This window comes from Delphinus delphis, chromosome 4 (genome assembly GCF_949987515.2).
Source record: "Delphinus delphis chromosome 4, mDelDel1.2, whole genome shotgun sequence".
In the NCBI taxonomy this organism is placed as follows: Eukaryota; Metazoa; Chordata; class Mammalia; order Artiodactyla; family Delphinidae; genus Delphinus; species Delphinus delphis.
Window position 1 is genome coordinate 7,573,716 of NC_082686.1, and position 144,179 is coordinate 7,717,894.

Genomic DNA, 144,179 nt, shown 5'->3' on the forward strand with positions numbered 1-144,179 from the left:
AGGACTGTGTCACTGCTGTGGCTCAAGGGGAAAATCCATTTCCTTGACTTTTGCATTGTCTAGAAGCTGCCCACGTGACTCTTCCTCCACCTGCAAAACCAGCAACATGGGGCCGAGTCCTTCTTGTGCTGCCATCTCTCTGGTTCTCCCTCTTCTACCTCCCTCCACCACGTACAAGGACCCTTGTAATTACGGTGGGCCACCTGGATAATCCAGAACAAACTCTCTACTTGAAGGTCATCCGATTAGCAACCGTAATACCACATGCAAGCTTAATTCCCCTTTGCCATGTAACATAACATATTCACAGGCTCCAAAGATTGACATGGGCATCTTTGGGAGGACATTATCCTGCCTACCACACACTCCATCAGACATCCTGCCACTTCCCCGCATAATGTGCTCAGGTGTCCCCTCCCACTTGCAAAACCAACCCCCTTCTTCAGATCTAGGGGATTCCTCCCTACCCCTAGCAAGGCCTCTACCAGCTTTTCCTGATTAAACCTCAAAACTTCACCCCTTGAGAACAACCCAGCTCTTTGTCTCCTGAAGCCAAATCTTTGGAAAACAAAGGAACTTTGAAGAACTCCTCAAAGACAAGACACAAATCCCTCTGGCCTTCTCCAAGTGGGGAAAATACCTGCCCCTTTCAGGGAGGGAGAAAAGACAGCTGGTTTCTCAGCTGTCTTTCTGATAATTGCCTTCTTGGGTCTGCTCGATGCCTGCAGTGTGCCTCTTCCTATCATTATGCTTGTTTGGGTTTGGGAACACATCTTATCCTCTTGAACCTTCCACCAGAGCTTACACAGTGCTCTGCACACATGTTCAAGCATTCACTGATTTCACACCAACACGTGCCACGGGAGAGATTTTAGCTTTGTCTCGGCAGGGCTTCAAAAATCGTCAAAAATATAGAAGAATGTAAGGCTTTGCCACCAATCTCAATAGCCAACAAAATCCTACAATTGGAAAGCTTAGAACTTTTGCTGGGATCTATTTGGATATTGTGCTAGAACATTTTAAAAAATACAAGCCATAGAGCAATCAAAGAGAATGAAGTACCATTTGGAGAGCGTGAGAAAGTTGCAGGCTACCATTCCAAATGTTTAGTCTTAAGGAAAGGAAGAGACCCATTCATCTAGTCAAGAAACATTTATTGAGTTCCTAGTATATGCAAGACCTTGTTTGAAGTACCAAGTTTATGGTCACAGGAAACCTTGTGCTCTCTCTTGTTCCTCTACGGTTTAATCAGAGGGGAATTACTCAGAGTAGAGTGAGTATCATGGAGGATGTGGGCTTTGACATGAGACAGGAGGTCAGATGTCCTGGGTAAGCTACAAAACTTTCCAATAACTTCTCCCCCCTATATCTTAACAATGGTGATACAAATGACATCTGCTCACAGTACTTGGGAGAAGACAGAATTGCACACATAGAGTGAACTCAATAAATATCCCTCTTCACTCCTCTCGTCTCACAGAACACACTCAAAACAATCCCAGATCACTAGACTTCCAGGTAGAAAGAAGGAAGTGGCTTTCTTGTAATCCCAGGCTTTGTTTAAACTGTTCCCTGTGTCTGGGATTTTCCTAAGCCTCTGCTTTTCCACTTAAGAACTCCCTGCTTTCCTCAGCCTTTTCCTTCACACCTCATCCCAGACAATTAGTCCACCATCTCTGCATTCTCACATGCTACGGACTGAATTGTGTCTCCCCAAAATTCATACGTTAAAGCCCTAACCCCCAGTGTGATGGTATTTGGAGGTGGCATCTTTAGGAGGCAACTAGATTGTGAGGGTGAGGCCCATTAATTGAATTAGTGCTTTCTAAGAAGAAACCACAGAGAGCATTCTCTCTTTCTCTCTCTCTCTCTCTCTCTCTCTCTCTCCATCATGTGAGGACATCTGCAAACTACAGAGTCCTCACCAGGAACTGAATCAACCAGAGCCTTGACCTAGGACTCAGCCTCCAGGACTGCAAGAAATAAGTGACTGTTGTTGAAGCCCCCCAGTCTGGTATTCTGGTGTAGCAGCCTGAGCTGACTAAGACACAAGAGCCCTGGGATCACCACTGCTGCCCTAGTGGCCAGTGTGCACTACCTTTTCTTCAAGGCTGCAAACCCACAAGGGCAGAGCTGTGTCCTTATTCCCCATCTTACCCCAAGCATTTAGTACAGGATCTACTGCCCTGAATTGTTTCCTGTCGCTGCCATAACAAATCATCGCAAATTTGTTGCACTAATAACACAGATGAATTATCTTACAGCCTTACTCAAAAGGCTGACATGAGTCTCGCTGGGCTAAAGTCAAGGTGTCATTAGGGCTGTGCTCCTTGCTGGAGGCTCTAGATGAAGATCTGTTCGCTTGATTCCTCCAGCTTCTGAAGGCCACCTGCATTCCTGGACTTGTGGCTTCATTCTACCATCTCTGAAATTATGCTGCCATCTCTCTGGTCTTCCCTCTTCCACTTTTAAGGACCCAGGATAATCTCCCAACTGACTAACAACCTCTCTTTCATCTTCAACCTCAATTTCCTTTTGCCATGTAACATACATATTCACAGGTTTCAGGGAGTGGGATGTGAACATCATCAGGGCATTATGTTGCCCACTACAAGCCATAGAAGGAGAAATTGAATAAACCTGGATCTTAATTTATGATGCCTGCAACTCAGCAAAATCCTAACACCCTCTTCTTGTTGCCATCCTTTACAACCCATAACCCCAGTAAGCCTGGTCTCTAGTCTTGAATATCTCAGGAACTTATTCTGAAAAACATTGTGTAAGAGATACAACACCAATCCTATGGTGCTTGAGTTTTTTCTTGGTGGCCTTTAGTCCAGCAACCACTTAATCTTCACTTGTCTCACTTGAATTACTACTGTAAGTGCAGGATAGCCTTCTGGGAAAGGTTCTGGAATGGGGATTCCATTCCAGGCCACTCTTCTTGCCCCATCCACCTTCCCAAGAGGACACTGCTTCGTGAGTGGGAAACCCTAGATAAAGCCCACACCTGATCTGTGCTTCCAGCAGGTTGGACCTCTAATTCTTTGTGTTTCTGGAAAATCATAAATCATCTGCCTTGCTTCCCAGTCATCTCTCCTGAAAGTCTCTCATCTGGGAAAATAGGAATGCATGCTATCTACTATTTATAAGGGAGTGTGGCTCCCCTGTTGATTTGGGGAAAAGTGAATTTTCCTGCAAAAAGCTCAAAGCATTTTTATGAATATAACATTTCACTTCCCACAAGATCTTTATAGAGTTATAGATAGAAGAAATAAAAATGGCGGCAACTTATAGAAGTAGTACTGAGCATATTTAAAGGCAATAACTGAGATTTTTAAGTGGTCACCCCACAGAAGGTAGGTGTTGGCATTTTCTATTTGATACCCCAAATCAACCTGACATGCGACCAGTTCATTTACAGATAGATATGTGTGTGGAAACACACACACACACACATCCATATAATTTCATCCATCCACCAACTTACTCATTCAGGCAGTGTCTACTGAGCCTGCACTGTGTTCCCCACATTATCACAGGCACAGGGATGTGGAGAAAGTGGGTGAGACATAGCCACTTACTTTTGAGAGTTCAGGGTCTTCCAGGGCAGAGTGGCATGGAAGCCAGCCATAGTCATACGATGTGCTGAGTGTTATCCTTTGCAGGCACTGGGTGGAGAGGATGGGAACCAATAGTCTTGGGAGCTCCCCGGGGAGGGGAAGTTTGAGCTGAGTCCTGAGGACTCAGGTAAGTTGTAGGGGGTAAGAAAGAGCATGGAAGACAGTGGAAGTGAAAAGACATTGTCATGTGAAAGGACACATGTGTGAAAGAGCATCGTGCCTTAGAGCACCCTGGGAACTCTACGTTCAGGCAGAGGGAAAACCAAGGTCACATCATCAGTGGCGTGGACAGCCACTGCCAAGGAGCTTGGACTTTACCAGTGGGACCCCTGAACGACGTAAAGCAGGACAGGAACACAATGGGATCTGAACTGGAAAGAGCCCATGAGGAAGCTCTGTGAAAAAGAAAGGGGAGTCTATTTCTGGTTTACACCTGAAACTAACACAACACTTTAAATCAACTATACCTCAATTTAAAAAAAAAAAAAAAAAAGGGAAGCGGAGGTAGGAAAGACTGGAGCCATGATCTAGACTTGGAGACACCTGCAACAATCCAGATGAAAACTGATAAGAGGCTGCAGGATAGCATTTATGGGCTGATCACGTGTGTTTGAATGTGTGTTGATGCACAAAGGTACCTGGAAAGATGTTCATTAAAATGTTAACAGTAGTTACCTCTGGTGGCAGGACACAGGGTGAATTTTTTGCTTGCTTCTTTATACTTTCCTTGGTTGCTTGAAATTTTCTACATGAGGATGTGTTACCTTTATAAGCAAGAACAAACAAAAAAAGTTTTGTTTTTGCTGCTTATTAAAAACTGACAGTGACCCTGAGAGACTGCATATACAAATAGGCAATGGCCAGACCATGCATAAAAATAGAACGTTGACCCATATCCTGTAGCAATCTGCCCAGGAAACCAACCCCTTATGTGCAGTAAACAACCCAGGAAGCTAGCCTGCTTCCTGGGTCAGACTGTAGTCGGAGGTGTAGAAACCCAGACTGTCATCTCTAGTAAAACCCAGGAAGCTAAATATTGACTTCCATAACAACTGGCTCAACATGGCCGGGACTTGATTAATAACTGACAGCTTTCCTAATTTTTGTCTCTGCTTCCAACTTAGTACCAACTAAAGAAAGCTAACTATGCACCCCTAAGCAATCACATAGGATACCCCCCTACTCATTGGCCACCCATACCTTCTCCAGACCTATAGCCTCCAATCAGGGCACACCTGAAGCCTTCCCTTTTCTCCACTATGAAGCTTTCCCACTGCTCTGCCTGCCTTTGAGTCTTTGCCAAAATGCAAGTCACGTGGCTGACTCTCTTGCTATAGCAAACTCTAGTAGTCTTTGCTTTTCTCATGTGGTTGGTCTTCATTTATTCCACAACACAATCAGTTCTGCTACAGGGGGATAGTAAAGTGGGGGCAAGAGGAAAAGCTTTTAGGAAGAAGAGGCCATGGGATTTGGTGTCTACTGTCAGTGGGGTGAAGGAGAGGGAAGCAAGGAAGCCTCTGGCTTCTGGCTTGGGATTCTGAGCAGACGCTAGTGGCATCCATGGAGTCATGTAAAGGGAAGGAACACATGGGAGAGGTATGTGACAGGGTCTACAGGACACAGAAGGCACACATGGTGGAGGGGGTGTGGAGGTTAGGAGAGAGACTCTATGGAGGTGTGGGGAAATCTAGGGGAAACCAGCCCGGGATGGGGAGGCCTCAGGGCTGGGAACAGCTGGAGCCATCACCACCCGGAGTCCACAGGTGCCAAAGAAGGAAACCAGAGAGAACTGTGGGAGAGAGGGCCACCGAATGGGACTGTGGTGGTAGAAAGAGGAGCTCAATCCATTTCAATTCAACCTGGAGCCCACAGGAAGGCTCCACTGTCCACCTGCCTTTCCATCTCCTGTCAGTGCTTCCCATGAGCTAAACCCACCAGGAAACCAGAGGACATGAGAGACCCATTGCATCCATAATAACCATTCTCCTGTGATGTGGAGAATCAAGGAGGGTTCAGGGAAGCTCTGCAGGGGCACTTAGAGAATACTTAGCCCAGACAGCCTGGGGATAATGAGCTCCATCTTGAAAATGTTCATTTTGAGGTTCCCTGGGAAATGCAGGTGGAGCTGTCTAGCAAGCAAGTCAATATGGCAGCGTAGAAATGGAAAGATCTGAGTTGGAGAGGTGGGTGTGGAAGTCATCTAAATATCAGGAGAGTTTCAGCACAAGTGACCTCTCCCAGAGAAAGAATGAGGGATGAGAAGAGAAGCAGGCTGAGGACAAACCCTGGGTGACCCCAACATTGAGGTGGGAAAACAGAAGAAGGGGTCAGGGAAGGTCAATGGGAAGGAGAATGGATCAGAGACCCAGAGACCATAATCAGGATGTTCATGAGATTTTTAGTCATACTTTTCAGCCGTCAGGTCTACCAATAAATTAGGGAAAGATCTAAACAAAGGTACAAGGTCAAACCAAACACAAATAACTTTTGAAGTTCATGGTCTTTGAGGGCTCTAGGGGGAAGGGCAATAAGGGAAGAGTTACTGGGAGTCACAGCATTTGCACTTCCTTGAACACATTTTGTAAAGTAGTCCCAGCAAGGGACTTCCCTGGTGGTGCAGTGGTTAAGAATCTGCCTGCCAATGCAGGGGACACGGGTTCGAGTTCTGGTCCAGGAAGATCCCACATGCCGTGGAGCAACTAAGCCCGTGCACCACAACTACTGAAGCCCGCGTGCCTAGAGCCCGTGCTCTGCAACAAGAGAAGCCATTACATTGAGAAGCCCGCGCACCGCAACGAAGGGTAGTCCCACTCTCCGCAACTAGAGAAAGCCCATGTGCAGCAACAAAGATCCAACACAGCCAAAAATAAAAATTAACTAATTAATTAAAAATAAAAAAAGATTTTTTAAATAAAGTAGTCCCAGCAAGCCTGTTTAACAAGCTGCCCTGGAGGAACTGATTTGGCAGGAAAGATTAGGGTGACAAACTACATGATTGTCAATACAGGCGACGTCACCAGTGCTTCAAATATGAGACTCATACCCTCAGCGCGGGATGCCAATCAGTGCTTGGTAATTATTGATATTTTTCTTTCAAAATCCCCGAGGAAGTTTTAACGAACACAGAATTACACATAAATTCATGAGCCATCCAGTCGCCTAAACCAAAAGATACACTACCTGGTCCTCACATCTCACTTCTTCCACTTGCAAGTGTCCGTTTTTCCAAGAGCTCTTCCTCTCTGCCAAGCCCCCTTGTTGTGCAGAGCACAAAAGTAAGGTGCTCTCCATGTCTGTTTTCTCCATCCAGGCACAAATTAGGTTATTGCTGATGTGCAGAAAGCCAGCCCATGCTTGAACAAATGGGCGCCACCGTTTCCAAAGATGGAAAGCGGTTCACGCTAGCAGCAATCTCTTAACCCTTTTTCGACTAGTTGTGCTTAATTCCAAACCTTATTCATTTATTTCCCCAAATCCTGGGCCTCCAAGTTTGCTCCTCCCATATAGCAGCCCTTTTCTTCTCCCTTAGGCCAGGGAGTTGGCTGCTCTGAATCAATTCCAGTCCCAGCGCACTAGGAGTAGGCGTTGCTGAGGAGTAGATGTTCCACAGCAGCCCCGTCCAGTAGAAACATACGGCCAGTCCCTCGTGCTACCTTACAGTTTCTAGGAGGCACATTTAACTGGAAAATTAAATAGGTAAAATTAACATAGTGATATATTTCATTTAACCCAATATAACAATACAGAGTATTATCATTCTAATGCGATCAATAGGAAAACTGTTGATGAGATATTTTACATTATTGCATTATTACTTTTCTCATTATGTCTTCACATCCCCTGTTTGGATTGCACCTACAGCACATCTCATTTTGGGTCAGGCTCATTTCAAATAGCCAGTAGTGACAACGTGGCAGGTGGCTGTCATATTAGTGCAGATCCTGGACCCTCCTCTGGTGACCGCCCCAGGGTTCTCTCCAGCAAAAGTTACTCATTCTTCCCAGAAAAAATGAGCCCATCAGCCCATCCAAGGAGGAACTTGTGGGCTACAAAGGCTCTCTTTGTTTTGCATATATCAGGAAGTTATTAGAAATTATCATACTAAGTGAAGTAAGTCAGACAGAGAAAGACAAATACCCTTTGATATCACATATGTGGAATCTAAAAAAATGATACAAATGAACTTATTTATAAAACAGAAACAGACTCATAGACATAGAAAACAAACTTAAGGTTACCAAAGGGCAAAGATGAAGAAGAGATAAATTAGGAGTTTGAGATTAAAATATATACACTACTATATATGGAGTAGATAACCAACAAGGACCTACTGTATAGCACAGGAAACCATATTCAATCAATAGCTTGTAATAATATATATATATATATATATATATATGTATAACTGAATCACTTTGCTGTATATCTGAAACTAATGCAACATTGTAAATCATCTGTATTTCAATAAAATTTTTTTGAAAAGAAAAAACCTAAAAAAAGGAAGTTATTAGAGACGGCTGGTGCAGGAAGGAGAGAGCTGGCACATAATCCACTATGCCTTATTGTGTGATGAACAGCATTATCCAAACCAACGCAGGGTCCATTAAAGCAAAACACACAAACAAAATCTCTCCTGGTCCACCTGAGCATTTATTTGAAAAATATTTCTTGGGACTCGGGGAAAAGGAAATAAATAGGAACATTAGATTTATGGCTAGAAGCGCCAGCATCTCTGGATTTATGATATAAGCCGAAAGTTTGCAAAGCTAGATAAAACATGACTTTTCAAGGACATATCATTTGCAACTGTTGACATCCACAGGCAAGGCAAAGTCGAGAGAAGAACGCCAATTTCTATTTTTCCTTTTAAAAAGAGCAGATGTAATTACTTCAGTGTATGTACTTGTGTTCAGAATTCAATCAAGTGACTTTAGAGAAATCAAATACACCTTTGCTGGAGAACCAAAAGGAAAGAGTGATTCAGTGGGAGGCTGAGCAAAACACACAGGGGAGGAGCACAGAAGCAGGAGAAAATGCAATTTTAAAAGGACCATATCCCAAGAGCATGAAACCCAAACAGCATTGCAGCAGACGGACCCCAGGCACGGGAAGCGCAAGGGCTTTTGCAATCTATGGGTTGTTAATAAGTCGGTCTCGGGAGATACAGAACACGAAACCGGCATCATAGTTACCCCCAAGGGCTGCCTGTTACCATGGCTTACGCCAGTTGTCAGTGGAAGCAGAGAATCAAAAAGAGCTCACTGTTTAAAAAGAGTATGATGTGAACACTGAACACATACAGCAACAGAAAAACCCAGAATCCCCTGTGCCAAACCCATCCCTCCACCCGGCTTCTCCGAGAGCTGACCAAGTGCACAGTCCAAGAATTTCCTCTCGCTGAAGGTGGGAGTTTTCTCCCTTTCTACCAAAGCCATCTTCTGTGAGAAGCACACCTCAGCCACAGAGCCTTCCAAGCTCATTCAAACGTAGACCTGAAAACCTAGGACCAGAATGGCCTTAAGTCCCCAGACACAGCCATGTAGGGCTAAACAGCTTTATTGTGCAGTAATTTGCCATTTTCTATACAGAAACAGTCCAGAGCTGTGGCTTAGTGGACCGAGAGCCTTTGCTGGTGTTCTGACCCCATCCCCAGAGCTCACTCAGGCCCCACCCTCACTAGCTGTGAATGGACAGGAAGGAATCAACAGTCCCCTTTCCAGATCTCTTTCTCTCCCAGGATGGAAGACTCAATTCGAGTCCTACTGTGGTCAGAGCTGCCCAAAGGTGTTCCACAATGCAAGGCTGTTCCTTGGGGAAACTGTTCGTTCCTTCTAGCAAGATGAGACCAGAAAACAAACAAACAAAACTGGCAAAGAATCGCAGAGAATTTGCCGTCTTGACTTTCCCTTGGCTTCACTTTACAAAGGCGCTTAATTTCACAAGAGAAACACACAGCCTGAGTTGGGAGAAGAAGGGAAAGGCAAATATCTCCAATGCCTGATGAATATTCAGCAAACACACCCAAAGTGAGGCAGGATGAAACAGGTCTTCCCTTTGCATCAAGCCCGGACGGAGCGGGGCGGGGGGTGGGGGGTCCCTCAAGGAAAGAACAAGCCATGCTTTCTGGAACACTGCCGTGCTCCCCATGACATTAGTGCCAAGCCAGGAATGCCAGCACCACAAAAGGAAAAGATGATGCACCCAAAGTGATTGGTTGGGAAATTGATCTCAGGAGAAAAGCTCACTGTCACCCAGTCAACCGCAATGGCCCGTGGTGGCAACTTGTGTCTAATTTGCATAAGAACATGATTAAGGATGGCATCTCCCATCCAGTGAAATGCTAACGTCGGTTGAAGCTCGCAGGCGTTCATCACAGTCACTGGTTATGAATGACTTGCCAGATGTTCTAGGCTGGCTTCGGCACGATGGTCGGCACCGGAGCCTGTAGGGGTGAACGGTACATGAACAAGGAGCTGGGGGGACAGTCCCCACCCTCTGTCCATCTCCCTGCAAGGCCAGCGGCCCCGGGCAGGCATCCCAACACGCTCCATCTCCCAGCTGCCCGTATGCTTCTCGGGCTTCGGCAGATGGGGAGGCGTGACCTTCTGGACTTTTCCCATCCAATGCAAGTTTTCTTTTTAGGTGAAATCCACATAACATGAAAACTAACCTTTTTTTTTTTTTTTTTGGCCACATCCTGTGGCATGCAGCCTCTTAGTTCCCCGACCAGGGACTGAACCCGTGCCCCCTTGCAGTGAGAGTGCTGAGTCCTAACCACTGGACCTCCAGGGAATTCCGAAAACTAATCTTTTTGAAGTACATTTCAACAGCATTTAGTGCACGGATAAAGTTGTGCAGCCAGCGTCTCTATCAAGTTCCTAAACAGTCTCATCACCCCAAAAGGAAACCCCATGCCCATTAAGCTGACATCCCCTATTTCAACACAACCTTGAAAGGAAGATCTTCTCTAATTACAAAAACATATCTCCCCACACTCCTGCCCTGACCTCAGACCAGTTTCTAGCCACAAAAAAACGTGGCATCCTCTGGCAGGGATTTAGGTTTTATTCATCTCTCTATCCCAGGGTCTAGCCCAGTGAGTGACATGTGGCTCCCAGTGGAAGTTATGGGATCAAAATGGTAGAGACAGGGCGCTAAGCCTGCACTTAGGGCGTCAGGGATGCATATTTCAGCTCATCTGTTTTGAGGTGAGCCCTGAAGCTGTACTTCCCCCTAGACTCTATGTGAAGTTCACCCAAGGCCTAAGCTGGCTGGGAAGCCAATGAGAGCCAGGAGGAGAGAATCCTCCTTCCTTTATGGAGTCCAGACCCCAAGGGCATCCCAAATGGCATGTCCACAGATGAGCTCCATGACACCGTTCCCTCTCCCCTTGGAAACCCAGCCATGGGTGGTCCATGGGATGCTGTGATGTGATAATATCACATCAGGAAACAGCAAGCATTTTTCAGGGGTGGGCATTTGATTGTGGCATATTTTCCCCTAAGAATTCCATCCATCTCCAATAACAGCAGCAGCTGCTGCTCTAGGAATGGGGGCTTTGCCCTCATTCCCCACCAGCGAGGCTGCTTTGGATCTTTCAGAGCAGATGTCCTTTTCTCTTTTGCCTCCAGCTGTGGGTTTCCACCAAATGAGTCACTTCAAGGACTTTAAGTCACTTGAGGCTTTAAGTACCCCTTCTGCCCGGCTGCCCCACACTGTGCCTCTGAGGAGGGTCCGGGACTTGCACTGACCCTTTGGGATGGGGTCTGGTCTGGATACCGCACTGGTCCTGGCACCAGCCTCCACCAGAGGCGAGAGCTTTGGGGAGAAGGGCTGGAGGGGATAAATACACAAAAATGCCCAAAGCCTGGGTGCTGAGGTCTGGGGTCTCCCTGGCGCCATGAGGGGCAGTACCACACTTAAACATAGAAGGATTGCATTTTCAAGCCCACAGGAAAAAATGCGCTGGGTGAAAGCAGAAAAGCAGCACAAAGAGTCTGTAGGTGATTCCCAGCCCCGGGCTGTACCTGTTTCTGGTTAAGTGATTCTATTTTAGAAGCTCGATTTCCATCTACCCTCTGAGTCTAGCAACAGAGTCTAAGGTAACCTCCCATGCGTGTCAGAGAGTCTTCCTCTGTTTGGATAATATGTCACTCTCGTCTTTGCTGTCACCGGGTGACTGAGTCTCTCTTTCCCAAGTCGAGGGGAGGGAGGATGGGTGGATGGGCCCCGAGAACAGTGGGTACACTGAGAGTCAGAGCAGCCTGCAGCACCAACCGTGTCAGCCAGATAGAGAGCGGGGGGTGGGGGGGTGGAGGGCAGCCCTGAGCAAACAGCAAAGAAGGCCAAGTGTGGACCCGACGGTCTCCAATTCCCACTGCACCCCAGGAACCAGCAAATCTGTATTTCAGATACCTGTTCTGTGGAACCTAGATGTGTAATTCTGGGAGAAGCACATTTAAGCAATTACAAATAATTGTAATAGTATATATCTATAAAACAGGATGATTCGGAACAAGCCTAGCTTGTTCTAGAACACTCCAAGGCGAGACAGAGTTGGCAGCATTTCCTAAACCTACTATCCCTTCACTTTCCTTCCCCTTCAAAACAGGATCCCTTCACCCTCACTCTGGGAGGTAGAACTTGTTCCAGCCGGGTGAAGAAGTAGGTTCATCCCGACTCATGAGAGGCAACTGTTACATATTCAGGAATTTTGAGAGCTGGTCAACAGTTGATAGGTTGGAATCAGCCGTGGTGGGAGTTTTTGCAGCACAGGAATAGGCAAACTCTCTGATCAAGGCTTTACTCCCCCCTCCCAGCCACCCCCCGTGGAGCTGCTTTAGCAGCAAAACAGTGGTCTTAGCCCAATTTAGGGAGTCTCCTGGACTTGGAGGGGGCGTCGGGGAGTCTGAGGATTCCCCATGTCTTGTCCTCTCCTCCGTGGAATCCTTGGACTGGCTCCCCTTTTGTGGGGCGTTTTGAGGCCTCAGCAGTTTCCCTTCTGCACAGACTGGAAGGGAGGAGGGGCGTTCCACTCCACCCCTCCCAGTGGGAACACCTTGACCCAGCCACCCAGTCTCAGCCCTAATGGGAGGAAACCCACCCCACACTGTTTATGACATGTTCCCAGACAGTGACTTAATTATGAAAAGAAAAATGATATCCCTGGAGCCTGGCCAAATGGAGAACCAGAAACCGGCATCCAGCCTAGAGATTCAGGTTCTGCTTGCCAGCCCCTCAGAGCCTTGGGGGCAACACACGGTGACTCAAACAAATGAGAAAAACATTGAAAGCCCAAGAGACTGCAGAAAGTGAAGGCAGTGAGATTTGATGCCTACCCAGTCACCTGGTGGGCTGCGTCAGTCAGGTGCCGTTTGAAGAGAACCCAGAATGCTGGTGCAGGTTCACAGAAACTGGGCTGCCCAGGAAGTTGGGGCAGAGGTGAGGGAATGGCCACACCTACCTGTCTGATGCAGGTGGAGGAGAGCCGTTCTCTTCTTTGAAACCTGGGGGAATGCAAGCCTCATATGTGTGAAAAATGGTGAGATGTGATTCTCACATCTACTGAAACCTCATGGAAGTCTTTTGAGAACATATGGCTAAGATTGTATTTTATTTGCTTCCCGGGGAAAATAAGATGCAATGTATTTCATTGGATAGAGACCATTCAAAAATATATCAAGCTTCCTTTTTTTTTTTTAATTGAAGTATAGTTGATTTACAATGCTGTGTTAGTTTTTGGTATACAGCAAAATGATTCGGTTATATATATATATATATATATATATTCTTTTTCATATTCTTTTCCATTATGGTTTATTACAGGATATTGAATATAGTTCCCTGTGCTATACAGTTGATCTTTGTTGTATATCTATTTTAAATACAGTGGTGTGTATCTGTTAATCCCAAACTCCTAATTTATCCACCCCCCTTCCCCTTTGGCAACCATAAATTTGTTTTCCATGTCTGGGAGTCTGTTTCTGTTTTGTAAATAAATTCATTTGTGTCATATTTTAGATTCCACATATAAGCAATGTCATATGATATTTGTCTTTCTCTGGTTCACTAAGTATGATAATCTCTAGGTCCATCTATGTTGCTGCAAATGGCATTATTTCATTCTTTTCAAGCTTCCTTTTAAAAGGAATTTCTTATTTCATCCTGAAAAAAAACAATTGTAGATGGGGAATATTTTTCAGGATGAAAGCTGATGGGGTAAGTTGTCTACCAGCAAAAAGGCACCTTTTCTGGAAAAAAAGTCACCGAGAGGTGGGGAAGGAAGGTCAGTGGCCCAAGATAAGGAACCAAGTGGTTGTCTGGGCACTTGAGTCTGCAGACCCTGAATCCAGTGCATTTGCCCTCCGCAAAGCCCTGGTGGAGGACATACCCATTCCTGCGTGCTAAGGCAATGATTGCATGGAACAGGCTTCTCTTCAAAAGACTCTCAAATGCCAACAGCAGATCTTGCCAGAACAACACAGATTTAATGAAGTGCAAAATGTAGGCCTTCTGCATTCCAACCGGAATTTCACCAGGAATTTAAGCCACATCTCCAGTAAAAGCAATGCAGTTTCATTGATGCAGGAATTAGTGTAATCACTGAAATACATTCGGAGGATACAAGCTTTCATAAGAAAAGAGGCCGTCGGCTTTAATCTGCTCGAAATGCTATCACTTAAACTTTAAGTGCAAAGTTAAACGACAGGATGCCTATAGATCGTGCAGTAAAGGTGAAGTTGAGGGGGGAAATGATGCAGGGAAATAACTGTTTTCTTGTAAAATTAAGCATACCTTGTTAGAGCAGAGGAAATACCCTGAATCCTGCTCTCCAGCCCCCACCCCCAATTTTTTTGCTGGTAGCAGGTGGAGTCTCCCAACAGGTGTTTCATGGTGGGGACCAGTTATCCTGAGCCCTCAATTACCTGGTCACTTCTCAGAGTGAACTGCCAGGACCCTTCTCCTGAAACCCAATTATTGTCGCTCCCAGGAAAGGGGCAGCAGAGGAAACAAAATTCAGTTTTCCACTTGCTAGAATTCTTAACAGCAAGGGGTCTGTGGGAAGCAGTGAGCTGAAACAATTGTCCAAAATTGGAACTCTGACTAACGTGAGGGCTGAAGTCCTTCCTCCACTGTGAAAACCCGCAATGTGGTGGGGCCTGACTAGGCTCTGCCTGTCCTGCTCCAGAAAATTGACAGAAACGTTATGCCCATCAGTCAGGGAGGGACTGGATATTCTGAAACAGCTTCCCTTGTCCTCACCCTAGAGCTTACCAAACCCTTCATAGAATATTGGGCACCTCACAGTTCTAGAATCTTCGGGAGGTTGTCTTGGGGCTCAGCTCTACTGCAGAGCTAAGAAACTACTTTCTCACCTCTCCCGGCCCCTCCTTGTCCCTCCTCAAGGCTGGAAAGTCAGATCTCTTCTGTTCGCTCTCCAGGATGGAGGACCGCAGTCCAGGGACAGGAAGAAGAAAGGACTAGAACGGCTGTCCCCGTTCTGAGCTGGACACAGCTTGTCATCCTTCCTGTGTCAGGCACGGTGGCTTCAGCAGACAGGAAGGGGTGGTCCTCTCTCTGCGGGTGATGCTTGAATTCCACCCCTTCCCAACCCCGGGATATCTTATTCACTCTCATGCCAGTGCTTTCGTCCAGAATTCCCCATTGCTCCGTTTCCACCAGCTCCCCCCTCCCCTCGTTTGAAAATCCAGGTCTCATGCTTATTGTTCCCGGCCACCCTGCCCCCTCCCTCCACCTACAGACAAATGTCTCCTGCCTCTTCAGCCCATCATCACCCTCTTCCCCTGCAGCCTGACTTGCATTCTGACCGGTCTATTCAGAGTCGCCAGTGGTCTCCTGGCTGCCAAACCCAATGACCTCTCCTCTGCTAAATATGGGGCCTTGGCTTCCCTGACCTGGACCCTCCCCTCAGCAGAGCCTTCTCCCCTCTGCTAACTCCCTCTCTCACTCCCTCCTCAGACCACTCTCTGTCGATACCCCCTGGGTACCTATGGTCTCAATTCTTTTGTGGTCCCTCTATGCTCTCATGTTCTGGGACAGCTCGCCCATCGCCCTCAACACCACTGGGCTGGGGCGTTGTGCATCTCTGTGCTGTTTGATTAATGGAAAGAGCCCTAGACGCGCAGCCAGCACCCTCGACCAAACACAGTTCTAGCCGTGTAACCTCGGGTGAAGACTTCAGCCTTTCTTGCATCAGTGATTCAAGTCTGCCACACCGATTCCTGAAAGATGAGAATGAGCTGAAACAGCAGGTGAAGCCACAGAGCTCAACACTGACCCATAGGAGGGATTCAATAAATATTCACCCTGCCTTCCAACATCCAGTCCCCCTTCCCAATTTAAAATTTTATAAAAGACACCTGAATTTTCCCACTTACTACACTGGTTTTGGGCACACGAAGTCCTAGAAGGTCTTTTTTTTTTTTGCAACGCTTTCCCTTCTCCTCCACCTTCCCCACTCTAGAGTGACCCTTACCCCAGACACAACCCCACAAATCCATCACCCTTTTATTTCCATCTCTTCCACTCTATGGGGTAATTCACTCGAAGGGCACCCAAGTGAGGCAAGATCCTTCTCACTGCCGCACTTTCCCTTGCGTTGCTCACACACACATGCACATACGCACACACATCCTCACATCTCTCCACAGTAGCCGAAGGGAAAGAATATGAGTTTCAGGATCAGGTCAACCTGACGGAGAGTCCTATTCCAGCCCCATTTTAGATGCATAAGCTTCAGCAGGTCACTCAACCCAACAGATCTTCATTGCCTCCCCTGCAGGGTGGGTCAACATTTCCTGGTGGCTATGGTGCCCCACCCAGTACGTGGCACATAGTATATGCTCATTAAAGGTTGGCTTTCATTTCCCACCTCCTTCAAGATGCCTTTGCTAATTAGCCCAGCCACGGCCTACCCCTGTCTCTGACATGCTGGCAAATTCTTAGTCTCTCATCCACCGTGTAGAGTGCAACTCACATTGATATGGGACAGTGTGCGCGTCTCACATCACCAAGCAGGTTCTTCGCTTCCAGATGGGTCTACCCATCTGTGTCTTGGATTGCATCTGAATTTCTCACAGTTTCCAAGACAGTGTTGAGCTTATAAAAATTGTGATTAATATAGCTACAAATTGGGTATCTTCTTCAACCCAGACACTACCATAACTTGTAACCATTTGTTCAATGTCTGCTATGGACCAGGTGATTTATTTCTTTTTCACAGTAACCCAGCAAAGTAGGTCTTATGATTCTCATTTTATAACTGAGGAAACGGACACTCAGAGACTGAAGTGCCCTGAGCAAATGCACACGGATTGGAGGTGGGAAAGCAGTGTCCCAGACAGGCCTGCCTGCTGCCAAAGCCCAGTGCCTTGTCCCAGGCCACACTGCCCAATGCAATTATGTCATTTCATTCTCCCATCAACCCAGCAAGGCCATTTTACAAATAAAGAACCTGTAGCTTGAAGTCCCCCAGCTGGTGAGCAGCCCAACAGAGATGCCTCAGGTCTGGCTGAGGCAAAGGCACGCACTGGACTCATCAGGAGAGAAAGAGTAGAGGAATTCTCACTCCAGAAGGGAACCGCCAAGTCCAAGGTCTCTGAAGAAGGGGAAAACCTGAGGCAGCCCCGTCTTCAGAGAACAGGGAAGGTGGGAAAACTTAGACTGGAATCCATGGACTCAGAGCTCACTCTGGCTCTGCCTCCTTGCAAGTCAGTTGGCTTCCTGGGGCCTCACTTTCTTCCTGTGTAATGAAAAGAGAATGAAATTTTGCCATTTGCAGCAACATGGATGGACTTGAGGAGCATTATATTAAGTGAAATAAGTCAGAAAGAGAACGACAAATGCTGTATGGTATCACTTATATGTGGAATCTAAAAAATACAACAAACTAGTGAATATAACAGAAAAGAAGCAGACTCACAGACATAGAGAACAAACCGGTGGTTACCAGTGGGGAGAGGAAAGGCGGGGAGGAGCAACATACGGGTAGAGGATTAACAGGTACAAACTATTAGGTATAAGTTACAAGGATATATTGTACAACACAAGGAATATAGCCAATATTTTATAATAACTGGAATATAACCTTTAAAAAATGTGAATCATTATATTGCACATCTGTGACTTACAGAATATTATACATCAACTATATTTCAATAAAAAAATTTTAATTTAAAAAGGAGGAGGACAAAATAAATGATGCCCAGAGTTCCAGAAGTGCTAGCTAGGCACGCAAATCACTGACTGGATCTCAGTCATCTTGCTCCCCTCCTCTGGACACCCTTGTGCAGTGCACAACCTACACAACTGTATGCAGTGGTCCTGAGAGGTTCTTACTGGTTCTCACTATCCAAGGTTCAGATTCTTGAAATCCAATGAGAAGAGAAATCATGGTATTGAATGTTGGTCTCCTCTGATCTGTCCAAAGTGACCTGTCATTTCCCTCCTTTGAGCACTGAACTTGCACATTGTACAAAGTCATATCCACGTGCACAGCAGCCAGGGTTAGTCCTCTGACCTGGCAGTGGGTACTAGACATTCTAAATTTAGGTTCATGTTGTGGAGCCCCCAAGCTACGATTTTTAATAGGAACATTTGCCCTTTAGTTTCTGTCACATATTCCCAGTGGAACGTAGTAGCCGTTCTGCCACACACACACACCTATGACTTTAAACTTTCCAGTCTGTCAGAATTTCTGATTATTATAATGGTCTCCCATAGTTACAACAGCTCAAGGTACAGGACAAATAAAAGCGACTTCACCTCCCTACGACACATCAGACATCAGTGGCAGGCATCACCACCAGCCCCCAAGGAAGGAGACTCTTCACACAAGGACTTATGCAAAATGACAAGCATCAGGACAAGGGGCCAGAGGCCAACTATTGACTTTGAGCTTTAAGCACCACTTGTAACTACAGCTCTGAATTTTCTCTCAAATGTGTTCCAGTCGTCAATGGGAGCCTCAGTGGAAAAATGCAGGCATGAATATAACAGGAAAACCCCACCCTGTCCTCTGTCTGGAGCATCATCACCTGTAATTCATTACTGCTGTTTGTAAACTTTTTCCTGAAGTAAGACAAGAAAGCATCTTAGAAGCTAATCTTCCCCTCTCGTTTAGAAAATAGATACGCTGGGCTTCCCTGGTGGCGCAGTGGTTGAGAGTCCGCCTGCCGATGCAGGGGACACGGGTTCGTGCCCTGGTCCGGGAAGATCCCACATGCCGCGGAGCGGCTAGGCCGTGAGCCATGGCCACTGAGCCTGTGCATCCCGAGCCTGTGCTCCGCAACGGGAGAGGCCACAACAGTGAGAGACCCGCGTACCGCAAAAAAAAAGAAAATAGACATATAGACATGCTTTTCTTTTTGTTAACACAATTTACTTTTTTATTGTGGTAAAATGCATATAACATAGAATTTACCGTTCCAACCATTCTGTAGAATCTACAGTTCTGTGGCATTAAGTACATTCATATTGTTGCGCAACCAACACCATCATCCATCTACAGAGCTCATGATCTTCCCAAACTGAAACTCCATACCTATTAAACCCGAACTCCCCATTCCCTCCTCCCCCAGCCCCTGGTAACCGCCATTCGTATTTCTGTCTCTAAGGATTTGACTACTCAAGGGACCTCATATAAGTGAAATCATACAATATTTGTCCTTTTGTGACTTTGTTTCACTTCACATAATGTCCTCAAGGTTTATCCATGTTGTAGCCTTTTTAAGACTGAATAATGTTTCATTGTATGTATAGACCACATTTTGCTTATCTATTCATCTGTTGATGGACACTTAGATGTCTTCCACCTTTTGGCTATTGTGACGAATGCTGCCGTGAACAGGAGTGTACAGGTATCTGTTTACATGTGCTTTTCTTGACCAGTAAGGATGGGGACACCTTTGGCTGATCTGTGATTACGCAGAGTTCAGTTATTTGCATTGTGAGATGCAGATTCAATTCAATGAGTCTGCTGAAGTACAGATTTCTTGCAATTCACACTGGAAAATGAGCCCATCTGAAGCTCCTCCATGACACAGAGCCTGAGACAGATGTCACCAATATTCCCTTCCCATCTTTCTCCTTTCCTCCTCATACCACACTTAACCTTTCAGGAGGAAGCTTCATCCCTTTTTCTGTACGCGCCCATCCCCCCACCCTTGCTCTTGACAGCACTATGTGTTGACTTCCATTCCACCAGACCCCTCACTCCCACACTCCCCCCTTCCTTGTTGGGTCAGCCTCTCCGCTTCAGCTTCTTCTCAGGATGCAAAGGTGCTAAAAACTCCCCAGGTTCAAAGTCACCAACTGTATTAGTTTCCTTGGCTGTCACAACAAGTTGCCACAAAGTGGGGGGCTTAAAACAACAGAAGTGTGTCCTCTCACAGTTCTGGAGGTCAGAGTCTGAAATTAAGGCTTCAGCAGGACCATTCTCCCTCCAAAAGCTCTAGGGAAGAATCCTGCCTTGCCTCTCAGCTTCCAGGGGTTCCAGGTGTTCATTGGCTTGTGACCACATCACTCCACTCCCTGCCTTTGCCATCACATGGCCTTCTCTGTGTCTCTGTCTGTCCTTTTCTGTGTCATATGAAGATGTTTTAACTGGATTTGGGGCACACCCTACTCCAGTATGATCTCATCTTGATCCTTATCTTAATTACATCTGCAAAGACTCTACTGCCAAATAAGGTCACATTCTGAGGTTCCGGTGGACATGAATTTGGGGGTGGGACAAGGTTCAGCACACTACACTAGTAAATCCCAGGTGCCAAGCCCAGTGGACATGACTCAGTAGCCATACGCAGAATTTGTTTTGTTTATTTAGAACAGAAATAGCTTTATATTGCCTACTGATTTTTTAGATGATAGAACTATTAACGGAAAGTTTAAACATAAAAAAATTGAAAGAAAGCAAAAACACCAACAAACTTACAGCTCAGAGATTGATCTCAATTATCATTTTGGAGGACATTCTTCTACACACACTCACTAATGCAAAAAGGCAATATATGCAAAGTAAACTATATGTTTTATTCTGTTTTTTCACTTAACGCTATGGCATGGACAACCTGCCAGGTTGATAAACACATATTCATTCATTCAATAAATAGGTGCTGGGGCTTGCTCTGTGTCAGGCACTTTTTCCAGAGCCTGAGATCCATCAGTAGATAAAACACATAGAGATCTCTACCCAGGAACTTCCTTTCTGACAGTGGCAACAGACAATAAAAAATTAACACAATAGGGCTTCCCTGGTGGCGCAGTGGTTAAGAGTCCGCCTGCAAAGGCAGGGGACATGGGTTCGTGCCTGGTCCGGGAAGATCCCACATGCTGTGGAGCGGCTGGGCCCATGAGCCATGGCCGCTGAGCCTGCGCGTCCGGAGCCTGTGTTCCGCAATGGGAGAGGCCACAACAGTGAGAGGCCCGATTACGGCAAAAAAAAAAAAAAAAATTAACACAATAAATAAACTCTTTCATGCTGGAAGGTGAAAAGTGCTACAGAAAAAGTAAACAGTAGCATAAGGAAGAGAGATGTGAGGACCTGAAGGAAGTGACTGAGATTTTTAAGAAGAGGTAAATGTCCTCATTAAGAAGGTGATTCTTCCACAAAGAGTTGAAGACCCCAAAACATTGGGAAATCATATTTAATAACTGCACAATATTCCATTGATTAGAGCTGCAACAATATGTTTAACTAGTGCTCTGTGGATAGACATTTAAGTTGTTTCTAATTTTTAACTATTATAACTGAGGCTGCAATATCCCCTGCCTACAATAGATAAATGTTGGTAAAATTATTTTCTTAGGATAAATGTCTAGATCCAGAATTGCTAATACGAGGCATCTAATCATTTCTAAATTGTGAGACCTACTGTCACTCTCTCCTCCAGGAAGACTTTGCCAGTTTACACATCTGATAATACATGCACGTTCACAATTCCACTGCCCCCCAACACATATACTCCACATGCTGTATTTATGGTTTATTTTTAATGTTACTAACTTTAGAGTAAAAAAATGTTATTATATTTGCACTGCTTTTACTTTGCCATGGTTGAGCATATGCTTTTCAGCTCCGAGTATTTCTTCTCTTATAAACTCCATATTCATTTCCTTTGATCGGTTTTTTCTACGGGGGTATTTATTGCTTTTGTAAATCAGAAATATATATGTGATGTGTGAAAATATTTTTTGTGGTTTGTCTTCTTGCTTTTTTTTTACAAACATTTATAATTTTTATATTGACAAAAATACCAGCATTCCAAGATAGTTTCTGGATTCCTCTTACGATTAGAAAGGCTTTCTCAACTCGGAGAACTATAAAAACATTCAAATCTTCTACTCCTTCTGTAGTTTTTATTTTTTTGTACTTAGATCTTTGATCCACTTGGAATTTATTCTGATATAAGGAAGAGGGAAGGGATGCATCATTTTTCTTCCAGTTGTCCCTACAGTGTGTGCCAAATGCCCCCTTTGCCCCCCTAAGACTCCAGTTCCACCTGCCACCTGGCTACCTGCCTGCCCTCCCTCTTCTCCTCACATCTCTCATTCCTTCCTCAGCACCCGCTCTGGGTTCTCTACTTCTGGCTTCATATTGTAATTGTTTTCCAGAATCCTGTCTTCTATATCCTCTACTTACTCCACAGCCTCCAGAAGAACTTTCACCCATGCCCATAGTTACACTTCCATGCACATGTGCTAACAACCTCCAAATCTAGAGCTCGGTCCAGGTCACTGATAAGCTTCAGCCCATAGGAGAGAGCAGACACTTGAAACTAAACCTGCCCACACCACATCATCCTCTGCCTTCTGGTCTCAACCATCCTGCCATCCCCCATTCTCCTGCCCACACCCCTCCGCAGTCTCTAATCTCCAAATTATTTTAGTTTTGCTTCTTATTCAGCCCCCAATCCACTGCCCCCTCTTCACCCTCATGGTTGCTCCCTTAATCCAGCAGCTAGCCATTTCTTCTTACCAGCATGCCTCTAACCCAGAGGTCAGCAAATGACAGCCCAGGGAGTCAGATCCAGACTGCAGCCTCCTTCTGTGCTGCCCATGAGCTAAGAATAATTTTACATTTTTAAAGCATTGTAAAAAGTCTTTCAAAAAACAAAAGAGTATGCAACAGAGACGTGTTGCTTGCTTGCAAAGTCTAAGCTGTTTACTATCGGTCCTTTGCAGAAAAAGTTTGCAGAACCTTGCCTCTAATCTACACTCCACTGGGGGCCTCCAGTGGTCTCAGACCTGCAGGCATTCTGTATACGCCCACCACTCCTCTGCCCACAAGCACCCCATGGGGGTTACTTATGATTTTCTTAGAGTCATGTGAAACAAATCTCTCCATTTCTAAGTTACCAGATATATGGGACGGAACACCTTCAGATCAAGTACTTGATAATTATTTAGCTTCTATGTGCTAAATTCCATGATCACATGCCAGGAGAGTCTCAAGGTTTTGTTAGAAAATATCTTTTTTTCTTTATGATGGTAAAAGGAATATAAAGTCATTCTGGAAAATTTGGAAAAATCAGAATGTTTAAGAGGAAAATTAAAAGCACCCATAGCCCCCCTCTCAGAAGTTCCCTATTAACATGTGTGCATTTCCTTCCAGTCTTTGATTTTTCCTGTGCGTTTGAGATCCATCCCGTTTTTCCATTGGGTTTTTCCCCCACGATACTAAAAATTCTTGAAGTGCTCTTCGGACATTTTCTTAGACACTGTAAGTTTCCCCCATAGAATTCGTATACAATTTTCAATGTAGAATTTCCCATCAGGAGAGCATCTATTCACGGCAGCCTTCTCTCCACAAGCGGTGCCCCCCGAATTCGAGGTGCTTCCGGTAATTCTGGGATCAGGTCCTTTCCAGTTTGTAACTCAGTCACATGTTATTTCTTTGAGGTTAAATTTCAACACCAGGCTATTTTGCACCTTACCTAGTTTTATGTAAATTGGTCATCTTTCTAATAGAAAGAAAAAGAACATGGGGGTGGAGGGGGGCAGGAGAGCGGCTTTTTCACACAGAGTCACATTTACTCTAAACCAAAATAACTCAGGTTAAGTAAATCATCAAGATCCTTGGCGCCGTTCCTCCCGTGCTTTTGCACGCTGTACAGCACTTCACAGTTGGCAGAGAGTTCCTATACATTATCTCTGGTCAAGCCACGTGCACGATGCTGAAGGACCAGGGTGGCGGGTCTCACCGGGACTCTGATGCGCATGCGCATGGCTGGGGGCCCAGGGCAAGCTCCTGAGAGGCGGTGGAGGTCGGGGGGGGGGGGGTGGGGGGGGTGGGAAGTCGTTTGTGTCCCGGGCTGTGCAGGAACGCAGGTAGGTTTGTCTGCTTTCCCAACCGCAGCTGCAGCTCCCCACGCCGAGCAGCTCAAATGCTCTTGCAAATGCAATTCACATCACCCGGTCAAATTCACACCTGGGATTCCAAGAAAGAAGGAAACGTTAAGAGCTAGAGAATCAACATTCCCTTCTGTATTCCCCCCCCCCCCGCCCCCCGCACGCGCATTTGAATTCCTGCCCGGGTGCTGAAGCACGCTCACAGCTCAGACCTGGAATGGCCCTCTCCCCAGTCCAGGGCTCCCTGACACTGCTCTGGGCAAGGCCTGGAGGCTGTGCTGCCTTCTTCTGCCCACTCCACACCCCACCTCTTCTCCTCGCTGGCCTCACCTCTTCTGCCCCTTGAGACCCCTACTTCAGTCTCCTCTACTCTCCAGGTACTCTCACATTTCATTGGCTTTTTTGGTTTCTCAACTCTGCCTGTTCCCCACCAGCCACTGTCAAGTGGGAGGCCCAGCTTACCTCCCCATCTTCCCTTGGATGCATCTCACGTGCACCCACTGCCTCACCTGCAGTGGTGCCTCTGAGGCTGTTACCAAGTCCAAGCTCGTACTGCTTGCCGCAGGACAGGCCGATAAATCAAGAGCTGAGCTGTTGGGGCAAGGAGTAACGACTTTATTCAGAAAGCCAGCAGACGGAGGAGATGGCGGACTAGTGTCCCAAAGAACAGTCCTACCCAAGTTAGAATTCAGGCTTCTTTTGTACTAAAACGGGAGGGGGTGTAGTTGGTTGTTGCAGACTTCTTGGTGTCGGAATCCTTTGTTATTGCAGCTATTCAGGTAGGTCCAGTCATGATGTTCCTATAAACCTCCAACAAGACAGTTATCCTCTGCTCTGCAACTTTTTATCTCATGAATGGAAAAGTGTTACACTTTTAAAGGTCAGAGCCTTGAGAATGGGCTATCCTGTATATTTCAGGCTATAGGCAACATTCTTAACTTGTAGCAAAAGCACCAGAATACAAAGGTTAAAGTAAAAGAAACAGATCCCATATAGAGTCATTGTTTTTCCCTACTCCAAAGCCACCTTTCCACCATACTCACTGGGACGTTCAGCTTTCTTTGTTTGCTTCCATTTTTGTTTGTTTTTAAAAGGCACTTAAGTAGCATATGCATTGATATTTTTTCCCTGACACAAAACACAGACATTCAATTAACCACATGCTAGTTCATTAGTGTCGGCTAAAAAAAAAGTATATGCACACCTAAGAGTTGAGAGTTATGTTTTATTCAGCAGATACACTGAGGACTTCAAGCCTGGGAGTCAGCATCTCAAGTAACCCTCAGACAACTGCCCTGAGGAGGTGAGGGGGGCGCTAGGATATACAGGAGTTTTATAGCAAAGGGCGGGTAGTAGGAACAAAAGATTACTTTTTAAAAGAAAATTAGGTATCTCAAATTAAGGAAGTTAGTGCTTTTCTATGCATAGGAAAATGCAAGAGTCTAGGCTCACTGAAACCATTCTTTTGATATGAACCTCAGCTATGGGGCCAATACCCTGTGTTTTCACACCCACAGTTTCCTCAAGGCTCACCATGGGGAGTGGCCACAGTCTGATGGCTGCTAGATGGCAGGTATTCTTTGTTTCCTCCCTGAGTTCCCTCAGCACTCACCAGCTCACCATTGGAGGGCTGCAATTGCTGATGACTCTGACATCCTTTGTTTACTGATATGGCTGGCAATGTTTTATTTCTCAAAAGACAATGTTAGAAAACAAAATTCAACTGAGTACATTTGAAGAAAAAATTGGCTTTATTCAACAATTCATGAATCAGGCAGCATCCCATCTAGCAAACAGACAGGAGGGGTCCTGTACAAAATGGATGGTTTTTAAAGGCCTAAAGGGGATGGGACAGGAAGTCATAAACAATTGAGGATTATTTCAAGCAAGGTCACTTGCCTTGGGGGAAGGCAGGGGTCTGTGTGGTAGGCTACCTCATCTGTGGCCAGAAAATTCCAGACTGACTGGTAAAAGGTCACATCCCTGGGAGGGACTGAACCTGGATAGGTATTCAGTCCCCATTGACTGATGTAGAGCTTAGCATAAGTGACTCCATTTTTGGATTCCTGTTTCTTTTCAACAACACCAAACCCACACACCCCATCTTCACTCTCTTCCCCTCTCCCTGCTCTTTCCCACACTAGCCCCCTGAGAACTCTTCTGTCTGCTTATCCATGTCAATACTGCTGCCCATAAAATTAGACGGAAGGCTCAATTTGATAACAGACACAAAATACATAGCTGCTCAAACACAATTTTTGTTTCTAGTTGGATGGCAGCTCTCTGCCACCAGCTGGGAACCCAGGCCCCTCCACCTCATGACTCCATCATCCCTCGTAGAAGGGGCAGGGGCATAGGAGGGGACACACCCACTATTTCAGGCCTTGGTCCAGAAGGGCACACCCACTCCTGATGGGCCAGGACTCGGCACGTGGCCACTCCTCAATGCAAAGCAGGCCGGGAAATGTGGTCCAGTCCTGAGCTAGGAAAAGGGAAAAAATGGATTTGGAGGATCAACTGGCAGGCTCCCGAGACTGTCCAGAGCACTTATCTCTACTCCTCCATTAACCCTTCAGACAGGAAGGTTACAACTGAGCCAGAAAATGCAGAAAACAGCTTCACACAGGGGGCTGGGGTATGTGTAGGTTGCCTCCATGAAATGTTAAAGCATGGAAGATGGCAGAAGACTGTTGGGAGTCAGCTATTCAGACAAACCCCCCTCTTCCACTTCCCACCCCGTGGAAACAAGAACCCAAGGTGATTCTGCACAGGCAGCGAGCTCCTCACCTGGGCCAGAGCCAGACCACACTGCAGCTCTGCAGACAAGGCCGCTCCACGCTGGCCGATCCTGAGCTGAATTCAGCCCACGTGAAGTCACACTTAGAGATTCCCTCTCAGGGCAAACTTAGCAGCGAGAGCTCGGACATGCGGCCCCCTGGGCCACAAACATCCCACCTTGCCAGGGGTGCCTGCAGTGAGCAGGGACGTTCTCCGTGACCTCCATCCAGATACCCCAACCCCCTCCATCCTGTCCCACTCTCAGCTGCTTCCTTCGACTCCTGTCCTGGTATCTGCTTTGAAATAAAAGCGAGGTTTTATTTACAAATGAAGAGTTACTGAGGGTAGCGATCTAAAGTCAAAGCTATCGGACCAAACATCAAGTTTGCAGACCAAATGCTGCCTCTTCCTTGTGCTGAAGTCTAAAACCGGATCTATGGGATTGATAATGAAGGAAACTATCCAACCATGAGCAAGGTTAATCCATAAGTTAAGTTGGTACCACTCAAGTCCCATCCCCAGCTGTTTTCTTATTCAGATAAACGTTGTTTCTCAACGGACTGTGTTTCTCCCTTAACCAAAGGGAGAAAATGCACGGCAAAGTCAAATGACACAGAATAAAAGCCTGAGGGAAGAAACTGCTGATGAAACTTTCAGAAAGCTTTGAAATTATTGGCTAAACAAGTAATTTCATACAGTGGTTTATATGTATTTCACAGCAGCATCAGTTCCAAATGTCCCTTTGCACTCGGATTCCGGGAGAGTTTTCCTAATGCTTCGTCATCAAATGATTGTACCGATGCATTAATCATGAAGGCCGTGAGGAATAAAATAACCGCAAGCCAAAACTGCAGATGTTAAATGTTGAGGCAGAAACCAAATGAAATGTGTAAACACATAGAAAGAGAGAGAACATTTCCCCCACACGTTTTCTAACCTTGGCATTGCATCAACCATTAGGGTAAAATGCATGCATACTTACCAATAAAATCCAGAATTTTTTTTAAACTGAAATTTGACTGACATCTTAAAGAGGTCCCTCCAAATTCTTGCCCCTAAATATAAGGAGAGTGGCAAAGGAACAATTTATTACAAAAGAATGTTTATGACATGTCTGTTCCATGCAGGCACATATAATGCACATGTTAACTTTATAACAACCCTATGAATTGGCTATCATGATTACCATTTTGTAAATGTGAAAACTGAGGATCAATCAGTGAATTTTAACAGTCTATTGTTCTACTCAGGCTGCCATAACAGAATACTACAGACTGGGAGGCTTAAACAACAGCAATTTATTTTCTTACTGTTCTGGGGGCTGGAAGTTTAAGATCAAGGTGCCAACAAGGTTGGTTTCTGGTGACCTCGGTTGGTTTGGAAGGACCTTTCTTCCTGGCTTACAGACAGCTGTATTCTCACTGTGTCCTCACGTGGCCTTTCCTCTGTGTGCACACCCCTGGTGTCTCATCCTCTTGGATCAGGGCTCCACCCTTCTGACCTCATTTAACCTTAATTATGTCCTTAAAGCCCCCTCTCCAAATACAGTCACACTGGGGGTTAGGGCTTCAACATATTTGGGGATGGAGTGGAGGTGCAGTTTGGTCCATAACTGATAGCATGACCAGGAGTCCACAGTTGCTGAGTGGTAGACCCAATACTGTCTGAATCTAAACATTTCTTTATCCAGAGTGCACTGCCTCTCACATACCACAGCATCTCAGAGAGAGTGCGGACACATCCCACTGTAAAAGCTGACTCTTAGAACTTGCTGGCAGGGAGACAATTTCACAGCAGTTAAGCTCTGTCCCTGTGAGAAGGGTGGTGAAGTCCTTACACAAGCTAGATCACAGAGGCCAGGAGTCCAAGGCAACCCATTCAGATGACACCCCCCAAAAAAGACTTCATCTACACTGTTAATAGCTACACAAATGGTCAAATGGTGGTTTCCTACCATATTCCATCCACAGTGGGATTTCCATGACCTCCAAAGAGCCAACTTTTCATTCAGTTTTTCTTTTCTTTTTTCCAAACCACCAGCTAATGTCCTGGAGGGTGACTCCATGGACCAGGATGTCGAGAGCCCTGTGGCCATTCACCAGCCAAAGTTGCCTAAGCAGGCCAGGGACGACCTGCCAAGACACATCAGCCGAGACCGGACCAAAAGGAAAATCCAGAGGTATGTGCGGAAAGATGGAAAGTGCAACGTCCACCATGGCAACGTGAGGGAGACCTATCGCTACCTGACCGATATCTTCACCACCTTAGTAGACCTCAAGTGGAGATTCAACCTGTTGATTTTCGTCATGGTTTACACAGTGACATGGCTCTTTTTTGGAATGATCTGGTGGCTAATTGCATACATCCGAGGAGACATGGACCACATAGAGGACCCTTCATGGACTCCTTGCGTCACCAACCTCAATGGATTCGTCTCTGCTTTTTTATTCTCCATAGAGACAGAAACCACCATTGGTTATGGCTATCGGGTCATCACGGACAAGTGCCCAGAGGGAATTATTCTCCTCTTAATCCAATCTGTTTTGGGGTCCATTGTCAATGCATTCATGGTGGGATGCATGTTTGTAAAAATATCTCAACCCAAGAAGAGAGCAGAGACCCTGGTTTTTTCCACCCATGCGGTGATTTCCATGAGGGATGGGAAACTGTGCCTGATGTTTCGCGTAGGGGATCTGAGGAATTCCCACATCGTGGAGGCTTCCATCAGAGCTAAGTTGATCAAATCCAAACAGACCTCAGAGGGGGAGTTCATCCCCTTGAACCAGACGGATATCAACGTAGGGTATTACACTGGCGATGACCGTCTCTTTCTGGTGTCACCACTCATCATTAGCCATGAAATCAACCAACAGAGTCCTTTCTGGGAGATCTCCAAAGCCCAGCTGCCCAAAGAGGAACTGGAAATCGTGGTCATCCTAGAAGGCATGGTGGAAGCTACAGGTAAGGTGTGCTCCATCCGGGGGTATCTGTGGGATCAATGCTCATTTTAAACTGAACCTCACATTCTTATTTTTGACAAAATATGGAAAACTGAACCTCACTCACTATTGACGCCACCTCTTTATTCATGAAGTAGTATGTGGCCTATAACCTTAAGTATGTCCACCACAAAGTCTAACAATTTAGCTTTTTAAAAGCCCTTGGGAAAATAAATTAACAAACAATTTTTTAAAACACCTCTTAATATATTTTAAATTTTCAAATATTTACTTAAATTAAAATTTGATCTCTCTCTAAAGCAATTTTTAGATTGTTTTAAAGCATTGTTTAAATTAAATACTTGAGGTTATTTATTGCCAAGCCAGGAGGAAGAAGTTAAGCCTTTCAAAGGAAGCCTGACAAATTGCTTTAATAAAAATACAATTTTGCCCGTTCTTTGGGAGCCATTTGCAAGACCCATAGCCTTGCTTTTTCTTTTATATCAGTTGAGCACTTGGTATCTTTTCCCTATACTCTACCTGCCAAATCCCCTGTAGATATAATAATGCAGACCCAGTAAATAACTCTAACAGGAAAGAAAAAATATTGATATCCACTCATCATAATTCTATTGACCCATCTGCTTTGAACAGCTAACTACTGGTGTATTTTAACAAAGATGATCTGTTCTAAAAATAGAGAAATGGTCTGTTTTTATTGAAGTCTTCACTCATATCTTTCCATACGTGTTACACATCCCAGGAGCAAAGGAGGTTCTGCCTGTATTTATCTGTAACTTTCTATGAAATAGAGCCATAAACTCTGCCTTAAGCTAACAATAGTGCCTGTGGGAAAAGTATAAACTAGAACACTAATTCAAGCTTTGCTTTACTATTCTTCTGAGTCATTAGTCTTGGGATCCTCTTTAGTTATACAATCTGCCCTTCTGTGCTTTGAGGTCTTCAACTTGAGGCTCAAGTAAGTTTACACAATCTGAAAATGCACGGCTACCAGCCAGACCCCAGACTCTTCATCCACCCATAACCTGACCTCAGTCATCCGTCAAATGAAAGTCATTACTCCCATGTCTCAGCCTCCCTGGACCCAACAGGCAAAGTCATTACCTCTAACAAATTTCTCTTATAGTGGTAAAAACGTTTGCAATAGTTTTTTAAAATGCAGCAAACAATGAAGATGTGAGTAAAAGGCTTTGCATGAAGTGTGATCCTTTGCATAAGGCAAAAGGAACATCTAAAACAAAAATAATCATTGTGAAATTATAAATAAGTGCTGCACATGTGCACTGGGCTATCTGTACCCTGAGCCTGACTTTGGGGTGCCCTCGTGAGCCAATAGTTGTGTGAGGGGAGGGAGGAGGAAGGAGGGGGGAGGTGGGCGGGGAGAAACCAACTCAATAAGAGAGCTCCGTCATTTTCCCACAGACCAGAAACTACTCCCACCTCGGCCAAGCACCTGGACTCTGGGTCCCCCTAGTGGTAACCACTGAGATACAGTCTCTGGCAGCATAAACTGACCACTTATGATGCGCTTTTAATATTAGATTTCTCGCTATAAACTCTCCGGATAGGACAGAAAGGAGGGGAGTGGACAAGCCTTGTTCTCCTTCTGTCTCTGAGCTCAAGAAGCAAAAGCCAGTGGAGACGTACCCTCTGTTTACTGGTGTTAATCTGAGCTTCGAATTGCAGGAGCTGTGTTCCCTCAAATCAAAACCCAAGCTCTAAAAATAAGTCAGTCCGGAATAAGCAACTTACCTTTGTGATGTCTCTGAGTCGGAATTCTCCCTGGGGCAGACCCTGTCTTTCTGAAGATAGCTTGTAATGACTGAGCCTTTCCAAATAGGGGAACATCCTTTTGTTGGTAGTTAATAGTGATACCTCTGAGCATTCGGTGGCCTTTCTACTGCTTTCATAGAGAAAACTGGGTACTTGCCAGCAAAAAAAGAATCAAAGGCAACCACTATTAACTTTCTAAAAGTAATAATAATAATTTTCTAATTTTTGGAAAGTGGAGGAAAGAGTGTTCTAGAAAGTTCTGGGTTTGTCTGGAAGCTGGACACGTCTTGATCCTTTCCTGATAGGATTCGTAGAGTTCAGTCTTTCCAGCACATCTCATCTCTTAATTTAACGAGGCACACTTTTTTTCTTTGTGAATGAAAAGCACAGTTGGGATTTATGGGTATTAAGTAGGCCCTTGGGGTGGGGGGAATGTTTCAATGAATCAAAGCCACAGGAAAAAAAATAGATGTGGACCAAATGCACCCTGAGGAAAACAGATTCACAAGGATCTAATTATTCATTGGAAGGCTAGATGGGAAATCAGGAGCCATGAAAACCGCAAGCTGACACAAAGGGGCCTCTGCTTGACTCATGCTTTCTTTCAAGTATGTCTTAGTTGACCTGAAACTACTCTCAGTGACCTCAGTTAGGATGCCTCTTTCAAGGATGAGCCTCACCATCGCCACCACTACAACCTCCATGCGATGCCCTCCCTCTTTCTGTCTTGCACGTCGTGGGCACACAGCGACCCCGACGTGGTATTTTCTGGGGATCCGAGCTACCAGGCAGTCGGCTGACCCAGCAGGTCCTTTAGTCCACTGGGTGCTCAGGCCCCTCACAGGCCAGCTGGTTGACACATAATATGCCCACTCCAGTTGTGCTGCCCCAAGCCTGCTTCGTCACATCACTCAGGGTCAGGCTCGTCTTTAGAAAACGGGAGTAAGCTCCTTGAAGGCGGGAGGTGAGTCTTGCCCACCTTTGATGTTCTGCAGGTCCTGGCCCCAGTCCTTCATTCAGTGAGTTCTCTGGCCTCATAAAAGACAGACTCACACCCACAAAAGACAGACCCACGTTCTTGGTGGATGGTTTCAGTCTGGTCCTGCCCCAAGTCAGGGGGATGTGTCACCTCTCAAGAACCTTCCAGTCATGTGGTTCTATTTTTGAAAATGAATCAAACCCTGGAAAATTCTGACACCAGCCACCCAGACATCTGGGAACTGGCCGTGTCTCATCCCATAAATATATTTTTAAAGGGGGCCCTTTATGTTCCTGACACAGGGGCAATTTGGAGATAGTGATGTTTACAGAAGGGTTCATAGCTACGTAAACAAACATGCCGAGCAGCTGTGGCAAGTGAGCCTTAAATAGTAAAGCATTCATATAGCCTGTTATTTATAGAGGGCAAATTGGCATAGAGGCTAGATGACAGCCACACAGAGCTGGGCCCGGTGCCAGCCAGCTCCTCACTATAGGCTTTCTGATTGATGAACTTCCATATTTACCCCCAACGATTATGCAACTATGACAGGCAGCCCTTTCCAACACCTCAGCAAATATGTCTCCTTAGAATGAATCCCATTAAGCTTTTTTTTTAATTTTTATTTTATATCGGAGTATAGTCAATTCACAATGTTGTGTTAGTTTCAGGTGTATGGCAAAGTGATTCAGTTATACATATACATATACCTCTTCTTTTTCAGATTTTTTTTCCATATAGTTTATTATAGAATATTGAGTAGAATTTCCTGTGCTATACAGTAGGTCCTTGCTGATTATCTGTTTTAAGCTCTTTTTTTTTGCCTTTTTTATTATGAAAACTATAAAACTTATATAAAAGTAGACCAAATCCTATAATCAACTCCCATGTACCCATCATTCAATTTCTATAATTGTCAATTCATGGCCAAACTTGTTTCATCTGTGTCACCCACTCACTAACTGCCCCTCCAGCATCATATTTTATCTGCAAATATATCAATATGTCTCTAAAAGATAAGGACTCTTTTAAAAACATAACTGTAGGGCTTCCCGGTGGCGCAGTGGTTAAGAATCCGCCTGCCAATGCAGGGGACACGGGTTCGAGCCCTGGTCCCGGAAGATCCCACATGCTGCGGAGCAACTAAGCCCGTGCACCACAACAACTGAGCCTGTGCTCTAGCCCATGAGCCACAACTACTGAGCCCATGTGCCACAACTGCTGAAGCCCATGCGCCTAGAGCCCGTGCCCCACAACAAGAGAAGCCACCGCGATGAGAAGGCTGCGCACCGCAACAAAGAGTAGCCCCACCTCCTGCAACTAGAGAAAGCCCGTGTGCAGCAACGAAGACCCAATGCTGCCAAAAATAAATAAAATAAAATTAATTAATTTAAAAAACATAACTATAACACTGTTATGACACCTAAAACAATTAATGATCATTTCTTAAGATCCAATATCTACTAAATGCTCTGACTTCCATTTGTCTCATAAATGTCTTTTTAAGTTTTGTTTAAATCTGCTGTTTGAATCCAAATCAGGTTAGCACACTGTTATCGGCTGAGATCTCTTCCAAGCCTTAGTCTATGAGCTCCCCTTCCATCCCTGTGGGGTTTTTATCTTTCAAGTTTTTCTCAAAGAAGAGAGTTTCTGAAATATTTATATACTACGAAGAAAGCTGGGGAAAGTGGAGGGTGGGAGGAAGCCAACTTAGTGAAGATATACTAGATAACACTTTGTAGATGAGGAAGCAGGGCTGACTGTCCAGACGTCAGTATCTACGGGTTACCAAGGAGGAGGGGGAGTGTGTGTCAGAAGTAGGCAAGCAAACCGGAAGTAGGTGAGGGCAAGCCATCCTTCCCCACAGGAAAGCTCAGTTCTTTATTCACATGAGGAGAGCTTAGTCACATAAATCACATCACAGGATTTTTGAGTTGCAAGAGTCTTCGCCCTACTCTTAATTACTTTACAGGTGAGGAAATGGATGCCCAGCAAAACTAGCGAGTTGGCTAAGGTGCGATAGTTACGGGCAGAGCAAGACCTTGAAACCCTAAACCACGGATGATGTCCAGCCTCCAAGTTCAGTGCTCTTTGCATCATGAATGCTGTTGGTTCGTGAAGATTCTGCAGAGCATGCACCCAAAAAGATGACTGGTATTTAACGTGCAGACAGGCTCTCTTTTCTCCCATCCTTAGCTCTTTTTCTTTAAGGCTTCTCTTTTGGTCTCCAATGTTATCAGTTCATTTTAAAATTCTTTATTACATTCACATGAATTTTTAACAAGCATATATTAAAATGAGATCTGCCACAAAACTGTTCTGAAATCAAAATTCAATAAGCACCGTCTACAAAAATACTCCTGGAAGAATATAATGTTCTGTCAAATCTGATTTCCAAGAACCGCTTTCCTTTGCCATAGTCAAAATGCCACTTCTCTATAACAGAGGAGAATATGAGATCACAGAGTTTGAACAGGTGGCATTTCTCAGCTAAGATGGTTGAGGGTTAGCATCACAGTACTTTTAAGCTGTTTCTACTAATGATATTTCATAGCCATTGTATTTTTCAAATCTTATTTTCCCCTTTAGATAGGTAGCTGCTAGTCTCTCCACTGGCAAGTCATTATCTCCAGATTTACCATTTTTCTTTTAAGAGTTGTAACCCCAACTACCTAGCCTAGGAAAAGAGTTAACTGATAAGATCTGGAATGCTAAGATCTTGGGTGAAAATCTCGTGGTAAATCTCTATAAGGCACAATTAAAAAAATTCAAAGACATGTGAATTTATTTTTCCTGGATGGAAATCTACCACTCATCAACATCAAGAAATCCAACCATTCTTTCTTCTTCGAGCATTAGGTTCAGGTGATCTATTCAGGGCTTCCTCCCAAATGCCTACCTCAGTGTAATACACCTAAGTAGTGTCAGTGACTGGATAAAAACTGATAATACCTGCTCCCTAAATATGGTAAACTTTTTGCGATTCTAAGCAGTTTGGGGACACTGTTCTGGTCCTAACCATCTGAGGCTGGATGCAGTAGAGCACACATAGAATTTTATACTTTTCCGCCGCCCCTCTAGAAGAAAGAGACTGTAACCCTGTTAAACGTTATACCTCTGTTAAACATTATACCTCTGTGAAACATTATACCTCTGTGAAACATTTCTCCTAATTTAGAAGGCACTTAGGATCTCATAACTTAGATAGCAGTGTATTGAGGTCACCATAGACTATTGTGGTTGAAAAGACAAAAATACTGGATAATTATCAAACTTTTCATTATTAAAACATCAATAGCAGAAAATCCATTGTTCTTCCTTCTCCAAATGGGCTGTGAGGAGCTCATAAAATAGATGTTCAGTAGAAGTCAGGAATGGCCGCACAATATATACAATTTAAAGTTCAAACCCAAGGTAAAAAATAGACTAGCATGTAAAAGTTAGCTCTGACTCAAACTCGGAAGTCAGTACTCATGTTGGGAAGAAACTGCACCATTCAGATTAAGAGATGAGTATCAAAGAGTGGGAAGCCTCTAATTAGTGCATCCTGAAATAAATCGAGCTTTATTATTTCCCAGGGCATTCAGTAATATGAGTGCTGACAGCATGATGCCAGTGAAGCAGTTCTACCTGACAATTTCTAATGACCAGAAGAGGATCATTGGGGAAAACCATATAACTTATTCACACATGCACACACACACACACACACACACACACACACACACACACACACACACACACACACACACACACACCTCTGCTAGATAGCTAAACAGCCAGAAGCCAGAGGGGCTTCTTCCCCAGTTAAGCATGCCCTTGCTCCTGTGTTTTACACCAACTCACTTACACCAACTCACTTTGTAAGTGAGTTTGTTTGTTCTATTACTTATTTAGTACTCCTCTTTTTTAAAAGTAGTCTCTCTTGGCCATAGCTCAGCTTATCTGTACTTCTTTGTGTCGTTTATACTGTCAGGCAATCCTGGGTTCAAACCACAGCTGCTGTATTCACTGTCTTGCTTAACTTCTCTAAGGCCTCACTTTTGCCTCTCTAAAATGGGAACAACAATGGTACCTAGATCGTTGGTGACCTTTCAGCTTCACAGATTCTGTTAGATCAGATCATTCCTTCCCCCATAGACTGCACAGGGGAAATGCAGTAGGGAGGAGGGAAGCCAGGCATTTGGGAGGGTCAGTCCCAGGGACTGGCTCCACTGTTTCCAGGGACTGTGCAGCTAGCGTCTCCACACGATGACAACTGACTCTCCTCAGAAGGCACTCTGAACAGTCAAAATGGCAAATGTCAACCTGCGATAGCCAGTGCAAGAAATGCACACTCACAACGTGAGAGTAAATGCCAGCCTGGCCTCTTCCCAGTTACCTACCACGAATGATGAGCTCTGAATTAATGAGGATCACTGGGCTCAGAATAGACTTTGCATTCCTATAGATAGTAACATTTCATCATTATAATTTCTGCCCAAAGGGGACATGAATATAGATTATTCTCAAGTCTTCTAAGGCAGCTGCTCAGGGAGGACAGGACCAAGAGTCTGCATTTGAAAACAAGATTTCTATGTCCCCAGTCCCCCTCCTAGGTTTTTATAAGAATGCTCTGGTGTCAGCTGATGCCCCAATTTGGAGAATGTATTTTTGTGCTGTTAATTCAACTGAAGAATATTTATTTACATAATAAGCCCTTAGAGATACTTCTGCGTGAAAGTATAGATATCCTTCAACAAAGTGGACAGTAAATGTGAATTTCTATATGGCCCATTCCACTGTTCTCTATTTACTGAGAATGAAAAGATACTGTACAGTCTGGTTTGGCTAGGCATGTTGCAGTAACAAACACCTCCAAGGGCTTAAAGCACAAAGGTTTATTTCTCATTCCTATTACATGTCAGTTGCAACTCTGTTCACATCCTGTTGACTCCAAGATACAGACGAAAGGAGCAGGCCTACTTAGGACAAGGCATTCTCATGGCAGGGAGAAAAAAGAAATGACGAAACATCTCGCTTCTGCTTGCCATTTATTAGTCATAGCAAGTCGTATGGCAGTGCCTGATGTCCATGGAATGGGGAAATGTAATTCTCTCACAGGGACTTGGAATAAATAATTCAGAACAAAATAATACAATCTACCACAGGTACCCAAGTGGTTTTGAAAACCCCTAGACCGAGTTAAAAACTTTTTGCAAGTTAGGGTTTAAAATGTGCGGTAGTCATTCGTGTTGTCTGTGAAATATGTCCAGCTTTCGTCCTTCTAAACACATGTCAGGATCACATTTCCCTGTTTCTGTTGGACACGGTCATGTGACTTACATTCGTCCCAACAGTATATGCATATGTCATGTGTATCACGCCGCTGGAAACCTTACAAGCTAAATAGGATAATTCCCTTCCTACTTCTGTAGTTCTCATGGAAGCACATGTCACAGTGAAGTTTCCATCATTCTGGACCCTTGACCGGCTTTGAAGAGAAGACCCTTGCCAGCTCACTTGGGACTTGTAGCATGACTGAGAAATAACCTTAGGTTGGGTTAAGCCACTGAAATTTGGGTTGTTTGTTACCACAATATTAACTAACCTCTTTGGCCTGACACAAAATTTCATGCAAACATTTTGACAGGTTGGCTGTTGTATACTGCTCATAGCCCCACACTTGCCATGAAATGAATTTTTGTCTAGCTACTTTGCAAAGCTTCTCCTCCCTCCTTTAAACTCTCTGTTCACTGCTTAAGACTCTGAGGTCAGACAGGCTGAATTCAAATTCTGCCTCCACTCCCAACTGTCCATGTGATTGGGTGCATCACTTTCCTTAACTTCACCAAACCTTTTTCCATTCTGAAAAATGGGAATGATACTTATATTTATAAGGAGATTCCATGAGATAATACAGGCAAGTCATTCATCATGGGACCATAGTATGTGCTCAATAAATTTAGAGAGTGAATCTATGATTCTGTAAATCATACTATTCTCATCCAGCATTCATTAGGTGCCTATTGAATGCCAATTGCTTTATTAGATGCTTTCCATATATTATTTTCAATCCTCAAAGCAATTCTGAAAGGTAGATACCATCCCCATTTAACAAATGAGGAGGTTGATTCTGGAGTAGGGAGTTGGGGAGAGTAACTTGCCCGAGGTCACACAACTGGTGAAGTAGTAAGGCAAGATTCCATCTCAGGGCTGCCCACCTTCCCAGTCTGTCTCCCTTGTGCCTCTACAGGGAAGGCATAGTACACAATAGCACACTGAAAGTAGTGGTTATTGATTAAAGGTCATTAGTGTGTGGACGATTATCGCTCAGTGATATATTCCCTTTTGATTACTGGCCTCAGCTTCCCCATCAAGCTCCCCTCACCAGACCGCGGGAGGCAGGTACGGGCAATCTGCTCTTTCATAACAGTTGGCACTGAGTCTCTTGAAAGGGCACCTACTTGTTCATACTCTCAGATTCTGCCCAGTTCTACGTTATCAGGCAACCATGCCACTTGACACTGGGCCAACCCCATCTAAAAGAGCCTGGTGCCGTGCCAAGTATAACCCACAGTGCAACCAAGCAGTCAGTGCCAAAACCCTTAGGGGAGAAAAAAAGAAAGTTTAACACTGAAAGGGAAGAATCCATTTTGACGCTGAGCTTCCTGCCAGAAATCACAATAATAAAACGATTTAGGCTTTGACCAGCCCAAGTAAACCCTGCTGGGGTTTCCATTTCACTGCAAAACATCCAATAAGACCCTTTTGGGGGTTTGAGGAGGATGCTAATTTTTCTCTTGTCACTGAGGCCATCCTTAGACGATTTTAATTAAACATTTGCGAAGTAAATACATTTTCTTTTACGTTTTCTCAGGCATAGTTTCTATAGGGTGAATATTAATAGAAATCTGTGAAGGCTGATGGATAAAGGAGAGGCTGGTGGGCAATGATATTAGAGAAGAGCACACAGCATGGAGCTCCAAGGAGACAAGACTGAATGTTGAGCCTGAAAGGAACTAATGCTACATTCACATCGGCCCTCAATGAAGTATCTTTAATACAACTCAGAGAGCTAAAGTAGTAACAAAGTATTAGCCATAAAGTATTTGCTTTAGATACTTGGTTATATATGTTGACTCTCTCCCCAAAGTTGGAAAAGGTGTACAACCTAAGGAGAACAAAAATGATGCTGCAAAACAAAAATGTCTATGATTCTTACAGAAATGCTTAAGAACCCACAAGGTCCAACATGGGGCAAGAAAGATTTCCAAACACCTCCCTGGGTCTTTACAGCATGCGTCCTTTATGTTCACCCAGAGGGACCTCAGCAGGTCCAGCCTCGCCTGCAGACCCTGTGTCAGCCCCCAAGGCTGGGGGAAGAAAGAAGCCACATTCATGAAGCTAAAAACAGATGGGTCACGGCTACCTGGGAGGAGGCTGGCAGCTTCACTGGCCATCAGCAAACCAGGCCAAGAACAAGGAAGGGCAGGGATGTCTCCAGTACCACCTCAAAGCCTCTGCTGCTGCGGGGACCTGGCACAGAGTCACCCCCTGTGTTTGGTGGATGACTTCGCAAAAACCTCACCTGTGACCAGAAATGCTCACTCCTGACATCAAAGAGACTAGCTGGGTGCACTTGGAGCTCCCGTGTCAGCAAAGCAAAGTGTCCTCTATTGCCATGTCGAAGGGTGGAATGACGCAGTGGCACTCCTTTCCTTGAGTTCACTCCAATACACGTTCACCCAGGTGGAAGGGGGCAACTCATGAACGAGGAGCATCTGTAACCTGGGCAGGAGATGGTTTAGTAGACAGGAGACGGGGAAGATGTTAGGCAAAAATGTGCCGTGGCCTTCAGTGTTTCTCACAGGCCCCGCCCTGGGATGTCTTCCTTTTTTTTTTTTTATTAAATGTATTTATTTATTTATTTCTGGCTGCATTGGGTCTTCATTGCTGCGTGCGGGCTTTCTCTAGTTGTGGCGAGCTTGGGCTACTTTTTATTGCGGTGCGTGGGCTTCTCATTGTGGTGGCTTCTCTTGTTGAGGAGCACAGGCTCTGGGCACGTGGGCTTCAGTAGTTGTGGCTTACGGGCTCTAGAGCGCAGGCTCAGTAGTTGTGGCTCGCGGGCTTAGCTGCTCCGCGGCATGTGGGATCTTCCCGGACCAGGGCCCGAACCCGTGTCCCCTGCATTGGCAGGTGGATTCTTAACCACTGCGCCACCAGGGAAGTCTGGGGTGTCTTCTTAGGATGAAACAAAATCCACAGATGGACCCGAGGCATATGCATTTACATTTAAATGCTTAGTCTCTTTATTTTCCCATCCACCAAAATCATGAGCCCCACATCCTCCTCTCTCTTCAATCCTGCAACATCACTCCCTCTTAGATAACAACCTGGCTTCACACTTCGTTGAGAAAACAGAAGCAGTCAGACTGGAACCCTGGCCTTTCCGCCGGTCCCTATCTCACCGCCACACCCCCGCCTCCGCCACCTGGGCCTTTCACCCCTGTCCGGAGCCCTGTCCAACCCGGGGCCAAACCTGGACCGCATCCCTTCAGCCCTCTCAAAGACTTTTAGACTACACCATCTTCTTTCCCCCATCATCAATTTTTTTCTTAATAGTTTATTTCCGACAACATAAAAATATTTCCTAATATCTATCATTTTTGAGAACAAACAAAAACAAATCTAGACTTCTCCTGGTACCGTGTCCCTTTCCAGTACTGTCCCACTTCTCAACGCTCTTTCCCACATTACTTCTAGGAAGAATTGTCTGCATCTCCATCACCACTGTTTTACTTCCCTTTCCAAATGAGCTACCATTCCTAGCACACCACTGGCACACACCAACAACATCCATCCTGCTAGCTCCAGAGGCCACCCCTCTATTCCCGTCTTACTTGGCCTCTTCGCATCAACATGCTGACCACTTCCTCCTTCTCCAGCCTTTCTTCCCCAGCGTTCACCACTACTTCTGCTTTCCCTCCTTCTTCAGTGAAAGCTCCTTTCCATCCTCATCTTCAAGCTATTTCTCCTTTTCCCCAAAATCTCAGGGCCCATTCCATCCAGAGTCCTAGCCTCCATTAATTATCCTTTTCTGTTATTTCAGCCAGGACCTTGGCTTTAATTACCATCTTTTTCGCATGTGACATCAAATTTCTATCTCTGGTCCTAACCTCTCCCCTGAGCTCTGAATTCAAAGATCCAGCTGCCTACTTGGCATCCCTATTTAGATGCTTGTACAACTAATGTGACCAAAGCAGAAACTAGATATCCTAGCATCCCCTAGAATCTGCTTCCCTCTCCATCTTCCCCATGTTCGTAAATACCATCATCAAACACGTAATGACTTACATCAGAAACTTCGGGAGCATCCCTGATTCATCTCTTGCCCTTACCGTCCAGAAGTCCTATAGATGTGACTTCCAAAATATGTCTATCTCTGTGGCTACTGCCACAGATTGTCATAATGTGGAGCCCATGGCATTCAACTGGGTCTCCCTGTTTAACTGTGACCACCCTACACAAATCCGTTTTGCACACAGCAGCCAGAGTGATGGTAAGAAAAATGTAAACCAGAGCAAGTCATTCTCGTGCTTAAAACCCTCCCATGGATTCTGGCTGCACTTGGAAAATCCAGATTCCCTGCCATGGCCAACAAGGCCCTTCTGGACTGGCTCCAGCATGCTTGTCTGCTCTCACCTCCAGCCACTTTCCCACCCAGCTCACCACGCTGCAGCCGTGTGGGCTCTCCGTTCTGAGCACAGAGCTCTTGTACAGGGAGGTCTTCTCTGCCCACCAGATAGAAACCGGCTCCCATCACTGTGCCTCTGTCACTCGGTGCAGAACGTGTCACCAGCTGATGGTATCCTGTGGACTTGTGTGTTAACCAATAGTCTTTGGTTGCCCAGATCAGAAACGTGGTTGTCATTTATGCTCTCCCCTCCCTTGGGCACTGCAGTCTTCTCTCTCCCAACCATTTCCCCAAGCCCACAGGGCTCCTTTGTGCAAATGAGGAAAAGCCATCCCTCCTCAACTCTACTGCCATCTGCTGGGAAATTTGTGTCATAAATATATCTGTACCACTTAGATTTAGTGAGTTGTGCAGTGTACAACCTGCACAACCGTATGTGGTGGCCCGAGCTAAACTTATCCATTCCATCTCGTACCCGTCTCTAGTATCCAAACGTCCTCTCCTCTCCAGCATCTTGGCCACTGCACTGGTTCACAACACCACTCCCTCCCTCTGGGCTATTACACTGCTTCCATACTGACTTCCCTAATTATAGACTCTCATTTCTACAATTACCCTCCTTGCAATTAGTAGAGTAAACTTTGTAACTTACAGATCCCATCTCCTCACTCCCCAGCTCAAACATTCTCAGTAGTTTCTGGGTAAAGAATCAAGTCCAATCTCGTTTGCATGTCACAGTCTTGCCACCTGTCCAGGAGCCCTGTCACTTTCCCCACTACCTGCTTGTGCTACTGAAATTCCTGAACGCACCATGGGTTATTTTGCCTCTGGCCTGCACATGCGCTGACATTATCTCTGCCTAGAATATCCTCCTCCATTTATCTTCCCAATAACCCCTACTCACCCACCAAATCTCCCTTCAAATGCTGCCTCCTGTGAAACCTTCCTGACTGCTTGGCAAACTCTGGCATCCTCCCTCTCTGCTTCCCCTGCACTTCTACAAATCTCCATGATATCTGACTGCATTGTGGATGACTGATCACATGGCTGGGTGTCCCCAACAGACTCTGTATTTTGAGGATAAAGATTTTGCCCTTTCTTTCTACCCCAACAACTAGCACAATTTGCCACATGGTAGGTGCTCAATAAAAAGAATGAATACATTGATGGTTTTGTAAAAAGCAAGGTCTGGCCTTTCTAAATGTGTCTTAGACTCCTGGCAGCATTTCCTTTCCACCTGGCACCATCTTATCTCAACTCTACTGAGAGCCAAGGACTACATCTGCCTTCCCAATGAGGCTGTTATATCATTTAATTTAAAAATTAGGGCTTCCCTGGTGGCGCAGTGGTTGAGAGTCCACCTGCCGATGCAGGGGACACGGGTTCGTGCCCCGGTCTGGGAAGATTCCACATGCCGTGGAGCGGCTGGGCCTGTGAGCCGTGGCCGCTGAGCCTGCCTGTCCGGAGCCTGTGCTCCGCAACGGGAGAGACCACAGCAGTGAGAGGCCCGCGTACCGCAAAAAAATAAATAAATAAAAATTAAAGGCTTTTTATTTAACGAGCCTGTTTATTTTACAAGATCCTTTCCCCATCCAATATTCACCAGGCATCTTATAAAGTCCATCCAATGTAAATACAGATAGTTTAAAGCAGAGGTCCAAAAGGCAAACTTGTCCCAGAATTTGGTCTTAAATGACACAAGGGGCTCTTCCAAGTAGACATATCTCTGGTCCCCTTTCTAAAGTAGGTCTAGTCCACTGGAGGCTCAGTGGGGACAGGAGATGGGGCTCCCATAACAAGAGCCCCCCATTACTTTCATTCCCCCTCATCCCACGCATGAATATTTCCCTCTGATGTTGTCTGGCTCTGCTCACAAATCTCCGCTCTGCCAAAGGACCAAGCAGAGAGCTCAGAAGAGCAAATCATGGGAAAGGGAGATTCCTTTACCCAAGTTTCTAATCCATAAATAAATAAAGGGTCTCTCACTATGTAACCCTCACCTTCTGCAGTGATGAAGGATGAGGGTAGGTGCTAGATCAGGACACACCAGCCCACACCTGAAGCATCCTAAGCGGGCTTTCTGAAGGTAAGAACTCTACAGGCAAAGTGTCTGAGGCTGAGGCGTACTCAGTCTGCAGGCAGGGATTTTCCAGAACCTCCCATGGACCTGGCATTGGGCAAAGTTAGACAAACACAGTCCTGCCCTGAGGGAACTCACATTTTAGAGCAGGAGGGTGGCAAAATGTTTTCTGTAAAGGGCCAGGTAGTAAATACTTCAGACTCTGTGATGTCTCTGTTACAACTACTCAACTCTGCGGCCTTGGAGTTCAAGCAGCCACAGGCAATATGTTTCCAGAGGACCGTGGCTGTGTCCTAATAAAATTTTATTTATGGACACATAATTTTCACGTGTCATAAAATATTATTCTCCTTTGGGGTATTTTCCAACCATTTAAAAATGCCAAAACTGCTTTTAGCTCTCTCCTGTTCTAGGCGATGGGACTGGACATAAAAACAAGTTACTATACAAAATGGAATAATGTATATACAGAGAACATTTTTAATGGGGAGGTGCACCAGCGGGTACAGGAGCTCTGCTCTTGTACTCCCAGCCAGAATCCCACTTCAGATGTGTGCCACATAATAAGTACCAGTGACAGCAGCAAGCAAGGCACCTCCAGGGAGAAGGGGGAGCGGCCAGAACCCAGGAGAGAGGAAATCACTTACCTTTGCTCTTTGCATTTGCAATCCCCCAGAAGGAGAAGATAATGGGGGGCAGAGGGTTCCTGACCTTTGAGAGAGAGCTAAAATTGAACTTCTGTTCAAAAGCAGAGATTCATCAGTAAACAGTACTATTATTAACATCATGGTTTAAAGGGAAAAAAATTAAAGAATGTGAGTGTCTTTGTTTTGGGAGGGTTCGCACTGACACTACCTTTTGTGCTTGCTCTGTTTTTCTTTGACTGAAAGTTACTCCCCCTACTTAAAGCTATACAACTCTCTCCCAGCAACATTTGTTCTTTTGTTAAGTTAAAATATGTATTTATTAATTTATTTTTTATTGACGTATGGTTAATATACAATGTTTCTGGTGTATAGCAAAGTGAATCAGTTATACAGATTCTTTTCTATTACACATTATTATAAGATATTGAATATAGTTCCCTGTGCTTTATAGTAGGTCTTTGTTGTTTATCTATGTCATATATAGGAGTATGTGTCTGTTAATCCCAAATTCCTAATTTATCCCTCCCCCCGCACCCGTTCCCCTTTGGTAACTAGAAGTTTGTTTTCTACGTCAACATTTATTCTTAACATCAATTCATTTGGAGGTTAAAGGTCCTAAACTCCATTCCACCCCCAAAGAGCCTTTCTTGGTCCCAACTCGCCTCTGCCCCCTCCCTCTCGCACTCCCATTTTCTTAGGAGGCTGAGAGGGACGTATAGCGATTAGCCATCAATGAAGACACTCAACCTTTGCTATGAGTTACACATCCACACAACCCCGCCCTCTATCAGGCGATTATGGGACTCAGTCCACAAAGAAAGTTGTCCTTAACAAATTCATTGGAAATGCCTCCAATCAAACAACTTGCTGTCAACACAACTGCCATCGACCCAACCAAATATGGTGGGAGGAAGACTTCACCAAGACCCACAACCTGCTTTGGCTGTATTTCTACCTACTCACAGGAGCTTGGTTCAGAATAATCATAACAAACGCTTGAAAAACAGTTGCACATTGGAACTTGCCTTGACAAAAATCATTTTCCCTAGAATGGATTTTCACTGGAAAACCCACACGGGAAAGCCTCAGCTTCTCTCCTGGTTCGCTTTTGTTCCCCGTCTTCCCCACACTGCTTTCTGTGGCTTCTTTTCCTCCCATTCTGAATTCTCCACACCCTGTAAAGTCCAACAAGCGCCCCTTCCTCCGCAAGGCCTTCACATGACGCAGCCTCACCCCTAACCAGGTCCTGTAATGTCCCCTCCTTTTCCAAGTGTCATTGTCATCTCCTGAGTGGACCCTAAGCTTCTTGTCTTCTCTCTCTCCGATCCCCGTGGCACCATACTGAGCACAGGAGACCACAGTGCACATTGGTGATAGCTCGGGGACCTGTCAAGGGTACCTCCTGAGCTGCCCCTATGGATCCCAAACATGCCATGAGTTCTTTGCTAACAATTTGACAAGTGTCGGGGCCAGAATCTGTTATGAGGTCAGTTATAGACACTCAGTATCCCTCACCCATTTCGGATCCCCACGTTGATCCCGTTAGCCATGCTATATATCACGAGTCAGGAACAGCAGGAACTGTCTTCCACATTTTACCACATTTGCTCAATCTACATACAGGTATCAACATAGATCCATGTGCTTACGCATGTATGTGCATTTGAGATTTTTTAAATCATTTGAAAGTAAACTGTAGACAAGCTGCCACTTTAACCCTAAATTCTTCAGTGTATATTTTGTAAATGCAAAGACAGTCTTATAAAACCACAGTCTAATCATCAAAATCAGAAAATTGATATTGATACAAGGCTATTATCTAATCTAAAGATGATTCAGCTTTTGCCAATTTTCCAAATAATTTCTCTTATTATCAAAGAAAGTCACAGGCCGTACTTTGTTGTCATGTCTCAATCTCCTGTGACCTAGTGGAGCTCCTCTGTGTGTCTTTAACTTTCCAAACACTGACTTTTTCAGAAGAGTAGAGGCCCCTTTACTTTGTAAAACGTCCCTTAATATGGATTTTTCTCATGTTGCCTTGTGGTTAGATTCAGGTTTTGCATTTTTGACAAGAATACAATAGAAGTGAAGCCGGGCCCCTCTCTGTACATCAGATCAGGAGGCACGTGATGTTGGGTAGGGGTGCCTACCAGCTTTCTTCATTGTAAAGTTATTGCTTTTCACTTTGTAAAAAGCGTCTTGCAGATAGACACTTCGAGACCACGTAAATATCCTGTTCCTCGACAAACTTTCATTTTAGCATCCGTTGATGATTCTTACCCAAATCAACTAGTACTAGGATGGCTATCAAATGGCAATTTTCTAACTCCATGATTCTTTCTACATTTAGGTGTTGGCTTTCAACACTAAGGAAGAGCTTTTCTCCCTGCATTACCTAGCTACCTATCTATCTACCTACCTACCTATATCAGTATGGCCTCACGGAGTCTTATTTTATCCAATGGATTACAATCTGCTTCTACCATTAATTATTTGTGATGCTCCAGGTATTTGAGATTTGGCCAATGGGACCCCCTACTGGCAGGCTTCTTATCCTTTGAACATTTCCCCATAATTCTCTTGTGCTTTCTTCCTTTATGGCACAAAAAGATGCTCCAGGCTCACATTTGAGTTTTTCCAGTCCCTGCTATGGAATCAGACATTTCTCCAAAGATTTTTTTCCGTTTAGTAGAGTATGGTCTTTAGCACCAAGACTTGGGCACTAGGTATGCAGAACAGATAGCCATATTAGGCTCCTCCTATTACAAAGGAAAATGTCAATGCTACCCCAACTCCGCTGGCTGCTAAATGTATGTTTCTGAACTAAACCAGGAGTTCAGAAACTCTGCACTCCAGAAACTTGTCAGGGAGAAATCTCGAGCTCACTTCCTCCAATATTTATCAGAAAGTTGGTCTGGAGTGAAGCATACGGGGAGGCCTGCCTGAAGTTATGCAGACCCCACATTCTTCCAGAAGGTCTATAACCCAGCTTTTGCACCTACCAGAGAAGCACAGAATAACCCTGGACTTAGAAGTCTGCTGCAAAAGGGTTTTACTGAGCTGCGTGAAGTATAACCAGCCCCATGAAATGGACCTTGTGTCTCCTAGAAGGCGATGTTGACTCGAGTTCGCAGTCCCACCAGTTTGTTGCAAGCTCTCAGGAGACATTTCTTCATGTCACAGCACTAAGAATAGCTGGACTTTTGCTCAGGAATTGATTTCCTTTTATGTGATGGGTGCTGTAAGTTCTGTATCTAGCCAGGTCTCCCTTGTGGTTGCCATAATGCCTAGAACCAAATTTGGGGTGCACGTAGCAAGGCTGCATGCGGTTGTGGTGTGCGTTTTCATGATGCCTCATTCCTGGTGCTTTTTATGACCCCATCTTAGGTGGCTTTCTCTCCGTAGCATCACCCCCAGCATGATGGTGCTATGTATATATAGGCTACACGTATTAGTGGTGTAGAGCTGCCATTAAAAATACCACAGGCTGGGCAGCTTCAACAACAGACATTTATTTTCTCACAGTTCTGGAGGCTGGAAATCCCAGATGGGGCTGGTGGTGGCAGATTCGGTTTCTAGTGAGAGCTCTCTTCCTGATTTGCAGATGGCCACCTTCTCCTTGTGTCCTCAAAGGGCCTTTCTTCTTTGTGCTGGAAGCGAGGACTCCCTCCCTCTTCTTAAAAAGACACCAATCCTGTGGGATTAAGGCCTCATGCTTATGACCACATTGAACCTTTTTTTCCTCCGAATAGGACCCACCTCCAAGTACAGGCACGTTGGGGTTTGGGGCTTCAACGTGAATTTGGGGGGAGGGGACACAGGTGAGGCCATAACACCATGTAATCTGCTTCTATCCTTGTGGACCACGTCAGAGTGATAATAAAGGGACACAGTGTTTGCATCCTCACTAACAGTCTGAAACCTTTATTGCACTGACACCTAGAACACAGACCCTGACACGCCTGCCACTTGATCGGTTGTGCTTTATCTAAAATTATATACAGCAAAATCCACTAAAACTTGGCTCCTTATTCTATAATCAGACAGTATGGAAAAGTCCTTACAGTGCCCCATCATCCCTTGCCCAGAACACCCCACAACCCTTCCCTCTTTGGTGGAACGTGAGCTCATAGGTGCTGAAAGAGCCATCAGAGTGGGAAGGTGAGAACTACCAGGGTAAACACACAGCAGGGCAGCCGTGGATCCAGTCGGCCTTGTCTCAGAAAGGGAAAGCCTGAGGGCACACGACTACCTGAGGCTCTAGTCCTGGACTTGCCACATCTGCCTCCCAGCTTGGAGATTTCTCCCTCCGGAACCTTCCCTACACTTCCCTTCCAAGTCCCTCTGGCAGGAAGGGTGCTGCTGGCCCAGCAGCTGGCCCAACAGGGTTCATCTGTGGCTCTGGGAGCTCTGTTTCAGCTCGCGTGATAGGGTTTCTGCTTTTCTTCCCAAATCGCCGATCGATTCATTTTGAATTATCAGCTGTGCTGTGGCATCCACCCTCCCCGGATCCCTCCTGCTTACAATTGCCTGAGGGGCTCAGGGAAGCAGGTCTGCCCAGCAGAGAGGCCCAAGTCTCTGTGCACAGCTCCTGCACCCTGCGTATGGCTGCCCCGGCCTCCCCCGTCCTGCCCAAGAGCCACGCAGCGCGCCTCGCCTCACACCTGCTTCTTGCCCACGGGATTTGGCCATTTGGACCGCGGCTGTCAGGTCCAAGCCATCACCCAGGATTCTGTCTTGAGGACTCATCCATCACAGCCCAGACCTACATGCTCCTTCACCTCCAGCTCAGGTACCGACCCGGGGCCCCCTCCTTGTGAAAGAGACATTTGAGACACCACCCCCCAGTCGGTGACATTCATCAAGAGACCACAGTATTTACACCCCACCCCTGCTTAGATGTCATTGAACTAGTCATTACTGGAGTGCTGCCTGAAACATCGATTCTGTCCTCAAGAAGCAAGAAAATACCTATGACATAGCACTTGGCACCGTCAATTTCAGAAGGAAAGATTATCACATTTAAATAGTTGATCTAATAGAGTTCCAAATTGGATTAATGTTATTAATTTCCTGCTGTCACAACAGAGAGTATCACAGGAATGTTTCTCCCTACCCATTAACCCTTTTCTTTAATTGATTTACAATGTTGGGCTAATTTCTGCTGTACAGCAAAGTGATTCAGTTATACATACATACATACATACATATATATATGTATTCTTTTTTTATATTCTTTTCCAATATGGTTTATCACAGGATACTGAATATAGTCCCCTGTGCTATACAGTAGGACCTTGTTGTTTATCCATCCTGTATATAATAGCTTCCATCTGCTAACCCCACCCTCCCACTCCACACCCCTCCCCCTTGGCAACCACAAGTCTGTCCTCTGTGTCTGTGAGTCTGTTTCTGTTTCCTAGCTAGGTTCATTTGCGTCATATTTTAGATTCCACATATAAGTGATATCATAGGGTATTTGTCTTTCTCTTTCTGACTTACTTCACTTAAGATGATAATCTCTAGTTGCATCCATGTTGCTGCAAATGGCATTATTTCATTCTTTTTAATGGCTGAGTAGTATTCCATTGTATATATGTACCACATCTTCTTTATCCATTCACCTGTTGATCATTAACACTTTTTTTTTTTTGCGGTATGCGGGCCTCTCACTGTTGTGGCCTCTCCCGTTGCGGAGCACAGGCTCCAGATGCGCAGGCTCAGCGGCCACGGCTCATGGGCCCAGCCGCTCCACGGCATGTGGGATCCTCCCGGACCGGGACACGAACCTGTGTCCCCTGCATCGGCAGGCGGAGTCTCAACCACTATGCCACCAGGGAAGCCAGATCATTAACACTTTTTAATAGAAGCCGGAAAACAAAATGGAACATAAACAGAGTATAGCTAGTCATTAATGAGACTGTTCTTACAAGGTTGCTCACAGAATCTGTTTTGTTGTTGTTATTTATAATACAAAAAAGATACATATGAAAAGCTACCCCTTCTATATTAAAAGTAAAACTTAACATATCTAATCCATCCCTTTTATTCTAACTTTAACTAAATAACCATTTAGTTGAGAGAAGCGACTTTAGAAATTTGGGCTAAATAGATATTTCCTTGGCATATTGCCAGGCAATTGTGGATCTCAATGGGAGATCTGTTTCTTGGAGAATGTCAAACTGTCAATACTCTGACTCTCTGAAAGTGAATTATAAGTACTCTCCTGTCTTCCTGATTCACTCTGAAGCCAGGGCCTAAACTCTATTTCAGGGAGAGAGAAGGGCTCAAGCCCTGGACCCCGAAGTCCTCTCTGAACCAGAAGGACATAGTACGTCCAACCAAGACATGGCTTATATTGGCCCCCACATTCACATCATTTTCCTGATCTTTTTACTAAAATGGAAAACAAGGATGGGGCATTATTTTTAATGTAAGTGCAGGAATTGGGGTTGATACAACTGAAGAGGTTATACTTGATCTTTTCTACTTTAAACCCATGAGCTTTAAACACAATTTGAACCCCATATGCAGCTCCTTGGAAATTATTCTGAAAGGGAAAAAAAATAAATTGCACTTATTTCTCAAAGGGAGAGGGAGAGGAAGTTGAAACACAAAAGTTAAATGGGAATGTGGGCGGCTCTCAATGCTCTTTAACCTCTGGAAGTGGACACATATATCAAATTCCATTGCCATCAACCCCAAGTGACTATCAAAGTGCGTTAGAATTCAACTATGTCAGGGATCGCTTGTAATAAGTGGGCAATCAGCTGAGGGTAGAGAAATTTTCTTTTAATTACATAGCAAAACATCTCAGAAGACATATTTGATCCACGGTGGTGGATCACAGCAAAAGAATGTTGAATGAATGAATACATTCATATCTGTGCCCCTGTTTTAACTTAACAGGTCCTGCAGGGTCCACGGAGTTCTAATGGCTGTGCTTTCCAGGTAAGCACAGGTGTGCTAGTAACTCTACCGATTCCACCCCTGCCAGGTGGCTCCAGCCGTGTCTCACTAAATCCCATTATTATTACTGATTTCAACTCATGCCAAAAACTGAGAAAAGCACTGTGGCCTGAAGCTAAACCTGGAGACCATTCCAGCCAGGGGCAAAACTGTGAATCAGGCACAGGACAGGTCATCCAAGAGGACTTCTTCAGAGGTCAGACTCAGCTGGTGCTTTCACCCAGTGGGTGTCAAGTCCTTCCAGCTTCCAACAAGATCTGCTGGGCTCCTTGAAAGCCAGCAAAGTGAGGGGTCAGAACCCAGCTTGGTGGCCAACTCTTCACCCACATTGAAGGTAAATTGAAATTGAAAATTCACCTGAAGTTTCACCATGAATATGTTACTCTGATCTCTGCCTGCTTCTGATCCATCTTCTGTTTGGAAAAGAAAGGACTCTATGGATTTTTTTTTTAATTCATGTTTTTGCCTTGACTGTGGCCATAGGCTATTATCCGGGCCACATGCCGTCTTTGGTAACCAGGTCCCCAGAACTGAGCAAAACATTCACAGGGCATTGGCAAATTTAAAAACCTTGGGGTTTCCTAAGGTTCCCACAACAAAGACCTCGTATCCCACCAATGCCTGTTACAGCTGTAAAGGTGTGTAGCTGCCCAGCAGACAGTGGCTGAAGTCAAAAATTTACACCCACATTTTATTAAAAGTCTTGTAGTCGACAGTCCTTGAATTTTATAAATTTAAACAAGATTCAAGGGGAAATGGTTACTGTCAGGTGTATGCTATAGAGTGGAAGCACCTAAATGTTAAAAAAATAAATTAAATGATAAACCTCTGGACATAGAATAGTTCATAATGATGACCACAATGAAAGTAATAGTAATTTTTAAGTAATTATATCATGTGTTGATTATTTGTCAATTTTAATTACATAATGCTATACTGAGAAGGCAAGGGTTTTTATAAGGACAGTCTCTAGTTGATTGCAGTGGATGTCTTTCATCTTTCTAAATCCTCAATCCAAAATTAAGTTCACTAAGGATACAGCAGCTCGGGCCATTGATGATGAATAAGCTGGTGCCTTGGCCATCTGAGACCCAACCTTTGATTCTTAGCCTGGGACCCAAACCAGCCTGGATGATGGCGAGGAGACACTGCTTCCCTGATGTGAACTAAATGGTGTGAGGAAAGGATTTTCAGGTCACCCAAGCTCCCCACCCACTGCTGATGCCTGACAAGAGATAAGAGACTAAGTCTTGTCTTTCACAATCAATGTGAGATTCAACATACAAATAGCCCAGCATGACATGTCATGTGTTCTGACACTCCGTGGCAACTGTTTTCTCCTATTACCAATAGATTGTTAATTCCTGAGAGGGAAGAAAGGAGGAAGGGAAGGAAGATGGGGATTTATTGAATGCTTACTAAATACTAAGAACTAGGGACTGTGGTTGGATAGAAGATAGATAAGTAACACTCTGAAAAACTCAACGCCTTCTTCTTGGGAGGCTTTGATAACAAAGAAACAGAATGTGAACACCGAGCCCCTTAAAAGGAAAGAGAAAAACAAGGTGGAACCCCTTTGAAGGGGGAGTGAGAAGAAAAGGAATATACACTTTGCCTACCAATTTTTCTTGTCACCCTTCTCCTTTATAACCCAGCAGACCTTCTAAAATTCGTGATTTTGAAGTGATTCCAGGGTAGGAAATTCATCAAAATTTCATCTCATGAAGGACAGTGGAGGGTAGGAGAGATCATTCTCTTCCTTACTTGGGCTCAGTCAACCAGAAAAGGATCACTTTTTAAAAGCTGTAGACCCGAAAGTTCTTTCCTAAATGGTACTTCTTACTCTCTCCTGCACTTTAACTGTACTTTCAAGAATATATGTATATTATAATATATAATAATATATATATTATAATGCAACATATAATATTATTATATTATAATATATATAATATAATATATAATAATAATATTATATTATATATATTATATATGTATATTATATATAATAATATATTATATAATATATATTTTATATGTTATATATTATATATATAATATTATATATAGTATATATTATATATAGTATATATTATATTATAATATATAATAATATGATATATTATTATATTATATATGTATATACATATATACATATGCATACATATATGTACATAAATATACATATACATATATACACATTATGTGTATATATATGCATATATTTAATGATATCTTCATTACAATTGAATTATTGCGTTGGCCAAAAAGTTCATAACATCTTAGGTAAAAACCCAAATGAACTTTTTGGCCAACATAATACATTAGTTCAGAATATATTCAAAGAATCCTCCATTTGACCTCCAGCATGCTCTCTTTGGATCTGATATTTTAGCCAACACTTCCACCCATAATGTCACTGTGTCTATTAAATACCGTTTCTAAAACTGTAGGACTAAGAGAAAATATTTACTAAGCACCCAAGTCTGGTTTCCAGCCAAGCATCAGTACAGACAGGTCTCAGTAATGAATAATCTCAGGTATCTTATCTGACACCTGCATCCCTCTTCCCCACCTGTTTGGCCACTGGAATTCAGTATCCCAGAACAAGCCTTGCCAGCGTCCAAGAAAAACCAGAGCCTGAGAGTAGTTAAAGCAGTAAAAGGAGATTTTAATCAGGCACTATTACAATAGGGGAAACAAAATCTCAGTGTAGAACTGGGCTCAATTCCAAATACAGTGTGGACAAGCAGGGACTTTTAGCCAAGGTGGTGGAGGGGGAAGTTGTCGGTGGATGGAAAAATACTAAGAGGAAACAGTTGGGGTAAAAGAACATTCTGGGGCTTCCCCGGTGGCTCAGTGGTTGAGAGTCCGCCTGCCAATGCAGGGGACACGGGTTCGTGCCCAGGTCCGGGAAGATCCCACATGCCGCGGAGCGGCTGGGCCCGTGAGCCATGGCCACTGAGCCCGCGCGTCCGGAGCCTGTGCTCCGCAACGGGAGAGGCCACAACAGTGAGAGGCCCGCGTACCACAAAAAAAAGAGAACATTCTGACTAAACCAACCTAATAGGACTCTTACTGAAGGCGGGCCAGGGTGATCATCTAGGGAGTGGTGAGGACCAAGAACCAGATCAGATACTGAGGGTGATCAGATATCAAGGAACGGGGAATGGGGGTTCTGGCTAAACCGACTTAGCAGGACTTTCGCTAAAATTGGGCGATGCAAAGACAGACACATAAGTCCCGAAGTCAAGGCCTCATTGGAGAGGGGGTTCAGAGGAGCCTCCCTAAAGTCAGGTCAGGGAGAATCTTTGTCACCAGCAGTGGGTTGTGTTACACACTCCACTAGGCTGACCAAGACGGTGCAATTCACCAGGGAGAGCAGTGACCTCTTGTGACCAGAAGGTGCATTCACGTCTTGACCCTACCCTGTCCTTGACCCAGATACCTGGTCTACCCGGACCCCCAGTTCCTTTACCTGATGAGAGGGGATAATAACCTGCCTGGCTTAAATAAGATTACGTAAAAGAGCTTAGCATAGAATCTGAAATATTGCAGACAACCGAGAAAAAAAAATCTTGCTTTTTAAATACTGGTATCTCTCTAGTGCTCTGAGGCTCTAACTCACCTGTAAAATGACAGATAGTTCAAACTCCTAAAAATGTCAGGTTAGAAAAAGCACTCATCCTCCTTATTAGCTGGTAATTCTTTCTTAGGTTGAATCTCAGCAGGATGAGCTGGGAATTCCATCACATATAATTCAGGTAACTTTAGAACACGTTAGCTCTAAAATTATCTTTATAAGGAAAAAAAACCTGTCTGCCTAGCCCTTAGCAAAAATATCAGCTAAACTAAGAACTGGAGAGCTGCCTGTTTCTCATCAGGTGTTCTATACCTGAACCAGGTCAGACGAGAGGGATGCCTTCCATCTTGGATGCTAGGACTCAGTGAACAAGAACAAGAAATTTTAAATCATTCAGAATCATTGAATATGGTCTAAAGAGCACTAAAAAAATGTCAGTCATCTGACACTTGTTTATCCAGCAACTTGATCCATCTAGATTCCAGAATCCAACTAAGAACCCAAAAGTGAGGAGAGAAATGCAACCACAAAAGACATCAGAGTATCCACTGGTTAAACCTCATGCATTTTAGCACAGTATCTAAGGCTGACGTGCAGATAAGCAGAGCCTGTTTCTTTCTTTTTTCTAATAAGAAATCCTAAGGTCAGTTGACAGGATTCCCAGACCAGAGCAGACCGGAAGCAGTAAATAAAGGGAGGAGATGGGTTTGCAAACAGCTGGCATGTGGAAAGCAGTGAGAGTTGGGTCTGGCAGCAAGTGAGGAAAGCCCAGAGCCCTACACCAAAGAGAAAGAGCCCGAACATGCAGCCGTTGGAACTATTCAGGAGAGAAGCCCACGTTCCTACACCTTCCAGTCTCCTGAGATCAGGTCTGCACTGAAGGGCGCACTGTATGTAAGGTTTCAGCAACATGGCACGGGGACATGAGAACATGCTTAGATGACACTCGGGCATCGTCCGCTTGCAAAGAAAGGGGAGTGTTTGCCACACTGCTGAAAGAATTCTGGCTTCAACCGAGAAGCGTTTGTTTATTTACATTGCCATTTAAGGGGAAAAGCTCTGTCATCTGGAATATCCATCCTGCGGCGTGCAATCCCACGTGGCTGAGCCAGTGGCTGGGGCCCAGCCAGGTATGAACCTTCCAGGCTCCCAGCAGCCCAGGTCTCCAGCCCAGCCTGTCCCAATTGAGGACGCCCCTGTCACATTGTTCTAACCCAAGCCAGCACCTAAAGCACTTCTAAGGGCCCTGGCGGTCTGTGTGGATGACGCCCTCCGCCCTAAGGGGCTTCCCTGTGTCCTAGAAGGTACCCTGCCCTCTGGGGGCCTTAGATGCTCCATGTGAGAGGACAGCGTGGACTAAGGGACCAGTCCGCTGGGGCAGCCATGTGAGCCACTCTGGGCCTCACTTTCCTCATTTATTTGACCAAGTATTCTTAGGAGCTTGAATTTGCCTGCCTTTAGGGAGGGTGCGTGCTCCGGGTTTTGCTGCAGGCCCCCTCTCTCCTCCTGCCCCCACCCCTCATTTTTCCCTTTATCCCCTCTTTCCCCATCATGTCTGTGTCCTGGCACCTAGGTGCCCAGGAGTCTGAGGTCTGTGACCAAATACCTCGGCCCCCGTCTACCCTTGTATCCTGGGAGCATCTAACGCAAGGAAGGGGGCATGTGGAGGTCAGACCACCAGATTCAATGCCTGGTTTTTCTTTTGTTTTCTTCGCTGCTGCACCACGAGGCATGTGGGATCTTGGTTCCCTGACCAGGGATGGAACCTGCGCCCCCTGCAGTGGAAGCGCAGAGTCTTAATCACTGGACTGCCAGGGAAGTCCAATGCCTGTTTTTTAAATCATAGGAGCTCTTTTCCTCCCACACAACAGACACCCTGATCCACCACCTACATAGCCAGCTTGATTTGGGTAATGAATCTCTCTTTATTTGCTTCAGTCTAAAGCATTTAAATTTTACCTGCCACTGTCCTCAGCTGTACACATAAGAGTCATCAGAGCAAAACAATTTGATTGCCAAAGAAGGATCAATGTCTGGCTCCTCAATTTTTGAGTCATTTTGATTTTGATGTTTTTACATTACAAGTAATAGTGGTATATGGTAAGAAATTCCAATAGCATAAAAGAATGTGTAATGAAAAATACATCCCCCGCCCACCCCCTCTTTTCTGGTGCCTCTACCGGGAGAGAACGGTTCACAGCCACTTGTATGCCTTCCAGAAATATTCTATACTTATTCAAGCATACGTCCACATGCATTAATACATATTTATATTTTGTTACACAAGTGGAAGCATACGTTTTTGCTCCTGGTTAATTGCTTTTTCACAATGTAATCTATGTACGGATTCAAGTATTCTTTCTGTTTGTTTGTTTTATTGTTTTATTTATTTATTTTAATAGATCTTTTTTTTTTTACATCTTTATTGGAGTATAATTGCTTTACAATGGTGTGTTAGTTTCTGCTTTATAACAAAGTGAATCAATTATACATATACACATATCCCCACATCTCCTCCCTCTTGCGTCTCCCTCCCACCCTCCCTGTCCCACCCCTCTAGGTGGTCACAAAGCACCGAGCTGATCTCCCTGTGCTATGTGGCTACTTCCCACTAGCTATCTATTTTACAATTGTTGGTATATATAAGTCCATGCCACTCTCTCACTTCATCTCAGCTTACCCTGCCTCCTCCCCACGTCCTCAAGTCCATTCTCTATGTCTGTGTCTTTATTCCTGTCCTGCCACTAGGTTCTTCAGAGCTATTTTTTTTTATTCCATATATATGTGTAGCATATGGTATTTGTTTTTCACTTTCTGACTTACTTCACTCTGTATGACAGTCTCTAGGTCCACCAACCTCACTACAAATAACTCAATTTCGTTTCTTTTTATGGCTGAGTAATATTCCATTGTATATATGTGCCACATCTTCTTTATCCATTCATCTGTCAATGGACACTTAGGTTGCTTCCATCTCCTGGCTATTGTAAGTACAGCTGCAATCACAGCAAGATCCTTTTTGACCCGTCTCCCAGAGGAATGGAAATAGAAACAAAAATAAACAAATGGGACCTAATGAAACTTAAAAGCTTTTGCACAGCGAAGGAAATCACGTATTCTTTTAAGCTGCAAAATAATAGTTTGTTTTATGGATGTGTGATCATGTATAGAGCTAGTCCTCTACTGATGAATATTTAGATGGCTTCCTACATTTTTTTCTATTACAAACAACACTATAAGGAAACTCTTTGATTTCCATAAAATAGATTCTTAGAAGTGAGATTGATGGGAGAAAAGGGGATATGCATGTTTTGCTTTTAAAGATACTGCCAAATTGCCCGCAAGAGGTTGTGTTGATCTAAAAGCCTGCCTCCAGAGGGGCTCGTGCCTGAGTAAACAGATTTTCACCCACGCTGGATATAAGCAGCTCCTTGGTCTTTGCCAGCAGGGTAAGTGAAAACTAGGTGTCATTTACATTTCTTAGAGTGGAGTTGAGCATCTTTTTATATATTTCCTGGTGCTGCTTTTTCTGCCCTTTGCCCATTTTTTCCAATGGGTTTTTAGCGTTTTCTTATTGATTTGGAAAGCCTTGCTTTATATAAAGAAAATTAGCACTCTGCCAGTTACATGTTTTACACATACGTGTTTTTCACAATCTATCCTTTGTCTCATGGCTTTCTTTGTTAATGGTATTTTTTTATCTTTAGCCTGGATATTTTTATAATATTTTTATTTTATGTAGTGAAACATCACTTTTTTTTTAATAAGATCTCAGTTTTATGTCATAGGCATGCTTATATTTTAGGAACAGGCCTTCCCTATTCCTATATTATTAGCATAAAATAACTAGGAATAGGCCTTCCCTATTCCTATATTATTAGCATAGGAATATTATTAGCATAAAATAACTCTGCTTTGTTTTCCCATAGTCCATTTGTTTTCCCATAGTCCTTTCAACAGTTTAACTTTTAGACCGAGATCTTTGATCCAACTGGACTCAGCTAGGGAGCCAGCTTGCATTTTGCTCTGAATGACCAGCTGATTGTCCAAACACTGTCCATTGAATGATCCATTTTTCTCTCAGCTGAGTTGAGTGCTTATCAGCTTTGCCCTTTATGATTTTTCCTGACCCTCTTCAGCAAAAGAAAACCCAAGTCAATAGTAAATATTCCTGATCTTCGGGTGACTGTTTCAAGTATCAATCTAAGCTCCGCTAAGCTGCTTATGCCAACACGACTTTTTACAATTGTTATTATTGAACTGTATCCCCCAAAATCCATACGGTAACGTCCTAACCCCCAGGACCTAAGAATGCGTGCTTATTTGGAAATAGGGTCATCGTGGATGTAATTAGTTAAGATGAGGTCATACTACAGTAGGCTGGACCCTACTGCAAAATGACTGCTGTCCTTATAAAAAGGGGAAATTTGGACACAGACACGTGCTCAGGGAAAATGTCACATAAAGATGAGGGCAGACATAGGGGTGGTACAACTTCAAGCCCAGGTTCGCCAGTGATTGCCAGCAAAGCCCCAGAAGCCAGGAGGGAGGCCTGGAACAGACCTTCCATCACCACCCTCAGAAGAAACCAAACTGCGCACACCTTGTTCGCAGAATCCGGCCTCCGGACCTGGGAGACAGCAGCTTTCTGTTGTTGAAGCCCCTAGTCTGTGGCATGTCCTTGTGGCAGCCCTAGCAAACGAATACAACAATCAGAGGGAACGTTTTGACTTCTTACTTATGGCTGGAGACCAGTTCATTTGCTGTTGGAGAAGGTTCCATGGGGAACATCTCCCCTCTGTGCAGGTCGGCCTCACACAGATGTGGTCATTCTCCATCTCAGGCCATCAGTGAGATGCACTCTGGGCCTCACTCCCACCCGCCCTGCACAGTTTGATGCTGCAAGCAGCCAGCTCATCAGACTGCAAAAGCCACGCCCTCTCCCTCCGCCTACCCAAGTAAGGGTTCCTCCTCTGCAGTATATCAGGAAAGAGCTGGGCCCAGGGTCCAGACCAGCAATCTGCTATGGTGAGGCAGCCCCCTCCCCATACCCGGTCACGCTCCGCTCCCAGCAGAACTCTGCCCACTCCTGCCCTGGCCTTGGCTTCCTTCCCGTCATCTCCCCTCCTACCACCTGCCAGGCTCTGAGCTTTCCTTCCCTCTTCCTGGAAACAAACAAACATGCTGAGCTGGGCAAACAGACCATTCCGACCATTGAAGAGACAGTGCATCTGTGTTTCCTCTGCTGAGAAATATTATCGACAATGTGCTCCTAAAACTGTAGAAAAGCCAGGGGGCTAAGCGAAGGAAGGGGGATGGGAGGGAAAGGATGATCCTTTCAGGGAACCCTGAGGAAGGATTTATTCAAAGCTGCTCTCGTTAAATGCTGTTTTTTAAAAAAGCAAGAACCGTGAAAATGCTTCCAGAAATGGGGGTTTCTCAACGGCCACATCACACTGAAGTCCACAGCCACGTCTGTCACCGGGGAATCCACCTTTGCGACACTGGCCCCGTCCTTTTCTGCAAACACGACTTTTCTTTCGGGATTGCTTTGTGCTTATATGTGAATTTTGGGTGATGGCTTGTAGCTGATTTCCTCCCTCTGGGAACACACAGCTGAAGAAATTATAATGTAAATCAGGATGGTAATATGATTCAGAGGACACGCTTTTCCAGGAATGCTTCCCTCAGAGATGAGAGGCAGCGTGGGTGGAAGCAGACTGGATCTACTCGGAAAGGTGAGCGTGGATCTTGGAGATCTGATTTGGCCTGAGCACTGTTCCCAAGGGTCTGCCTTGGGATGCCTGAAGCATCCCAAGGGATGCCTGAAGCATCCCTGCCTTTGCTCCCTGTGGCTCCAGAGCTCTTGAAAGCTGCTGGGTTTGCAGCACCTTCCCAGCAGGCTGCAGGGTCAGATGGAGCCCCCTTCAGTAGTTCTTGGGTCAACAGAGGACCACTCTGTCACTGCTCGGGCACCAACCGATATGTAGGGGGTTGAATGGTGACCTGCCCCGCAAAAGATGTTTATACCCTAAGCTCCAGTGTCTCTGGAAAAAGGGTCTTCAAAAATGTAAGTAAGCTAAGAATTTCAAGATGAGGTCATCCTAAATCCTGTGACAAGTGCCCTTATAAGAGATAGAAGAGACAAAGACACAGACACAGAGGAAAAGGCCACGTGAAGACGGAGGCAGAGATTGGAGTGATGTGGCCACAAGCCAAGGGACATCTGGAGCCACCAGAGGCTGGAAGAAGCAGGAAGGATCCTCCCCCAGAGCCTCCAGAGGGAGCACAGCCCTGCTGACACCTTGATTTCAGACTTCTGGCCTCCAGATCTACAAGAGACTCCATTTCTGTTGTTTCAAAGCCGCCCGGTTTGGGATGATTTGTCATGGCAGCCATGGGAAACAAACGCTCCATCCTTCCAAGTAATCTCTCACCTTCTGCTATCTCCTCACAGACCATCTAAGTCGATAATATTTGTGGAATAAAGAAATGGACAAGACAGAAAAGTGTCAGGTCCAGGCCAGCCCCCCAACACGTGGGCACGCCAGACCTCTTTCGCCCCGATAAAGAAATAGAGAAACAGGTACCCAACACCTTCATCAGCCAGCCTAGGCCAGCATCCCAATCACACACCCTGACCTCAGATTACACGGGGGCTCCAGGGACGGTGGTCTCAGTTGGCCACGGTGGCTGCCCAGAGCCCTGACCTTCCAGAAAACGCCCTTTTTACCTTCCCTTCTTTTTCTTATTTTTTGTTGCCAGCTGACTTCACTAGCCTAATTCACCAGCCACATATACATTCACAGAGAGAACGTTTAATGAACAGCAAGATGAGAAAACATTACTCATGTTTTCCCTTTTTCAAAAAAGGTTATTAAGAATCTGAGTGCAGACATCCTAAGGAAGCAAGCCCTTGGGGGATGGATCAGGGTGAAACCAGCAGGCTTGTGCACACACTTTTCAGAAGCTCCTGACCAAGTTACAGGTTTCTGTTCTGCTCAGGACAGCGCAGGATCCTGTGCTAAATTCATCGTCAAGCACCTGTCACTCTCCTCTCGGACTGAAACCAACACAGGAACAGTCCACAGAAGATGAAGAGACAGGCGCAATCAGAGAAGCTTGGCGAGTTATCAGATTACCGTCTGGCTCTTTCTAGATCATCCTTCACTTGGATCATATCATCCGTGCCGACACTTTGGGAATTTCCTCCCCTCATCTGAGAGTTTCACATTGTTGCATCACATGAAAAATGCCAGGAAAAGTCAAGCATTGAAAACTCTCAACCCCTGGAAAGTTAGAAAGACAAGAGGAAATCTCAACCTTGGCATTGTTATTTCTGACCGGGGCCACGGGACTGAGCTTTTTACTCCTCGATACCTAACAGACAGATTTCTTGAGGTTACTTAGAAATCTTGCAGTCAGCTCTAGGGTCATAGCTCCCTCCACAACTGGCATAATCCTCATCCCAGTGCCCTTGATGGGAACCTCCGCAGAAACACCAGATCTGCCGCAGACAGTGAATGCCGCCTGCTCTGGAGAAGGGATTCTTCAGTGAGCCCTGAGGTCCCAGAGGGGTGGGTTAAAAAAGCCCCACAAAGGGTCATGGAGGTTCTGGCTGCGGTGTTCTGTTCAGTATGCGTATTAGTATGGACTCTCCAGAGAAACAGAACCAATGGGGTAAAGATCCATGGATGACAGATTGAGAGATAATAGCTAACAGGTGGATATAGATAGATGACAGATAAAGAGACTTAGTATAAGGAATCGGCTCACATAGCCATGGAGGCTGAAAAGTCCCCGGATCTGCAGTTGGCAAGCTGGACACCCAGGAGAGCCCATGGTGTAGTTCCAGCCCGAGTCCATATCCAAAGACAGAAGAAGACCGATGTCCCAGCTCAGTCAAGCAGAGGAAACAAACCCTCTCTTCCTCCACCTTTTTGTTCTATCCAGGACTTTAATGGATTGGATGACCTCCCCACGTTGCGGAGGGCACTCTGTTCTGCTTAGTCCAACGATTCAAATATGAACCCTACCCAGAAACACCTTCACAGACACACCCAGAATAAGGTTCGACCTGGGCAGCTGGCGGCCCCATCACATTGACACATACAAGGAACCGTCACAGTATGGATACCCCAGGTTTCAATGGCAGCCACATGGGGCCCAGAGTTGGCTGGTCAGCCGCTCTGTGGCTCAGACAGTGAGCACCCTTGGAGACTGGTGCAGTCTCAGAACTGTTGGTTTTGTGGGGGGGGGGGGGGGCGGGAGGGGGTGTGTGTGAAACATGCTAGGTGGTCACGGGAAGCACAGCTCTGAGAAACAGTCCCATCACAGGGCTGAAATGGGCGTGCCCTTGCCAGCAGCCAAATATTCTGGAAGCCAGCAGAGACAGAGTCGCCATGCATGCTGGTTTGACCTTCATGCAAGAGCCCTTAGAAATTCGCAGTCAGTTGCTCACTGAGGCCCTGGCTGACTGGATCAGGGTCACAGTCTGTGATGAGCAGAGTTTCGCTTTACCTTCACTCACATCATTCTTGGGCACATCTTTCACTCTGATCTGTCCCCAGAGGGCTTTCTTCCTCAGGAATTTCTGCACCCAGTTGGAATCTTCATATGCTCTTTTCACTCCAAAAGGGGAAAAGAATGAGTAAAGAACAAGTAAGAAATGTAAAGCAATTACACTGCAATAAAGATGTTAAAAAAAAAGAAAAGTAAAAAAAAAAGAACATGTAAGAATGGGCCGTTATTTATACACACTCCTGGCCAGTTGGGGAAACCAGTTGAGAGCAAGTGAATGGGATCTGCACATCTAGCTTTTGTATCAGAGGAAAAAAAAAATGATTTGCTGTAGACCATTTACTTACTTACAAATATCTAGCTAGAGTCAAATAAGAATTTTAATAAAAGTTGTCACAACAGTAACTGGCCCTTCTGCTGACTCAGGGCTTCCCTGGGAACTGATGCTCACAGATACACAGTTACTTCAACAATATGAGTAATGAGGATGTTTGATAAAGATTTTTCAGGTCAATAGATAGGGTTCTTTCAACCAAGTCTAGAAGGGGAGACAGTATGATATGCTGAATCACTGCAAAAGGCAGCAGGAGAGGTTCCTGAGACAAAGAGGGCGTAGGGCTCAGCACAACCCCCAGAGCACAGAGGCTCCTCCCATGGTGACGGTCCCTCCCCTTCATTCACTCCCTCATTGGCCTGCGGACATCCTCACCCTTGTGATGTGTCTGGGTTGGCAGAGCTCACCAACTAGTTAGGATGAGTGTCAATTCCCACCTTCTATTCATCCAGCAAGAACTCTCTTTCTTCCCCACTCTTCCACCTTTTTTTTTTTAAGTTTTTTTTTTAACGTCTTTATTGGAGTGTAATTGCTTTACAATGGTGTGTTAATTTCTGCTGTATAACAAAGTGAATCAACTATACATATGCATGTATTCCCATATCTCCTCCCTCTTGCACACTCTTCCACTTTTGCCCCAAATTCATGCAATGACTACCAGTAATAGTTAAAACTAACCACCACTGATTGAGCAATTACTGCATGCCGGGCACTGTGCTAAGTACTTTATATGGACTAACTCACAGAATTGTTATTGACCCTCTATGATGGAAACACTGTTATTATCACCCTAATTCTGTGGGTGAGGAAGCAGAGATTTAATTCACTTGTCCAAAGGCACAGGGCTTCCGTACTGGTCCTCTATTGTGGCACAACAACGTACCCCAAAATTTAGTGGCTGAAACAACAAGTAGAGGTTGTCTCACAGTTTCTGTACATCGAGAACCAAGAGCTGCTTAGCTGAATGGTTCTGGCTCAGGGTTTTTCATGGGATTGCAGATGAGCCAGGGCTGCAGTCTCCCGGGGGCTTGACGGGGCCGGAGGATCCGCTTCCATGTGGCTGTTGGCTGGAGGCTTCAGTTCCTCGCCTTGTGGGTCTCTCTATAAGCTGCTTGAGTGTCCTCACAACATCACAGATAGTTTTCCCCAAAGCTGGTGGTCCAAAAAAGACAGAGAGAAACCTCAGTGCCTTGAATGACCTCATCTCTGAAGTCACACATCATCACTTCTTCACTAGAAATGAGTTACTAAGTCCAGCTCACAATTATGGGGAGGGAAATTAGGCTCCAACTCTTGAAGGGGGAATAGCAAAGCATGTAAATGTTGGAGCTACGGTCTGGATCACTCAGTCTGGCTCCAAAGGCCATGTACTTCACGGTTATGGTCATCATCCCTAAGTTTACTGGATAACATGGGTCTCTCAGCCACACATGCAAAACTCTGTAGCTGCTCCTGTTATACTCCCTTCCAGGTCCAGGCACCACCACCTATCATAGTGGCTTTCTACGTGTTGCTGGGAATTGTGCAACAAGCAATCCTAGGACCCTAGAACAGAGGTTTCTAAACCTCCCAGAGAATTTTTAGTCACTTAGGAGAGCACTCCCCACCTCTCTCTGACTTTGCTGTGGAGAAGCCATAATTCCCAACTATTATTCCCTGCACCCAGAGGTATCTATCTAAAGCACAGTGCTGACCACATCACTCACTTCCTCAGATCTTCAATAGCTCCCCACTGTCTATAGGATTCAGTGCAAGTTCCCTGGTATGTCACCGAAGGCCCTTCGCAATGTACACCTAACTTACCTGTCCAGTACCATCTCTGCCCTCACCTTCACTTCAGCAACCCATGCCTCAGCCCCAATGAACCACTCACTAAGTGCTGTTCCCTCTACCTAAATGCTGGTTCCACTGCTCTCCACTTATCCTCCAAGGCGTTCCTGATAAATCTCTCTTCTCTGAGATCTTTCCAACTACCCGCCCAGTTAGCCAGCAACTTCTCTCTGGCCCCATAGGACTTTGTACATACCACTCAGGTCGCATTTAACACATTGTATTGTGAATTTATACCCTCCACTAGAAGGATATCTGTGTGGGCCGGGCAGACAGCAGGCACTCCAAATGTTTGCTGATGAGTAGATGGACGGACAGACGAATGGTTGGACAGTTGGCTGCCTGGATGAATGAGTTGATGGATGGGTGAGCAAATGAATGGGTTGATAAATTGATGGGTGGGTGGGTGGGGAGATAAATGAGTGGATGGATGGATGGATGGATGGATGGATGGATGATGGTTGGATGATGGATGGATGGGTGGATGATGGTTGGATAAATGATTGCATGTATGAATGGTTAGGTTGGTAGGTATATGGGGAGATGGATGGGTGAATGGCTGGATGGAGAGACACAGCTCCTGATCTCATGGAGCTTATAACAGTCATATAAAAATAAGATTAACTATTAATATGTATTCTAGAGAAATTTACTAAAGAAAAACATTATGGAAAAGAGCCTAATCAGGATAAAACCATATGAAAAACAAAGTGTAAAATTTTAATACAAACAACAACAAAAGGGGAGAAAAAAACAGGAGAAGGACAGGAGAAGAAATGAAAGGGCAAATAAAATCACCACTATTTCACAAACCCAAGGATTTCATTCTCTTGAGCAATATTATTGTTTTTCCCCCAAAGGATTGAAAATAAACTCTCTTGGCCAACTTGCTGTCTGGGTAGGACACAGGCTGCATATGCCCCACGTGCCTGTGAGCAGACCCAGCGCTGAGCTGTTGCCATGGAAAAGACATTGTCCCCGGGCTGTGTTTACAGCAGTCCTCTTCCTCCCCAGCCCCCAGGCTGTCCCCGAGCAGCAGGTTGGAGCTTGCCTTAAGCCACAGGAGGGATGGGTCCTGCAGTCAGAGGCAACTGTCCAAGGCCAGCAGGGTGGTGGGCACTGCCGGCATGCTGGCATCTGGGGAAAGTGTCTAGAACCAATGATGGATTTCAGCCACTGAACAGATAGAACTCCCGGGGACAGCCTCAGCTTAGCCAAGAGCCCTACCCTTACAGTCAACTGGGACCAGAGCTGCAGTCACTCCTCTTAAGGTCTCAGGCCACAGCGCTGGAGAAAGTGGAGCTCGTGAGGGAGATGCAGAGCCACTGTGAGACAGGAAATCTCCAGCGATGTGGACAGAGGCCCTCCGCTCTCTTGCACGGTTCCTCCACCTTGACGCTGCTCACATCTGAGGCGTTTGGTTGTGGAGCCATCCTGTGCGTTGTAGGGCGTTTTGCAGCAGCGTCCCCGGCCTCTACCTTCTAGCTGCCTGTAGCAGCTCTCCCCCAGTTGTAACCATCAAAAGTGTCTCCAGAAGTGGCCAGTGTCACTGGGGGTGGGCAAAGCTACCCACTGAGAACGACTGATCAGGCAGGAAGGTCGACCCCTCTGCTTTCCTGTTGTTTTGTTCATTCACTTGTCAGCTCCCTACAGGCCCACCATGGGCACAGCCCCTCACTAACATGCCAGTGTCCTCCAGACGCCCAGGACCCTGTGCACATGCCCACAGCCCTCGGGGGCCCTTCCACTGGGCCCTGGGATTGTTCATCCGTGTTCATGCTTCATTCCACAGTGATTTATCAGGTACCCAGTGTCAGCTGGTAGCAGGATACAATGGTGGCCAGAGGACAAGGCCTGCCCTGGGGAGCTTAGAGCCCATCTGCCACCCGAGTATGAGCTCCTTGTGGTCACAGGACACGTGCCTGACCCATGGCAGGACCACCTCCTGGAAGAAGGGCCCACAGCCCTCTCTCAGCCTCTGACCCAGCGGTCAGCTCTCCAGGCTGCAGGCATCGCCAACCTTGCTTACCGCCCTCAGACTACGCGTCCTGCATCCCGGCCTCTCCCAGCACAGGTCAAGCTTTCAGATGCCCACGAGTCTCCTGGGGATGGTGTTGACAGGCAGATTCCGACTTAGTAGGTCTGGGTTCTGCATTCCAACCAGCTCCCAGGGGATGCTGCCACTGCTAGTCGTGGGGACCACACGTGAGGGGTGGTGGTCCAAGCCACAGTTAGGAAATCTGACAGATGCCTCGGACAGGGTTAGTGCACCGCCTCCCATGGACATGGGGACTGCAGGGGCGTCCGCCCTAAAGATGACTCTAGCAACAGGAATTTGGGGATGGGGGTAACACTGACAGACTTTTCGGGGGCAGACCTCCAAATTCTTCTTCTCCAGTACACGGAAATCGTGTAAGAGTCAGTTTACTGGTTTGCTATTGCTTCTAGCAGAAGCAAAGGCCTCTAGTGACAGCCTCCAGGGTCTGAATCTAGAGGTCAAGGCCTCCTCTCTTATCACACACCCTCTCCTTGGGGCTGGAAACTTCTGCTCAGGTTGGGGCAGAGAGGAGGCGGCCTCAGACTAAGGTACCCGGGGCTAAATTCATCACTGCAGCTGTCCCCTCCCAAATCCCGGGACCAAGGAGAGATCAGGGAACACCTCCTCCCAGAGATAGTGGGGTCTCGAGGACCCGAGGGGCAGCCCGAGGTTTCCCTGCGACAGCACCTTTCCTACATGGCGTTCACGGTGACAGCCCGGTGCTCTTTCCCCAACGCTGTCAGCGGCGACGGAAAGCAACCTGGGCCGTCTGACCATCCCTGAAAGACGCGCGAGTGTGCGCGCCACCTGGTGGTACAGAGGCCACACAGCGCAGCCGAGGTGTCCATGGGGCTGGCGGACAGTTTCTAAAACCAGCGCAGTCAGCCGCTGGAAAACATCACTGAGGTTTATTCTGTGCACATTCATATCTCTGAGGTATAGCCATCACCTCTGAAACTCCAGATAATGAAAGGAAAGGGCTGTGGGGTTTTCACTGACCCTAGACCAGACACAGTAATAGGACAGTAAATAAAACACAGTTGAGGCCCCCTGGGCTCAGTCCAAGCAAGACACGTAGAGCATGATGTGAAGGACGTCCGCTGAGTTAAGCCCAGGGCACCTGGCAGCTCCAAGCAGGGCAGCCTGAGCCCACCTGGGAGGCTGGGGGTTGGGGGGCTGCCTGGGGAGAGCCGCCCTTGCCCCTCCTTGGCCACCCCAATGGAGCAAGTGGTCTGGATTTTATGCATTCATTCATTCATTCGTTCGTCATTAACTGAGCACATACTATGCAATGTTCTAGGCCGTGTGGACACAGCAGTGAGTGAAGCAGGCCCCAGCTCTCAGGAGCATCTTACAATAGTAGGTGCTCATCGTGCTTTTAGCATGCACAGAACTGCCAGCATTCCTGCAGCCGAGGTCAGGCCACCAGAAGCGAGGGTTCCGGTCCCCAGGGAGCCTCTCACCGGTGGTCCTCAGCTATGGCTGCATCAGAACCATCTGGTGAGCTTTGAGCAAATACCACCCGCAGGCAATGACAGCAGACTCTCAGGGTGGAGCCCAGGCACCAGTTCTTTTGAGAAGCTCCCAGGATCTCTGATGTGCATCCGGGGGCAAGAAGCACTTCCCTAGCAGGAGTGCTTCTTGCCCTGTGCCCAAGCCCCATTTGGATATGGTCCCACTGCATGAGATGGACCTGGAACGGTGGTTCTCAGTCAGCGGCAAGTTTGTCCCCAAGAGACACTTGGCAATGTTTGTAGACATCTTGGTCGTCACAACAGGGGATGAGAGATGCTGGAGAAAAGTGGGGATGCTGCTTGACATCCAACCACGCTGATCCAAGAACCCCTACTGCCTCTTCCTGTTGAGCTCTGCCAGGGCTCTGCGGGCTGACCCTAGGCTGGGCTGGACTTCCTGGTCCAGACAGGATGCGCAGAGCTTGGGGCTCTATGTGCTGAGAGCAAAGAGCTGCCAAGCACTCCCACAGAAAAGAATTTTCCAGATCAAAGTACCCATGGTGTGCTGCTGAGAAACGCTGACCTAGAGATACAGGTGGTGAGCCAGAAGGAACTCACACTCATTGGCACTTATTGTTACACACCCAGCTCTGGTCTGGGTGCTTTGCCCCTGTCGTCTCATTTGATTCCTAAGGGGAAAACAATGAAAGAGGTACTAGCCTTGGATTCCCATTTTACAGATGAGGAAAGTACATCTCGGAAAGGTAGGGGGACCTGCCTGAAATGACACAGCAGTGCTGGTAGAGGTGGATGTCCCGGTGTTACCAAGTCCAAGCTCATACTTCTCGGTGCACTACAGGCCAGTGAATCTAGAAAAGAGTGTTTGGGGCAAGGAATAGGGACTTTATTCAGAAAGCCAGCTGACCGAGAAGATGATGGACTCGTGTGCCAAAGAACCACCTTGCCTGAAGTAGAATTCAAGCTTCTTTTTGTAGTAAAAGGGGAGGGAGTAAAGTCAAACATTTCCTGGTCCCAGTCAGCCTCCTGAGAGGATGTGTTAATTTTTTCCTTCCTGCGGCCATTCACAGGTAGACCTGGTCAGGGTGTTTCCTGTGAGGTAAACAAAGGTATTTTAACGTAATGCTCAATATGTATAATTTAAGTTTATAGGCAACATCCCTTTGGTGATTAACTTGTAATAGAATGCAAAGGCTCTTCCCTATGGTGCCAGCAGCCTTCTTAGCAGCTCATTCCCATCATCATATAGCAGCACCCGAGTCATGCCATCCTGCCCAGACCATGAGGGTCCAGTTCAGCCGAGGTTCGGCCCAAAGGATCCAGGCTGGGGACTTGGCAATACCCAACAGGAAGCCAGGACTAGGGTACTCTTGGGTCGACAGAAGCTGACCTTGCCCATTCCCCAGTCTCTCCGTCATACTCCATCTTCTCCCCTCTCCTCTGAGCTCCCACCCTGGTTAGAATCCCCCCACTCCCGGTCGTTTGGTTTATGGAAAATCATTTCACCAGTGCAGCCCACAGCCTTCTCACCTACAAAATGTGGAGTAACAGTATCTTGCTCTCAGGTTCTCAGGGTGGCCGTGCGGTATAAAATGAGATCACACGTCAAAAACAACTAGCAAATTTCCGGGGCATCGTAGCATGTGTGCTCGTTTCCTCCTTCTACCCACATCCCATCCGTTCTCTGGCTTCCATAATGTGTCTTCCAGGAAGCCTTCCCTAACCACGTCTGACACTCCCTTCTCCAAATAACTAAACCACCAAACCTCTAGCACGCACTCACACAACACCCCCTACTGCTGTTCAACTCTCCGTCAGGGTATTTTGTTTCTCACATACACTTTAAATTACTAAAAGGGAGTAAACTTTCAAGTACAAGATTTTCTGTGATGCTTGGTGGAGGGATGAACGATTTCACCCAACACACCCTTGGATCCACCTAAAACCCTATTTTAGTCTTATGCGTCTGCCTTGAACCACTGAAAGAGGCAGGAGGGGCTATGCTCCTAGACAGAGCTGTGTGAATCCCAGCTCTAACTCTTATGGGCACCAAGGTGGCAATCTCCCCCTCTTGAAATTAGGTGGAATCATTAAAAATTACTTCTCCACCTGATCTTGCTGTTTCCTTTTACAGTTCAGAACTACTTCCGATTGCCATGAATCTGCATCCTGCCAATTGCTAAATGTTTATTGTAAAACCAGAGTGAGTAATGATTACCCCTTCCCTGGAGAAGTGACTCTTGCAAAGATTACCACATCCCCTACCATGGACGGCCTTGTCAGCTAGGGTCTCTCAGGGACAACCTCCCCATGTTAACGCTCTGTTTTACTGTTGTGTGATCCATAATAATAATAGTTACTGTTTATTTAATGACTATTCCCCCAAGTGACTTCCATTCATTATCTCCTCTAATCCTCACAAGGATCCCAAAAGGTTTGTACTGTTGCTGTCCCATTCAACAGACGACTAAGCCAAGCCTTAAAAGGAAGGCAAATACCATATGATATCACTTATATGTGGAATCTAAAAAAAAAGGATACAAGTGAACTTATTTACAAAACAGAAGTAGACTCACAGACATAGAAAACAAACTTATGGTTACCAAAGGGGATAGAGGGGTGTTGGGGGGGGAATTTGGAATTAACATGTGCACACTGCTATATATAAAATAAGTAAACAACAAGGATCTACTGTATAGCACAGGGAACTGTACTCAATGTTTTGTAATAACCTATAATGGAAAAGAATCTGAAAAAGAATATATATATTATATATACCTATATGCATATATGTATATACATATAACTGAATCATTTTGCTATACACTTGAAACTAACACAACATTGTAAATTAACTACACTTCAATTTAAAATTAATTAAATAATTAGTTCGTTAAAATTTAAAAATTTATAAAAGGAATATTTCCTTTTTCCAATCTCTGTACAGTTATCTATCCTTTAAATGTTTAAAAGAGCCCACATGCTATGCTTGCAAACCACTTCAGTTTTTGCATCTAGTATTTCCTTTTTATGAAGTCTTTTAACTACCAATTTAGTTTCTTTAATAGTTATAGGACTATTCAGGTCTTTCTATTTCTAGTTGAGTCAGTTTTTGGAAGTTACATATGTTTTAGAAATTTGTCTATTTCATCTCAATTTTCAAATTTACTGGTATAAATTCGTATTTCTTGTTACATTTTTACATCTCAAGGCATCTTTAGTATGTACACTCATTAATTCCTAATACTGTTTATTCAAATTATCTTTTTTTCCCACTGTGCTCATCTCATTAGGGGTTGGTCAATTTCATTAGCCTCCAAAGAATCGACTTAATCCTTTCCATTACATTATTGTTTTCTCTTTCATTATTTTCTGCTTTTATCTTTATTGTCTCTTTACCTCTTTTTCTTTGGATTATTTCTGTTACTTTTTTCTCTTAAAGTGGGTGTTTCACTCATTCATTTTCTGTCCTCTTTTTCTTTTCTAATATAATTTAGAGTTGATTTTCTAAGAGTCCCTTTAGTTTCATCCCACAAGTTTTAATATGTAGTTTTTAAATTATGGTTCAATTCCAAGAGTTATCCAGTTTCTATGATCTTGGCTCATTAACAGATAAATTATTTAGACATGACTTTGTTTCCAAAAGCATGGCATCTTATTAATCTTCCTTGTTATTGACTTCTAATTTAATTTCGTTATGGCTGGAGAATGTGAACTGAATGATAGTTCTTTGGAGTTTATCAAGTCTTGGTTGCTGATTTTGTACATAGTCAATTTAATAAATACTCTGTATGTCCTTAAAAAGAATGTGATCCCAGCCCTTGGATGCAGTGTCTGACACGTGTTCACGATATTAATTAAGCTTGTTAATTGTGTTCTTTGTATAGATACATGAGTTCTTACTGATTTCTTGTCTGTTTAATCTATCTGTTACTGATAGAGCCTTCATTACATTGGTGAATGTGTCCATTTCTTCTTGTTCTATTTTGAGACATGTTATTAGATGTACATAAATTTAGCATGTTTATATCTTCTGACGAGTAGAAACTTTTATCATTATGAAGTGATCCTTTCATCTCTTGCAATAATTTTAGCCCTAGTCCATTTTGTCACATATTAATATAGCTACACAAGTGTTCTTCTGGTTACTATTTGCCTGATATACCTCTTATTATTATTTTTCTTCAAACTTTCTGTACTCTTGTGTTCTATGAATGTCTCTTTTTATTTTTATTTTTATTGGGGTATAACTGATTTACAATGTTGTGTTAGTTTCAGATGTACAGCAAAGTGAATCTATTATAGAAATACATATATCCACACTTTTTTTAGACTCTTTTCCCATATAGGCCATTACAGAGTACTGAGTAGAGTTCCCTGTGCTATACAGTAGGTACCTATTAGTTATCTATTTTTTATATAGTAGTGTGTACGTGTTAATCCCAATCTTCCAATTTATCCCTTCGCCCCTTAACCCCTGGTAACCATAAGTTTATTTTCTACATCTGTAACTCTACTTCGGTTTTGTAGACAAATTCATTTGTAGATTTTTTTTAGATTCCACATATAAGCAGTATCATATGCTATATACCTTTCTCTGTCTGACTTACTTCACTCAATATGAGAATCTCTAGGTCCATTCATGTTGCCGCAAATGGCATTATTTTGTTCTTTTTATGGCTGAGTAATATTCCATTGTATATATGTACCACATCTTATTTATCCATTCCTCTGTTGATGGACATTTAGGTTGCTTCCGTGTCCTGGCTACGGTGAATAAGGCAATGAACATTGGGGTGCATGTATCTTTTCGAATTATGGTTTTCTCCAGGTGTATGCCCAGGAGTAGCATATATTGCTGGATCATACAATAGCTCTATTTTCAGTTTTTTAAGGAACCTCCATACTGTTCTCCATAGTGACTGTACCAGTTTTCATTCCCACCAACAGTGTAGGAGGGTTCCCTTCTCTCCACACCCTCTCCAGCATTTATTGTTTGTAGATTTTTTGATGATGGCCATTCTGACGGGTGAGAAGTGATACTTCATTGTAGTTGTGATTTGCATTTCTCTAATAAGTAGTGATGTTGAGCATCTTTTCAGGTGCTTTTTAACCATCTGTATGTCTTCTTTGGAGAAATGTCTATTTAGATCTTCTGCCCATTTTTTGATTGGGTTTTGTTTTTTTGATATTGAGCTGCATAAGTTGTTTGTATATTTTGGAGATTAATCCCTTGTCAGTTGCTTTATTTGCAAATATTTTCTCCAATTCTGAGGGTTTTCTTTTCGTTTTGTTTATGGTTTCTTTTGCTGTGCAAAAGCTTTGAAGTTTAATTAGGTCCCATTTGTTTATTTTTGTTTTTATTTTCATTACTGTAGGAGATGGATCGAAAAAGATCTTGCTGCGATTTATATCAGAGTGTTCTCCCTATGTTTTCCTCTAAAAGGTTTATAGTATCTGGCCTTACATTTAGGTCTTTAATCCATTTTGGGTTCATTTTTGTATATGGTGTTAGGATGTGTTCTAATTTCATTCTGTTACATGTAGCTGTCCAGTTTTCCCAGCACCACTTACTGAAGAGACTGTCTTTTCTCCATTGTATATTCTTGCCTCCTTTGCATAGATTAGGTGACCATAAGTGCGTGGGTTTATCTCTGGACTTTCTATCCTGTTCCATTGATCTATATTTCTATTTTTGTGCCAGTACCATACTGTTTTGATGGACTGCCTCTTATAAATAGGATGCTGTTGGATTCTTTAAAAATTCAGTAGAACCATCTTCATCTTTTTACTAGGGAATTAGTTGAGTGCTGTACATCAGAGGTCTAAGGGGGGTTTATACAACTTTTCTGTTCACATACTCCTTAAAAATTTGGGCAAACAGGCCTCTCACAGAGGTTTAATTTGACATCTAACATGTTTATCATAAGTTTAAGTAATTGCAAAAGATTTTTTGGCATACTGTAAATACTGACATTAACTATAAAATGATTACATAATTCATTTAAATATATTTTATGAAATATAAATATATAGCAATTTAATAGTTATCATCTATTTTAAAAACACAAGACAAGCTTTTCTTTAAACATCTGACATTTTACAGTGTCTTTTTTTCCCTTGAACTTGTATTTTCATTTCACCTCCCCCAGAGAATTCTATTGTAGTGTGTTACATTTTTGTGCTTCCAGATCTTTTGATTACAATGTCAGACTTCTTTGCAACAAGAATACATATACAAATTTAAATTTGAAAAAAATTTCTTGTAATCATAACACTTCAAGGATTAAACTGTTTTCTTCTTCATAGATATCATTACAACATAAGTAGAACACAAATAATCAAAATATGAATATATTAAAAAAAAACATTAAAGGGAGTTCCCTGGTGGCCTAGTTGTTAGGATTCCAGAATTTCACTGCTATGATCTGGGTTCAATCCCTGGTTAGAGAACTGAGATCCCACAAGCAATGTGGCACAGTCATAAATAAATAAATAATATATTAATTTGGGGTAAATAATTATTAAGTACAAACAGAAAAAATTTATTAGATATACATCTCTTAAAGACTTGGGTGGAGTTTTTATTTTTCACATGTAGCTGTAGATACTATTACTTATTGGTAGTCTGAGACAGGGATGAGCATTATTTTCATTCTGATTTATTATTTGTTTAGCTACAAGTACTGATAAGTATTATTCCTATAAATACATAAATGGGGTAGAATGCGTATCACTATAGCTTGCCACTCAGTTCTTTGAACTTCTTTGGAATCATTTGCTTTAAAAATTACATATTGATTAATCATCAAAAAATATTTTAAATGATCCACATGCTGAGACATGAATTAGGTCCTGTTTTAGGGGTTTTTTTGTTGTTTTTTTTTGTTGTTTGTTTGTTTGCGGTATGCGGGCCTCTCACTGTTGTGACCTCTCCCGTTGCGGAGCACAGGCTGCAGACGCGCAGGCTCAGCGGCCATGGCTCACGGGCCCAGCCGCTCAGCAGCATGTGGGATCTTCCCGGACCGGGGCACGAACCCGTGTCCCCTGCATCGGCAGGTGGACTCTCAACCACTGCGCCACCAGGGAAGCCCAATGCAGACCATTTTTAAAGGCTTTATTGAATTAGTTACAATATTCCTTCTGTTTTATCTTTTGATTTTTTGGCCGTGAGGCATGAGGGATCTTAGCTCCCTGACCAGGGCTCAAGCCTGCACCCCTGCATTGGAAAGTGAAGTCTTAACCACTGGACCACCAGGGAAGTCCCCTGTTTTAGTTTTGTTAAAAGCAACTCCTTAGAAACCAGCTACTTACAAAAGGGTTTGTTACTCTTACCGAGTCCAGGCTTGTACTGCTCACCGCACAACAGGCCATTAAATCAAGAGATGAGTTGTTGGGGCAATAAATGGTGACTTTATTCGGAAAGCCAGCAGACCGAGAAGATGGTGGACTCACATCCCAAAGAACCACCTTACTCGAGTCAGAATTCAGGCTTCTTTTATACTAAAAAGGGAGGGGGTGTAGTTGGTTGTTGCAGATTTCTTGGGGTCAGAATCCTTTGTTCTTGCCGCTCTCCACGTAGGTCAGGTCATGATACCCCTGTAAACCTCCAACAAGACAAATGTTATTCTCTATTCTGCAACTTTTTATCTCTGTATGAATGGGAAAATGTTATATCTTTAAAGGTCAGAGCCTTGAGAATGGGCTATCCTGTATATTTCAGGCTATAGGCAACATTCTTAACTTGTAGCAAAAGCAATAGAATACAAAGGTTAAAGTAAAAGAAACAGATCCAACATGGTGTCAGATTTGTTCTTCCCTATTACATTACTAGTCAATCACATTCTAGTCACATTCTAATCATTACAGTCAATCACATTCTCAGTTTCAAAGAGTTATACAGAGTGTGGGTGTGGAGGGGTTATCAAGACTATTACCAAGAGTATCTAATACTATTAACCAGTATCCAATTAATTATATAATAATCAAAATAATCAAAGTTAATTATGCTGGTTACTCTTGTAGTTAGAGGCATATCTTTTAGCCTATTCTACAAAAATTTTAGGAAACTAGAAATATTCATTTCAATAGACCTTTTCAATGGTAAAGTTGAATAGGGCATTCAGTCAGTAATTAAAATTGTGGCAAAATTTAATGCAAATCTTTGCCCTGTGAGTCTGAATAATGTTGAAGAAACTCTAAAACACTATCTTACCACTGATACATGCTGCCTTCTCTCAAAGATGTCATAATGACCTGCTAGAAGCAGACAGTCTCACTTTCTCGTCCTTAAAATCATGTGACAGTCCACGGAGTGAGACACCAGCATAAGACAGGGCTCCCCAAGATCAATGCAGTTAATAAAGCAAAGTGTGCAATTCCTGGTGCCAGGCCTGCATGCAGTAAGCTCTTTCTGTCTCGAGGTGGAAAACAGGCAGAGATGGTGTTCGGAGGCCGATGGGCCTTTCCAGCATGCCTTGTCCCAAGCCCAGATATTTCTAACACAGGGAAGCAGACAAGGCGTGGAGTCCTGTGTGTGTGTGCATGTGTGCATGTGTGTGTGTGTGTTTGCTGCTTGGGTGACAGGAGACATAACCATCCAAGAGTCTTTGTTTTGTCCTCGTGGGAACAATACATGCTGTGGCCATAGTAGGAGATGAAAGGGACAAGGTGGCTAAAGGGAGAGTTGTGCCCCGTGTGCTAGCCCGCTCTGCAGCTCACCTGGATTCAGAGCATCGCAGCTGGGCCAGAACACCTGTGTCCAGTGTTCCCCGCCCAGGGCAGGACGTGCAAGACCCAGAGTGGTGCCCAATTAAAAGCGTGTCCACCGGCTCTGATATTTCCTATTGCCCCTTTGGGGCCTCAGGAGGTCCTTGCACTCTGGGGCACTGATGTTGGTGAAATGTGGCCACTCTCGGTCAAGTGCAAGGGGACAAATCACAAAAAAATAAAAACGGGGAAAAGAAACTGCAGGTGTGTGCCAGGTGGACGCGTTCGGGAAAGGCTCCCCAGATGGTGAGGCTCTGCGAGTGATGCTGTGCGGAGCCCTCCAGGCAGAGCCCGCCACCCAGGTGGACCCAGAGCAACCTCACCGAGGTGGCCCCTAGCCATCTCCACTTCCCCTCCCGTTCCCTCTTCCTGCCTCTTGGGACTGGCCTTTCCTCCCAGCTTCATCTGTACCGACACCTACGTTTTTATCGTGTGTCGGTGGCATTTTAAGTATTTCTGAAGGGGACAGTTTTCCGGTTGCCTACACAGCTAGACGCAGAAGTGCTTGGGTAGTTTTACAAAAGGTTTTGAATCTCTACCCAGTTAGGAAGGCCAGAAGAAGCCAGGAGTGTACCAGACCTAATCCTGAAGTCGCAAACTTGACCAAGCGTCACCCTGTCCCTGACAGCCCCCACCTGTGGACTGTGGTCCTTCCACTGGGTTGGGCTGGAGACCACTGGCTCATGTGAGTACCCTCCACAGTGAGGAAGCTGAGGGACGGCAGGGAGGTCCCGGGCCGTGGTGAGCACAAGTTCCCCTGCCCTCCGGCTGCGTCTTCCTGTGCTCTTCCCCTCTTTTATTCCTGCCTCTTTCTCTTTCTCAAGCTTCCCTTTTTCCATTCTCATCTTCTCCGCTGCATCTCAGACCTACCTGGATGCTTATAGCATCTCCAGCAGTTGGGGTCACAAGAGATCTGCCCCAGGTGTGATGGGGTGGCAGCTGAAAGCCGGGGCTCGGTCTTCAAGGGTCATCTACCCACCCTTGGTCACACCTTTTGGTTTCACTTCTACGACTCATTTGGTGCCAAGTTCATGGTCAGGAATGCGGCCTCACAGCACATTTCTTATGTGGAACAGTGTGATCTGACTGTACTGCAGGTTCCAGCCGTGCCTGGAAAAAAACAAAACCCAGGGACAACCTGGAACTCTTCCTCCGAGCTCCACCCGCCGCTCTGAGAACTTCCACGAACCAAGTTCTAACCAACAAGCCCTGACGAAGCAGAGAAGCATTTGAGGCCAGGAAACTTGATCAAAATACATCTCATTTGAAAACAGAGTGAGGAGTATTCCCAGCTCTGTTTCCAGCTAATGTAAACACTGAAAACAAATTACTCACATGGGGAGAGAGAACAAGGAGATTTCTGTTTTGAAGTGTGGGAGCCAACATTTCTAGACAGATGATGTTTGGGGGAGGCAGAATGGAAAGAGGATTGGCCTGGGGAACGGAGGGTCTAGGTGAGCCCCAGGCTCTGCCACTAGCCGGCTGGGCCGCCCGGAGCAAGCGGTCGCTGCCTCTGTCTTCCCACCTGCCACAGGAGGGGGGCGGGGATGGCCTCTGGTGTCCTTTCCAGCCCTGATGAGGCAGGATCTGTGCCACAGAGAGTTCTTTTGGCCTCAGCATCCCTTTCCCTCCCATCAGTCCTGCCTCTGGTGTTTGCATTGCCTGGTGTGCCCTTGGGAATGAGCACAGTATTTGGGTACATTTTCTCTTTCCACTCATTCTGTAGACAAGCCAAAAAAAAAAAAAGAAAAACTATCACCACCCCCCATTTCTGCAAGGCTTTTTAAACCATCAGAAAGTTGCACACAAGCATCACTTCTGCCTGCTCGCTGCAACATTTTAGCAAATGAAAAGCTCATTTCAAATGTTCTGCACTGAGGATATTTTAGGACCAATGTTAAATGGCCGCACAGCAGCAGAAACCTGATAGAGACACTCGCACACGTGCAGAGGCATTTCCAAGAGATCTCAGTTTTCTCACCCAAACTAAACTGCAATGTCATGCTTGTCTTCAGGGTCCAAATCTTCCGTCTCCCCCTTGAATTCACTGTGCGTTCCTGCTACATGCTTGCGATGCTCTGATCTCGCTTTTATTTTCAACTTAGTCACTAAAATGAGTGTCTCCATCAGGCTGTGGCTGGCATGAAATCAGTTAATTGGGCCCTTTCTGCAGATGGCCATGTCCCCTGCCCCCACCTCACTCAAAGAAATTCCGTTCCATGTGTAACAAAGTGATCGATAAATATTTACAGAAACAGGAGCCTTGTTTTAGAAGAAAACATCCTAGTCAGAAACATGAGTCTCAGAGCTTGAGTCCAGTCAGGCATGGTGTGATGAACTTGAATAGCCAACGGACCTGAGTTCAAATCCCACACTCACCACTTCACCAGCCTGCAAGACAACCACGGGAAAGACACTGCCAGAGAACACAGTGTGCCATTTCCCCTGAAAAGATGCTTCACGTTGCAGGGACTTTTCCAAACCAGGTGGTGGCCCGGATGGGTCAGTTTTGAGAAATCACCGCTTTATTTACTTGTCTTTCTATGAGGAATGATATGGCAAAACTGGAGGAGTGTGATTTCCACCAAGTCCAGAAAATCAGGGGAGCCCCTCTGGTTCACTGCGGTCATCCCGATGGACCCTCTCCCAGTGGAGAGTCCCTTTACTTTATTTTTTATAGCTAATATTTTATAATTACTTTAAATTGAGTATAATCCATAAAAATTTGGGTCACTGTGTTATACTACCTGAGCTAATATTGTAAATCAACTATACCTCAGTAAAAAATTAGGTTAGGGGCTTCCCTGGTGGCACAGTGGTTGAGAGTCCGCCTGCCAATGCAGGGGACACGGGTTCGTGCCCCGGTCCGGGAGGATCCCACATGCCGCGGAGCAGCTGGGCCCGTGAGCCATGGCCGCTGAGCCTGCGCATCCGGAGCCTGTGCTCCGCAACGGGAAAGGCCACAACAGTGAGAGGCCCGCGTACCGCAAAAAAAAAAAAAATTAGGTTAATAAAAATTATAAAGGCTCGGGGTCAGCGTTATGAGCCAGCAACCTGTACACAGGGCCCTGACTTAGTTTAATGCTCCACTGTCACAGTCTTAATATTCTAAACAGTTGTGAGTAAGAGGCCTACATTTTCACTTTGCATCAGACCCCATAACTTACGTAGCCAGTGACAGTGTCCCTTTAAAGGAAGAAGAGAGGAAGGCGGGGAAGAGGGTCCAATGCTCCCCATGGAGCTCGATCCTGCTGCAGATGGAGAAGTGGGGCTCTTCCTGGGGATGGTGCGGCAGATCCCCGCCCATCTCAGGACCAGCTCCTCCCCCTTGGGCTTCCACTGGCTGTGCTTCATGGGGCCAGAGCAAGCGCAGAGGTGCCCCCCCAGGACACACACCTCTTCTCTCTAGTCTCCGTCTCCCAACTGGTCCAGCGGGGGTCCTTGGGACCTATGTGGGTTCACCCTAGCAGGTATGTCCAAGGTCTCCTGCAGCCCCTCAGGCCTAGGGGTGCCCACACAGCCAACTCTGCGACTCTGGCCAACGTGGGCCTTGGAATAAGATTGGAGACGCTTGCGGGAGGGCATTCCCGGGTCCCAGACACCTGGGGCTTGGTGGCAGTGGAGGAGGGGACTCCTCGTCCCGGGGAGCGAGGCCGGTGCAGGCCCCAGGGCAGGGGCACCCCGAACTCCCCCTCCACCCTAGGGCAAGCCCCTCCCCCTCGCCCGGACCTTCCAGTGGAGCAGCACAGGGACGCACCTGGAACCTCTCTCCAGGTCAGAAGGAGGCACAAGCGCCACGACACCCCCCAGGGATGAAGGAGGAGCAAGCATCCCCCATTCTTTCCAGTGGTTTCCAGGACCTTCCAGAGAAGAGAGCCCCGGGGGCCAAGTCATGCACGACCACCACCTCTGTCCTCAGCCCACACCCAACCAGCACAGCATCCTGGCCAGAAGCCAGACCAAGGGTCTGTTCTCCAGGGCGCCGTCCAAGCGGGCAGGCTGGGTGAGAACAGAAATGAAAACTGCATTTGGATCGGATGCCAGCTCCCAGCTCCAGGAGCTCCACCTGGCTCACTCCCTGCAGCTCTGCGCAGCCTGGGGCGTGAGAGGCGCTGGCCGCCCACCTCGAGGTGGGGGCACCGGGGGCCAGAAGCCAGTCCAGGACAAGGGCCACCAAGCCATCGTCTACACTGCAAACCCAGCCGCAAGCCATCGTCTACACTGCAAACCAAGCCACAAGCCGTCGTCTACACCACAAACCAAGCCACAAGCCATCGTCTACACCACAAACCAAGCGACAAGCCATCGTCTACACCACAAACCAAGCCGCAAGCCATCGTCTACACCGCAAACCAAGCCACAAGCCGTCGTCTACACCACAAACCAAGCCGCAAGCCATTGTCTACACTGCAAACCAAGCCACAAGCCGTCATCTACACCGCAAACCCCGCCATCGTCTACACCACAAACCCAGCCGAGTCTGCAGCTGCGCCATCGGAGGGACCAGCAGAGACAGGTGAGCTGCTGGGGATGTTGAGGCAGGCCCCTTAGCAGTCAAGAGGGGTCTGAAGCCCATGGGTTCAAACCCAGCATGTATCTTCCAGGGAGGAGTTATCCAACCTAGACCCTGGACACACCACGGAAGGAGCCCCAAGCAATGTGATAAAGGTGCCGGTCTCCAGGAGCAAACACAGTGCCCGTAATGCTAGGCAAGGAGGAGGTGGTGGTGGGCAGCAGACGCCAGTCTGGGGAGCAGGGGTGCGTCACTTTGGGGGGGCACAGCACATCACGTTGCACCCAGGAAACATGGCCTCTCAAGCCCAGTCCCCACAGGTGCTCTGCTCCGTTCAAACCCATTGAAAATGTGCTTACACTGAGCCATAAATGATCCAGGGATCCAGGAGCTACGTCCTTCAGGCTACGTGCATTTAAAAGCCTGGAGCCTAGCTGAAATCTTGAGAGTGAATTGGTAAGAGAAGGTCTGAGAGGTGAGGTGGGTCTGTTATTCCATCTGCAGAGAAGGCTGGATCCCAAGGGAGAGTATAAGGGGAGAGGGTGCTGAATACTTCACTCATCCCAAGGGTATTTGCCTCTCCCTATGTCCCTTGCTTTTGAATTTTCCCACCTGGAAAAAGGCTAGACCTAGGGTAGGCACTAACAATATTTCAAATGAAAAATAAAATAGAATATATAGTGACAACAACAAAAACAGCATTGCTGCTGTGAATGCAATATGCAAGCATGCTGTGCCCGCCCGGGTCCCCATCGGCTGGGCCAGGATGGTCAGTGACCACCATCGGCGCGATCCCTAAGCCCACGGGGGTCCCGTGTGTTATGGGAACGTGGAGAGAAACCATGGGACAAAGGTGGTGGTGTGACACTGTGTCCATGCAATGCCCCCGGGGCTGGGCTGCATGAGTCCCAGTAGTGGCATCAACCAACTCCAGACACAGGAGAGGAGAAGGTGGTGACAGCACCAGAAGCGGGGCCAGGGGAGGATGTTCCTCTAAAACCCGTCCCCAGCACAGCACCTGCTGGCCTGGCCTCCTTTTTGCCTCTGCTCCCTTCTCTTCCATCTCGAGGCTGGGCTCCAGGTCATGGTCTCTAAGGAAGAAATACTAGCCCACCTGTGTGAGTCATCACCGCCAGGACCTCCCGGGTCATCAGGAAGAATCAAGGGAAGGCGCTGCACTAATCATGGAGCTTTCAGAGGCCAAGAATCAACTGAACAATCATGGAAGGTCACATCATATTTGAACAAGACCTTTCTTTAACTTTGCAAAGAATTTTCCCATCATTGTTCTCGTCCATCCTCCCCCACCTATGTCCCACCTTCCCCCTCATACACTTTCACACACTCACTCACACACACAATCACAGCCTGCACAGAGGTCCACATAAAATCTAGAATCGCTTCTTCCTTGGAATAAAGAGTCTGTTGAAATTCTTGTAAAAAACAGCCCGTGAGTTCATTCGGCTTCTTTACAAAAAACATCAGCTTTGATTTGCATGTCACATTCAGAGATGTCATCTCTGAAAGCGTAATTATTTCAGAAAGCAATGTGGCTACCACTGGGGGTGGGGGTTGGACTGAGGGCTCAGGGTTTCACATCGTAGCACTGGGTATCAGTTACCCTCTTCAGTGCCAGTAACACACATGTGTGCATACACACACACACAAGCTGGAGCACAAAGACCAGTATCACAAGCCCAGGCCGGACTAACTAAGGTACAGTTTGACCCAAGAGTTCAAACGATGTCATGGGACCTTCCCTTCCTCCTTCTCTTAGCTGTACTTCCTCTGTGTTGCCTCTGTCTCAGCCAGCCTCTCTCACACCTCTCAGGTTCAAGTTCAAAGGGGAAGGGCTAAGGTCCTTTCCTGTAGCCCCGTAAGTTCTGAGAATCACTGTGATTGACTTGGGTCCCACGTGGCCTCAGGAAGGTCCACGCGTGCTGGCACTGACCTGGACACGGGGTCCTCACCGGAGCCCAGGAAAACATCTGTGTCCCCAAACACAGCCAGGCGCTGTGCAGAGAGGATGAGGAAGCAGTTGCTGGGGAGGAGAACCCCAAATACCCACCACATCGAGGCTCCTCCAGGAATTCGCCTCTGCTTCCTGCAGGTCACTTAATCGTAAATTTGCTCTTCTGTCAAACGGGAATGGCAGCAGCTACTGCCCCCGCCGCTTCACAGAGCGCTTGAGAAGATCAAAGGAGGCCAGTGGGAGTGGGAGGGAGGTGGGGACAGGCCCTGCCCGAGGGCACAGTCAGGGTGCTGACCCCCCACTGGCCGGTGCCCTTTCTCCTGCACTTGCTGTCTACAGGGACTGTGGGAAGGGGATCTGGGATTGCCACTGAACGAAAGCGAGCTGGGAGGAGTTATCAGGAGACACGGAAACGTTATTTCCCACTGGTCAATACAGGGGAGTGTTACACCAGGAAGACAGGAGACCAGCCAGAGAGCTGACAGCGGCTTCTGTCTGCCCAGCGCTGAGGGCCATGCTGCATGCTCCACGACCCCAGTGCCTCGGACACAGCAGCCCTGAGGGATATCGGCTCGCTGGCCCCAGGAATGAATGAATGAAAACATTGAGGAGATGGGCGGCAAGCTGACAAAGTGTGCAGGATGCTTTTACGTCCGTGGTCCCCAGTGCTCATAAAGCTCTCACGAGGCAGAATGTCAGCTTCTAAGAGATGGTGAAAGTTGCCCAGAGACCACCAGCTTCCTCATGGGCATCTCTTGCACACGGCTCCAGACCCTTTTGGGGTCTCCATGCCTGAGCCTCCTTGTCGTCACGGGGTCAGTGCTGGAGCGGGGTGGCTTCACACTTTGAGGACTGTCCTTTAGAGTACGGAGTCGTCTTACCTAATTTTTCTGGAAGTTGTTATAACTGAGACTGTGTCTCCAACTTTCTGTGGAAAGCATTTCAAGCCCCTAACACAGGTCATAAATTCTCACCTAGGGTAGCCTGTTAAAGATTAAAAATATTACGTAGGAGAGTAAGAGAGGCAAGATAATTAGAGGAATACATTTGTTCAGACACCAAATTAGAATTACATCAGAACTAGAGACAGGATAGGGAAAAACTATGAAAGAGGAGAGTGTATAAAATACTGACTGAAGTCTCATAATCCCAAAATGTATTAGTTTCCTGCCATAACAGAGTACCGCAGACTGAGAGGCTTAATCAACAGAAATCTAGTCTCACAGTCTGGACCCAAAAGTCCAAGATCAAGGTGTCGAAAGAGTTGGTTCCTTCTGGGGGCTGAGGGAAGGATCTGTTCCAGGTCTCTCTCCTAATTTCTGGTGGTTTGCTGGCAATCTTTGGCATCCTTGTATTACACATGTATTACCTTGATCTCTGCCTTCATTTTCACGTGGTGCTCTGTGTGTGTGTGTGTGTGTGTGTGTGTGTGAGTATGTGTGTCCAGATTTCCCCTTTTTATAAGGACACCAGTCCTATTGGATTAGGGCTACCCCAATGACCACATTTTAACTTGACTAATTATATCTGCAATGACCCTATTTCCAAATAAGGTCACATTTGAAGACACGGGGGTTAGGACCTCAACATACGAATTTTAGGGGGACACAATTCAACCCATAACACCATTCATCCTAGAATCAAAGACCAGTTGATAATGGTAGTTTCCCTAAAGCATTTAAATGCATTTGCTTTATTTTTTTCAACACATTTAGAAGCTTGCCTCTACCATCAATCACTCACCCTACTTCCCCCTAGAGTATTTTTGTCCCTCCCTTCCTTTGTTATAACGTCCCGTGAAGAGAATGTACATTCACAGATCCCAGCCAGCACCCTCTGAGCCTCATGCCCTGTGCCCTCTGGCATGCTTGGTGACAACTTCCCACCTCTAGCTCAACCACAGCCTCCACCCTGGGCTCACAGCCTTAACGCCAACCTTACCAATCCATTGATTTTACTCCAAATCCATCATCACTTCTTCCTTTCTCCAGCCTAAGTTCTTCACTTTTTCTTTATGCAGCCTAAGTTCTGTCTTCCACCACTTTAATAAAATTCTTGGCAGTACATTAAATTTTTCCTTTCACCCTTTTGTTCTGTTGCTAGAATAGTTGCACCAGCTGGAAAAATGTCAGCCCTGCAGGAAGCCAACAATCCACCATCTCTAAGCTGCCCTTGAGCAGCTGATCTCTGCTGGATAATCCCATACACGTGACGGGCAAATGAGCATTGTTATAAATTCATGGCACCCAACCTCACATGGCCCTTCACCACCACCCAGTAATACCACTATATTTCTCTGGTCAACTTGCTCTTCCAGGCTCCATGAGAAGCATTTGAAACTTTCTCCACTCATCCCCTCTCAGCAAATAATCACACCCCTTACTTCCTAAAGGAAATTGAAAACATCAGATGAGCACCCTTCGATTCCTCTGCAGAACAAGCCTATGAACCTCCCTCCACCTCAGTTCATCCTTTCCTTTCCTCCATTGCAAGAGAGAAGGTGGCCCTCCTCCTGCAGAAGTAGGTTCCTATTACTATGCTTTGGATCTCATCCCCTCTCACCTGCTCTAAAAACTCAGGTGACAAAACATCCCAGTTAACCTAAGACTTCTGGGTTTTGCACTGAAAGTCCTGGGTCCCAGGACACCCCTCTGTCCTGGGCAAACAAGGACAGCCACTCACCCTAAAACACTCTAGATAAGAGCCTCTTTCTCCTGAATATTCAGCCTCTCCCTTGCCAGTGAATACTTTGCATTGGTCTGTAATTGTACTCAAGTCTCTCTTATTAAAAACCTAACAAAGGGGGCTTCCCTGGTGGCGCAGTGGTTGAGAATCCGCCTGCCAATGCAGGGGACACGGGTTTGAGCCCTGGTCCGGGAAGATCCCACATGCCGCGGAGCAACTGGGCCCGTGAGCCACAACTACTGAGCCTGCACATCTGGAGCCTGTGCTCCACAACAAGAGAGGCCGCGACAGTGAGAGGCCCACACACCACGATGAAGAGTGGCCCCTGCTCACCACAACTAGAGAAAGCCCTTGCACAGAAACGAAGACCCAACACAGCCAAAAATAAATTAATTAATTAATTAAAAAAAAAAAAACTAACAAAGATAAAGAAATTCTCCCCTGTTTCCACAGCTCCCCATTGCTCTCTTTCTCTCTCCCCACACAAGCAAATTAAGAATTGTCTATACTTCCCTCCTCCCTCTTCTCTTTGCCCATCCACACTTCCCACTGGGGTCTGACCCTACTGGTCCAGTAACACATCTCTCACTCAGCTCCTCAATGACGTCTAGTCTCCAGATCCAATGAGCCAGTTCCAATCTTCATTTTATTTGTCCTTCCAGCCATTTCTGATGTAGACCACACTTTCCCTCTGGCTCTGCTCTCTTCCCTGGGCTCCTATGACATCTAATCTCCGTGGTTTTTCTTCCCCTCTGTCCATCCCTCAGGCTCTTGTTCAAGCTCATACTCCTGTAACCAGCCACGAATGTCAGAGTTTCTCAAGGTTCAATCTAAGCCCTCTTCTCCCTCATTCTATCCTGTCTCCAATTCTCATTCCCACCCACAACTTCAGTTACCCCACACCAGTGACTCTTAAGCTTACCCCTAACCCAGACCTGTCCTTAGAGTTCCTGAATGCTTCATCCAACGGCCCCTGTGAAAGCTCCTCTTGGAGCTTGGGTTTCAAAGGCACCATAACGCAACACAACCAAACTAAATTCACAAATACCCCCTAAGCCCAGTCCTCTCCCAGGAGTCCACATGTCAGCATACAGCACCTCCATCCTTCCAGATGCTCATTCCAGAAACCCAGGAGACATCGGGCCCCTGCATCTTCCCCATGCCCCTCTCCAATCCAACTTCAAGCTCAGCCCATTTCAACTCCTACCTCTTGAATCCATCCACTCTCTCCCTCTCTGCAGCTGCTCCAATCACCCAGACCATCAGGAAGGCCTCTAGCTGCCCTCCTGTGACCACGTGCACAGTCCTCCAGCCCACTGTCCACACTGCAGCCCTTTTCAATGAAAATGCAGATCAGGTCCTTTCTGGTTCCTCCTCAAAACGCCCCCAGTGACCTCTTATTGCTTTCAGAGGACAGGCTGAGTTATTGATATGACCACAGCCTGCGCATGGGCCCCTGCCCACCGCTCTAGCCCCGTTTCCCATTATGGCCAGCCCACACTCTCCCACCACAGGGTGCTGGCTCACCAGTCCAATAACTCCCTTCTCTCCACATTCCCCTTCACGTGGGTAATGTTAATTCTGACACCAAGACAGCCTTCTCTACTCACCAGTTTATACCACGTCCCCACCCTTATCTTCAGCCATCGCCTTCTATACCTTTTTCTTACATAAAACTCATCACAGCTTTTATACACTGATCAATGTTCATCACCCCCCCCAAACCACAAGTTTCAAGAGGACAGGATTTGTGTCTGGTGTTATTCATTAGTGTATCCCATAACCAACACAGTGCCTGACTCGTATAATAGGCGCCCACACTTGCTGAATTACTGAATGATTTTTATTTATGTACGTGACACCTGATCCAGGCTGGCTGCGGGAGTGAGCACCGACTTCAAAAGAACAAAAGCTTTGTGTAGTGCCAGTAGAATGAATCAAGTAACCCACTCTAGGGATATTATTTAGACATTATCTTCAAGTATTTAGTGAGCTTATGCAAAAGATACAAAATTCTCTTCAGGTTATCTGATTAAGGGATGAGGTTGGAGGTGCAAAAATACATTCACTAAACTCCATGGACTGGGCTTCCCTGGTGGCGCAGTGGTTAAGAATCCACCTGCCAATGCAGGGGACACCGGTTCGAGCCCTGGTCTGGGAAGATCCCATGTGCCACGGAGAAACTAAGCCCGTGCGCCACAACTACTGAGCCCGCATGCCACAACTACTGAACCTGTGCACCACAACTACTGAAGCCCGTGTGTCTAGAGCCCATGCTCTGCAACAAAAGAAGCCACTGCAATGAGAAGCCTGTGCACCGCAGCAAAGAGTAGCCCCCGCTCGCCGGAACTACAGAAAAGCCCATGCACAACAGCAAAGACCCAACGCAGCCAAAAATAAATAAATAAATAAAAATGAAAAGTAAACTCCATGGACTTACCGCCTAGTTGAGGAACTAAGACTCACACTTAACTTTTTTATGATAGTGATAAATAAAACCCTTAAAAATGGTCAAGGGAAAAACAATAGACAGAACATGAAAAGACCCTAGTGAGTGGTACAGACAATAAATGAATCAGAATTCCTGAGAATAAAGCTGGCTGGGATGCTCAGAGAGGCCTCCTCATGGCATTAGATGGGACTCTGACAGGCAGAGGAGGAGAAAGAATATTCCAGAAGGGAGGAATGGCACAAAGGTGTGGAGGCTGCTGCCCTCCAGCTGTTCTCTTTATGGAGAGCTTACAGTGGATCAGGTAAAATTCCCTGCATGCCTTGCATAGTACACCTCACAGCAACCTGGAAAGTATTATTATTCTTCTTTTACAGATAAGGAAACTGAGGCTCAGAAAGACAAAGCAACTTGCCCCAAGTCACACAGCGAGTGACAGGAAGACAAGGGTAGCCTACTCCCAACAACGACTGTGGGCTGCCTCCTTCCTGCCCAGACCCACCTTGTCAGGGCTGATTGCTCACAGAGGACAAGAGGGAACTGGCCCCAGACATTCTGAATCAGCCTCAAGTGGGCCAGGCAGGATCAAAGCCACATCTTAGTGCACTACTTTTCTAGAATGCAGACACGCCAGACAGATTGTTTTAAGAGCTGGAATGAGAGTTCCTTGTTATTTCCACAAATGAGGACATGCTTTTGTTTATCAAGTCCAAAAAGAGATAAATAGACATTTGTCTCTCTCATACTCTGCCATGAATCTTTGTGCTTTATGTAGAGGTTTGAGGATATTCAATCCTTATAAGAGTCCAGGGCTGAACTAGTCTCCAGGGACCTAGAAAGAGAAACAGACAGACAGACAGAGAGTGACAGACAGAGAGAGAGGAAAGCAAGCAAGCTACTGGGTGTTCTCCCTGACCCAGGGAGGGTCTTTCTTCCATTTCTTCTATTAGAGTAACACTGTCACTTTTGTGAAATGCAAACTTCTTATCAGATCACTGAATCAGTGAGGTACAGGGAGCTCCCAAGTCAGACTGTTAATAAAAATCTTAAAATTATATTTGAAGGACTTCCAGCTAAAAGGCAGATTCCAACTCATAATGGAGGAATGCATGTATAGTTCAGAGTCAAACATTTAACTTAAAAAAAAAAAGTGAAGATTTTGCCCCAAACGTGTCGCCGAGGAAAGACCCTATAAAATGGTCAGGTGAAAAGTGATGCAACCACAAGTCTACTCCACCTCTTCATTTAAAAGCAGAGCTAGAAATGTACAAGGGAGGGCAGAAAGGGAGCGCTGTGCCCAATGTAAACGTGTCAAACCACGCAGAATCTCCACAGACTAAAACCATCCCTCAAAGAGTTGAGAAAGCCTTTGCAAAAGCGAATGCACCAAATGAGATGGTGCTGGGTGATTTGGTGCCCCCTGCAGGCAGGAAGGCTCCCTGGAGCCTGGAGAGGATGGAGCCCATCTGTGCACCGCTGCTGGGGCCAGGGCTGTGGAGAAGTACCTGTAGAAGGACCCGCAGTTTCATCTCCTATTGACCCCTCTCCCACACTCTCTGCCTGAATCCCTTGGGCCCACGTGCAGACCAGCGCAAACTCACCTCCACTGCAGACCTCAGTGGCCCATTCCTTGATTATCTGTCTCATTTTGTTCTTTCATGATTCCATCCATCCATTGATTTATTGAGCACCTGCTATTTGTAAGGCACTGGGTAAATACTGCATTAGGTAGAAAGCTTACTCTTGAATAGGGAAAGGGAAAGGGAGACAGATATGCAAATAGCTATGGTTCAAACAGGAAATGAGCTGGGATGCAGGGGGGCCAGCTCAGTCTTCTGTGCTTTGGGCCTTTGCCTTGGCTGGTACTAATCACTAGGGATGCTCTCCCTCTTGGCATTGTCTCTGCACCCCTTCTCAGTCTTAATAATTCCACCTGACACCCTTTTATGCAAACATTTTAGCATTCTTTAAAGTTGGTCTTCCACTATACATTTTCTGGTTAATGCAGATCAAGTCATAAGTTATTACTTTCACACGCATTGGTGTACACTCACGATCAGTATTTTCACAGTAAAGGAGTCCTTATGAAGTGCTGTGAGTTGTAAAGTGAAATACACGGCCTCCAATGAACTGAGAGATATTCCCCAAACCCTTCTCCACCAAAAAGGCCACCAAGGGGACGTAAAACAAAACCACCGGGCTTCCCTGGTGGCTCAGCGGTTGAGAGTCCGCCTGCCGATGCAGGGGACACGGGTTCGTGCCCCGGTCCGGGAAGATCCCACATGCCGCGGAGCGGCTGGGCCCGTGAGCCATGGCCGCTGAGCCTGCGCGTCCGGAGCCTGTGCTCCGCAACGGGAGAGGCCACAACAGTGAGAGGCCGGCGTACCGCCAAAAAAAAAAAAAAAAAAAAAAAACAAAGCCACCAAGGCTGTCCAAGGGAAGCAGGGCTGCATCGCCCATGAAGGTCTTGGCAGGGGCATGTCCCTGGCGCATATAGAAGATGCTCACTGAATCAAGTTTATGCCATGTGGTCACCTTCTATTCAATGACGTAGAATAAACATACGAGATACAAATGTCACTAAATCAGAACCCAGGCTACTTCATTTGGAAGCAGCGCCTTTTGAAACCTCAGCAACAGGCAGCCCACCAAAGGCAATCTGAGGCTCATGGCTGCATCTCTGTAGATGGTGCAGACAGCCCCTGGCAAAAGACTACTGTCATCCCCACAGCTTCCCACCACGGAAACCCTAGTTTCCAATTGATTTCATCATGAGACTGTCATGGAGGGCTTTTGCAACCTACAAAAATATTCCCCTCTATAAGTCTCCTTCAATTTCTCATTCTATATTCCTTAATAACTTGTATTGAGAAGTTATACAGTTGTAATGAATTCTGAGTCTGTGGAACAATACTGAACAATTAGAGGAAACTGAAGGAGTGGCCAGAGGAGAAAAGCCATCCCATCCTCCTTCTAGGAATATAAGTGCTAGGATTCCTCGGGTCGAAACTTCTCAGGTCTCTTCCACCATAGCTCATGGACATTTTAATTGCAAAAATTAAATAGAGGTGCTTCTCTGGTGGTGCAGTGTTTAAGAATCCGCCTGCCAATGCAGGGGACACATGTTCAAGCCCTGGTCCGGGAAGATCCCACGTGCCACGGAGCAGCTAGGCCAGGACGTCACAACTACTGAGCCTGTGCTCTAGAGCCTGCAAGCCACAGCTACTGAGCCCACGTGCCACAACCACTGAAGCCCACGTGCCTAGAGCACCTGCTCTGCAACAAGAGGAACCACCGCAATGAGAAGCCCACGTGCCGCAACGAAGAGTAGCCCCCGCTCACCGTAACTAGAGAAAGCCCGCACAAAAGTTTGTACCTTTGGAAAGACCCAATGCAGCCAACAATAAATAAATAAAAGAAATAAATTTATTTTTAAAAAATTTTTAATAAAAATTGACAAGGGATTTGAAAAAAATTAAATAGAAGTCAAAGGGAGAGAAAAGAGAAACACGTTGATTTTAACATTACAAGTTCTTTAAAAAAAAAAAAAAACTTTAAAACCCCAGCATAATAAATCCAGTAGAATGTGGCTCTAGAAATGATGGACCCCGGGAAATAACAAAAAACAGGGGAGAAGGCTAGTTTCCATCATCTCGTCAGGCTGAGAAAGGTCCTGTGACATCTATGGTCCAGGAAGTAGCACAGTGAAATCAAGACCCTCTCTTCCAGGAGCAGAAAACGTGTACCTACTGACAGTTTGGTTAGAAGAAAATGCTAAAGGGGTGAAGTTAGATTACCCAGAAAGGAAAATAAACAATTCTGGTTTTCATCCCCCCAATCTAAATATTAACCGGATGACATCCATCCCCCTGAGGCCATGGACCAACTCTCCAGGTTGATGCCCACCATGTGTGCATGAGCAGTTCCCAGAGGAAAGGCCAGGCGGCCTTCCCCATGGCTCCCCTGAGGAACATTCTAAGAGCTCGGCAAGCAGGTGGCAGCAAGGAAGCCACTACTTGCAAGACTATGGCCCTAAACTCTGCACACAGAGCAGCCGGCCTCAACGATGCCAGCCAGCCTCCACCCTCTCAGGCAGAGCCTCTTCCCCTGTGGGCCTCTTCCAGGCCTTGATCCCCAAGTCCTAGCTCTTTTGGGGAGCACTTTTTTTTTTTTTTTTTTTTTTTTTTTGCGTTACGCGGGCCTCTCACCGTTGTGGCCTCTCCCGTTGCGGAGCACAGGCTCCGGACGCGCAGGCTCAGCGGCCATGGCTCACGAGCCTAACCGCTCCGCGGCATGTGGGACCCTCCCGGACCGGGGCACGAACCCGCGTCCCCTGCATCGGCAGGTGGACCCCCAACCACTGCGCCACCAGGGAAGCCCTGGGGAGCATTTCAATTCTTGAAAGTGAAAGGCAGAGGTCATGCTCAAAGCTGCCTCTTCCGTGAGCTCCTGACATCCCCCCAGGACTGTCTAAAGAGCATCTGTGGCAGCAGCCACCCTGTCCTGGCTACTCCAGTCCAGAACAGATAATGCCCGTAACACCTGACACATGGTGCTGGCTCAGATCACGGCTCCCGATCTGAGGTTCAGGAAACACAATCACTGTTAGCGGTGCTGTTACTTCCTCCCCAGCTACACTGTTGTCAACCAAGCCACAGACCCTGCCCTTCATTTCCTCCAGGGGTTAACTGTTTTAAAATAGAGAAACAACTTTTCTATGTATCAGTAGAAAAATTGAGGTTCCGTAAGGCCAGCAGATCAGGAGATGATTGCCATTGCAAAGACGACTTGTTACAGATCCCACGGCACGCCACGCCATGGAGGGGGTGTGTGATGGGAAGAAGCATTGGGATTGGCCAGGAGGCAGAGGGAAAGGGGAAACGATGGGAAAAGCTTTTATTGTGGTTTCTGTGGCGAGCGTTGACCTAAAAACACACACAAAAAAACAAAAAACCCACGTATTTTACCAGCAAAATGAGTTTATTCAGGAATAGCAAAAAATTGCAGCTCGGGACGAGCCAACTATGGTGAACCGTAGGCAAGTCCAGAGAACAGAGGAGGCGGCTTGAAAGCAGGGAATCGGGGCAGGCCGTGGGGTTTGCCATTAGTTGCAGACGGCGGCGGGCAGCTTGCATTGGAGGGTCAGAGGAAACCTTTCTTCCTGCCCGGGTCTGTACGTTTCAGGGCTTCCCCGCTCCATTTTCAGTGAGGTTTCCTTTAGCCATTTTCACAGGAGGGAGGGGCAAGACTGAATGGGCTGGTTTGGATGATTTTAGCGGACTCCGAGCCTAGGAGCTGCCCCTGGCTGTCTGACACCTGGCCCGGGGGTGATTAGGGCAGGTGAACAGTGGCCCAGGAGTGGGAAAACCTCATAGAGGGATGGGTTCGGAGCGTCGACTCTGGATGGGTCAGTTTGTACTTAAAACTTTCTCTCACGGGCAAGCTGTTTACTATCAATCAATATGTGCAGGGATTGGCTAACCCTGGGAGGGACAGTCCTTCCAGGGTCAGCAAGGCCCCAGGTGTCAAAGCATCAGAACACAGAAAATAAAAGACATGGTTAGTACATTAACTCAGAACCAAGCCACGAAACAGCCACAAAATACCACTCCCCCAGCCCACCCTGACCCTAAAAACATACACGCCCCTCGGCCAGGTCTCTACACTTCATAAAGCACTCTTAGAAAGACCCCAAAAATCATGGGGTGCAAGGAAATGAGCTAAAAAGAATCACCAGTACATTGAGGATACAATAAGCATAACATAACAGCCTAGGCTTAATAGAAGGTGCCATTGACTAGGAACGCGTTAAGGGCTCGGCACCGTGCTAGATACTCGTGTATTATTCCACCCGACATATGATTTGTCTTCCTCCCACTGGGACAGAGGAGGGGATCCCCCCCGCCTCCAGTCTGACCCGCGCACACAATCTGCGCCACGCTGCACAAGTGCCCCTGTCGCAGAGTCTGAGCTGATTGCGGATACACCGTGGCCTAGAATCCAGGCATTTGCTGTTCCTGTCTCTGGGGAACTCTGCTCAGCACCTCCGGCACACCGGCTGGAACATCGCAGCATCCCTCCCGGAGGAACAGTGAGATGAGATGGCAGAGATTAGCCCGAAGAGGAACACAGTGTCGTTATACGGACCCTTCTTGCCTTAAAAGGCAGAATCAAGTAAATGATGAGGCTCCCAGAACGTGGTATCATGCCAGGATAATAACAAGCAAGAAGTGAGAATAGAAACCAAAGGGATGGTCCCGTCACTGCCCGGAGCTCAGGCGGGCGAGAACCCAGACACCTGGGTGGCGATTCGGAGCCCAAGGATGAAGCGTGGTGAGGGTTCATCTCGCCAGACACCTGGTGGCGATTCGGAGCCCAAGGATGAAGTGTGGTGAGGGTTTATCTCGCCACACCAAGTTTCCTTTCGATCCTTAGAAATGTTTGATTCTCATTTAACATCAAAACCCTGTATTTGAAACGTCATACCCTCCTGGGTTACACTTTTCACCATAAATGGTTTGGAATGAGGAATGTAGAGATTAGTTGATACATGTACTTGAAATCAAGGCTTCAACACAGAATTTAGCTTAAGGAGGCTAACAGGATGATGCCTCCTTTCTAACAGTGTGATGCACGTTTACGAGGATGTGCTCATTCAAAAGGCTTGCCTCACACGCTACAAGCCAAACCCAATTTTCCACATGTCAGGAAAGAATCCAAATTTGAAGAAAGGGAGCAGAATAGAATCATAAGTAGGAGTGACCCCAAGTTCGTTAACTGTTCACCATTAGTTGAACAACAAGGAAATTCCAACAGATCACAAGAATGTCACTAGATTTGTAAGTCAGTCTGTAAAGGTCTTCTTTGTTTTTAAAAATCTGTTGCTTGTGGTTAAAAAATCATTTAGGGTCTGGTTTTATTGGGGTTTTTTGTTTGTTTGTTCATTTTTTCAAAAGAAAAACATTGGCTTTCTTGCAGTTGGTGTTTCCCACACTTGCTGCTTCTTCCCTTGCCCATCACTTTCCCTCCCCCTAGGGGAAGGGCACCTTTGAATCTTCCAGAAAATGATTTTGAGGAAAGGAGGGAGGGTAGGAAGTTTGGCTATTGTTTTGCAGGTATGCCCCTAACTTTAAGAAGAATTTAAAATATGCTCAAGCATTTCCTTCTTTTTCTTCAATTTTATTGAGATACAATTGACACACAGCACTGTGTAAGTTTAAGGTGTACAGCCTAATGATTTGACTTACATGTATTGTGAAATGACTATCACAATACACTATGACTATCACTAATATCACTATTAGTTAACATCCATCATCTCATACAGATACCAAAAAAAGAAATGAAGATGTTTTTTCTTTGTGATGAGCTCTCAGGATCTATTCACTTAACAAGTTTGAAATATACCATACGGTGGTATTAACTATGGTCATCATGTTGTACATTACATCCCTAGGACTTATTTCTCTTATAACTGGAAGTTTGTACCTTTGGACCACTTTCCTCCAGTTCCCCTTCCCCACCCCTCCACCTCTGGTAACCACAAATCTGGTCTCTTTTTCTCTGAGTTTGACGGCTTTTTGGTTTTTTTCAAATATAAGTGAGATCATACAGTATTCGTCTTTCTCAAGCCATTTCCTTCTGACGGGCTATTAACAAGGCAGAGTACAAATGGGTCCTCTGAGACACAGAAACTGTATCTCTGCAAATTGATCCAACAGTGGCTCCCAAGGTGTAAAATTAATGAAAACATAAACAATTATGAAAAGGCAATAAAAGTGAACTATGTCTAGGCCAGGCTTAAACTATACTTAATTTTCAGTGAAGGGTCTCCAGTTTTCGTACACTTCTGAGAGATAGGACAGATTCATAGACCTAAAGGAAAATCAGGAGGGGGGGTCCCCCCATTCTGTTCCCTTCCCACACGTAAATCACCCCTAAAAAAAATCGAGGGCTGTGCACATGCCTCTTACAGGCAGAGACAAACCTCCGGCTGGAGAACTGAAAGTTGTTTTGATAGGTGTTACTGGCTTCGTATTCTTGGCCAAAATGATGTTCTTTTTCTCTGGTAACTGTGTCACCTTTGCTGAGACGCTTCTCTTCACTTTCAGCTTTCTACACAACTGCCCAGGTGCAAATCTGTGGCAAGGGGTGGTCTAGAGACCTAGGTCACCCACTGGGATGCCAACGGTATCCACAAGATGCCAAATTGAGCCTTTGTTGAAGTGTCTAGTTCTCAATGGTAGCACCTTAGCCCAGAGCTTGTTTGCACGTAACAGATGGGAACTTCAAGGCACAGGGGTTCTGCTAACCTGAAGCCCCATCCTGCGAGGTCTTCAGGGCCCAGCTAAAGGCATCCTGGTCCAGAGCCTTCCCAGCCGGCCCCAACCCAGAGAGAATCCCTCAGTCTTTAAACCTGGAAACACTCCCTGGGCTGCTCATTCAGGTTTGACCACATGCAGCCTCTAACTACCCATTATCTTTTTCCCAGGTGAAGGTGTTCCCTCTCCAACTGGATTTGTGCTATTGTAAGGTTATCAGTGAAAGAAATGCTGGTTATGCTTTGTCATTTCCTCTCATTTCTTTAGTTCCCCAGGTCTTTATTGGGCACTTACTGTGTCCCACTCTGGGCACGGTTCCAGAAACATAAAACAGGAACAGTCCCTGCTGTCGCAGCATTTATGTTCTATCGGGGAATACAGGCATTTTATCAAGAATTGCAGTGAAAGTCTCAAAGGGAACAGGCGGGTGTGATGGGTGAGAGTGACAGGGAGGTCTAACTCAGTGCAGGGGTCAGGAAAGACCCCCTGGAGAGGGCAATATGACCCCTGAGGAAGGTCTCAAGCCAGCCAGGTGAGAGGAGGATGGACTTCAGGTAGTGGGAGCAGAGACCCGGAGAGAAGGCTCTAAGGTTTTGGAGTTTTATTCGAGGAGCGATAGGGAGTCACTGAAAGGCTCTAAGCCAGACACAGCTAGAATCAGATCTGCTTTGTTCCAAGGTCACCCTGGTGGCAGGAGGAGAAAAGAGAGGAGAGCAGAAAGGCTGAAGGCTGGAGTTGCTGTTGGAGGTGATACAGGTCACGGTGGTGGCCATGAGGCTAGGGAACAGCAGAGATCCCAGCAATATTTCAGAGGCAGAATCAACCAGATGTGTTCAGGGAGTGGATGCTGGGGGGAGGAGAGAATTCTGTCTGGCTGGTGGTAATGGTACCTGGAATCAGAAACCTGGGGTGAGGTGCAGGCTTGGAGGGAAAGTGGCTGCACGTGTCCCATCAGGAGCATTTAATGAGACATTGGAGGGAAGGTGCCCAGTGGGCAGGTGAATGTCTGGGTCTGGAGATCAGACATGAGGGTCAGGCTGGAGGTTCGAAAGCCAGCAGCACATGAAATCACATGAGTGAATGAGGTCATCCAGGGAGAGAGTGTAGACAGAGGACCCCGAAGCCCCAGAAGAGGGCCCTGATGGCCAAGAGGACCGGCATGGTCAGCTGCAGAGCCAATCCAGTGAGCTTGCACATAGTAGGAGCTCCACAATCATGTAACTGATTTTTGCAGGATATGATCACCCGTCTGTTGCCTGCCCGCAGGTCCACCTGAGTTTGGGGTTTTATAAAAAGCTAGATAGGTGGGATGAGGTCATCATCTAGAGTTTCCCTCAACATTTTTAACTCTCAATTGCCACAAAAACAATGTAGGCAGTAGTTCATGTACGTTTTAGTCTCTCAAAACCACAGTACACGCTTTTAACACCGATGAATCCATGTACTGGACAGGAGCCCACAGGTCCATAGAAATGGTCCATCTGTACATCTTTACCCATCAAAAAGATCCTAAGTCTTTGGAAAAAAACTGAGCCCCACACCCAAATGTCTATATTGTTCTAATTATCAAACTCAAAACTGGTTTTACTAGAATCTTAAAGCCAGTTGAAATAGGGTGTTTATGTTGAACTCTACAAAGAGTAATAGGATCACATAAGTTTTCCCAAGTTTTATAAACTCATCAGAGGGCATCCTCAGGCTCACAGACTCTGATTTTTCCCTCCAAGACAAAGGCATTTTAGTTATAAATGTCATTTTATGTCTTATTTGAGAAGGAGTTCTAAAGATTTTAAGCCAACTTTTAAAAACATGTTCAAGGGGAGTTTATAATTTTATAGACAACACTCAGATAAGTACGGATAGAACTGACTTTCTCTGCGACTGAAATTAACTCTTCTCTTAAGCACCCTTTTTGTTTCCTCCTAGAAAAAAGAAACCTTAAATTTGGGAATTAAAAGGTGAAAATCACTTCCAACTTTTTTTTTTTTTTTTTTTTTGGCCACACCTTGTGGCTTGTGGGATCTTAGTTCCCTGACCAGGGATCGAACCTGCGCCCTCGGCAGTGAAAGCACAGTGTCCTAACCACTGGACCACCAGGGAATTCCCTCACTTCCAACTTTAAATGGGGTTAACTCAGATCTAAACTGTCATTCGAGATGTCCCCCTCCGCCATCCTAGGAGCACTCTGAATTGGGGTGGGTTATACATCATTTTGGCACGAGGGATGGAGGGGTGTGGCTTAAGTACATTCTGTCTCGTTGCTACTCCCCCCAAGGTCTTCGAGGGTATCCCATGGTGTCCCTGTGTCGGATGCAGGTGCCAAGGCTCCTGGGTAGAAGTTTCTGGGCACCTCTCCCCACTGGGCCTGCCAGTGGATCCACCCTCTCGGTGGAGCGATGTGGGAACACACACACACACTCCCGCGTACACGCTCTGGAACACACCCACTTGCACACACACGAGGGGAGCTTGCACAAGGGCAAAACGCACCCACCTACACACAAACAGGCACAGTGCACTCACATGCACACACATACACACACCCGCTCACTCTGGGGCCCGCCCCACGCTGCTACCAGACACTCCCCTGTCGGTGCTGGCAGCCAGCCTCACAGAAGCTGGGCCGACCCTAGCCTGCTCCATGACGTCTGAAATCCTCCAGGGCCACGGAAAAGGCACTGAGTCCTGACGATTTCTGATTCCACTTCAAACTCTTTAGGGCCTTTTGTCTTGGCCTCTTCCCACGCCTAAGTCAGGCCCAAGGCAGGGGGTCCTGAGCCATTTCCTGGAAACCCGGGCAGTGTGCAAACCCTAGTCACATCCCCAACACCTCCACCCGGTCCCCCCTCTTCCCAGCTGGTCTCACTTTCCTGAATGGCACAGGAAGATTTCAATTCTCTTAGCTGTGGCTTCTGGAACTCCCAAGTCCTTTTTATTTTCCCTCCACAAAGTTTTGCTCTTGTCAATGAAAGCCCTGCTGTCCAGGCCACTGGTGCAACTTTGGACTCAAAGTGTAACTTATAGTGTGTCAAAGCTGAGAGCTGGCGCCTCTCCACCCACCCCACGAAGCCGTGAAAAGCATTCACACCATGAGTGGGAAGACACAGGGCAGCCAGGAATAACCTGGGGTCATCAGGAAGAAGATTGCATTCATGAACTTTCCAAAAGACTTTCCCTCTGCATGTTCATGGGTCCCTCCAGGGAAATCCCCACTGCAGGAATCGGCTCTAAAGTGATGCTTCCTCGACCAACAGAGAGCACGGTGAAAACTGAAAGGCTGGTGGCCAGCGTGGGACAAGCACCGACAGGGGAGTGTCTGGCAGCAGCGTGGGGTGGGCCCCAGAGTGAGTGGGTGTGTGTATGTGTGTGTGCTTTGGACGTCAGCATCAGGACCAGTTTATTGCTTAGCACGTTTGATAGCATCTCTATGTAGGTCTAGACCCAGAGAAAATTCCCACCGTCTCCTTGCCCATCCCCTTAAAATTAGTATTTTTGATGAGAAAAAGTAGATTGAAATGAACATCAAGAGCAGCTTTGAAGTTTGTTGAATTGAAGGAATCGAAGTTTGCGGGACCTTTTAAGGCAATATGCCATTCAGGAGAATATGGCCAATCACCCTGAACTGCTGTAGTGATAATGAGAAACTCATTCATTCATTTACTGAAATTTGATGAGAATTTATCATCAGTGGTGCTGGGTCATTGGCCCTACTGCAGCCCTCCACTGGATGGTCAACTTTATGAGGTCAAGGTCATCACTGAATCCCCATCACCAAGCACAGAATATATATGGCACTTTGAAGGTATTCAATAAATTCTTACTGAAAAAAATGAATACGTTAGTCTTCATTTGGTTTTGGTCTAGTTGGCAGATCAATGGACCCATGTGTTAACCCCAGCAGTCTGGCTAGAGAGAAGGTTAACACACATCAGGGCAAACTGGTGCCAGGGTCAGACAGATTGTTTTAGGATGCTGTTGACAACCAGGCTAGAACACTTAGGGGGTTTGTTGCCTCTCACAAGTGCAAAGTCCATGGACAGATAAGGTGTCTTCTCCCAGTCATCTCTTCCTATCTCTCTGCTTTCACAGCCCCAATATGGCCACCAGCAGCCAGCAGGGCTATATGTGCCCTGGTTCACAATCATGAGGAGAGCTTTCTTCTGCCCATCACTTTATGCAATGGTTTGAAATTCATCCTGAACGAAGAACCACTGAAGGAACATCATATGCCTTCTGGAACCAATGACCATGGCCAAGAAAATGAAATGTATCAACAAGCTTAAGCCCAGTGGAACCCCAAAGTTCATGGGCTATAGTGGAGGGGGTGCACCTAATAAAACTCTGAGTACCTTTAGGAAGAAGGAATATAAGCAACAAGTATTCATTGCAAGTTCATGATTATCCTCCTGTCTTAATCCTTCTTTGTTTCTCTGATCAGTCCGCTGTCCCACTCTCCACCGAAAATTTCAAATCTTCCTCCACCCACCTCCTACTTCAATAAGAAAATAGGCAGTTTCAGACAGAAATTCGCTCAACTCTGCCCCATATCACAAATCTACCTGGACCAACGCCCACGGTCTATAAGGACAGAGCCTCCTTCTGCCACCTTGATTTCCTAGCTTTACCCGTCTCTCCAGAACCATAAGCTACTGATTACATCTTCTCCTACATTACATGGAGCCCTTCCCACTCAACCAGAGCCTTTTGCATCAGTATTTGAATGTGGGCAGGTGTCCCACGTCTTTAAAAACTCACTCAATCCCATGTCCCTTGCTAACTATTGCCTTCTCTCCTCATCTTCATAGTCAGGTTCTTGAAAAACTTTCCTAAATTCACTCACCCCATTTCCTCACCCCAAACCCACTTCTCAAACCACTTCACTGACTCCTTTACCCATCAGCTCTCACTAAGTTGATAATGACCACCATGTCTGAAATCCAGTGTATACTTTTCGGTTTGGGGCAATTTTCTCTCACCGGTTCTTGGCACTGTTCACCACCTGCCTTTCTTGAACACTCCTGTCCCGTGGCTTGTGTCACCCTCCACTCTTCTGTCTTTCTTCCTATCTCTGTAGCCACCCTCTCTCTCTCTCAACATGCTGGGCAATCTCATCCTTCTCCACCTTCAAATGTTAAATTTTCACAATAGTCTCACCCTCAGTTTTTCTCATCACAAACCCTTCCCTTGGCAATTTCATCCGCCCCCAGGCTTCAATTCCATCCACATGCCACTGACAGCCCAAGTATATACCCAATCCAGACCTCTTCTGTGGATTTGAGACTTGGTTATCCCAAGGACCTATTCAATATCCTTGCATATCTCAAAGTCACAATAAAATTAACATTCCCAAAACCAAACATGTAATTTTCCTGCACTCAAGATTCGCAGTGGCACCACCATCCAGCCCATTGCCTGAGCCAGAAATCTGGGCATCATTCTTGGCTCTTCCTTCTAACTCACCCCCATGAATAATTCATTACAGAGGTCTATCCATTTGGCCTCCTAAATACATCTTCAGTCCATTTTAGTCTCCCATCTCCACTGGTTCTCTTCTGCTTCTGATAACTATAATTTCTTCTTTGTACTATTGAAGTAGCTTCCTCACTCTTCTCCCCACACACACTTTGCCCTCCTCCAAGTCATTTTTCCCTCTGTAGCCAGAGCAATATTTTATCTAGTTCCCCTCACCCCTACCCCAAACACACTAGTCTTTCAGTTTCTTGGACATCTCAGGGACCCTCCTCCAACAGAGCCTCCTTCTGCCAGAAATGCTTCCTTGATATAGTCCACTTACCCCTACCTCACTCATTCCATTGCTCATCCTTAAAGTCTTAACCCAAATGCCACATCCTCAGGGACACTTTCACTAATTCCCACGTGAACCCAAGTGTGATTTCCATGTTATGTTTTATAGAAGAATCCACCTTTTCTTCATTGCATTTGTTACAGTTATAATTTTACATTCATTTAGATGTTTATTCCATTCTTAGAAGACTATAAATCCGATGAACCCAGGGACCATGTCATCTTTTGATGCCCAGAATTCGTCAAAATGCCAGACACACAGTAGGTCCTCAATAAATATTATATGATGAATGAATAAATGAATTATTATCACCTGGGCCCTTTTATTCCTTTAGCCATTAACAAATACTTACTGGGCATATTATCAAACACCATTGCCAAACACTATAGCAGGGGACAGAGATAAAGTAGTGGCCAAGACAGAACTCCTGCCCACAGGAACCCCCATCCCCAGACTTGAAAATGTAGGAACAAATATTGACAATTGCAATTTGGTGAGGAAGATTCTGGTAGGGTGAGCACTGGCCACTGAGAAAGCACATGACCTGCCCATAACCCAGTTGCAGTTTAACGAAACCCTCTCTTCTCTATTTTCCCTTAAACCCCTTCCTCCTCACATGCACACACACACCTTCTACTAAAGCAGAATTGTTTTGTTCTTTTGGTTTTGCTTCTCTTTGTTTTGTTTGAACCTAGGATCCCACAAATTTCAGTGAGTTCCTGAGCCCTTGAACCTTTGCAAACTGTTGTATGTTTGTATATTTTAAGAAGAGAGGATCCATGAACTTCATAAGATTCCCAAAAGGGTCCTTGACCAAAAAAAGTTAAGAACCACTGCCTGGAAAATGCAGAATAATGGGGGACAATGAAGAGACGAGTGACTCTTCAAATATCAGGCACCAAAGGGTATTTCAAAATGTTCAAAGAATAGTAAGGCATAAAGTAAACCCTGACATCAACAGGAAGATGAAACATGATGTCTCCAGATCTTTCTCTGAATGGTTTTTATTCCTTTTGAAAAAAATCAACAAGCAACCAAACACTTGATGTAAGGGAGGAAAATGTTATTGATCAATGCTGCTAATTCTACAAGAAAGGTCAGCTTTTATGCTTGACCAAGGGAAGGAATGGCACTAAGAGAATTGCCAGTGATGTCCTCAAACAGAGCCCTAGGTCAAGGCTTTCACCTGTGAAATTTCTTGTAGATCGTTCTCTACTCTGGTCATTATTTTCCCAGCTATGACAGATGAGGAATAAGAGAAGCTAAGTAGCCTATCCAGGCCACACTGTGGCTCTGGGCAGCCCAGATTTAAACCTGGGCCAGTCTGCTTCCAGCTCCCACTGTTCAGCTCCACTGTATCATTGATAAGCCTATGGATTCTATGATAAAAGGAAATGAGCACCTCCAGAGATTTCAAATTGCTTTAGCAGAAGAAAATCATCATACAGCTTCCTGTCCTGAAATATATTCCCTCTGCAGGGTCAAAATGAGAAATAAGAATGTGTGTGCATCTAAGTTTGCTTATTTTACAAAAGGAAACACAGGGTAAAGCAGAAACAAATGAAAATGGCCACATACAGGAGGTGGGCAGAAACAGGATAGAAGAAGAGGTGGGAATGAGACCTTTCTGAATATATCTTTTTATGCTGACTTAATTTTTGAACTATTTAAGTGGTTTAAAATTTCTTTAAAAAAAAAAAAAAGGACCACAAAAGCAAATCCTAAAAAGAAATACAATTAGAAACAAATGAACCTAACTAGATATAAAACAGATAACAAGGCTGCATAGAAAAAAGGATGAATCCAATAACTTTGGAACTCAGTACTTAGATTGCACTACCTCAGTGGGAATCGTCTAAGATTAAAAAGAATTTCAATTTTTAATTTTACCTCATAGGTTTGCGGATGATGGTTTCAAAAGTACACAGAGCACCTGTACTATTAACAAAAGGTTGCTTATTCAGATCATACGAGATAGTTTGCTACTATCTCTTTCCTTCGGTAGAAACTCACAGGACTTACAGAGTAAAAGGAGGAAGTGTTAAGAGAGTCTTTGATTGGTGAGTGTTCTATTATAGAATTTTTGGAAGCAGGGAAGTGTTCTAATTGGCTTTCAAGTGCATTTGGCAGTCGGTGGCTCACTATTTACTGGTGCATACTGGGGCTTTCTTGTAAAGTCACAGGGGCTTTCCTGTTTCAACTAGAAGCATATCTGGTCCTCTGCTGTGAGGTCTGAGTCTTGTACAAACAATTCTTCAGTAGACTTATAGGTGTGATAATTCTAAAGCTGCTTTGTGTGCTCATAGGATAGAGCCAATGATAAGGGTATAGATTTTTGGGAACCCGGAACTGTTGGAGAAGAGAGAAACGAATATAGAATGGGAGAGGTTGAAGAAGAATCCTGCAGTTTATGATTTGATTTGAGGCTATCTCATGATTTCTTTCAAAAAGAATCAAGGTTTTTAGTGTCTCCAAGCAACGTTCTGAATCTGGTAGCCACTGCTCCAGATTGAGTAGAGAATAAGTACATTTGTATGGTAGACAAGGTAAGAATGGACAGGCTTAGGAGAGCTGGTGGGGAACAAATGGTAGATATAATGGGAAAGACAAATGGTGAGCAGGTATTATTTGGCAGTCAAGTTACAACACCCAGTGGCAACATCCCTTGGGCCATGATGATTCATCTACTCTCCATTTTATTTTGTAAATATAAGTATAAGGCACTTACAGGAGTTACAAAGGTCACAATGAACACATGATCCCTGTTTTCAAAAATAGATATAATAGTGTGGCAGTTGAGGACATAGGCTCTAGAGACAGACTCCCTAAATTAGAACCCTAGTTCCACTCTTACTCTTAGTCTGCTAGGGCTGTCATAGCAAAATGCCGCAGACTGGATGGCTTAACCAACAGAAATTATTTTCTCACCATTCTGGAGGCTAGAAGTCCAATAGCAAGGCACCATCAGCACTGGTTTCCAGTAGGGCCTCTCTTCTTGGCTTGTAGAGAGCCACCTTCTGGCTTTGTCCTCATGTGGCACGTGGAAAGAGAGAAAGCTCTCTAGTACCTCTTCCTCTACAAGGACAATGGTCCTACTGGATTAGGTGACTTTGTTTAACCTTAATTCCCTCCCTAAAGTTCCTACTTCCACATACAGTCACATGAGGGGGTTAGGGTTCAATATAGGAATTGTGGAGGCACACAATTCAGTCCATAAAACTGTGTGACCCAGAACATTTACTTAACCTCTCTTTATCTTAGTTTGCTTATATGTTAAGTAGATATCGTAGCATCACCCACCTATGAGGGCTGTTGTAAGGTGTTGTTAGTTGGTTGACACACATAAAGCATTTGGTGCCAGGCATACAATAAACACTTAATAAATAATGTGTATTACTTAATTCAATACTTGATTTATGAATTTATCAGTTACTTTGGTGAGAGTACAATTGGGAGTACACACGTAGAATGCCTTTTTCTAAACATTAAAAAAAATACACTTTTCAATATTTTTTGTGTGTAGCTAAAGGTGAACCTCACTGGCCACCCAAAATTTCAGTAACAGAAGAAGTACAACTGTTTATTGAAGGTATTCTTAACCTGAGCATAAGACAGGGCTTGTTGTTGTTTAAATGATCAGCAGTTGGCTGAGCCTAATGAATTAAAATTACCATTACATTATGGCAGAGATTACTCTATACTGCTTCTTTTTGACACTGGGCTTGGAAAATCACCAAGATCGTTCTCCCTCACAAAGACTTATAAACATTAGTGCAGAACACTTTATTACTGCACTAATTCAGTGCAGTTTTTATTGAGAATGAGAACAAAGAGTAAAGGAAAACATTACATCATGTAGCCTGGTATTTGAAATAAAAAGAAAATGCCTGCAGTCAATTCTTTGTTTCTGAATATTGGCAATATAGGTTAATTTTACAGAATTCCAAAGTGGTGAGGGTGGTTTATTCCATCTTATTTTATTGGAATCACATTCTCCAGGCAATTTTGATGCATTTTCTATCTACTGAGCGCATACTTCCAGCTTTATCCAGAGGGCTCTCTCTTGAGGATGGCTTTCATCATATTGGTATTCTGCACAAAACATCTCCAGTCATCATTTGTCACCGCGAATCTAAAAATAAGGCTTTGCCTGTTAAATCTCCATCTTGCAGGGTCTGACCTGTGTTTGCTCAGTGCCTGTTAGATCCCTCAACTGGGCCTCAGTCTGGCTTCCCGGCTTCCTGGGCTTTTTGTTCACCACCAATGACAAGCAGTCCCTCCTTCACCACTCCTTATTCTAACGTCCTCTTACTCAAGGAATGAAACACCACCAAAAAGATGGGCTATTTCTATTCACTTTCAAGTGAGTTAAACTCTTGGAAGATTAACCAGAGAAGCTCTCAGTGGAGAAATTATGAAGTGCAATAATTCTTTTTAAGACACACACACACACACACACACACACACACACACACATATACACACACACATGCGCGCGTGCCTTTGGGCTTTGGGGAAATAACTTAGACCAGACAACGCTGCTATGGAAATCAAGCAGGCTCCTCAAACACAAAGTCAAAGGCATGACTGACCCACGAACACACCAACAGGCCATTCCTCCTCTAACCCCACTGGCCTCAATGCTGTCTTGCAATGTCAGTGTCCACCTGTTTCTTTCGAGATTGTGAGGCCAGATTCCCCAGGGATGTGACATGAGTGGTCTCCACACCTCAGTTTCCTCATTTGTAGAACAGGGATAGAATCATAGCACATGCTCATGGGGTTGTTGTAAGGATTAAATGAAATAGACAAGGTAAAGGGCTTAGGGAATCCCCAGCTCACAGTAACTACTTGGGAATATTCCATGAAGATGACAGTGACGTGATAATGAGGAATGAGAAGAAACGGGGACTATCATTTATAGCACAGGTCCCACATGTCACGTCCTCCTCCCCGATTTTGTCTTGCCCACCTCTAAGCTGACTCTCAGTTGTGGAATTTCCTGTGGTTATTTGCACAGAAAGCAGTCAAGGAGGCTAAGTAGACAGCATCCTACTCTACAGAGACCCAGTTTCTGACTCACCATCAAGGAAATAAAAATGCATGAAAAACTAGTTGAAGGGTGAGAAACACAATCATGTATTTCTGTTTAACCCCACTAGCTGGGTCACGGAGCCAAGGAGACCATGGATGGAGTTTACGCCCCAGATGCACTGAGCCTCCCTCCTTCCCCTGCCCCCACCATACATTCCGAAGACCCCAGGCACCCAGTTGGATGTCAGTTATCGTGAACCCTTGGTCATTAGGGCACGCAGGCAACGGTCCTCATTTCTGGAAGTCCCAGTCAGAATTCCTGATTCTGAGCTTCTACAGGAATGAGAAGACGGACTGTAAGCTCCCTGAGGCTGGGAACTCATTACCTAGCACATGGATTTCATTTAATAAACATGACCCGAATAAATGAGTGGTTAACAGTTCTTATCACAGGGTAACTTTAAGAAAAGACATTATAGCTATTTTGAGCCAACAGATGTTTGGAAACATTTAAATGATGGTACAAAGCAGAATTATATAGAATAGATTATGTCACAATTCTTTTTTATTGTTTCCAATTCTTTACATAAAAATATAAGTTTGTATAAACAACAAGGACCTACTGCATAGCACAGGGAACTATATTCAATATCTTGTAATAAACCATAATGGAAAAGAATCTGAAAAAGAATATATATATATATATATATATATATATATGTATAACTGAACCACTTTGCTGTATACCTGAAACATTGTAAATAACTATACTTCAATAAAAAAAAAGAAGAAAAAACAGTTCTGAAAACACAGAACAAGAGGAGCCTTTGCACAAAAGATAAGCAGGCTAATACTGCAACAACAAATGGAATTAGCAAGCTTTTAAAGTATAGCACTTGGTAAGTACAAAATAATGCATGTCACGTATTACATTCCAGGGTATAAGAAAACACTTCCAATTTGACTGTTCGATTTAAGAGCTAGAACATTACTGCTATATCTCCTTCTGTATTCCTTCTCCACCCTACTTATTTTTATCATTCTCTTAATTTCTTTAAAAAAATAATTTTGAATGTGCCCCTGAATGATATATTACTTATGCTTACTTTTAGCTTTGTACAAATGGTATCATTTTTATATTCTATACAACTTGCTTTTTCACTCAATATTATGTTTTCTAATTTATTCATTTATACACTGATGTTTATTACCTATTTCCCATGGATTCATCCTGTTGTTCTTTTACTAATTTCTTAAGTTGGATATTCTGCACAGACTTTCTTCTTTTCTAATATAAGCATTTAGGTCTATACATGTTTCTTACTCTCCATGTATCCCACAATCTTGACATTCTACATTTCAGTATCATTCATTTCTAAGTATTATTGAACTCCCATTAGAGTTTCTTCATTGAAGTCGTTTCAAAGTATGATTATATGTTATGAAACACATAGTAGTTTCTTTTCATTCATCGTTTCTTTTTATTCATGGTTTGCATCGATTCATACACAGAATTAGGGGATACTCTTCTTCAGTTTTGTCCTCTGTGAGATTCCCCATCCTTTTCAGCTCCCAGACCCCCTCTTCTCTGTCTATGAAGACAGGATTTCTCTCCACGTGTTGGCCACCCATAATGCTGCCCGGTTTCACAGGCTCAGAGTTCATTCTCAGAGTAAGGCAGTGAGAAGAGAGGAAAACGCAGCCACAAACTCTTTGTTCCACAGAGACCTCTTTTCCCAGTCCTCTGGCCAGAAGGATTTTCTCACAGCTCTGGACTACGCAGCACTGAGAGCTGGGTGCAGAGATACAAAATTAATGAGAGCTCCCCACCCCCATTCTCCAGCCCAGAGGGGACCTTGTCCTGGTCCTTTGGCCAGAAAGACAGGGTTTCTCTCTGAGATTTTGTTGCAGCACCACAGCCCAGTTCTGCATAGGGACCACTCTCAGGTTAAAGCCAGATGATAAAAGAGAGGAAAAAAAAAACAAGAAATTTACCCCCAAACAAGTCATTCTTCAAGTTTTGGTACCCCTCCCCAATCTTCCCACTAGTGGTAACTTTTCAGAGTCTGCAGGTTGTTGCATTTTGTGTTTTGTCTAGAAGTCTTCATTGTAAGCAACGGGAGACAAAGGCTGCACTGACTCCATCTTCACCAAGCCCAGAAGTTCCATCCCTTACTTGTTATTGAACTTATTTTTGATTAAAATTCGGGAGTTTGTAACTTTCCAGTGTCTAGCTTGTATTTTAGCTGAGGGTCATTCCTAGGTAATCTGACATGACGCAGAAACAGAAATCTCCCACTTTCTTTTCTAAGAACCACAAGCCATCTTTTAATTTAATAATACATGTCAGACATTTCCAGTCAACATTTCTCTATAGTTCCTTAGGTCCATTCTCTTCACTTAACAACAGGTATTTTGGGGGGAACCTCCAATGTTGAAGCACTATGTAAATGCTAGGAATATGGAAATAAAGAAGATAAACGAACTTTGAGGCATCCACAGTCCAACAAGGAAACCAGACACTTAGCATGAGCTGCAAAGGTTGTGAGAAGGCTGTGATGGGGTGTCACTGAAATGTCCTGATAGCCGTGGGCTCCTAGTTCCAACTCAAGTGGGGTCGGTCACAGAGGGCTTTAGAAAGGAGATAATAAATCAGCTCTTGAAAGATGAACAGGAGTCCACTGGGGGAAGGGCATTCAAGATAAAGCAAATAGCACACATACAGTCATAAAAATATAAATGCAAATGGCAAGACAGCCAGCATGCTCAGAGTAAAGGCTGTGATCTGAACTTGGAGATCAGATTTTTCAGGTTTTATTCATCTCTACAAAAGGAGCTTCTCTTTTTCCAGAGATTACTTCACTCACTTCAAAAACCTACCTCAGTGGCTTCCTTGGTGATGCAGTGGTTAAGAATCCACCTGCCAGTGCAGGGGACACGGGTTCGAGCCCTGGTCCGGGAAAATCCCACATACCATGGAGCAGCTAAGCCCCTGCGCCACAGCTACTGAGCCTGCACTCTAGAGCCCGCGAGCCACAGCTTCTGAAGCTCATGTGCCTAAGAGCTCGTGCTTCACAGTAAGAGAAGCCACTGCAATGAGAAGCACACGCACCGCAACAAAGAGTAACCCCCGCTCGCCGCAACAAGAGAAGACATGCGCACAGCAACAAAGACCCAGCGCAGCCAAAAATTAATTAATTAATTAATTTAAAAATAAAAAACCTACCTCAGGACACCGTAATGATCTTTCTGATATGAAAAACAAACACAACTTGCATACACACTGATTGAATCTTTTTTTTTTTCTGATGACCAGGCGGTCTCCTTTTACTTTATATTTCTGTACATACATAGACAGGTAGTATCTAAACTTTTATGTGCGTGGTAAACATACATGTGTCATTCCTGTTTTCCATTATTAGTGTTGTGGATATTTTCATGTTTTTCATTTTTAATCTTTTTTATTAAGCAAAGAAAATTCTGCATCCTCAGCTCACACTCATTTCAAAGCCTGAAACACAATCCGTGAAAAATTGGTCTCAGAGTCACGGTCACACTTCAGTGAGTTAAGTGACATCGAAAATCACAAGGGCTCCACTGTCACACACTGATGTAATTTTGGTGGCTGCATCTTAGTTGGTTTTATTTTGTTACTTTTTCAACATCGGTAAAAATTACAATTTTTCTAAGAATGGACTGGGACCAATGTCAACATGTAAGACAGGAATCTTTCTGAAGAAAATGGAAATTATCAGCTTACACTAGAAATACTTTTCGATATTGTTAGACAAATATATTAATATTCTTTTCATCTCTTTTCAAATGAATCAGGACACCAAAGGTGAATAAAAATTGGGAAAGCATCCACAAACATTTGTTTAAATCTCTCTTATTCATTTTTGATTACATAAATTAATCCTATTAAAATGGTACTATGAAAAGGTATTTTACTATCCCTGTGGAATTCAATAAGCACATTCATTTGCTAGGGCTGCCATAACAAAGTACCACAGACTTGGGCGGCTTAAACAGGAATTTATTGTCTCCTAATTCTGGAGGCTGGAAGTTCAAGATCAAGGTGTTGGCAGGGTTGGTTGCTCTCTCGCCGGCTTACAGATGGAGATGACCATCTTCTCCCTATGTCCTCACACGGTATTTCCTCTACACATGTCTGTGTAACTTATCTCCTCTTCTTATAACAACACCAGTCATATTGAATTAGGACCCCCTCCCAATGACCTCATTTTAACTTAATTACCTCTTTAAAGACCCTCTCTCAAACAAGTCACAGTCTGAGGTACTGGGGGTTAGAACAACATAGGAATTTGGGCTGGGGGAGAGTACAAAGTTTAACCACTGTTTGTTTTTGACAAACAGCCCAAGGGAACAAGTTATTTGCATTGGGCAAACTCTGTCCCAAGTCACAAAGAGACAAGCCTTGTAAATGGGATTTTCTAGGGAACTGCTAGAAACTTCAACTGATGACAATTCTGAGCATGAGGCTTTGAAAGAGCTCCAATCCTGTTCTGACCCCTCCAGCAGTTGCTAGACTGCTCTTTTGCACCATGATTGCAGGCTGTTGATTTTTAAGGCTAACGTAAAGCTGAGCAGGGGGAAAATTTAAATTTCCCAAAGCTCAGGGTTCTTACTGCAATTCAGCCATTTTTCTTGAGCAAACACTCCTGGAGTTCATTTACAGAGTTCTAAAAGAGTTTGCTTTGTCCGTTTCTGCCAGCGTTCTCATTGCTTTCATGGAGGAGAGGGTTTTCAGAGGTCCTTTCTCCAGCAGTCCCAATGACAACCTCTTGGCTTCATCCTGTGTTGTTTCTTCATACCTGTGTCCCAAGTTTCTAATTCTCTCTTCAGTCAATTCCAATTGGATGTTAAACCTCCATATAGATTTTAATTTTAATAATTGTATTTTTAATTTCTAGTTCCATTTGGCCATTTACATAGCCAGAAATCAAAATCTAGGTGAATTTTATTTTATATGCCTGTCTCTGTTTTCTAGTCATGTCACAATAAACATATGCTTCCTCAATGGGAAGAAAAATTTGAAAGTCATTTTATCACCTTTTCTTTTTGACTTCCTGTTTGTGCCTCACTCTGAGCCCACAGAACCCTGTCATCACCTGTCTTCCCCCATCACTCCCAAACACAGATAAAGAGTTGGTAGATAAAGAGAAACGTTGAGAAATAAAAGCAAGATGCTGTTGTTCTTTGCTTTGCAATGCCCAGTAACCCTGCCCTACTTGTTTCAGAGGCATGGGGGTGGGCAGACCAAATAATTGGGTAATCAGGGAAACATTGAAGAAGGGTAGCATTCAGTTTTGAGGTTCAGAGGAAGAGCAGAATGTGAATGAGGGCTGTATGGGCTCAGACTCTGCCAGCTGCAGTGGGTCAGTCACTTCAGTCCCTGGGCCCCAACATTCTTCTTCTAGCCACGAGGAACAGGTGCACTGCTGTGGGAATATTTTGTAGATCTGAAAAACCTACTGTGTAAAACCTTCTGTGTAAAACCTACATGTGCCCTCTTCTCCTTACCACACCTGCATTCAGCATAAAGCAATTGCCTAATATATATTATAGGCTGTCCTAGGAATAATATATTGACTGACTGGCTGGCTGCTTCCCTGGATGAATGAATACAGGGCTGCAGTAGGACTATGGTGAGTCCTACGTGGTTTTACCTTTGCAGGCCCTTTATTCCATTTAAAAATTTTCTAATTATATTTTTATATAATTATATAATATAATAAGTATATAATCTACCTTATGTAATATGTAATATACTTTACGATGGGCCCCTAAAAGCACTGTGGGCCCTTGCTACTGGACCTACTGAGCTAATGGAAAATCAGCCCTGAAGGAATGGCTGAATGAACGCTTCCATTTCCTGAGAAGTTTCATAAGAGAATTCTTCGACCTCAGAAAAAAAATGCACCAATGGCTTCCCCGTATTTTACACCAAGCCTGTTGCCTAGTTTCCTTTTCTAAGGAGGTGGGTGGGATTTCCCTGGTTCTGCCTTTTCACATTTAAAAGGAAGCTATCCCCGGCTCCTGGGCTGCCAGTAGCTCACATGGCATTTTTGTGCAAATTAGAAAAAGTCTTCTTGTCTATAAGCAGGAAGGGCGGGTGAGATGGGGGGCGACTTTAAAGTATTATATTATCACACGATCTGAACAACCATCTCCACTGGTCCTGGGGAAAGTACACATTCAGATCAGCATCCCTTCCAACCTCATCTGGGTGACCACAGTAGCTGCCTCTGTGTCACGGCAATGGGAGGGTACCACAAATCCGTGGCCTCCAGCTGAAAGGCAGCATAAGTTTAGTTTAAAATGTCAAATTTCATTCTAAGTCTGTGGCCAAAACCAAGACTTAAATCCCAGCAGGGCTCAGGCAAAACCTCTAAAAGCAGTGTGAGACAAAAGTCATGACCTCAGATGATCCTGGAGTAAAAAGTGGACAAGGCACAACCACATGAGTGTGCACCTGTGTGCATGTGCACACATGCTTTCCTGTGTGTGTGCCTGACCTTGCAGGCAAGTGCCTGCAAGTGCCTGGTGTGAGCCAGAACTTTCACGTTGCTCCCTGGGATTCCATGCGGAAGCCTGGTATCTGCACCACATGCCCTCCTGCATGGTAGCACATGTCTACAACAAGAAAGACATCTCCTTGTAGTTGTGACACTGTTACCAAGTCCAAACTTGTACTGCTCACCTCACGGCAGGCCAATAAATCAAGAGACGAGTCGTTGAGGCAAGAAATAGCAACTTTATTCGAAAGCCAGCAGACTGAGAAGATGGTGGACTCGCGTCCCAAAGAACCATCTTACCTGAGTTAGAATTCAGACTTCTTTTATACTAAAAGAGGAGGGGGTGTGGCTGGTTGTTGCAGACTTCTTGGGGTCAGAATCCTTTGTTCTTGCAGCTGTCCATGTAGGTCAGGTCATAATGCCCCTGTAAACCTCCAACAAGACAAATGTTATCCTCTGTTCTGCAACTTTTTACCTCTATATGAATGGGAAAGTGTTATACCTTTAAAGGTCAGAGTTTTGAGAATGGGATATCCTGTATATTTCAGGCTATAGGCAACATTCTTAACTTGTAGCAAAAGCAATTGAATACAATGTTAAAGTAAAAGAAGCAGATTTAATATGGAGTCAGATTCTGTTCTTCCCTATTATAGCAGCCTATGTGGGTCACAGTCTCAACATCACATGCAGCAGTCCTGCCTGTCTCCCTGAGTCCCCTGGGCGATACAAAGCCCACAGACACACACACTAAAGCCTCTGTTCTCCTCTCTGCAGGGATGACATGCCAAGCTCGAAGCTCCTACATCACTAGTGAGATCCTCTGGGGGTACCGGTTCACCCCTGTTCTGACGCTGGAGGACGGGTTCTACGAAGTCGACTACAACAGCTTCCACGAGACCTACGAGACCAGCACCCCATCTCTCAGTGCCAAAGAGCTGGCCGAGTTAGCCAGCAGGGCTGAGCTGCCCCTGAGCTGGTCCGTCTCCAGCAAACTCAACCAACACGCAGAACTGGAGACTGAGGAGGAAGAAAAGAACCCTGAGGAGCAGACGGAGAGGAATGGTGATGTGGCAAATCTAGAGAACGAATCCAAAGTTTAGTCCCCTGGCTGGGCCACCCCTTCTCCTCTCCGCCCACAACCTTCCCTTGTCTCTCATTCTCTTTCTTTTCTGTCTCTCTTACTTTGTTCTTTCCTTATATTGAAGTTTGGCATTACCAGAAAACAAATCTTCAAGGTGTAAAATATCTACCTGCCCTCTCAATTATTCAGATCGACAAGGCAGATTCAGATTGGGTTAAGGTGTCATGTGCCCTCATTTGTGACCCAAGCCTGGTCTCCTCCCTGAATACGACACATCCAAGTCCTGGAGATTTCTGCTACTTACCTGCATGTGTTGTACAATACCAGATCACTCAAAAGAGTGCATCAAAGAGTCTACCTGGGATATGATGAGGAAGGTCTCTGGTGCCTATTCATTCATGCAGTGAGACATAGAGTTGAGCCCTCAGTTTTATACATCTCAATAAATTTCATCTACAGGGCGAGGTGCTTGCCCTCTGCGGGCATTGCATTTATAGGACCCAGGTGAGGTAATGACAAAATACTGTACATATATATGCCTTATGTAATTATTTTCTTTTGCAGTTAGTAATAAAACCCAGCATGTACAAAAGTACTGTAGAACAAAACTTCTAAATAATGTACATAGATGTAAAATTAATGTAGGTTTAGATATATAACTTTAGAAATAAGATTAAAAGAAAAAAAAAGGATTCCCAAAGTACAGTAGGCATTTCTGTTCTGATGTCCTGTTTTCTGGATTTCTTTGGTCCCATTGACCGCTGGCCCTTTAGTGCATGGCCTTTGCTCTGTGTCCCAGACTGGCAGCCGTTTGGGTACCTCACTGTTCCCTTTAATTGAATCTAATAAGCCATAGGTCTGGGAGAAGTTTGGAGGTTCAGTAGATGGCAAAACACACCACCAGTATGCTGATATACTGTGAAATGTTTACAAAACTGAGGTCTCTTTTTTAAGTAACAAGACCTCACTGACTAGCCTGGGGCAGAATTTCAGGAGGAGGACATGCTCTGGCATGTCACCAATGATGTGTGTTTTTTGGTTTTGTTTTGTTTTTGTTTTCTGCCATACCTCGTAGCTTATAGGATCTTAGTTCCCTGACCAGGGATCAAACCTAAGGCCCCAGCAGTGAGAGTGCCAACTCCTAACCACTGGACCACTAGGGAATTCCCACCAATGACGGGAATTATGTGTTTATGCTTTTCAAGTTAGCTCTCACCCTCTGTAGTACCACAGTTTGAGAAACTTTTTTTCTACAAAACCATTGACTCTCCAACTATTTTCACTCTATAATCACAGTTAAAAAATGAGACATGTTAAATTAGTAAAAGGTGGTTTGGGTCTAAAGTCATGAAATTCATAATGGCATGTAATGGGCGAAGTATATTTTAGTCACTGATCTCACACACCTTGACTCCATCTGGCACTCTTCCTATACCTGGGGGGCTTATCCATCAGCATTCCTTGCATTGGTATTTATTATTATTATTATTATTAGTTTATTATTATGAAATTTCCAGAGTTCAATATTTAAAGATTAGATCAACAATCTTGGTGACTGTCTAAGAAATATTTCTAGAGTATGCCACAGGTTAGAAATCAAATCCAAAGTGTCTCCCAATCAAAGAAAACAAAAAACTACAGCCTTAATTCATTTTAATCTGCAAAGATAAAAAGAAGGAAAGAAGAAAGAAAGGAAGGAAGGAGAGGAGAGGAGGAGGGAAGGAAGGAATAGTATTTTGTACTGAAAATCTAATTTTCAAAATGAAAAAATTTTCAAATGAAAAAATAAGAAAAGGAAGAGAATCTTAGACAAAACCTCAAGGGCAGGTGGAGATTTTGCACTGAAACAGATCTTTCACATTAAGTTGGCATTTATAAACTGTTTGTTCCCTAACATAATCATCCATCATAAATATTCATTGACTGGATCCAAGTTCATTTTCAACTTCTACAGCTGTGCTTAGTTTGAGGCTTTGCACCATGGAGGTCAAAGAGCTCAAACTAGCTGTCCCTCCCTGCTGCCCTTGCCTTCCCTGACCAGATATCACAGGCCTTCACACTGTAGTTTGGGGACCTTGTCTACTAAAAAGCATGTCCCAGAGATAAGGAAAGTAACTCCTCAATTTGACATGGGGGTTGGGTCTCTCTTCTCCCACTTCTGACACCTTGTATCAAGACAACTGCTTCTTGGTACTGACGGTATGGAAAACAAAACTGTTGGCCATAACTCTTTCCTTTTGCCAACATTTCACTTTTCGCATTGAATATTTGTTGAATCATTTATTCATTCCACATACTCCAAAGAGGAGGTTGTAGTTGAGGAGGAGGAGGGAGCCCCATACACTTCTTGCCAGGCTGTGGGGAGGTACTGTGGCCTTACCTCAGTGTAGCCTTAGGAAGGGCCCTCTTGCCTTGGGGGCGCTATCCCTGCAGCATCACCAGAGTTGCAGGGCCAGGCATGGTAGCACAAAGCAAGATCAGCTGGGGTTGCAAAAAGTCTGCTAATTTAGCTCCTAAAGACTCAATGGGCCTTTCTAAGTCCATTACTAAGGCTTAAAGGACAACATAGACCCTGTTGTCTGGTTGGAAGAGCAGTTGGGGGCCCTTGAGCACAACTGAATGAAGAGCCTTGACAACCCTTTGGTCAGACACACACGTCAGTTCTGTATCTGTGACAGGGCACCCAGGTATGAGGTCTTTCCCTATTTCTCACTGTCTTTGGTGTCAATGTGGTTGGAGATGGAACATGAACCAAATCTCATTTTTGTAATGTGAGCCTCTGAATCTTTAAATGAGGATGCTCCAGAAGAACCTTTTATTAGAATGTCCTATCAAACATGTCTATTTTTCTACAATTATTGATAACACAGTTTAACAGTGTATTTTGTGTCAACTGTTAAAATTTGGAACTGAAAAAAGCTCATTAAGACTGAATTTTCTAAGTAGCAAGTATTGAATGGTGTTTTTCATTAACAGTTCAGCAAAGATGACCCTATAATTTCTACCCATTCTCTTCCACCATATCCAGGCTCCAATCACTCAGTCACTTTGTTAGCAAATCCAGAGCTATGGAAATAAATAAGCCTATTTTAATGCACCAGTACTCATAATGAATGAGGATCACACTCAACTTGATATTTTGGTCTGTTTGATGATGTATTTGAGTCCCTTTCCCATAAAAGTATGGCAGTATCCATTAGCCAGATAAGAACTTTGGGCTAAAGGGTTACAGTTTGCCACAATTGACTCCAGTTTGGAGGAAAGGGCAGACTCAGCTGGGAGCATGACCTCCCCAAGGGCTGACAAGACCCTCAGATTGTCATTTCCACCCACCTCAACATGCTTTCCAACTGGAAGAGCACCTATTTATTTATGTCAGCTTTATGTAACTGATAAAATTGTTTATGTCCTTGGATGTCCCATGCGCAAACTATACTCTTTTGGATTAACACCTTTGCAATCACTGTAATGTCAGGTCATTACTTTTCCATCCCTTCGAAATATGGCCTTTTAGCTTGGTTGGTCCAATACATAGACACTCTATGTCCAGGAGAAGGAAACCTCTCTTTCCCCACTCCCTTCCTCCATCTGTCCCTCTCTTTTTCTCTTTCCCTAGTTCTCCAGTTCCAGTTCCATTGATTTAGTTCAATATCTTATGTTCCCTAACAGAAATCCAGCTACTGTTTCTAAAAAGGTCAATCTATTTCTTAAGCACAATTTTCTCTTGCTGGTTTAACCAAACTAGGGCTCTGAAATGTCTGTTTTTCATTATACTCTAATTTAAAAATTATTTATGACTTCATTTAAAAGCCTAAGTTTTGAAGTCTCCAAGCAACATTCTTATGTTTTCCCTTCCTACATTTTCTTACATTTCAGGTTTCTTACTTTTTCCCCTTTGTTTTTTTATTTAGATTGAAGCCAGTATCTTTGGGATGTTCAGAAACTGTTTATAAATATGGGAGCTGGTGGACAGAGAAAGAGACTCTAAAAATTCCATTAGAAAACTACTTTAACTCAGCAAAATAATGTGAAATCATTTGCTTAGCTAAGTGATACAAGATCTAAAATTATATATATATATATATATATATATATATATATATATATATATATATATATATATATTCATAGTCATTTCCAAAACAGCTTGCCAAGGGTCTGACTACTTTACAGTCTTTCTTTCCTTGACTTGGGTGATACTCTATGTGATTCAGAAGAGTCATAAGGGTAGTTGAAGATTAAATGTCCTACATAGATGGTAAACATTATCTTCTATGGTTTCATTTCAATGGATGGCTATAAAGTCAAAAAACATAGGCAACATATACATAATAGATGATTCATTGATATTGCATTACAATATAATCAACTAATAATACCTTGTTTCTAGACTCTATGGCCACCCCGCATTTAAGAAAATGTTATCCTTTAATTTAAAATTGAGTAAAGCATACCTCTTCCTAATATCTCTGCCCTCAACGTCTTGGAGAGCTTTTGATGTAAAATGTCATCTAGCAGTCCAAGCTCTGTCAGGCTACTATTTGATTTTGACAAAGCACAGTATGTACAATAATAACCAAACAATATTACACCCTACGTTGTGTGGTGTCTTGGAGCATTCAGAGTACTTGCACAAGTTTTCTCATTTAATTCTAATCCACCATCAGAGCTTGAGTATTATAATTTACGTTTTATAGACGGAAAACTAGGGTTTGGGCAAACTGAGTAACTTCCCCAAGGCTACAAGGCAAGTCAATCACAGATCCTGGTCTCAAATCCAGGTACTGAGGCTAAAACCATGGGCTCTTTTTACTACAAAAAGAGTCAGCAAACCAAATCTGCGCACAGAACCTGGCCCACTGCCTGTTTTTGCACCACTTGCGAGCTAAGACTGATTTTACATTTTTAAATGGCTGGGAAAAAGAAAAAAAAAGAAACAAGAGAAGGTTACTTGGTGACATGCGAAAATTATATCAAATTCAAATCTCTGTGTCCATAAATAAAGTTTTATTGGAACACAGGCACACCCATTGGTTTATCTGTTTCTATGACTGCTTTCACAATACACAGCAGAGCTGAGTAATTAAAACAGAGGTCACATAGTCAGAAGACTATTTACTCTCTGACCCCTTTACAGGAAAAGTTTGCCAACCCCAGTACTGTGCTATTAACTACTATTAATACCATTAAGTACTATTACATATTGTACTGTACTATTAAAATATTCCTGGGCAAATTAGAATGATGACATTCTTTTCCAGTATGACTCTATTTTCCAGTATTGTGCTTAGGTTTGTTCAAGGAAAAATAACTCATTTTTTTGTAAGAGAGACAACTGCTTCACAGGACTTTGAGTTGAGTCTCAAAGAAAAGCTCCTTTCTTTTCATAACCATTCCCCCAAGAGTGGTAAATAGAGTAAACAGTCAGGCAAGAGCCAGTGGCCAGCTCCGAAAGTGATGTGGTACAACTACTGATTAATAAACAATTTAAAAAAATGGGAATTCCAGGGACTGAGCTATTGCTTCGCTGACATGCATAGGTATTTAAATATGTAGACAGCTGGGGCCTGGGCCTCTGCTGAGTGGGATGAACTAGACTTGCAGTAGTTGTCACACATCCGAACAAATTCCCCTCCCCTACATGCCTTCCTTCTAATTCTTTCCTGGAATAGAAATAACTAGACTGCTGAGCTGTCTCTCCATCTTCCCTTGCTAGTTTCCTCTAGCTCCCAATTGATCAGCGTGATAAGAAGAATCTTAAACCACCACTCCTGTTTAGTTGTACTTGTTCTGGCTCCCTCTAGGTACTCAGCTAAAAGTTTAACATGCAAATAAAAACTAAATGCTTCTCTTAGAAAACAAACCGGTTCTGTGAAAGAGCTCAGGAAGAAACAGAAGCATAGTAAAGGGTTATTGCATTGTTTGCTGCTTTCTGAGTCTGAAGCGCAAGATAAAAATTGGTAACTCTGTAGTTACCAATTGGATCAAAGAAATTCAGACCATGGAGTTTTGAGATAAATCAATACTAAATGACATTCTTTAATATCACTAAGCTGAACTCACTTGTATTCTAAGGAAGCATTTCCAAATCCAGACATAGGTCAGCCAAGTTACGTTTTTTATCTCTTTAGTTCTATTGAAAAATATATCAAGTTCTCTTATGAGTGCTTTCCTGGAAGTTAGGTGGAAAAGAAAAAATTTTGTAATAAATCATTGTGATGTTGTATTGCTGACAGATAAATGATGGAAATTGAGATGAATTTGGTCCTGTGTCTGAAACTAAGTAGTTGATGGTATCTGCAATCGTGCAAAAAGCTTGCGATCTTGCAACTGCATGGAACAGCATAACTAAGTGGGAGGGGAAAAAAATCTCAAAGTTCAACACCATAAAACTTAAATAAATGTTAAAAGGAGTCAAACTGTTACTTGGCCTCATTACCTTGGTGAAAGAAAGCTTCATGCATCCACCTAATTCAAATAAGAGAGTCGTAGGGGAAAGAGGACAAAATACTTTAGCACTCAGAGAATAGCTAATTGAAGTAGTCAGCATGACTAAGTGATTGAGATTTACCACCAGTGAAAATGGTATTTGTAAAGTTAATTTTAGACACTACCCTCCCTAGACATCAATCCTAACGTGCTCTGTGGTCAGCTAGAGATTTGTGACCACACAAGCAACAGAGCTTGATTTCAGAGAACTAAATCTTCCTACTAACAAAGCGTAATTGACCATTTCAAGATTAAGGCTACACACCCGTTGTATTAACAGGGATCATGAATACTGTGATATCAACCAGCCAATCTTTATAAGAATAGGAAGGGCTGTTTCTCTCAGGCAATGTAAATATCTGCTACCAACAGGCACTAGTGAAATAAACATGTAATTCATCATCATTTCTAAAATTCTAATGGAAACCACAAAATATCCATCCAAAGGAGCAAACGTCCCTGGAATCCAGGATCGGATCTCTTTGGCTACTAAAACCCCAGTCCAAGCTGAATGCCTTATGGAATATTTCAATATTGGGTCTATCACCACTAAGCACAAGTAGCGGAACTGGATCAGCTGTAGTGCACAGAGCTGGGTTGTCGACAGCTGTGCATGACTGGAACCTCTTGGTCTTTCGCCAGCCTTCTTAGAGAAGGAGACGAACACTGTTCTAAGATCCAGGCACAGCAGGTGCCATTCTGGCATCATCTCTCAGCATGGCTGATGCGGGGTGGGGGGGGGGCGGTGGGCATGAGCCATTTCCTCCCTTGTCCATTGGCTCAGCCTTGGGTAGTCCAGAAGCCTTGTTCATACCCACCACCTCTCTGGGTGAGCCTTTCCCTCCAGCCCTGGTTTCTGCCCATTTAGACAATGACCCCCCAGAAGTGTCTGCTGGGAAGCCTGTATCTTTTGAGCTTCTCTTGGCCAGCACACTTGACCCCACAGAGCACCCACGTGGGTTAGGGATGATGACTCTCCCTAGAAGAACTGAAGTAAGACCTTTTGAGTCCCCTATGCACAGGGATGCCCCTCCCATATGTAAGTCAAAATCAAACAATACTAACGCATAAATGAAGTAAGTGTAAGGAAGTCCAAAAGAGTTCTCATTTCCCATGGTGATTACCTCACTGCTTTGTTTTCCTTTACATATCTTTCTTCAGCCTCTAGAAATTCTCACTTTTCAGCCATCTCCCTAGATGGTCTGACCTTGTCTCCTCTTGTTAAGTGAGAGGTCTTGCTCTGTCACCACAAATCTACCCCACAACCAAACAAATGCTGCCCCAGTCAAGAAACTTTACATCCCTTCTCTTTCCTCTAGCAGAGCCACCAAATGTGGCAGCAATGTTTTGGATTTTTCTTTTTATTTGCAAGGAATGCCTCTGGATTGCAACTCTTGGAGGCACAACTTGTGCTGTTCCCAGGTGCCCACCCAGCTTTCACGTCACCTCAGGTGGTCATCCAAGCCTTCTACCCTGCTCCTCTTTCTGAATTTCCTCCCTCAGCTAACCACTAACAGTCATCTTTCCTGGCACCTTCCTCTGAATGTTCATTCCATTCTTGAGCAGTAGCAGAGAACCTATTATTGGGGCTAGTCCTATTTCTTACCACTTCATTGTCCACCACCAGTTTTAATTGAGCATATACTATGCTCATGGTCTGACTACCTGAGACCAAAACGTACAATATTTTGCTCCAGCTGCATAAACATGAGCTATTGAGAGCCCACGAGTGATGGTCGGGCATTTTGACATCAGCCCATACTGAACAGAACATCAGTGAAGTCTTGTGCGGAAGAGACAGCTGTATTTTTCCAGGGAAACTTTCTTGTCCTTGTGACTAGGCTAGCCAGCTTACCAAAGATAGTCTTGAATATCTTTATTCCACCCAATGATTCTGCATCTAAAGTGAGAGCCACGCAGGGACAACAGTGAGCTATCAAGCGTGTACAGGATTCTGAAACAATGACCCCAAAATCTGCCTGTGCAAAGTGGTCTTTCCTCCCTCACCATCTGCACAGACTGTGCTCTGGGGAAAAACCCAGCACCTATGTGGTGCCTGGTTACCCAGGACATTCATGGCTGCTGCCATGGCAACCATAGCCTATTGGTACTGACCACTCCATGGAGTCTTTGATGAGAATTGGCAGAGGCCCCAGGGGGCTGAGGCCCCCCAGGACTGCTCCACCTGTAGATAGCCTTGGGGGAAACCAAGGACACATGGGACAGTGCCCAGGCAAATAGATATTCATTCAGCATGCCAGGTGTGAGATATTCCTACCCATTCCTCCTAGGATGGCATGCACTTAGGTGGCCAAACTCCTCCTTGAAAAGCTATTCTTTAAGGGCTTCCCTGGTGGCGCAGTGGTTGAGAGTCCGCCTGCCGATGCAGGGGACACGGGTTTGTGCCCCTGTCCGGGAGGATCCCGCATGTCGTGGAGCGGCTGGGCCCGTGAGCCACGGCCGCTGAGCCTGCGCATCCAGAGCCTGTGCTCCGCAACGGGAGAGGCCACAAGAGTGAGAGGCCCGCGTACCGCCAAAAAAAAAAAAAAAAAAAAAAAAAAAAAAAGCTATTCTTTAAGCCATCATCCCCATACACACTCTCACACCCAAATCACATTTGCCTTAAAAAAAAAAAAAAGGTTCCAAAACCAAAACTAAGTTCACATCATCTGATGTAATAGATATCCAAAGAGCTGCCATCTTATTAATCTCTGCTTAAAAGATTAAAATTGGTCCACAATAAATAGTGTTTCAATAATAAGCTCAAGTACAAACAAAGGCGATTTTTAAAATTTACTTACAAATTCCTTTACAAGCCCTAATTTCAAATCAGAGATATTCATTTTTGCCGCCAGGATGCAAACTCCCCCCAGTACTATTTCTCCTTGAACTTGTCATTTTCCATCTGGCTTTGAAACTGAGAAAAAAACTCCTTGACATTGGTATGAAAGGTGAAGTGGAATTTAGCACTGAAGCTCTTAGAGTTCAATTCAGTCTGGCCCCATAAATCAGGCTGGAATAAACTCTGCTAACCAGGAATGTCTCAGCAGCAATCCCGCTGGACACCGACCTCACGGAAACTTTGGACATTGTGGTACTCAAGATGATGGCCTGCTTTCAGAGAGACGATCTTAACATTCAAATCTCTAAGTCATGCCCAAACTGTACAAGTCAGGCCAGATCAGATCCCAGAGTTTGCATTTCATTGGGTCAGCTGGCCGTGTTCAGATGGGTGTTAGGGAATAAGTGAGAACTTTCCACAACCTGAGCAGCTTGACTTCCATCTTATTTTTTAATTCTATTACAACAGGCATCAACAAGACGTGTGGGCTCTTCTCCTGTGGTTCCTCTCTATTTGTATCTTCATATGCTTGTTTTCCTTTTCTAAAAGACTCCGCTAAACGTACACAATGCAGTGGGAGTTTCCAGTCTTTTGTAACTAACACATCAACTGACAAATGCATACACACATATACACAAATATACATGCACTTATATACACGCACGCGCATGCACGTGCACGCGCACGCGCGCACACACACACACACACACACACACACTTATCCTTCCCAATCCGTTATGAGCTGGTCCACATAAGTGAATTTCCAGAAAGCCAAAGCCATAACAATAATAATCACTTCCTCCTGGACCCCCCTCACCATCACTGTGATATTCTTTCTGAAATGTACCATATGCTTCCCTGAAGCCACAGGCAACGGGTCATACATAAAGTAGCCTTTTTTTTCACTGGTATGTAGGAAACCTGGATTCAGTCTGAGGAGACTGGGATTCTGGTCCTGGTTCCATCCCCAGATGGGCCGTGTGATCTTGGATAAATAAATGAACTGCTTTGAAACAGTTTTCTCATCTTTTTAAAAATTAATATACCTTATTTTCTTAGAGCAGTTTTAGGTCCACAGCAAAACTGAGCGAAAAATATAGAGACTTCCCATATACCCCCTGTCCCTGCACATGTACAACCTCCCACGTTATCAACATCCCCCATCAGAGTGGCTACATTTGTTACAATTGATATCTTGATTGTCGTTATCACCTAAAGTCCATAGTTTACATTAAGGTTCACTCGTGGTGTTGTACATTCTATGAGTTTTGACAAATGTGTGATGTATAACGACATGTATCCACTATTGTAGAATCATACAGAATAGTTTCACTGCCTAAACATCTTCTGTGCTCTGCCTCCCCCTAAACCTTAGCAACCACTAGTCTTTTTACTGTCTCCATAGTTTTGCCTTTTCCACAATGTCATATCGTTGGATTCATACAGTATATAACCTTTTCAGATTAGCTTCTTTCCTTTAGTAATACACATGTTAAGTTCCTCCACATCTTTTTGTGGCTCGGTAGCTCATTTATTTTTAGTGCTGAATACTATTCCATTGTCTGGATGTACCATAGTTTATTTAGCCATTCATGTACCAAAGGACATCTTGGTTGCTTCCAAGTTTTGACAACAATGAATAAAGCTGCTGTAGATATTTGTGTGCAGGTTTTTTATGTAGACATCAAGGTTTTTTTTTTTCCCATTTGGGTAAATACCAAGGAACATGAAGGCTGGATCATATGATGAAACTATGTTTAGTTTCGTAAGAAACTGCCAAACTGCCTTCAAAAGTGGCTGCACCGTTTTGCATTGCCACCAACCGTGAGTGATAATTCTTGTTGCTCCACATCCATGCCAGCATCTGGAATTGTCAGTGTTTTAGATTTTGGCCATTCTAATAGGAGTTCACTGGGCTTCCCTGGTGGCGCAGTGGTTGACAGTCCGCCTGCCGATGCAGGGGACACGGGTTCGTGCCCCGGTCCGGGAAGATCCCACATGCCGCGGAGCGGCTGGGCCCGTGAGCCATGGCCACTGAGCCTGCACGTCCGGAGCCTATGCTCCGCAACGGGAAAGGCCACAACAGTGAGAGACCCGCGTACCGCAAAAAAAAAAAAAAAAAAAAAAAATACTAATGGGGTGCACTGATATCTCATTGTTTTCATTTGCATTTCCCTGATGATATAAGATTTGGAGCATCTTTTCATATGCTTATTTGCCACTGTACTTCTTCCTTGATGAGGTGTCTGTTCAGGTCTTTGCCCACTGTTTTTAAATTCTTGTTGGGGCATAGTTGTTTTACAATATTGTGTTAGTTTCTGCTGTACAGCAAAGTGAATCAGTTATACATATACATATATCTACTCTTTTTTAGATTCTTTTCCTATATAGGTCATTACAGAGTATTGAGTAAAGTACCCTGTGCTATACAGTAGGTCCTTATCAGTTATCTATTTTATATATAATAGTGTGTATGTGTCAATCCCAATCTCCCAATTTATCCCTGCCCCCACTTTCCCCCTTGGTAACCATAAGATTGTTTTCTACATCTGTGATTCTATTTCTGTTTTGTAAATAAGCTCATCTGTACCATTTTTTTAGATTACACATATAAGCAATATCATATATTTGTCTTTGTCTGACTTACTTCACTCAGTATGAAAATCTCTAGGTCCATCCGTGTTGCTGCAAATGGCATTATTTCATTCTTTTTTATGCCTGAGTAATATGCCATTGTATATATGTACCACATCTTCATTATCCATTCCTCTGTCAGTGGACATTTAGGTTGCTTCAGTGTCCTGGCTATTGTAAACAGTGCTGCAGTGAACATTGGGGTGCATGTATCTTTTCGAATTATGGTTTTCTCAGGGTATATGCCCAGGAGTGGGATTGCTGGAACCTATGGCAGCTTTATTTTTAGTTTTTTAAGGAACCTCCACACTGTTCTCCATAGTGGCTGTACCAATTTACATTCCCACCAACAATGTAGAAGGGTTCCCTTTCCTCCACGCCCTCTCCAGCATTTATCATTTGTAAATTTTAAAAAATAAATTTATTTATTTATTTATTTATTATTTATTTTTGGCTGAGTTGGGTCTCCATTGTTGTGCACAGGCTTTCTCTAGTGGAGGTGAGTGGGAGCTACTCTTCCTTGTGGTGCACAGGCTTCTCACTGCGGTGGCATCCCCCTGCCGCTGAGCATGGGTTCCAGGCACGCGGGCCCCAGCAGTTGCAGCGCACAGGCTCAGTAGTTGTGGCTCTCGGGCTCTAGAACACAGGCTCAGCAGTTGTGGCACACAAGCTTGGTTGCTCCTCTGCATGTGGGATCCTCCCAGACCAAGGCTCAAACCCGTGTCCCCTGCATTGGCAGGCAGATTCTTAACCACTGCATCACCAGGGAAGTCCATTTGTAGATTTTTTTAACGATGCCCATTCTGACCAGTGTGAGGTGATACCCCATTGTAGTTTTGATTTGCATTTCTCTAATAATTAGTGGTGTTGAGCATCTTTTCATGTGCTTTTTGGCCATCTGTATGTCTTCTTTGGAGAAATGTCTATTTAGGTCTTCCGCCCATTTTTTGATTGGATTGTTTGGTTTTTTGTTGTTGTTGTTATTGAGCTGCATGAGCTGTTTGTATACTTTGGAGATTAACCCCTTGTGGTCACTTTGTTTGCAAATATTTTCTCCCATTCTGTGGGTTGTCTTTTTGGTTTGTAGATGGTTTCCTTTGCTGTGCAAAAGTTTTTAAGTTTAATTATGTCCCATTTATTTATTTTTATTTTCATTATTCTAATTTATGTCAGAAAGTGTTCTGCCTATGTTTTCCTCCAAGAGTTTTATAGTATCCAGCCTTACATTTAGGTTTTTAATCCATTTTGAGTTTATTTTTGTGTATGGTGTTAGAGAGACCTCTAATTTCATTCCCAGCACCACTTACTGAAGAGACTGTCATTTTTCTCCTTTGTCACATAGTCGACCATAGGTGCATGGGTCTAATCTCTTTGCCCATTTTTTAATCAGGTTACTTTCTTATTGTTGAGTTTTAAGCGTTCTTCATATATTTTGGATGATAACAGTCCTTTATCAGATGAGTCTTTTGCAAATATTTTCTCCCAGTCTGTGATTTGTCTTCTCATTCTGTTGACAGTGTCTTTTGCAGAGTAGAAATTTTAATTTTAATGAAGACCAGCTTATCAATTCTTTCCTTCATGAAATATGCCTTTGGTGTTGTATTTTAAAAGTCATTGCCATATTCAAGGTTATCTAGGTTTTCTCAAGGTCATCTAGGTTCTCTTCTAGGGGTTTTCTAGTTTTGCGTTTTACATATAAATCTATGATTCATTTTGAGTTAACTTTTGTGAAAGGTGTAAAGTCTACATCTAGATTCTTTTTTTTTTTTTTGCCATGCCACATTTGGGATCTTAGTTCTCTGACCAGGGATAAAACCCTCATGCCCTGCATTGGAAGCACAGAGTCTCAACCACTGGACCACCAGGGAAGTCCCCTAGATTCATTTTTTTTTAATATGAATGTACCGTTTTTTCCAGCACCATTTGTTGAAATAACTATCTTTGCTCCATTGTATTGCCTTTGCTCCTTTGTCAAAGTTCAGTTGACTATTTATGTGGGTCTATTTCTGGGCTCTCTATTCTGTTCCATTGATCTGTTTGTCTGTTCTTTCACCAATACCTCACCATCTTAATTACTGTAGCTTTATAATAAGCCTTGAGATTAGGTAGTGTCAGTCCTCCAACTTTGTTTTTCTCCTTCAATATTGAGTTGGCTATTCTGGGTCTTCTGTTTCTCCATATAAACTTTAGAATCAGTCTGTCAATATCCACAAAATAACTTGCTGGGGTTTTGACTGGAATTGCATTGAGTCTGTAGTTCAATTTAGGGAGAACTGACATCTTGGCAATATTGACTCTTCCAATCCATGAACATGGACTATCTCTCCATTTATTTAGTTCATCTTTGATACCTCTCATCAGAGTTTTGTAGCTTTCCACATACATATTTTCTTAGATTTAAGCCTAAGTATTTCATATTGGGGAGTGCTAATGTAAATAGTGGTGTGTTTTTTATTTCAAATTCCACTTGTTCATTGCTGGTATATAGGAAAGAAAGTGATTGACTTTTGGTATATTAACCCTGTATCCTGCAACCTTGCTATAAGGGCTTATTAGTTCCAGGAGTTTTTGCTTTATTCTTTCAGATTTTCTACATAGACAATTTAGACAATTATGTCATCTGCAAACAAAGACAATTTTATTTCTTCCTTCTAAACCCCTCTAAGCACTGCTTTCACACATCCCACAAATTATGATAAGTTGTATTTCCATTTTCATTGAGTTCAAAATATTTTTTTAATTCTCTTAAAATTTCTGCTTTAACCTATGTGTTATTTAGATGTGTGCTGTTGAATCTCCAAGTACTTTGAGATATTTCATCTATCTTTCTGTTATTGATTTCTAGTTTAATTCCACCGCAGTCTAAAACAGACATGGCGTAATTTCTATTCTTTTAAGTTTGTTAAGGTGTGTTTTACGGCCCAGAATGTGGTTTATCTTGGTGAATGTTTCATGTAAGCTTGAGGGAAAAAAATGTGTCTGTTGTTACTTTCATCTTTTTCAGCAAGTATTTGAATCCCACAGTCTCTGCGTCTATGACTCAGTATCTGTTCCAGTCTACATCACCATAGGATCTGGTCTATACCATCCTTCCTTACACTAAATAGCCCAAGATGGTTTAGCTTGAAGTCTTAGCTGCTTTTAAGAGTTTCACTGATTCCTTTGCTGGCAGCAGTGAAATTTCATCACCACCCATATGCTTGTCTCCAGCATCCCCTTGCCAACCACATCCTTCTCTCCTCTCTTTCACCACAACTAAACCTGTAGCAAATAAACAAGTTGTGCGTGTGAGTTAGGTACCTTCTAGAAAAATGAGGTATTACCAGAGAAGCACTATACTCTCTTTTACAGTAGAAAAAGCCCCAAGGAAGCTTAGCATCTTTGATAGAAAATAAGTGCATGCCTACATCCTAGGTTCATCCATGAACAGCTCAGTCAGCTCCAGCAGGTTATTGGCAACTTATTTTTAACCTGAATCCAACTCTACCTTTCCTGAAGCATATACCTGGGATCCCAGGCCAGCCAAAAAAAAAAAAGAATTAATACTAAACCAAGCAGAACGTAATTAAGGAGGCAAAAAGCTTACACCATAATAACATTTTCATTCAACTGCTTTATTTCAACCATATCACTCTCTTCCACTACTAATTGAAAGATAATCTTTATGTTTGTCTTTCCCAATAAAATAGCACAATACTAAGGCCCCAAATATTTACTCTGGCCCTAAAAAATATGAGGTTGTTCTGTGAGCCATTTCCTAAGATAGAAAGAAAACTATTCTGGAAAGTTCGCTAGTTCAAAAGTCCTGAGCAGTGCGTAAACTTCAATAGTCTTTTTAATCTGAATCTGTGAAATTGAGAATAATTCTTAATCTGGTTTGAGCACTGCCTGTTTTTAGACATCCATGTTTCTCTTGACCTGGAAGTCCTCATTCCTACCATCACACAGAGCTGTCAGGAACTATTGAAGCAAAACAAAGAACGGTCGCTCCCAGGACCAGGTCATCAAGCTGGGGTGTCACTGGGGTGCATGTTGGTGTTCCAGGTCCAGTATCCATTCCTAGAGAATGCAGGTCTTCTAAAAAGAGACAAGGCACAGACATATTTGATCTTCAGTGTTGTTCCCAGAAATTCTTTTAAGAACTTGAGTTTTTGATAAATTTCTCCTACAGAGAAATAAAATATTTCATTTTCAAGGTGCACGAAGTTCACCAATGCTGGGAGCAGCCATGCACTTGTATTTCCATTCTCAGGGATCTAAACCACCGACTAAAACTAGAAAAAGAAAGAACTCTACTCAAAATATTCTGAAAGCTGGCTGATGCTCCATATTTTATTATTCTATATCTACATGACCTTGACTGAGTATTGGTCCATGAAAAGTTGTAGTACAGTGGGTGGTGCCCTAGGCAAGTTACTCTGAAGACTAAGAAATGTTGACTTCTTCCTCTGCCCTCAACAAGTCTACAACCTCATGGCTACCAGCTCTCACCACATGACAACTCGTGCTGAGTGCATCAAGCCACACAAAAGCCTGGTGAGCAAATTCTGACTCCCATTTTACAAATGAAGATACTGAGGCCTAAGAGGGAAATTAACATACTCTAGTTTTAGGAAGAAGACAGCCTAATAGAGAGGGCACAACAAGTGTTCTGAAATTTAAAGAAAGCCATAAGGAGTGGTTTCCTGGGAAAGGAAGGGATATTTGTCCTGACATTCCTTGAGATTAAATGGGATTTGGAAGATAGAGATCCAGGAGAGAGGGCCTTCCTTTCAGTTTGAGGAGCCAGCATGAGAGAGGGTCCAAAGATAGGCATACACAAAGCAAGATTGGGAGATGGTACCTAGGCCAGCCTAGATGGGTTGGGATGGCTTATTGTAGATTTGATGAAATATGCATTTTGAAAACTGGTGCTAAATTGTAGAAGACGGGATTCCAGGCTAAGGAACACAGACCACAGAAAGAATAGTACAGCAGCATTTATTAATAAACCCAACATTGTGCTTAAAAGGCTCTTAAGGCTTTAGGATTGAATTTTTTTAACAGAATAACTTTCACTAGAAAAAGGCAAAATGTCCTCGACAAAACTGTCAAGCACTTTGATATGATTCAGTGAGTCTGTGGAGACAGAGTAAATCATTGGTGGAATTTCAATACCATTTAGTAGTAAATTACAAGTCCAGAAAAATCGTAAAACAAGGGTTATTATAAGAGAGATTTATAGATATTAAACAATACAATGCAAAAATGAAGTTTTACTTGAGCAAAACCAACAATCCTTTAATGATAAACAGAAAAAAATACGAAAATGCATCTTTCAAAAAATCCTACCAAGGCTTCTGACTTTTCCTCGTGATAAGTGATTAGACTGGCTTCTGAAGTCAGTATTATCAACCTTCCCGCCACGCTTTTTGGAAAGGAAAGCCAGGTAGGGCTCAAGTGCTGGTTTGGCTCCTGACCCACTTTTCAGTCCTTTTGTAACGCAACTCCAAGTACATCTGTGCACGGACAATGAGGCGAAAGCATGCAAAATGCGAAAGCACAAACTATGTATTGAGAAATCACTACAATGCCAAATTTTTTTAGAATAAAAATATATATCTTTAAGAACTCGCTGTGTTAGGGAAACTGTTTACATATTGAGGTGTTCCTCTTTTTTTTGACCGGAACAATAAAAGAAAAATTTGATATGTCCTTGGTTTCTTCTTTGTGTGTGTGTGTCCAAGGAAGTTAGCCTTTTCTGCATGTGGGAACATGAATCATTTCTGAAGTGTCATATCCTTTCACAGGACCACCAGGAGGTCAGACCTCCCCCCATATAAATCAAGAACGGTGTCATGGGTTTGTAATAATCTCTTCCATCTCTCTCTCTCTCTGTCTCTCTGTCTCTGTCTCTCTCTCCCCTCCCCTCCCCCACCCACCTGTCCACACGCTCTGCCTATGGCCAGATCCCTGCATTGAGGCGGCCCTGCTCCTTCCCACACCTGCCCACCCAGGCAGTACCCATTCTATACCCATCTGCTGTTTGCACCTCATGAAACTTTAAAAGAGGAAGGGGACCTCAGGACTCACAGAGCAGTTCACAGCTGCTTGTCACAGCTCTAAGTGTCTCAATTAGAGAAGTTTAACAATACCAAAGTCCAATGTTGAACTGAAGAAACATTCCTAAGAGAGTTTTCCATGTTCTCAGTGTTCCATTTTGCATGGGGTTGGCTTTGCCCAACTCCAGCACCTCAGCTCTGACTCCAGAGAGCCTTGGCCCCCAGCCCCCTCTAGGGAGTTTCCAAATGGCATATTGATTGCCTCACACTATAACATGAACAGAAGACGTTGCGTAAAAATATACCTGGGTTATATCATTTCCCAGAGCCTGCTGGATGTGAAATAAAACCCTCAGGACACCGTCACTATTTCATCCCACTTTTCCTAGTGTGACCTCCCTGCCAGTCTCGCTGCTGCACCTGGTAGAGTTACTAACCCATCTTCTGCACCCCCTGGCCCCTTACACATCTGTCCCACTTAGCACTCACCAGGGCCAGCAGAAACCCATGGGCATGTCTCCATCCCTTCAGGTACCCAAGAGAAGAGCCCCCGTCCCTGCTTCTAGCTGACTCCCCTGGAGCCACCCTCCACATTACCCTGGAGCGATTGTCTAAAGCAACTCCCCAGCCACAGCCATAGCTGGAGCCCCCTCATCTACTCTGATGGTTTCTAAACTAAGCTGCAGAAACTTTTCTCTGACAGACCTCTCAAGCAGAAGCTCATTATTTAAATTAGACAAAAGATGAGTTGCCCAGTTGCAGCAGGGGTGGAGCTTAGGAGCCCTGCCTCTCAAACCCAAGTGCCCTGGGCCCCTGTCCTTGGAGCCCAGGTTAATAATCATTGTTGTGCAGCATCATTTCCAAACTTCGTGCTGGGCCTTATAAGGATGGGCCAATATTCCACCCCACTAGCCCTCTTTATCAAATGTCTACATTCCCCAACAGGGCACGCCCTCCAAGACCACATGGAATGTGAATCTGGGGCCATCTGGGGAGCTCAGATATCCTTCCCTAACTCCTCTGACCCCAGCAGGCTTCCAAATTTCCATCTTCAGAGCTCATAAGCTAGTACTGCACTGTATATTAACTCTTCCTGTCTGTCGTCCCCAGTAGACAACAAACTCCTTACAGCCAAATATTGCCTCACTCATCTGTCCCCAGCACCTTCCACAATACTCAGTACTTAGTTGGTGCTTTTTTGTTGGATGGATGGATGGATGAGTAGGTGGATGGGTGGCTGGATGGATTCATGAATGTGTGGATGGATGGGTAGATGGGTGGGTGGGTGGATGGATAGATGGATGGATGGATGGATGAGTGGGTGGATGGGTGGATGAGTGAATGGGTAGATGGATGGGTGGGTGAATGGGTAAGTGGGTGGGTAGGTGAATGGATGGTTGGATGGGTGGAGTAGAAAGAGTAGTGCAATCGTAGCTTGCCACTCAGGCAACAACAGCAGCCACAGAAACTCCTATTATTGCTTTCACAGTTGCAGTATATTTTGAAAATCTCACTCTTTGCCAACCAGGAATGGTCTGGTGCTTCCTTCCGTCTAAGGTAAAATGGTTTATCCTACCAAATTACATCATTTGATATTTTGACAAAACATGCTTCACTGCTCACATCCTACCATCATCTAATGAGTAATTTCTGTGAAATTCATTAGTTTACATTTTTAAAAGAGGTCCTCTTGAGCAAAAGCAAGAAGAACCACAATCCTGCAGCCTGAGGAACAAAAACCACATTCACAGAAACATAGAAAAGATGAAAAGGCAAGGGCTATGTACCAGATGAAGGAACAGATAAAACCCCAGAAAAACAACTAAATGAAGTGGAGACAGGCAACCTTCCAGAAAAAGAATTCAGAATACTGATAGTGAAGATGATCCAGGACCTCAGAAAAAGAATGGAGGCAAAGATCGAGAAAATGCAAGAAATCTTTAACAAAGACCTAGAAGAAATAAAGAAAAAACAAACAGAGATGAACAATACAATAACTGAAATGGAAACTACACTAGAAGGAATCAATAGCAGAATAACTGTGGCAGAAGAACGGATAAGTGACCTGGAAGACAGAATGCTGGAATTCACTGCTGCGCAACAGACTAAAGAAAAAAGAATGAAAAGAAATGAAGACAGTCTAAGAGACCTCTGGGACAACATTAAACGCAACAACATTCGCATTATAGGGGTCCCAGAAGGAGAAGAGAGAGAGAAGGGACCAGAGAAAATATTTGAAGAGATTATAGTTGAAAACTTCCTTAACATGGGAAAGGAAATAGCCACCCAAGTCCAGGAAGTGCAGTGAGTCCCATATAGGAGAAACCCAAGGAGAAACACGCTGAGACACATAGTAATCAAATTGGCAAATCTTAAAGAAAAATTATTGAAAGCAGCAAGGAAAAAATGACAAATAACATAAAAGGGAACTCCCATAAGGCTAACAGTTGATTTCTCAGCAGAAACTCTACAAGACAGAAGGGAGTGGCATGACACATTTAAAGTGATGAAAGGGAAGAACCTACAACCAAGATTATGCTACCCGGCAAGGATCTCATCTAGATTCAACTGAGAAATCAAAAGCTTTACAGACAAGCCAAAGCTAAGAGAATTCAGCACCACCACATCAGCTTTACAACAAATGCTAAAGGAACTTCTCTAAGTGGGAAACACAAGAGAAGAAAAGGACCTACAAAAACAAACCCAAAACAATTAAGAAAATGGTCAGAGGAATATACATATCGATAATCACCTTAAACGTGAATGGATTAAATGCTCCAACCAAAAGACACAGGCTTGCTGAATGGATACAAAAACAAGACCCATATATATGCTGTCTACAAGAGACCCACTTCAGACCTAGGGACACATTCAGACTGGAAGTGAGGGGATGGAAAAAGATATTCCATGCAAATGGAAATCAAAAGAAAGCTGCAGTAGCAATACTCATGTCAGATTAAATAGACTTTAAAATAAAGAATGTTACAAGAGACAAGGAAGGACACTACATAATGATCAAGGGATCAATCCAAGAAGAAGATATAACAATTATAAATATATATGCACCCAACATAGGAGCACCTCAATACATAAGGCAACTGCTAACAGTTATAAAAGAGGAAATCGACAGTAACACAATAAGAGTGGGGGACTTTAACACCTCACTTACACCAATGGACAGATCATCCAAAATGAAAATAAATAAGGAAACATAAGCTTTAAATGACACAATAGACCAGACAGATTTAATTGATATTTATAGGACATTCCATCCAAAAGAGCAGATTACACTTTCTTCTCAAGTATGCATGGAACATTCTCCAGGATAGATCACATCTTAGGTGACAAAGCAAGACTCAATAAATTTAAGAAAATTGAAATCATATCAAGCATCTTTTCTGACCACAACGCTATGAGATTAGAGATGAATTACAGGGAAAAAAACGTAAAAAACACAAACACATGGAGGCTAAACAATATGTTACTAAATAACCAAGAGATCACTGAAGAAATCAAAGAGGAAATCAAAAAATACCTACAGACAAATGACAATGAAAACACGACGATCCAAAACCTATGGGCTGAAGCAAAAGCAGTTCGAAGAGGGAAGTTAATAGCTATAAAAGCCTACCTCAAGAAACAAGAAAAATCTCAAATAAACAATCTAACCTTACACCTAAAGGAACTAGAGAAAGAAGAACAAACAAAACCCACAGTTAGCAGAAGGAAAGAAATCATAAAGACCAGAGCAGAAATAAATGAAATAGAAACAAAGAAAACAATAGCAAAGATCAATAAAACTAAAAGCTGGTTCTTTGAGAAGATAAACAAAATTGATAAACCGTTAGCCAGACTCATCAAGAAAAAGAGGGAGAGGACTCAAATCAATAAAATTAGATCAAAAAAGGAGAAGTTACAAGGGACACCACAGAAATACAAAGCATCCTAAGAGACTACTACAAGCAACTCTATGCCAATAAAATGGACAACCTGAAAGAAATGGACAAATTCTTAAAAAGGTATAACCTTCCAAGACTGAACCAGGAAGAAATAGAAAATAAGGACAGACCAATCACAAGCACTGAAATTGAAACTGTGATTAAAAATCTTCCAACAAACAAAAGCCCAGGACCAGATGGCTTTACAGGTGAATTCTATCAAACATTTAGAGAAGAGCTAAAACCCAACCTTCTCAAACTGTTCCAAAAAATTGCAGAGGAAGGAACTCTCCCAAACTCATTCTATGAGGCCACCATCACCCTAATACCAAAACCAGACAAAGATACTACAAAAAAAGAAAATTACAGACCAATATTGCTGATTAATATAAATGCAAAAATCCTCAACAAAATACTAGCAAACAGAATCCAACAACACATTAAAAGAATCATACACCATGATCAAGTGGGATTTATCCCAGGGATGCAAGGATTCTTCAATATACACAAATCAATCAATGTGATATACCATATTAACAAATTGAAGAATAAAAACCATATGATCATCTCAATAGATGCAGAAAAAGCTTTTGACAAAATTCAACACCCATTTATGACAAAAACTCTCCAGAAAGTGGGCAGAGAGGGAACCTACCTCAACATAATAAAGGCCATATATGAGAAACCCACAGTAAACATCATTCTCAATGGTGAAAAACTGAAAGCATTTCCTCTAAGATCAGGAACAAGACAAGGATGTCCACTCTCACCACTATTATTCAACATAGTTTTAGAAGTCCTAGCCACGGCAATCAGAGAAGAAAAAGAAATAAAAGGAATCCAAATTGGAAAAGAAGAAGTAAAACTGTCACTGTTTGCAGATGACATGATACTATATATAGAGAATCCTAAAAATGCCACCAGAAAACTACTAGAGCTAATCAAGAATTTGGTGAAGTTGCAGGATACAAAATTAATGCACAGAAATCTCTTGCATTCCTATACACTAATGATGAAAAATCTGAAAGAGAAATTAAGGAAACATTCCTATTTACCATTGCAACAAAAAGAATAAAATACCTAGGAATAAACCTACCTAGGGAGATAAAAGCCCTGTATGCAGAAAACTATAAGGCACTGATGAAAGAAATTAAAGATGATACCAACAGATGGAGAGATATACCATGTTCTTGGATTGGAAGAATCAATATCATGAAAATGACTATACTACCCAAAGTAATCTACAGATTCAATGCAATCTCTATCAAATTACCAATGGCATATTTACGGAACTAGAACAAAAATCTTAAAATTTGTATGGAGACACAAAAGACCCCGAATAGTCAAAGCATTCTTGTGGGGAAAAAACGGAGCTGGAGGAATCAGACTCCCTGACTTCAGACTATACTACAAAGCTACAGTAATCAAGACAATATGGTGCTGACACAAAAACAGAAACATAGATCAATGGAACAAGATAGAAAGCCCAGAGATAAATCCACGCACATATGGTCAACTAATCTATGACAAAGGAGGCAAGGATATACAATAGAGAAAAGACAGTCTTTTCAATAAGTGGTGCTGGGAAAAATGGACAGCTAATGTAAAAGAATGAAATTAGAACACTCCCTAACACTATACACAAAAATAAACTGAAAATGGATTCGAGACCTAAATGTAAGACCGGACACTATAAAACTCTTAGAGGAAAATATAGGCAGAACACTCTATGACATTAATCACAGCAAGATCCTTTCTGACCCACCTCCTAGAGTAATGGAAATAAAAACAAAAATAAACAAATAGGACCTAATGAAACTTTAAAGCTTTTGCACAGCAAAGGAAACCATAAACAAGAGCAAAAGACAACCCTCAGAATGGGAGAAAATATTTGCAAATGAAGCAACTGACAAAGGATTAATCTCCAAAATTTATAAGCAGCTCATGCAGCTCAATAACAAAAAAACAAACAAACCAATCCAAAAATGGGCAGAAGACCTAAATAGACAATTCTCCAAAGAAGATATATAGACTGCCAACAAACACATGAAAGAATGCTCAACAAACTTAATCATTAGAGAAATGCAAATCAAAACTACAATGAGATATTATCTCACACCAGTCAGAATGGCCATCATCAAAAAATCTAGAAAAAGTAGGGCTTCCCTCGTGGCGCAGTGGTTGAGAGTCCGCCTGCCAGTGCGGGGGATATGGGTTCGTGCCCCAGTCTGGGAAGATCTCACATGCCACGGAGTGGCTGGGCCCGTGAGCCATGGCCACTGAGCCTGCACGTCCGGAGCTTGTGCTCCACAACGGGAGAGGCCACAACAGTGAGAGGCCCACGTACCGCAAAAAAAAAAAAAAAATCTACAAACAATAAATGCTGGAGAGGGTGTGGAGAAAATGGAACACTCTTGCACTGCTGGTGGGAATGTGAATTGCTACACCTACTATGGAGAACAGTATGGAGGTTCCTTAAAAAACTACAAATAGAACTACCATATGACCCAGCAATCCCACTACAGGGCATATACCCTTTGAAAACCATAATTCAAAAAGTCATGTACCAAAATGTTCATTGCAGCTCTATTTACAATAAGCCAGGAGATGGAAACAGCCTAAGTGTCCATCATTGGATGAATGGATAAAGAAGATGTGGCACATATATACAATGGAATATTACTCAGCCATAAAAAGAAATGAAATTAAGCTATTTGTAATCAGGTGGATGGACCTAGAGTCTGTCATACAGAGTGAAGTAAGTCAGAAAGAGAAAGACAAATACTGTATGCTAACACATATATATGGAATCTAAGAAAAGAAAATGTCATGAAGAACCTAGGGGTAAGACAGGAATAAAGACACAGACCTACTAGAGAATGGACTTGAGGATATGTGGAGGGGGAAGGGTAAGCTGTGACAAAGTGAGAGAGTGGCATGGGCATATATACACTACCAAACGTAAAATAGATAGCTAGTGGGAAGTAGCCGCATAGCACAAGGAGATCAGCTCGGTGCTTTGTGACCACCTAGAGGGGTGGGACAGGGAGGGTGAGAGGGAGGGAGACGCAAGAGGGAAGAGATATGGGAACATATGTATATGTATAACTGATTCACTTTGTTATAAAGCAGAAACTAACACACCATTGTAAAGCAATTATACTCCAATAAACATGTAAAAAAAAAAAAACTAAAAATAGAACTACCATACGACCCAGCAATCCCACTACTGGGCATATGACCAGATAAAACCATAATTCAAAAAGACACATGTACCCCAATGTTCACTGCAGCACTATTTACAATAGCCAGGTCATGGAAGTAACCTAAATGCCCATCGACAGACGAATGGATAAAGAAGATGTGGTACATATATACAATGGAATATTACTCAGCCATAAAAAGGAACGCAATGGGGTCTTTTGTTGAGACATGGATGGATATAGAGACTGTCATACAGAGTGAAGTAAGTCAGAAAGAGAAAAACAAATATCATATATTAACGTATGTATGTGGAACCTAGAAAAATGGTACAGATGAACTGGTTTGCAGGGCAGAAGTTGAGACACAGATGTAGAGAACAAATGTATGGACACCAAGGGGGGAAAGCCATGGGGGGGTGGGGATGGTGGTGTGCTGAATTGGGCGATTGGGATTGACATGTATGCACTGATGTGTATAAAATTGATGACTAGTAAGAACCTGCTGTATTAAAAAATAAATAAAATAAAATTCAAAAAAAAAGAGGTCCTCTTGTCTGCATTGTCCATCACTGTGACCTGGGCATTAACAACCGGTAGGCTACAATTCAGCCACCTAAGCTCAATAGATCTCCTACAAAAAGGTAAGTGTTTCTCATTCATCTCTTGGCAGGACCCATGAGGAGGGATGGACGTTGTATCCAGTGGGACGCAGAACAGCCAGCACCTCCCACCGCTAATGCTTTCCCGAAGCTCACCTTAGGCTTCTTTAACCAACACAATGCACACATCATTTTACATGCTTTGATTGTATAATATGATCTTTCCTCTCTTACAAAGAAATGCATTATTTTGGGTCTTCTCAGTAATTGCTCAAGTTACAGTTTTCCTAAATCACAACATCATGTTTCTTTTTCTCAAAGCCCTGAAGTCATCTCTAGAAGGAAGACTTGGGAGTTCAATTCCACCCACAAAAGATGCTTTGAGCAGACCAGGTTCTGCCTCTCTGCCCTGCAGCGTCAAGGAATCCCAAAGACAAGAAAATGAGAAGGCCAGTTTCTCAAAACACAGCTTGTCCCTACCAGAGCTGGTATAGAGGTGAGAGGGCCGCCTTGGCTGAAGGTCACTGTCAATACATTGTAGCTCTCCATTCCAGCTTCTTTTCCACAGGCCAGTCTCAAAAAACATGGTTTTTCTACCTTTATAGACTCAAGGCAAGCTGATGATTCTTCCCTTTTTGGACTCCGATTGTTTGATGGCATAACCACAAAAAAAAAAAAACCCACTTGTTAGCACATTTACATATAGGTGCAAGGAATTCCATAGCCTTATAGCCCTGCAAAATCAGTAATATTAGTCCATTTTCTAGCTGAGAAAACAGAGGCTCAAAGATTATAACACTTAGTCCAAAATGACATGGCAAGCTACAATGATAATACTGAACTGAAAACTATACTGCCAGTTATGTGTTAAACATTCCGAGATGACCCAGCAAATACACAGATTCGTGTTGAGAGGAAGAAATGGAAGCCAGGACAAACCATCATTACCCATGTAGTGACAGGTCATTAGGCTAGAGCCAGGAGGGGGCAGCAGAATGTTAGCCAGGGAGCCAAGACGAGCAGGGCCCCAACGCTGGCTAATGATGAAGGAAACTAGTTGATGGGGTGTCCGTGACCTCCTCAGCAGGGTCTTGCCGCTTACGCCACGCCTGGCTGGGTCTCTCCCCAAACTGGCCATCAGGGAGGGCATCAGCAGGCAGAGATGGGGCAGGTCGACCAGGATATACCAGGTCTGAAGACACTGGTCAGCTGCCTAATCAAGGAGACCAAACTCCCAGCGAGCCCACTCCCTCTCCGCAGTAACCCCGCAGGAACTCCGTCCCACCGAGGACAGGCACGGATTTCTTGGGACCAGAGTCTGTCTGTCGACTCCTCCTGTCTCGTGTGCCAAGCAGCTGTGAGCTCAGTAGGCGTTTGCTAAGTGATGGAACAAGGGACATGGGGATCGCGTGTGTTGACTGTTCCAGCTGCCCTGCCCCACCAGGAGGCAGGGTGATGGGGCCTCATCCAGGCCTGCACAGTGATCGTGTACTGTGTACGGCCCCGGGCGTCCCCGGGAGTCCCGACCAGCAGGACAAATCCTTGTGAGTCCGAGGAGGAACCTGTGGGGGTTGAAAAAAGGGGGAAGGGCAGGAGACGCGAAAGAATGGAGGCAAGACAGAATCCCGATCA

The 144,179-nt window shown here is 44.4% G+C and overlaps 1 protein-coding gene across 1 annotated transcript; it reads left to right on the forward strand.

The window, feature by feature from the left end:
• The first annotated feature begins 28,819 nt into the window (after positions 1 to 28,819).
• On the forward strand, positions 28,820 to 116,820 carry KCNJ6 (potassium inwardly rectifying channel subfamily J member 6). The gene is made up of 2 exons (XM_060009916.2): positions 28,820 to 29,732; positions 116,495 to 116,820. The coding sequence occupies exons 1-2, from the start codon at positions 28,835 to 28,837 to the stop codon at positions 116,818 to 116,820; spliced, it is 1,224 nt and encodes a 407-aa protein (XP_059865899.2). The 5' UTR covers positions 28,820 to 28,834.
• Positions 116,821 to 144,179: the final 27,359 nt, after the last annotated feature.

Excerpts from the sequence above, each read along its gene's own strand:
- KCNJ6 (XM_060009916.2), top strand. The coding sequence starts at position 28,835 with ATGGACCAGGATGTCGAGAGCCCTGTGGCCATTCACCAGCCAAAGTTG. Across the intron at positions 29,733-116,494 it reads AGGCATGGTGGAAGCTACAG|GGATGACATGCCAAGCTCGA; the intron begins GTAAGGTGTGCT and ends TCCTCTCTGCAG.